Source organism: Phoxinus phoxinus (genome assembly GCF_949152265.1).
Source record: "Phoxinus phoxinus genome assembly, chromosome: 21".
NCBI classification, from domain to species: Eukaryota; Metazoa; Chordata; class Actinopteri; order Cypriniformes; family Leuciscidae; genus Phoxinus; species Phoxinus phoxinus.
This window is the reverse complement of record NC_136896.1, coordinates 11,380,111-11,518,429: the sequence shown is the minus strand read 5'-3', so window position 1 is coordinate 11,518,429 and position 138,319 is coordinate 11,380,111. Positions and strand designations below refer to the sequence as shown.

The 138,319-nt window shown below is 37.2% G+C and overlaps 17 protein-coding genes and 1 long non-coding RNA gene across 44 annotated transcripts; 10 read left to right on the top strand and 8 right to left on the bottom strand.

Moving 5' to 3' along the window:
• The first annotated feature begins 1,855 nt into the window (after positions 1-1,855).
• On the top strand, positions 1,856-16,625 carry tbx21 (T-box transcription factor 21). The gene is made up of 6 exons (XM_079594774.1): positions 1,856-2,663; positions 11,666-11,820; positions 12,798-12,919; positions 13,106-13,264; positions 13,620-13,681; positions 14,746-16,625. The coding sequence occupies exons 1-6, from the start codon at positions 2,134-2,136 to the stop codon at positions 15,539-15,541; spliced, it is 1,824 nt and encodes a 607-aa protein (XP_079450900.1). The 5' UTR covers positions 1,856-2,133; the 3' UTR covers positions 15,542-16,625.
• Positions 16,626-17,414: 789 nt separating this feature from the next.
• On the bottom strand, positions 17,415-32,415 carry osbpl7 (oxysterol binding protein-like 7). Of its 11 annotated transcripts, XM_079594762.1 has the most exons (24): positions 31,357-31,593; positions 29,007-29,235; positions 28,571-28,714; positions 28,428-28,481; positions 28,223-28,336; positions 27,570-27,725; positions 27,248-27,356; positions 27,045-27,163; positions 26,876-26,962; positions 26,751-26,792; positions 26,559-26,582; positions 25,779-25,929; positions 25,552-25,682; positions 23,686-23,778; positions 23,309-23,474; positions 22,318-22,604; positions 21,633-21,770; positions 21,484-21,547; positions 21,309-21,387; positions 21,074-21,218; positions 20,824-20,974; positions 20,371-20,497; positions 19,736-19,858; positions 17,417-19,656 (listed from the first exon to the last, which is right to left on the bottom strand). In XM_079594762.1, exons 2-24 carry the CDS (start codon positions 29,136-29,138, stop codon positions 19,548-19,550), a joined length of 2,745 nt encoding a protein of 914 aa, XP_079450888.1. In that variant the 5' UTR covers positions 29,139-29,235; positions 31,357-31,593; the 3' UTR covers positions 17,417-19,547. The 11 variants fall into 11 exon arrangements, with proteins under 11 accessions (XP_079450898.1, XP_079450888.1, XP_079450895.1 ...); XM_079594769.1 differs by lacking the exons at positions 26,559-26,582; positions 26,751-26,792 and adding an exon at positions 32,293-32,415 and having other exon boundaries at positions 31,357-31,491; XM_079594766.1 differs by lacking the exons at positions 26,751-26,792; positions 31,357-31,593 and adding an exon at positions 32,293-32,403.
• A 452-nt stretch (positions 32,416-32,867) lies between these two features.
• mrpl10 (mitochondrial ribosomal protein L10) lies at positions 32,868-36,046 on the bottom strand. Its single transcript, XM_079594438.1, has 6 exons — positions 35,921-36,046; positions 35,385-35,470; positions 34,731-34,900; positions 33,627-33,791; positions 33,400-33,544; positions 32,868-33,300 (listed from the first exon to the last, which is right to left on the bottom strand). Exons 2-6 carry the CDS (start codon positions 35,422-35,424, stop codon positions 33,044-33,046), a joined length of 777 nt encoding a protein of 258 aa, XP_079450564.1. The 5' UTR covers positions 35,425-35,470; positions 35,921-36,046; the 3' UTR covers positions 32,868-33,043.
• On the top strand, positions 35,798-39,540 carry pnpo (pyridoxamine 5'-phosphate oxidase). The gene is made up of 7 exons (XM_079594439.1): positions 35,798-36,035; positions 36,466-36,590; positions 36,701-36,800; positions 36,892-36,945; positions 37,134-37,262; positions 38,052-38,122; positions 38,235-39,540. The coding sequence occupies exons 1-7, from the start codon at positions 35,844-35,846 to the stop codon at positions 38,398-38,400; spliced, it is 837 nt and encodes a 278-aa protein (XP_079450565.1). The 5' UTR covers positions 35,798-35,843; the 3' UTR covers positions 38,401-39,540.
• A 5,537-nt stretch (positions 39,541-45,077) lies between these two features.
• cdk5rap3 (CDK5 regulatory subunit associated protein 3) lies at positions 45,078-52,479 on the top strand. 4 transcript variants are annotated; one of them, XM_079594436.1, is made up of 14 exons: positions 45,078-45,224; positions 46,925-46,973; positions 47,115-47,246; positions 47,362-47,462; positions 47,836-47,884; positions 47,984-48,162; positions 48,246-48,382; positions 48,808-48,952; positions 49,429-49,536; positions 49,623-49,704; positions 50,638-50,726; positions 50,802-51,007; positions 51,191-51,362; positions 51,687-52,095. In XM_079594436.1, exons 3-14 carry the CDS (start codon positions 47,165-47,167, stop codon positions 51,750-51,752), a joined length of 1,416 nt encoding a protein of 471 aa, XP_079450562.1. In that variant the 5' UTR covers positions 45,078-45,224; positions 46,925-46,973; positions 47,115-47,164; the 3' UTR covers positions 51,753-52,095. The 4 variants fall into 4 exon arrangements, with proteins under 4 accessions (XP_079450562.1, XP_079450563.1, XP_079450560.1 ...); XM_079594437.1 differs by having other exon boundaries at positions 45,084-45,224; positions 46,928-46,973; XM_079594434.1 differs by lacking the exon at positions 45,078-45,224 and adding an exon at positions 46,421-46,601 and having other exon boundaries at positions 51,687-52,479.
• A 768-nt stretch (positions 52,480-53,247) lies between these two features.
• Positions 53,248-60,555, bottom strand: LOC306989907 (uncharacterized protein). The gene is made up of 7 exons (XM_079595979.1): positions 59,736-60,555; positions 59,517-59,612; positions 58,247-58,312; positions 58,029-58,134; positions 57,689-57,945; positions 55,127-55,313; positions 53,248-55,035 (listed from the first exon to the last, which is right to left on the bottom strand). The coding sequence occupies exons 1-7, from the start codon at positions 59,820-59,822 to the stop codon at positions 54,854-54,856; spliced, it is 981 nt and encodes a 326-aa protein (XP_079452105.1). The 5' UTR covers positions 59,823-60,555; the 3' UTR covers positions 53,248-54,853.
• Positions 60,556-62,492: 1,937 nt separating this feature from the next.
• Positions 62,493-69,905, top strand: nfe2l1b (nfe2 like bZIP transcription factor 1b). 2 transcript variants are annotated; one of them, XM_079595973.1, is made up of 6 exons: positions 62,493-62,730; positions 63,620-64,376; positions 65,009-65,236; positions 65,404-65,493; positions 65,579-65,737; positions 66,265-69,905. In XM_079595973.1, the coding sequence occupies exons 2-6, from the start codon at positions 63,825-63,827 to the stop codon at positions 67,636-67,638; spliced, it is 2,403 nt and encodes an 800-aa protein (XP_079452099.1). In that variant the 5' UTR covers positions 62,493-62,730; positions 63,620-63,824; the 3' UTR covers positions 67,639-69,905. The 2 variants fall into 2 exon arrangements, with proteins under 2 accessions (XP_079452099.1, XP_079452100.1); XM_079595974.1 differs by lacking the exon at positions 65,009-65,236 and having other exon boundaries at positions 62,534-62,730.
• A 1,000-nt stretch (positions 69,906-70,905) lies between these two features.
• On the bottom strand, positions 70,906-78,669 carry cbx1b (chromobox homolog 1b (HP1 beta homolog Drosophila)). Of its 4 annotated transcripts, XM_079595977.1 has the most exons (7): positions 78,524-78,669; positions 77,969-78,035; positions 77,008-77,182; positions 76,700-76,850; positions 76,459-76,553; positions 74,276-74,444; positions 70,906-73,876 (listed from the first exon to the last, which is right to left on the bottom strand). In XM_079595977.1, the coding sequence occupies exons 2-6, from the start codon at positions 78,012-78,014 to the stop codon at positions 74,300-74,302; spliced, it is 612 nt and encodes a 203-aa protein (XP_079452103.1). In that variant the 5' UTR covers positions 78,015-78,035; positions 78,524-78,669; the 3' UTR covers positions 70,906-73,876; positions 74,276-74,299. The 4 variants fall into 4 exon arrangements, with proteins under 4 accessions (XP_079452103.1, XP_079452101.1, XP_079452102.1 ...); XM_079595975.1 differs by having other exon boundaries at positions 70,906-74,444; XM_079595976.1 differs by lacking the exon at positions 78,524-78,669 and adding an exon at positions 78,171-78,502 and having other exon boundaries at positions 70,906-74,444.
• Positions 78,670-79,682: 1,013 nt separating this feature from the next.
• On the top strand, positions 79,683-85,143 carry phkg2 (phosphorylase kinase, gamma 2 (testis)). Its single transcript, XM_079595864.1, has 10 exons — positions 79,683-79,879; positions 81,044-81,147; positions 81,230-81,405; positions 81,485-81,539; positions 81,611-81,676; positions 81,776-81,939; positions 82,670-82,760; positions 82,857-83,010; positions 83,459-83,584; positions 83,723-85,143. Exons 2-10 carry the CDS (start codon positions 81,053-81,055, stop codon positions 83,966-83,968), a joined length of 1,173 nt encoding a protein of 390 aa, XP_079451990.1. The 5' UTR covers positions 79,683-79,879; positions 81,044-81,052; the 3' UTR covers positions 83,969-85,143.
• On the bottom strand, positions 84,754-89,522 carry cfap119 (cilia and flagella associated protein 119; the record flags this gene model as incomplete). Of its 4 annotated transcripts, none has more annotated exons than XM_079595867.1 (9): positions 89,439-89,522; positions 87,811-87,845; positions 87,620-87,685; positions 87,180-87,346; positions 86,993-87,063; positions 86,196-86,312; positions 86,006-86,081; positions 85,766-85,882; positions 84,754-84,914 (listed from the first exon to the last, which is right to left on the bottom strand). In XM_079595867.1, the coding sequence occupies exons 3-9, from the start codon at positions 87,661-87,663 to the stop codon at positions 84,754-84,756; spliced, it is 753 nt and encodes a 250-aa protein (XP_079451993.1). In that variant the 5' UTR covers positions 87,664-87,685; positions 87,811-87,845; positions 89,439-89,522. The 4 variants fall into 4 exon arrangements, with proteins under 4 accessions (XP_079451993.1, XP_079451995.1, XP_079451992.1 ...); XM_079595869.1 differs by having other exon boundaries at positions 87,801-87,845; positions 89,439-89,509; XM_079595866.1 differs by lacking the exon at positions 89,439-89,522 and adding an exon at positions 87,946-88,059.
• rnf40 (ring finger protein 40) lies at positions 88,272-102,726 on the top strand. 4 transcript variants are annotated; one of them, XM_079595859.1, is made up of 20 exons: positions 88,272-88,385; positions 89,514-89,657; positions 89,863-90,030; positions 90,199-90,523; positions 93,541-93,732; positions 93,859-93,980; positions 94,546-94,692; positions 95,030-95,104; positions 95,519-95,638; positions 95,725-95,904; positions 95,996-96,131; positions 96,425-96,546; positions 97,322-97,584; positions 97,926-98,043; positions 98,145-98,294; positions 98,414-98,626; positions 99,596-99,721; positions 99,853-99,993; positions 100,089-100,190; positions 101,254-102,726. In XM_079595859.1, exons 1-20 carry the CDS (start codon positions 88,374-88,376, stop codon positions 101,428-101,430), a joined length of 3,033 nt encoding a protein of 1,010 aa, XP_079451985.1. In that variant the 5' UTR covers positions 88,272-88,373; the 3' UTR covers positions 101,431-102,726. The 4 variants fall into 4 exon arrangements, with proteins under 4 accessions (XP_079451985.1, XP_079451984.1, XP_079451987.1 ...); XM_079595858.1 differs by having other exon boundaries at positions 98,145-98,297; XM_079595861.1 differs by lacking the exon at positions 88,272-88,385 and adding an exon at positions 88,485-88,530.
• Positions 102,727-104,108: 1,382 nt separating this feature from the next.
• LOC306989840 lies at positions 104,109-109,275 on the top strand. The gene is made up of 5 exons (XR_013795746.1): positions 104,109-104,399; positions 106,520-106,633; positions 107,157-107,294; positions 107,390-107,442; positions 107,521-109,275. It is a non-coding gene; the product is annotated as an uncharacterized lncRNA (long non-coding RNA).
• A 4-nt stretch (positions 109,276-109,279) lies between these two features.
• On the bottom strand, positions 109,280-118,431 carry znf646 (zinc finger protein 646). Of its 2 annotated transcripts, XM_079595857.1 has the most exons (6): positions 118,230-118,431; positions 117,605-117,784; positions 116,470-116,595; positions 113,024-115,881; positions 111,839-112,921; positions 109,280-111,741 (listed from the first exon to the last, which is right to left on the bottom strand). In XM_079595857.1, the coding sequence occupies exons 4-6, from the start codon at positions 115,666-115,668 to the stop codon at positions 110,841-110,843; spliced, it is 4,629 nt and encodes a 1,542-aa protein (XP_079451983.1). In that variant the 5' UTR covers positions 115,669-115,881; positions 116,470-116,595; positions 117,605-117,784; positions 118,230-118,431; the 3' UTR covers positions 109,280-110,840. The 2 variants fall into 2 exon arrangements, with proteins under 2 accessions (XP_079451983.1, XP_079451982.1); XM_079595856.1 differs by lacking the exons at positions 116,470-116,595; positions 118,230-118,431 and having other exon boundaries at positions 117,605-117,696.
• On the top strand, positions 118,354-122,305 carry znf668 (zinc finger protein 668). The gene is made up of 2 exons (XM_079595863.1): positions 118,354-118,492; positions 119,398-122,305. The coding sequence occupies exon 2, from the start codon at positions 119,408-119,410 to the stop codon at positions 121,352-121,354; it is 1,947 nt and encodes a 648-aa protein (XP_079451989.1). The 5' UTR covers positions 118,354-118,492; positions 119,398-119,407; the 3' UTR covers positions 121,355-122,305.
• Positions 119,418-135,260, top strand: gall (galanin-like). Of its 3 annotated transcripts, none has more exons than XM_079595879.1 (6): positions 119,418-119,531; positions 134,355-134,438; positions 134,512-134,566; positions 134,665-134,754; positions 134,934-134,987; positions 135,080-135,260. In XM_079595879.1, exons 2-6 carry the CDS (start codon positions 134,355-134,357, stop codon positions 135,136-135,138), a joined length of 342 nt encoding a protein of 113 aa, XP_079452005.1. In that variant the 5' UTR covers positions 119,418-119,531; the 3' UTR covers positions 135,139-135,260. The 3 variants fall into 3 exon arrangements, with proteins under 3 accessions (XP_079452005.1, XP_079452006.1, XP_079452004.1); XM_079595880.1 differs by lacking the exon at positions 119,418-119,531 and adding an exon at positions 133,326-133,414; XM_079595878.1 differs by lacking the exon at positions 119,418-119,531 and adding an exon at positions 133,979-134,105.
• On the top strand, positions 122,534-124,674 carry gjz1 (gap junction protein zeta 1). Its single transcript, XM_079595870.1, has 2 exons — positions 122,534-122,566; positions 122,676-124,674. The coding sequence occupies exon 2, from the start codon at positions 122,720-122,722 to the stop codon at positions 123,422-123,424; it is 705 nt and encodes a 234-aa protein (XP_079451996.1). The 5' UTR covers positions 122,534-122,566; positions 122,676-122,719; the 3' UTR covers positions 123,425-124,674.
• On the bottom strand, positions 124,702-126,708 carry LOC306989837 (uncharacterized protein). Its single transcript, XM_079595871.1, has 4 exons — positions 126,475-126,708; positions 126,281-126,347; positions 125,174-125,305; positions 124,702-124,961 (listed from the first exon to the last, which is right to left on the bottom strand). Exons 1-4 carry the CDS (start codon positions 126,610-126,612, stop codon positions 124,864-124,866), a joined length of 435 nt encoding a protein of 144 aa, XP_079451997.1. The 5' UTR covers positions 126,613-126,708; the 3' UTR covers positions 124,702-124,863.
• cd37 (CD37 molecule) lies at positions 126,696-132,936 on the bottom strand. Its single transcript, XM_079595865.1, has 9 exons — positions 132,847-132,936; positions 132,098-132,163; positions 131,830-131,893; positions 131,593-131,723; positions 131,277-131,351; positions 130,954-131,061; positions 129,158-129,334; positions 128,933-129,016; positions 126,696-127,421 (listed from the first exon to the last, which is right to left on the bottom strand). Exons 1-9 carry the CDS (start codon positions 132,910-132,912, stop codon positions 127,350-127,352), a joined length of 843 nt encoding a protein of 280 aa, XP_079451991.1. The 5' UTR covers positions 132,913-132,936; the 3' UTR covers positions 126,696-127,349.
• Positions 135,261-138,319: the final 3,059 nt, after the last annotated feature.

Sequence of the window (138,319 nt, the reverse complement as noted above, 5' to 3'; positions counted from 1 at the left end):
ACACCACCACAATATTCAGCAAATAAGAAGTGAATCGTTTGATTGCCTCATACTTATACTACAATAAAAGTACAAATGTTGCATACAGACACTGCTCCAAATAAGAGTTGTGCTAATATGAAATCCCTCCTCCCACACTCTGTGAACAGAGAACTGCCATACACCTGTGACAACTGCGCCAACTAGATTTGAGAATGCTTGGCATTCAAAGCCTCTCCGTAAATGCTTAAAAGACTGCAGGGCAGTGTGTTGCGTGCGTAGTGTGATTCGTTTAATTGCTGATACAGTAAGGCTGCTTCTGCGCACCATTTGTGTTCTGTACCTTAATGGTGAATGTCGCCTGCGGGAGATCAGCTTAACTAAGGCCTAAAAGGTGGTGGTCAGGTGGAGAGTATATCAGCCCAGCCTGGTGAACACGTCACTGGGGACAATACGCTATCATCTGAGGTGTCAACACCAATGAGTTCAACTGGTGACCTTGTGAATTCACCTTGCTAGGAGAGACACGGGAGGTGGAATTAGAGAAATGACAGTGCGGAGAGGCAATTGTGTCATACCTACACTGGGGGGGACACTGTGTGTGTGTGTGTGTGTGTGTGTGTGTGTGTGTGTGTGTGTGTGTGTGTGTGTGTGTGTGTGTGTGTGTGTGTGTGTGTGTGTGTGTGTGTGTGTGTGTTCGTTCCTGGTTTGGGGTATTAATTTATCAAATATGATGTTTATACAAATAGCTTAAATGGACATTTTTCTGTAAAATATTGCCAAAAACCAGAAAGAAAATAAAATACTATGCATATTCATACCTTGAAATTATGTTGTTTTTTTAAGTAAAAAGTAGTATATATAATATAACTTAAATGCAACTGACCTATATAAAATAAAATAATAAAGAGAAGAAGACTAGACTGAATCGCTGTCAACACAATAATAGTTTTTACATTACAACAAAGTGAGGAAGCTAAAACATTTTGTACGCTGTTAAAAAGTATTATTTTATTTTATATTTTATATTTACTATAGACAATACTATCTCAGAAAGAAAATAAAATGCTATTAAGGCAATATTCATACCTTGAAATGTTTTGTTTATAAGTAAAAAAACTTCTTATTTTTACATAAGATCAAAGTAGCCTACACAGTAGCCTATACATTTTATGTTATTTGTTTATGCTTACTGCATTGTTTTTGCATCACCCATGGTGATGTTTTATGTTTCTCTTTCTAATATTACTTATTGGAAAATAACTTTAAGACATAATTTAAATTAAATTATTAATCAAATGCCGTCATAAAGCTGACTACATCATGTAACTTAATTTTGTACAGAAAATGTCTAATAAAAAATCAGAGAACTTACCTTTATGTAGCTAATTTCTGTAAATCTGTAACATTTTAATAAACGTGCTCTTGTAGTGAAGACAAAAAGTATGTGTGCTTGAGTGGGAATGGGAATGAATGTCATAAACGTAAGATTCAAAAAGTAAAAAATATCCGTTGAAAACGGATGAAAACGACTCACTCTCTGACTGTTTCTCTTAGCTAGATATTCCACAGATTATTCACAAACATATCTAATGAGATATAATTTATGATTAGACAATTTTTTTTATCAAATGTGTAGTTACAGGTTTAAAAAAATATTATTTAAAAATCATATTGAATAGGCTTATATGACTACTGTAGCCTATTTACCTAATTAAGTTCACGTATGCACTCAATTAATTAACATTGTAACGATTTTTCATTTCTATAAGTGAGTATCAAACTGAAGCCCCTGTGAAAAGGGGAAGGCCCGTCCTCGCGCATCAAGCCTATCACGCCCAGTCTGAGTGCAAAGCCCACCTCCGGACCAATTACCATTCGAGATATGGATATATCATAGAGTCTTATCATGTGTTTGAAGTCCGATTCCTATTCCAAATACTACATAGTGGCAATGTCTTCAACATATTAAGATAAATCAAAGGGAAGATTGCCCAAGTAGTTTAAAACTAGATTACACAGACAGCGCGCTTTGCAGACAAGCTCCAGAACTTGCAGTTTATATAAAGTTTGTATTAGAGTCTTGTTTTAAATGTTAAAGCATACGGACGGTAAACCTATGACACCTCTAGTGAGCTCGGACCGGTGCTGCAGATGGGCGGCATAGGCAGGAATTTGTATCTCAATATGTTGAATGGAACAGACGCGCAAAGTTTCGCCAAAGACGCAGAATTAACCAGCCACCTGCACCGAACCCGCGACTTACCGGACTTCAAAATGGGCATCCAAGACACGAGGTTTTACTACCAGGACTCGATTCCAAACGGACAGGACAGTTTGACGTTGCCGTTCCACGCTGAGCACCACCAAAGTGCGGGAGCGCAGACGGGGAGGTTTTACACACCGGGTCCGCTCGGCAGCTGTCACTTCACCAGCCGGAGCGGGACGGGACATGCTTACGTTCCAGCCGGAGCCGATGCGTATTCTTCAGCCAACGGTAAAGACGTGTACCCGAGCAGCGCAGACTACACGGCGTCTTTTCAGCACGGGTACCCGCGAGCACCGATGTACACTTTACCTGGTCTACAGGTGTCCGGGAAGACACAAGTGCTCCTCAACAACTACCCGCTGTGGGCAAAGTTCCACAAGTATCAGACTGAGATGATCATAACGAAACAGGGACGGTAAGAAGCCTTTTGATTTGCCACTCTTTACTATGTCATTACGTTTGTTTTCACGGCAGAGTTTTTGTGCGCAATTAGAGTAAGAAACTGTTCGTTCAGCATTTGAAAATACCCTCATTTAAATGTTAATTCCTCTTACTTTTGTACTTATGAATGCCAGCTGTGCCATCCAGGGCAGGTGGGCATGAAATCGAGTCCTTGGCATAGCTATGTGTCTTAAATTTAGAAGCATAATTACAGAGAGATCTTTTGATCTAATCCCTTTTTTTCTACCAGACCGCGACCTGGTTTCAGTTATTGTCAAAAGTAAACAAATACTGTTAGCAATTTTGTCAAATTCTCTCACTGTACATATGCTCTTTGACACAAATTTTTTAAACTGAAATTGCCGTATTGTTTGAAACAATTCTGACAGGAGCTTATGAGAACTGCTGATATTTTTTATTATTCAGGACGACAATGTTCTGAAAGAACGTGATGACCAAACTTAGATATCACGAGTTATTGAAAAGAAAAAAATGTATAAAAACTGGTGGTGGTCCCTAGAGAGGGAGGAAAGTGCTTGTGGGGACGGTTGACAGGTCAGCGAGCATTAATATCTAAACATGTCCCTGATGATTATAATCTACAGATGTGCAACACTTTCATTTCAGAGCTGCTTTCAAGGCATACGTTGCATACTCATTGCATAATATGGATTTAAAACATCAACTGATAAAACTGTTTAATTGTTTCTAAGTAGGCCATTATATGTCAGTTTGGTAACAATATTTATTACAGAATCTTTCTAGCATATGTAAATTATAATAATAATAATGCTGTTGCACTGACCAATAATATCTAAACTCATCTCACCTGCCACCATAACATTATTTCTGTTAAAATATATGAGAATTGACATACAGTCTAATAGGCAAAGCAGGCGGGGAAACGCTCACACTTTAAGTTCAAAGAGTTATTAAAAATATTTATTTCAGAGATAAAAAGTATAACACTTAGAGACTGTAATTTATTCAGTATTTTTCAGTATGCAGAAGATACTATACAATATGCATTTAAATATGGTTTTGAAAGCAAATCGCCTAACCTTGAAATGAAGAGTTTACTAAATGTTTTTATCTTAAAGGTTTAACATATGACAGAAATTCATATATGAACTACTTTGCCACACCAAATCATAGCATTATCACTTTAAAAACGTATCACACTGCTGCCACGGTCATCACTCACTGTCTTTATTTTATTTTGCTCTATACTTTTACGCACTATAAAAAAACAAATCTTACATAGACACAATTTTCAAAACAGAGATATGTATTTATTTTGATTTGACTTCTTTTTATACTAATATTATTATTGTTAGTTTGGTAGCTTATACACAGATATGCATGCATCTGTGTGTATACGGTATAATTGTTTGTGAGTGTGTAAGTGTGTGAGCGCATGCTTTTGCAACCTGTAACCTACAGGCAGGGTTATTGAAGCCTTTTGCAAACCGCATTCAGAATGAATACATACATACAGAAAGAAAGAAAACATAGCGCATATATCATGTAGTTTATTAATGATATAAATAACAAAGGAATGTATAATACTTCAAATCACCTTTGTATATATGTGAGTAACTAAACAGGCTATTGTGGCAATCGAGTAGCTTATAGATTATTTCAAGCGAGAAACCCTTATTTGTTTTGATTCATCCTATTTAATGCTATCATGACATTGATGGTTAATTGTTTTAGCCCCTGAATCATTACATTTCCTGTTCGTATCTGATCTAGTGAAGTTATCTTTTCACATTTTTAGAAATTGCATCAGTTTGAGTCCATTTATTTAAGTACACATTATGTGCTGGAAATGATTATCACTCTCTGTTATTTTATTGGTTTTCATTGCCAGTGAGTGTCATAGCTCAGGTAATTCTGCCCAAGACAGGAAGTGGAAAAGTAAGGAGGAGGGGGTGGTGCGTTTGGGGGTAAAGTTGGTTGAGCACCAGTGAGACTCTGATGGCCATACACATCAGTGGAGGTAGCTTTGAAGTGCAGGAAATGAAGGAAGGCACTTTCTTCCTCTCTCTCGCTCTCTTTCTCGCTTTTTTTCTTTGCTCTCTCTCCACTGGTCATACCCTGTGAGCGCAGTGATGCACGTTTCCTCAGAAGTCGAGGTGCAGTCCGAGTCAGGGCTTTGAAATGCACCGTAAGACCCACAGTCTAAGACGAGAGCAGAGGTCTTCGGCCCTTTTCAAGTCCAACTCTGAAACTGGCCCCATAACCTCAGCCCTGCCACTAGGTTTCACTAACTTAAACAGGCACGGGCCATCAGCTCTAAATATAGATTGCTGTAGGTGAGCGTTGTCTTGTTTTTATGCTAGTCTGAGAGGCAAATAAAGCAACAAGAGGGTTCCAAATTATACTAATGACGACTGAAATTCATGAATATGTTACCTCAGAACATTAGTGGGAGGGATATGAAACTACAGATGTTGTCAAAGATCCATTCCATTGCTTGTTCAGTGAAAATGTAAAAAATGTCTTATTTCAAACCCATCCAACATACTCCTTAAAAGAGGAACTACCTGCAGGGTTTTTGACTGTTGTTGAAAAACAGTCATTTTAAAAGTTGCTTGTAGGAATTGTGAATGAGTAGGTTCCTTGTAGGTTTGGTGAAAAGCAAACTCCGAGGAGTCATGGGTCTCTGCTTTACGTGTAAATAAAGCTGTCTCTCCGCTTCAGTGGATTCGCATGTCTCATATTTAACACCGCAAAATGCTTGAAATTTTCCAAGCATTTGTTTATCGGCTAAAATTGTGTATAGTGAAACTCTTTCTATACTCACACACAAGCATTATCACCTTATGGTGTGATGAAATATACTGCACAATGAGTACAAACCATGCAGCACAGCAGAAAGTTGCACATGAATAATTTATCCGGCCTTTATTTGGCCTCCCTTAAATTGCAGCATTAAGATAATAAAGATGGCAATTATAAATCAGTGGCTGCAAAAATGTATGGACACTTAGAGGGATGGTTCGCCCCAAAAATCTTCTGTGAAACATAAAAAAGATGAAACGAGAATGAAAGTCAATAGTGACCAAAGCTGTTTGATTACCAACATTCTTCAAAATATCTTATTTTCTGTGCTGCAGAAGAAATAAAGTAAACGATGACAGAATTTTCCTTTTTAGGTGAACTATCCTTTTAATAATGAACTGCATTCTTTGCATTGCACACTGTAAAGTTGTATATTTAAAGTTTAAATTTAATTTTTAATTCAATGTGCTACTTGCTATTTCTTTGAAATTATTTGTAAAACTCGCTAGCATTCTTCTGAGTGAAAATTGTTTCAAATGAAATCCTAAGAAATCCAATTATCTGCAAACAAATGTTTAAACAAAAATTTTCTAACTACTAACAGATTTCAAGGTGCTTTTAGTGGATGTAAAAGTTCACAAGCATCCGATAGCAGAGTAACCACAGTAGTTCATCACATGACCCATGCACAAGGTAAACAACCAAAAATTGTTCAAATAATTCATTATTAATATTACTTCTTTTTGTGTTTTGCTTGAAGAATTTAGCTTGAAACGTCATACTAATATAACTTTATACATAGTAAAGATTAAGAATTACAACAAAAGAAACCTTTGCAATATCAATGCATCGGTTTTATTAAAATTCATAAGGTCGTCCAGGCTCTGCGTGACATGCAATCTCTCCTCCTGCACCATCTGTAGCCTTTGAGCTTTCTTTCTTTTCTTTTTTTTCAACTAACAATCACATCCTGTTCAGCTGTATATGGTGGCATGGAGTATGCAGTCTTGCTGCAAAAAAAAAGCCAGACCTCAGACGCAGCAAACCGGTTGAATAGTCACCGCTCACTACAGAACAGATTGATGGCTGTGTACATGATTCCAGCGGAATCCCATCGAGCAGCTCTGACAGAAACAGAAGAGTTGTGACAGTAACACACCAGCAGAACCCTGTCGAGATCAAAGGGATCGTCTGTACGTGTATCTGTGGTCGCTGCCTGCTCCATTTACAGCCACTGTTTTTCAGCAGCCATGCTACAAACTCATCACTACAGCTATGACAATTCTCCAACATCAGCAAATATACCGTGGTTTCTGAATGTAACCACATTCACATAATTGCTTACAATAACCACGTAAACATGCCGTGCTTATACTGTACATGCCAATCTGCTTGTGTCATGTTTGATATTTTACCTTTACCTATGAAAAACTGGCATGTTTGCAGAAGAATCAAGACTACGAGGATGACACAAACTAGACCTGAACTCCTGTCCTGGCAAATCAATGACAGGCTCGGGGAGAAAGCCCCCTCACCAGTCTATATCCAGACAGGGTTTTTTTTTTTTTTATGGTCCCTTCCTGTCTTTTTTACTCTACAATGTTGTGTTGATCACACCAAGAACTTCTTGTGCTAAGGGGAAACACTTATATGTATGGAAAACTGTATCTTCCTAGAGTCCTAGACAGCAGAGGAGGCATTTTTGTTTGGCAACCACCTACTACCGTGTTCATGGCTCCATCACTGAGTCAAGGAGTGGCAGATAAGTTTCCAAAGGTTAACCTCTAGCTTTTTGTCGTAAACCTAAAACTCCTACTCATGCAAAACATTCCTCTCAGTGGTGAACCCACTGGTTTCCCCCTCTCCAGGTACTGATTTCTTATAAATGTCTCATTTTTAAAAAGTAAGAAAATGATTTCTGAGGCTCAGTCAGATGAGGAAAGTGACTGCCACATACGGTATAGATATAACTCAGAATGAGGAGGCAACGCATGAGCGCTGAATGATACAGAGACGATTCTGGTTTCTGTTTTCACTTATATTGACAACTGATGTGGAAGAAGAAACCCTTCACCTGTTGAGTCTCTTCACCACCACAAGGTCCGTCAATGCCACGGCTCCATCTGAGAATGATGATTGATTACAGCTGCCCGTGGGTGGGCAGTCCGTACGCTTGTGTCATGCCACCCTGTAGCAAACAAGCGTCATCGCGCTCTAATCCTCAACATCAGGCGTCCTTTACCCTTCTTGAATAGAGAAACTTATATCAGTTAGACATATCTCTTAATTCTCTCTTTCGAAAACAAACCGGTGATTCTTTATTTCTTTCCACTCACTATAACTTCTTGGAAACACAAAATGAAATATTTAGTATAATGTGCATGAGCTTTTGCATAAAAAAGTAGACAATGACTGTAAAGTGTTGAACTCCGAAAAGTACGAAAAAGTTCACACAACATTATTACGTTGTACTGTTGTATGCTTTTAGAGAAACTTTCCCTCTGCTGTAACTCAGTGAAACTTTTCACGCATTTGTACATAACACATATAGTTTTTTATTGTAGAACAAGTCAGACATTATTGGTTTTCATGTATCTTAACTGATCTGCACTGCATGAGATAAATGATAATATAATTTGCATTGCTCTATGGTGGTGGTTGAGGAGAGACCCTTGACATAATTGTAAATTGTTATTATTGTTTAATTAAATGGGAAACATCAATGCTAAACTTCACTGTTTGTTTTAATCAAAAGTAGTTGTATTAACATTGTTTTAGGGTCAGACTTACACAGACTTACAGTACAATAATGTTAAAAAATGTGGGGTCAGTAATTTTTTTAAATGTTTTTGAAAAAAGCCTCTAATGTTCACCAATGGCAGATTTATTTTATTCAATAAATAAAAATAATACAATAAAATAGTAATATTGTGGAATGCTATTACAATTAAAATACCTGTTTTCTAAGATATTTAAAAATGTAGTTCATGTGATGGCGACATATTTTCAGCAGTCATTACTCCAGTCTTCAGTGTCACATGACACTTCAGAAATCATTCTAATATGCGGATTTGGCGCTCAAGAAACATTTATTATTATTATCAATGTTGAAACCAGATGTGCTTATATTTTTGTTGAAACCATTTTTCAGCGTTATTTGACGAATGGAAAGTTCAAAATAACAGCGTTTGTTTAAAATAGATATCTTTTTGTATCAATACAAGTATTTACTGTCACTTTTAATGCATCCTTGCTGAATAAAAGTATTAATTTCTTTCAAAAAAACTTTTGAATGGTAGTGTACATGTCATGTTATTAATGTTAAAAAGTATTACAAAATGTGTCCAAAACAAACAACTCTATATCCATGCACAAAGTAAAATGTCTATATAAAGCAGAACAAATTCCAATAATGTGACCCCCTGCTCTTCCCAATGGGAAAAAAAGGTTTATAGTTTCACTCCGAAAGCTCAAAGGCACAGGAGACAGGACAGAGAGTGAGAGATTTTTATAACCTAAATCCATTCTGAGCCATATACAAATTATTTGGTCTGTATCCAGTTCATGGAATTGATATGATACAGACACAGATACGAGCAGACAACTGCACTTGAGTGTCACCTGACAGGAGCATCCGGCTAAGGGGAAGCATACAAGCATGAGCAGTAGCCTGCAACTGTTGAATCTATTGAATGAGAGACAGCCGTGTAGCACAGACGTCATCTCTGGAGTGTATTAGTGAGACCGAAAGCGTCATAGTATTGGGTGAGGTTGAATTGAAGCCAGCATGGCTGATGTCAAATGTTTGTTGTATCACAAGTGGAGCCAAGGTGAAAAGGCACAGAAACAAGGCTGTAAAACATTAAATACTGGGTCTTTTGCAGGAAGTGTGTGCCTAAGTCGCGTCTTTGGAAACTTCACCCTATGGGACACACTGACCTCCCAGTTACCTCCTCTCCATCAGTGCACTGTGATCAAAATCTGTCTAGCAAGGAAAACTACAGCAATCAAGCAGATGCATCTCCTAACATGTTTTATTAATAGTCATATTAAAGATTCACATACAGCCTGCTCCCAGTTGCCTCTCTATGGCAATGAATGTGCCCACATAACTATTGCTTACCACCAAGTATGCTCACCCTCATATATAGGGATCTCATCATATCAGATATTAATGATTTCTTCATTTATGTGTCAGTCGATTTTTGATGTTTCATTTAATTTAATTAAAACATTTCATACATTTTTTCCATCATCTAGCATAGTGGTTCTCAACGGGGGTGGTACCGCCCCCCAGGGGGCGTTCAGAGAACAACCTTGTAAGCAAGATTTCTGAAATGGGGGCGTTCAGGTGTTAATGGGGGGCTACATGAGTTTAAATATAACGCAAATTTTTGTTCATTTTTTAAAATTCATTTTAAGCATTTAGTAATTTATTTGTAATAAGCACTTTAAGTGGGCTAAAAAGTGTTAGGACTATTTATATGTTAAATTAGCCTATAGTTACAGTGCATCTGGGGTCTTAAACAGTATTGACTTATATTTTCAAATATTTTCAATAAATCATGTTCCCATTCACTCCGGCGACGAATTTTTTAATTAATTAAACTAAATTATATTTATAAGGTAAAACTTCAATTTTAACTAATGCCAATGCCTAAATGCCAAAATGTTTTCTTTGTTCACCAAGTAATTTACTGGCCAGACATTATTGTTAACAATAGCAAGACAGTAAAGAGAAAATTACAATTTGATGGTTAATTTAAATACATTCTGTAATCACATTTTGGTGTTGTATTAATTCCGCCATCACATCTGAGCGCGAAACACTGCTTGGATAGTTTCAAGATGATTAAAAATAATTAATAATAAAATAATAATTTAATTGTTCATATGTATTTATTCTTGTTAGAAGATTTTTTTTTTTTTTTTACTGATTATGAACACAAATTAATCATGACAATCCATTAATTGCAATTGTATTAATTATACCACTGATGAAAACAAGCTGATACCATGGTATTTTAGGCCTACAATTCTAACATAATTTTTCATGAAAAATCATGATTGTATTTTTCTCTTTTTTTCGAAAGTAAGGTTAATGTAAGCATCTTCTTGCAATACTCTCCTAAATGTGTAATAAAACCTAAGTGCAAACATTACCGCTTTAATGACTGTCCTTTATTTTTCAGCGCATTTGTTTTACAATATATGGGTATTACTGTCATGGGATTAATATTATAACTATTATTATGTAGTAGTGTAATGTACAACTAAAAGAGGTTTGATTTGTTTAATCTGCACACTGAATATGGGTTGGAGCTTTTAATTTTTAACCTTTAAAGTGCACCAGATTTATGAATTTAACATTAAAATGCACAAAATTTTCTTACGGGGGGCATGCCCCCGAAAACCCCTAGAAGGCCCGTGGAAACACCCACCACAGTTTTACCAAAGATCATGTGGGAAACACTGGTATTGCCATGCAAATGCAGCTTATATCTTGTTTTTTGGATGCATCACTGTGGAGTATTCAATTCATAAATGACAATTTTGTACTTATTTCATCTGTTATTACATGGCATTAGTAAGTGTGTGTGTGTGGGGGGGGGGGGGGGGGGGGGTTGGTTGGTTGGTTGGTACTACCACAGACTATGAATAACCCCCAATTATTTCCGCAAAAGGGGGGTTTAATGTGTCTGTATTATGTAACGTTGCCTTAATAAAAAAAATATCCATTAACTGGAACAAAGATTATTAGTAATAAACCTTATATGATTTGTTTCAGTTTTTGGGAGTACCTCCCATTCCTTGGAAGAAGGAATGATGATGTATTGAATCATATTTTAAATGTTGTTAGTTTTGAGCTAAAAAAAATTAAAAGGGAAAAAAAATTCCGAACATTTGACATAAATTTAATTTTGAATAAAACTATGTATTGAAGTTATTTTATATAGTCATATTTTATTTTATATTCAAATATACATATTTAGTTTAGACAAAATCTAAAAAAATATATATAGATTGAAACTTTTTTGGAAAAAAGATTTATTCGCTTATCGCTATCAACGTAATAAAAATGTTAACATCAACGCATCCCTATAACTAGTTCGTGATCTCAAATCTTTATCCATAAGAACAGCATTAATGCATTCACCTCACTGTGTTTTCTGATCTGTCTGTCAACAGGAGGATGTTCCCTTTCCTCAGCTTTAACATAAGCTCACTGGATCCCGCGGCTCATTATAACATATATGTGGACGTGGTTCTTGCTGACCAGCATCACTGGAGATACCAAGGAGGCAAATGGGTCCAGTGTGGCAAGGCAGAAGGCAACATGCCAGGTATCCGACAGTAATACACTGCCTTTTTCTGGCCACTATCTACATTTAAACCCTCCAAACAAGATAAATGTCTTTATCTGAATTGTGGTTTTCACGGTGTGAGCTTTCTGAGCAATGCAAGAAAACTTCACACACACTGAGCTCTGTCTTTTTGTGGCTAGAAATGCATGAGTGTTTCTGATACTGCCGTATGCCACAATCAGAGGCATGTGGCCCACCACAACATCTTTGCACTGCAACTGCTGTTGAAGGGAGATTGCATTGTAGTGCAGGTGTAAAACAATCACCATTGCACTCTTAATTGGCTTATTCTAATCAATTCACAAAGTACAAAAAAAAATTCTGGAAATATACTCATACTTATGTCTTTCTTTACATAAACTCCTTACCTCTTTCCTAAATATGCACGTACCCATGCAGCAAAAAAAAATATGTTCTAAGAACACTTTGCTAATGTTCCCATAAAGTTATGAAAACCTTACTTCTGAATGTTCTCTCGACATTTAAAGTGGCAATTTAAAAAAAAGAATAATAATTAAAACGTTTCAGTTAAAAATGTAAAAATAATATTTATGTATAAATAATGTTTAGCATTTTGAGAACATTGTCTATTCTGAAATAGTAAAAAAATATATATATATATTGATTACAGTTTCCACCAAAAATAGCACAACTGTTTAAAGCATTGATGATAATAATAAGAAATGTTTCTTGAACAGCAGATCAGTATTAGAATGATTTCTGAAGGATCATGTGACACTGAAGACTGGAGAAATGACTGTTTGTGAATGACATTTTAAAATATATTCGAATACAAAATAGTGATTTTAAAACGTGATGATATTTCACATAATATCTCCATTTTGATAACAAAAATCACCATGTCATTGATAGTAAAATGTGGTTTAAATACATGCATGTTTAAACTGTATTGAGTGTATACATTTTCATGAAATGTATTTTTGAATTTTTTACAGGAAACAGAATGTATATGCACCCAGACTCCCCCAACACTGGGAATCACTGGATGAGACAGGAAGTTTCCTTTGGCAAACTGAAACTTACCAATAACAAAGGCAGCTCTAACAACGTAGGACAGGTAATATAATAATAACCCCTGTTAAGCAGTCTTACTACGCCATACCCACACCTGAGTCATCTATGTCAACATTGGTTGTAGTCAAACAGAGAGTACTTATACCGTTCGCGTTGAATATATCATCCTTCTGTGACACCATATCATATCTGCACTATTTCTCTGACTATTGCATTGCTTGGCATACAGATGATAGTGCTACAGTCGCTCCATAAATACCAACCACGTCTTCACATCGTGGAGGTAAAGGAGGATGGAACAGAGGATCCCTTCCTGACCTCTAAAACTCAGACGTTTGTCTTCCCTGAGACTCAGTTCATTGCCGTCACTGCCTACCAGAATGCAGATGTAAGTCACGTCATCTGAACACATCATGCTGTGGGTTATTTTTTTAGTAATCAGATTGCAACTGCCACTTCCAGCAAACAAAAGAGACATGACATCACAGTGTGGGACGACCCAGACTAGATAGTTGTGTTATGTCTGCACATTGAGTCTGTGATGTTTGTAAAGGGTTGTGTGTGCTAGAGATGTTAACTGTGGCTGTAAGGAAAGGGGATGAGTGTAATTCATGAATTATTTCGTTACGACGGTGATCTATCAGTCTCTCTGACTGTGCTTCATGTGCCCATGTGGCTTTACTCTTACCCTCTCTCTCTCTCTCTCTGCCCTTTCTTCAACCCCTTCCCCTGCCATTTCACAGATCACTCAGCTGAAAATAGATCATAACCCGTTTGCTAAAGGTTTCCGGGACAATTATGACACGTAAGTAAGCCTGGAGTAAATTAAATACAGAAAAATTGGTCTCTGTGGAACTATCTGTCTGTCTGTCTAATTTTACAGGTACCTAAATTACAGTTAGGCATATATGAATTTGCAAATCTTTTTAATTCCTTAACTTCCTTATATTTAAATTCGAATTGCAATTCTACATCTTGTTCGCTACCTCAGTTCTGAGTTTAAAAGGCATTCCCACTTCAATTAATGGTAAAACAGTATTAAAGTCCCCCTGTAGTCAACAATTGTATCCATTATATAACTCATCTTTGATAACCAAAATTACATATTTAAACGTTTTTTTCCTGTGGAAAAAAGTATATTCATGCCTTAAAATTGATTGAATAGAAGAAGAAATAGAAGAGTGAAGTACAAGCTTGTAAACAAGTTGATGTGTCAGAATGGTAATGTGTTTTATGTATCTCTTTTTACAACGTCGGACACATAGCGGTAATTAATATGATTAGCCTTTGGCTTGCCTATCAAACAGCTAATAATGTGTTTCTAATTTTACACAAACCATGTTCCCGTTCACCATCTCAGAGTCAGACAGCTGTCTTCTAAAAAATATCTGCATCCGTAGAAAAGCTTTGAACAACTTAGAACGTCAGTGGAGAAGGGCATATAGTTAATCATAACATGTAATATACATTATAAACACAATTCACCCGCTATATTGCTAAATGTACCCGATTTATCATATTAACAGAAAAATATACCAGGATAACCTGGAATCTCTCGAGACCACAGTTAATGATATGCTAAAGCCCGCCCACACGTTGACGGGATTGGTTACAAGGTAGTTTGTGACGTCAGAAACTGGCGAGCCTTTAGATAACTGCAGTTTTAAAGAGAAAATACTCAGCAATGGTGTTGACTTATGAATTTGCACTTGGTTTGTCTTAAATCATATTAAGAACACCACATAGACACATAAACAACATTAAAAACTTGATTTTTACCAATGGGGGGTTTTAACATTAACGGATTAACATTTCAGGAGGTATTTTGTCTGTTGAAGTTGACCTTTGACCCTCTCTTTTCTCATGTAGGCTGTACGCACCTCCTGACTCGGACCGCCTCACGCCTTCCCCAACCGAAAGCCAGCAGCTCCATCCAGGCGGTTGTTACCCTCACCAGCCGTACCTGTCTGACCAGTACATGAGTCCCCTGTCTCAGAGCCGTTTCTACAGCCGCGAGGCTGTCAGCATGACCCAGCAGTGCCCCAAAGACCCCGCCGCCAGCCCTCACAGCCGCTGGTACCTGTCCAGCCAGCAGGGGGTGCCGCCGAACCGCCTCGACTTCAACGCGTACGAGAGCGAATACCCTTCCAACAACCTCTACAAACCCTTTCCGCTTCAGACGTCCCCCCACCACCCGCTGAGCTACTACCCAGAAAGCCACTTTGCCTCCGGGCCGGTGTCCGCCGCCAACCCGGGGCCGTGGAGCTCAGGACGTCCCTCAACGCAGTACCTAAATCACCCACACCACAGTAAACCCGGGTCTAGCATCGGCTGGTTCCGAACCGTCTCATCCCCAGCTGCGTCGTCATCTCCCTCAGCAGCGAACTCGCGCTTCCACCCCTCCCCGTCGCTCCTCGAGCCCCAGCGCCAGCCACTTCTCCAAGAGAAGTCCAAAGAGTCCGGGGAGGACACCTGGATGGAAGCCCCCTCGGTTAAATCGGTGGACTCTGCCGACTCAGGTCTGTTCGAGGGAGGAGAGAACAAGAAGAGGCGCGTGTCGCCGTATACGTCCAGCACGGAGAATTCCCCTCCCAACCGCAGCGCAGAGGCTTGCGAAAAGGACAATTGCAGTGATGCGGGTTACTACGGCTTCTACACCCACTGAAAAGCAGTCAGACTGCGCTCCTACTGTCTTCCACCCACCGTCTGTCTGCATGACCCGAGACACAGGGATCAAGCTCTCTGTGATAGTAGCTACAGTGCCAGGTGTTAGCTGGCCCCTCTGTGCTTTGTGTTCCCTGTGTTAGATGTTTGGGGGTCATGTGGAGGTGTTCTGAAGGTCACGGTCGCACAAAAGATGAAGACGATGTGACTGCGCTGAGACAGTGGCCCGAAGACACACAGACCTTTGTGACTTTAGCAGCTGAAGATTTCACCGCACACCTGCTGACACTCCCCCAAAGGAACTGTCTCTGTCCCCCTCATCTGCCACAGACACGAAAAACACCTCACAAAAACCCACGCGCCACAAGCACACTCGAACAAACAATCAAATCGTTCTTGTCACATTCTTTAAAGACGTGGACTTAAAGAGATGGTTCACACAAAAATGAAAAGTCTGTCATTATTTACTCGCCCTCATGTCGTTCCAAACGCGTATGCCTTTCTTATTTTCAGTGAAACCCAAAGACATTTTTAAAAAATTACAACAAAGTACTTTTAAACTTCAAAGTCGCAAAAGGCACCGTAAAAGTAGTTCATACAACTCATGTGCTACATGTCAAGATTTGAATGAGAAACAGACATGAAATTTAAATCTAGTATCTGCTGTTTGCAACTCGGACATGGCTTGTTCTTTAATAAACACAACAAAGGAGAGTCAGAGCGGATGAATAATGACTTAAATTTCGTATGGCTGTAGAAAACCTGGAATTTTGTGCACAAGCCTTTTAATTGGTCTATAAATTGACATGATTTTGACTCACTCGAGATGTGATGCTTTGGACCTGTAAGCACGTGCTGATGATCTTCAAATTGGCTTCAGCGATGGTTGCTGTAACCGCTGTTTTTCAGATTGTTAAAAAAAACTGTTACTGTACAATAATCCAATGTTGTCTCATTGTAAACAACATTAGACCTTTTCATTTTAAACAGATTTATATTTAAACAGGCTAATGTTGCATGCACTTGTGTGCTGCATAACAATTTAGCACAATACATTGCGCATTCGAATGCGACCCTTCATTACAGTACAACATTTGTGTGTCCAGTCAATCCCAAAATGCAACCCTACAGGGAGCACAATCAATAAGCACATTAAAGCCTAGTCCACTCAGACAACATATGCTGGAAATAAAAGAGCCATGTCTAACAGACCGTGGCTCTATGTGCACCAGCTGTGATTCCATCTTTTAATAGACAGACATAACTTGGTTGATAGAATGAATGAGTTTTATCAGTTTCTACTAACATATTAGGCAGCACAACTGTTTTCAACATTGATCATAATAAGAAATGTTTCTTGAGCACCAAATCAGCATAGTCAGTTGACTTAACTTAAAAAAGTGAGGCCGTTGCCTTGAAATTAAGTGTAATTGAAAAAAATTAAGTTATGTGAACTTTACAATTACACAACTTAATTTTTCCAATTATGCATGAAGTGTATTTACTTAGTTCTAATGCAACGGGTTTCCTCAGTTTTTTTAAGTCAAGTCAACTGGTCACTTTTTACAATTTATATAGTGTTAGGAGAGTAAATCTTCTAAAATCTCTCTAAAGTGTGCTGAAAAACAATTTCACTTCTACCACGTACTGTAGAAGTAAAACTGGCAACTTGTGTGAAGGCGATTGTTTTAGACAGGGCCTTGTAATCCTCAGGTTTCATTTAGTTAAAGTCAACGAGTTAGGATAAACGGACTAGTGTCAATCTGATGACCTGTAACAGGACATACTTAAACCAACAGCATCATGTCTCGAGGCGTCGCACATGACTGTATGCAGATAGACAGGGTGGAAAAATGGACACCTGGCAGGGCCTTCAGACGGACTATACATCATCTTTATTCAAACAACATACTAACATGTAGACAGCCCACACACAGACGTCAGTGACACAGAGGAGGAAAGAGCCTTCAGTCGAAGCCTATCAGGCACCGCTGGCATTCAAAGGTGAGAATGTCCTCAGACAGATAAGTGGGTGACAAGATGCCACTGCAGAAGACAGTGCAGGGACTTCTGGGACACAACGGAAGCCTGTGAGCTCCAGGAAACATCACAACTGTCAATTTATAGAAGCCGTCTGCGTCTTTCAGACCACACATGCAAATATGAACACTGACATATACGTATGGTCTGTGTCCTAATATGAAACCACCTGTATTTACATAACTTGTAAAAATAGAACAATTCAAAATTATGATTCTTCGTTAAAAATCATTTTCTTCGAGGTGTTCAAGTTTCCGAGAAATTGTAACATGCTGCAAAAACCAACATAGTATCAATATTCGTTTTTTTTTTTTTTTTTTTTTTTTTAAAGTCAGCAATCTGACTCTAACTGCCTCTGTATATTTTTCATATATGTATTTTGATGCAAAACCAGTTGAAATAAGAGTAATATGGTTTAGACTGCATTATTTTAGAATGCAATTACTGAATTAAAAAGCCATTGCCAGATATGATTCTTGGTTGGTAAACGTATACCTTGCAATTTAGGTGCTGGGAAATTTGTATTCAACAAATGTAATAATTTGAAGGAATTGATTTGCTTATAGGTTTATTAAGGTTAGTTAAGAAATGTGAAAATGATAAACAAAATGGCTACAAGAGATGACAATATTATTTAACTGACAATAACTGTTACAGAACAAATTTGTACTTTAAAGTGCAATTAAAGTGTTTCTATGTTAATTTAAAAGATGTGTAATTAATGCTCATGTTTGATTTCTTTTTATACTCTGAAATGCACTGAAACGTTTGTTACTGTTGATGTGATATGAAAATACTGAACAAATTTGCCTGTTGCTGTCATATTAGCAATCACTCCATGTTTTTGGCTGACCCCTGGTGGACATTATGCTCCACATATCTTTGAGAGCGTCAATGGCGGGTCTTTCAAGGAACCTTTTTAGGTTACGTTCCCTCTGGCACCATCCTTGTCTGTTGAGTTAAAAGCAACAATTTATAATAATATTACTAATAATAAAAGTGGTGCTTTGTAGTAAGTTTCCTCAGCCAAGCACACTGAGCCTCCGACACAGCTGTTAAAATACTGTATAATAAATGATGTTTTTGATTCATTCTAAATGTAATAAAAGACAACTATACTAAATTCATTTTCTTCTATTCTTTAATATTGTACAGTTTATTGTGCTTTTAAATAGCTATGAAAGTCATTACTTGAAAGTGTATTAATTGCATATTTGTACACTGATTTTCTTCATCCAGGCCTACACAAGATGGTTGTTTCTGATGTCACATTTCAAACTGTGAGTTTAATTCATACTTAAATGCCAATAAATATAATATTATTGACTAAAATTAGAATCTTACATTTGGTTACAAAAAAAGGAGAGAAAAAAAAAAGAAAAAGATGTGCAATCTAAGAGTGCCGAGGACAGATTTCAGGAATCGCCTTCAGTACAAGTCAAGGGCCTAAATTAGAGATAATCCATTTACTGCCAAATCCTGCTCAGGTTGAGCCATGGCTTTGCAAGAGAAATAGATCCGCCATATTATAATATTCTGTGAATATTACATATGATCAAATAATCCATTTTCTTTATCCAGACTCTTGCTGTATCCACTGGCACATAAGTACTTGAACTGAAAGGTAATTTAACATTGTCCGTAGAAATGTGCGTGTGCAATTGTTAAAACTAAACGTAACTCCAGAACTAGCGTACATTCTCAATTACTTTTTGGCTTATATTTTATCCAAATTGTCCACCAAGTTTCAGTGTCATCAACCATCAAATAAATAGAAGTGTTCAAAATGAATCCCTCCTGTTGCGGTTTGCTAAAAGCATCATCCTTGCTCAATGGATTCGGTTTAGTACGAAAACCCTCAGCAATTCATCTTTGCTCCAAAAATGTTCTATAGTCTCTTAAAAACTGTGCAAACTGGATTTATCACAGGGATTTATTGTCCACGGTGTTGCTGCACTCTGCGTTCTTCACCATAAATCCAGGTTTTTAACATTGGGAAATCCAGGATTCTCCCTGATCTTCCAATATGTTCCATTGTACAGCCAAACTTCCCTTCCCGCAGCATCCAAAGATTTCCTGTAAAATGGGGGGACATTGAAACATTCCAGCTCTAATTCTTATGAATAAATCAGTTTGGGAGTCGATGCCAACTAACCTGAAGAAGCGAGGGATGTGCTCCTCTCCTCTCTTGGCCAGAATTTTCCTCCTTTCTCTTTGCTTTTCCTCCACCTCATCCTTCTTTTTATCGGTCTCCTGTATTTTCCCCTCCTCAAGAAGCCTAACAACACAGAGCACACTTAAAACAGATGACCTTATCTAGTGACTTACTATATTTTGTATATCGCAACAGAGGATCCAATTATTTGTGATTCGTAAATCATTTATTATCATCAGGCACCAAAGACTATGGCTTCATCCAAAATCGCATACTCTCTTGCAGAGGTACTTATTTTGAATAAGAAATTACTTCACAACAGCTAAAAGAAAAACGATGTTCTATATAGTATGAATGTGAGTCATATGAATGTGATCTGGATGTACTACATTCGTCAGGTTGTTATTATCATGTGACCTACAACAAATCCTGTCCCGTGGCCTCATGGGATAGTAAAGTGTCCATCATATGCACACTTCAGAATCTCGCCGAAAGTAGTAGGTCATCCAGGTACTTTTTGCCTACTCTTTTAGGAGTACTGTGAATTCAGACATACTTCTGTCACATGCTGTTTTTCACCTACTATATAGTAGGGAAGTATGTCTATTCATCACTGTCTATTATATGGGTCTCACCTTTGGTCAGGGCGCAAGCGTGTATCTGTAGGGGGCAGCAGGGACTTAAGGTCAGTGGTCAGCTCATTCATCTCCATTGCAAAGCTGGAGAAGCCATAGTAAACCAGGTAGTTCTTGGGCTGTGGATCTGTAAGGAAGCAGAGACATCACTGACAACATCTACCAACACAAAGCGCATCTATGAACTCTGATTTAATTGTTCTGTCAGACAGAACAGCCAAGAAATCAGAAGTGACCCCTTTTACGTTCCTAGTGAACAATGTCAACTTGAGCTAATTTTGACCAATATCCAAATATTGCATTTCTTATAGCTAAAGCATTCGTCTGGATGATTTCCATTGGATAAAATAAAATTTGTTTAATTTAGAAATGCATCATTACAAAAGCAAATTGGTTTGCAAGCAGCAACTCCTTTATTTAAAAAAAAAATGGAGGAAATATAGTAATACTCACTTGGCTTCCAGATGCACTGTGGATTGGGCAAGGTGTCACAGAAAATCCCCTCATGCCAAAATCCACCAAACCGATGGACGACATTACCAGCCTCGTCAAGAACTTGACCCTGCACTTCGTTTTTGGAACCATCTGAACCCCAGTAACGTGACTGGGAGGAAAAAAAAATAAAATAATCTGCATTTGTACAAAGACTTCACCTATATGTACTCAAAATGAATCAAATTTAAACAATCACAACTGAACACACCTTGACAAATGTGATCTTACAGGTGCAGACCGAACTGTTCAGGTTGCGAATGACGACTTCACCATAGTGCTCAAGGTATCGCTGCTGACTGAGGACATTGTGGATGCACGTAACCACTTTGTTCCATTCATAGTGGTCCCCATATCTAAAGTACAGTATATCAAAGACCAATCAGAATTCCTCTAAAACATTATAATTAAAAAGCCATCGACACCTAAGTCAAGTAGATACTTGCTTTTTTAGAGTCACATTCACTATCCCTGTTGGCATGATCTCCAAAGATTTGCCCCAAAACTTGTTCTTCCATCTCTGGTCTGCTCTCAGCATGCAAGATTTAAAAAAAGAAGAAGAATGAGATTAAAATTTAAACATACAGAACGTCATGACGTCACACAGGCCATAAAACATACCCTGCCAGAAGTTGAAATTTTCTGATTCTGCATGGCATGCCGATATGGGTGGATGATGGGAAACCTAAATGCAAACACAAAACCACAGAGTAAACAACTGCTTGATAGCAAACTTATCTGAAGTATGATCAGTAGTGACAATCACTCACCTGCTCACTAATGTAGCGGAAGCCTCTGTCCTCTCTGATACACTCAAATGTCTCTCCCAGGACTGGATTAAATGGTTTGTAACGGTTGCGAAACTGAGCCGTGGCATAACCAGATATGGCAAAAGCAGCAACATAAACCTTTACAGAGACGAAACAGAAATTTCAACTATTTATAAAGAAATGCACCACGTTTGGGGTTGGTACAACCTTTTTTGTAAGACATTAATACTTTTATTATTGGCCAAAAGTGACAATAAAACATTTACAAAAGATTTTTATTTTAAATAAATGCTTTTCATTTGAATCCTGAAAAAAATAACATCACAAAAATATATTTTTCCACAAAAAATATTAAGTGGCAGTTTTCAACCGTGATAATCATAAACAAATTTTTCTTGAGCACCAAATCAGCATATTATAATGATTTATGAAGGATCGTGTGACACTGAAGACTGGAGTAATGATGCTGAAAGTTATTTGAAATTGCAATAATATTTCACAATATGCCTGTTTTTACAGTATATATTTTTTTAATGCAGCCTTGGTGAATATAAAAGACTTCTCAAAAACACAAAAAGTAATAAGTAAAAGTAATTGGTCATTATTATATAATTTAGTAAATCATTCCCTTTGTGATTGTTTGAATTACAGTATGTAGTTTTGCTAAAGCTTGTGTAATTAGTACCATCCTCTGGTAGGGGTCATCTGTATGATTGGCAAAGTCCAGTAGGTCAGAGTATTCCAGCTCCTCACAGAGTCTCTGCAGCAGGCACACAGGTTCATTCAGAGCTGCTGGCATGGAGACACGGGACAGATCCTTCCCTATGTTGTTGTAGAGGATGGCCATCAAACCGACTTGGCTGTTGTCAGGGCAGACCGCAGGCAGACTAGTACGGCGTCCGGTGTTCTCGATGATGTTCGATTTTGGTGGCGCCTTTGAAAGGCTGGCGCGGTACTTGCGAGTAGCCATTGCTGTTGAGATAAGGAAAAAAAGTAGTACAAACTATGTGAAAGATTATACCAAATGTACACAGTACCATTTAAAATGTTTGGGGTTGGTACTATTTTTTTTCTTCTTTCTACAACTTAAGTCTATTATGCTCACCTAGGCTGCATTTTTTTTATTTATATATATATATATATATATATATATATATATATATATATATATATATATATATATATATATATATATATATAAATTATTAAATAAAAATTATTATTACAGTTTATAACAGTATTTAACAGTTTTCTATTTTTAATAGTTTTTAAAATATAATTTATTCCTGTGATGGCAAAGCTGAATTCTCAGAAGTCATTATTACTATTTTAATATGCTGACTTATGCTAAAGAAACATTTCTTATTATCAACGTCGAAAACAGTTGTGCTGCATAATGTTTTTGTGGAAACTGTAATACTTTTTTCAGGATTCTTTGATTAATGAAAAATGCTAAATATCAGCCTTTACTTGAAAGAGAAAATCTTTAGTAACATTATAAATGTCTTTACTGTCACTTTTGATTTCGATTTAATGCATTTTTGCTAAATAAAAGTATTAATTTCTTTAATAAAAATGATCTTACCAAACCCAAACTTTTGAAAGGTAGTGTATACGGACACCTAAACACCACACTCTTACGTGCATACTGAACATTTAAATTTGTTTTCACTAACCATGAGCCTCATCAGGCTCTGAATTTATGGATCCGTCACTCAGGCCAGACTCATCTGATATCTCAGAAGAGCTCGCACACATAAGCTCATCACATGCGTCAAAATACTCCGCCACTGAGTCAGTCACCGAGGGCGCACGATTAGACGAACTACGGCCTGAGCCAGACTGAGTGAGTGAAAGAGACAGACATGTAGGTAGTTAGAAACTGAGCTGGTTGCGTAATACTGCCAATAAAAATATGAGAGGACAAAAGAGTCTTTGACATGAAGTAGGTGAAACCCATCAACCTGTAAACAGAAGAAAGAAGCAGAAGGGGGAGAGAAAGAGACAAAAATAGGGAACAGGACGAGTAGGTTCTGGGTAGAATGTGACACACCTTTCTTTGTAGCACAGTACGGAAGGACTCATCTGAGGAGTTGGAGGACACTGAGAGTTTGTGGATTTTGGTATGACGGGAGTTAACGTCTAACTAAAGATACACACACACACACATCTATGCAGTAAAACATAGCATATAATGCACTGAAAAAATAAAATAAAATAAACCAGTGGTTCTCAACCTTTTTGACTCATAATCCCACCATTGTACAATACATTGATTACCACAATGGTGGTACATTGAAATATCTTGATTTTTAGTAATTTTAAAGCTTGTTTTGTCTTATTTTCATTGTCATTGTCTTATTATTGAGGTCATCTTGAGGTCCCACTTAGAAGTTTTCTGAGGCCACCAGTTGAGAATCACTGCATTAAAGCATTTACTAGCATTAAAAAGGGTGTTAGCAGGGGGTGCCCAAACCTGCTCCTGGAGGGCCACTCTCCTGCAGAGTTTAGCTCCAACTTGACAACTGCCTGCAAGTTTCTAGTATGCCTAGTAAGTCCTTGATTAGCAGGTTCTTGTGTGTTTAATTGGGTTGGAGCTGAACTCTTTAAAGGGTCATGAAACCCTGAACCAAATTTTCTGAGATTTTAACAGAGGTATGTGTGTTGAACACCATTGAAGACAATGTTAGCATCTGTTAGATTTAATAGTAGGGGAAAAATGGTTAAATCTTCCTCGTGTCCTGAGGACTCATCGGTGTCTCATAATTATTAATGAGACTGAATTTTCATATCCTATGAGAAGACACTGTCTCTTAATTATTCATGACACCACGTGGATCTTTCCAATGACAGACATGTCAAACTGTGATACCGCGTAATAGACGAGAGAGGCAATCACGGGACGCAAGTGTTTGTTTTCGTGGTGCAAAAGTTCCAGTGCGTTGCATACGTTTCCCAGCGATGCTGCCAGGGCTCGACTCTGGCTCCGGGCGGTTGGTTGGCCATCAACCACGGACACATCTAAACTATCAACTATGTGTGTGTAGCAAGCATTTTTATCGAGAGAGCTTCGAGAACTGGAGAATGGTGGACTTCGGCCTTGTTCACCAATGCAGGTTGCGTCTTGCGAGTGATGCGGTAGGCTACCAAGTCCCGATGACTTTTCTATCCCTCAGAGCAGAGGTGTGTGTGTGTGTGTGTGTGTGTGTGTGTGTTTAATATAACCCTGGCCGTTTTATTTGCCAAAATTCTATGTCACTGTCCATCTTTATTATGGGGTTCAGGGGGCATGTAGGCTATGTACGGAATGTTTTTTTTTTTTTGGCTTTTAGGCTTATGCATTTATAGTGTGTATATATACAAATATATTTTATAATGACATTATAATTATACATTAATATGTTTTGAATAGAATTACGAATACTGTAGGCTAATATATGTAGCAGGACATTTAGTTAGCCTACTTTTGAAAGGACAAAAACAAGGTGTCAGTGTATTTCATTAGACTAAATTTGCCCGCTATAAAAAAATCTAGCATTTCCTCACGTTTTACCACTGATTTGTAGTGACAGTCGATATGCACGGGCCACTGGCCGATGACAGTTATCCCCCCCCCCCCCCCCCCTCTCTCCTCTGCCATGCCACACCACACCCACTCCCCTCCCTTATTCTCACTGCCATCCCCGCCCATTTAGGTTGCATTTTTCAAAAATATTGTGAGCTAGACTTGAGCAGAAAGAGGGAGGTTTCATGACCCTTTAAGACTGTGGCCTTCCAGGAGCAGCATTAGACACTCCTTGTATATAGCGTATAGCACATTTAATAACAAGATGAAAGCTGATGTAAATCTATCTTTGCATGCTTTCAAGAGAAAGCGCAGCACCATGGGCCTTTCACGAAGTAACATAAGTCCTTGTACCTCAGCCAGGCTGCAGAGGTTGTTGATCTGAGCAGAGGTAGTCTGGTGAAGCTCCCTGCTAGACCAGGCGTCTTGCAGGCGTTGGCGCTCCTGAGAGAGAGCATCATGGGCAGTACGCAGAGAGGCATGGACTGAGAGGAAAAAGACATTTAGAAATTCAGCAAATCGGCATAAACTAGGTTTAAATGCAAACATAATAAATGTATTAATGTGTTACTCTCTCATACCTTTCTGGGACATGGAGCAGATGTCTTGGTGGAGTTTCTTGCCTTCTGATGAGTTGGCGGCTGGTGGGGTCGCCTGAGTGCTGACATAATCGGGGATGGAGGGGACGGAGGTTCCCAGATGGGAAGAACTGGTCAGGTGGCTTGATGATAACTGCATTTAAAATGTGGATAGGAGGCAAGTTGGCATTTAAGGTTATACATCTAAGGCTGTAATCCACCAAATATGTTCAGCATGAAACATCTAGAAGCTGTAGGACATTTGCAAACACTAAACCACAATATACATTCAAAAGTGTCGGGTCAGTTTTCATAAAGTAATACTTTTATGCAGCAAGAATCCATTCAATTGATCAAAAGTGATATTTAAAGTATAATGTTACGAAAGATTTCCACTTCAAATAAATGCTGTTCTATTCATTAAAGAATCCTGAAAAATATGTAATATTATATTCCAAAATATAAGCAGCAAAACTGTTTTCAACATTGATAATATTAAGAAATGTTTCTTGAGCAGCAAATCAGCATATTAGAATGATTTCTGAAGGATCACGTGACACTGAAGACTGGAATAATGATGCTGAAATTGTTTTAATATTTTTAAATATAAAACTGTTATTTAAAAATTGTAATACTATTTCAAAATGACTTGATCAAATAAATGCAGCCTTGGTGAGAATTAGAGATTTACCAACCCCAAATATTTTGACCGGTAGTGTACAATATGCAAAATGCAATAGGACCACATGGTGTAATGTTTTTCAATGTCTTTTGCGGACTTACCGATTTAGTAATCCCACGAAATGGCTTCATGTAAAAAAGGAGTTCACTAAATTACTGGGGGTTTTAAAGCTCTAATGCTTACTACACATCACAACACAAATGCCTGGCTATTGTATTCAAAAATAAAATACACAGATCTCTGGGATCACACTGCACATGAATATGGAATAAATTCCATAATAGTTTCCAAACCTTTGTGGAAAACATGGAATAATCCCAACGGCAGGGCAATCCCTGCAGGCAAAGATTATAATTGCTCCCAAGACTTAATCGGAAATATCCTAATATAAAAGAAAATGTAAACTGAGCAGCCTCACCATTCCAAGCGCCTCGACTCGAGACAGTGTGCGAGAATGACCCCAAATCTTGCCCGACTTCTTTTTAGGCTTGTCAAGAAGATGATTCTGTGTGTCAAACACATGTGGGAAGGTTTACTCACAAGTCATTCCGGTAAAGGCCTGTCTTCAGCCGGTTCATTTTACTAACCTGCATGCTGATAATCTTCTGGAGGTCTCCGTTATTGACCACTTGGCCCGACTCTAGAGATTGCAACTTTTGGACCAGCCGTTGCAGCTCATTCAGCTCAATTTGACAACGTGTAAACTCTGGAAAACAGCACAAATGCTACTCGTCTGTGCTCATGAATTCCTTTATTACCATTTCAGTAGTATTTAAAAACACAGCAGTACCTTGTGCACAGAGGTCAGGTTCTTGGGACTGTAGCCAGGCTGACACTTTCCCATTAATGGCAGGATTGACATATGGCAGATTTTCACCCACATTAGACACAGACGTGCCCTGGCATTGTGAGATTAATTTGTTACTTTCATCAGACATATAATCAATTAACTCACCGAAGCATCTATTAGTGTGCATTTACAGGTAAAACCACCATCTGGGACATGATGTCTAATCGCTAATTCTACTTGTTCTTAAATTGTGAGGACACATTCTCCTAATCCCCGGTGATTTAGAGGGCAACGTGGTCATTGTAGGAAACATTTTACTCACCATGTCCTGCATGGGACTGTTTTTGTGAGATAAATGACTGCCATGGGACAGGGCCTGGAGGAAGCCATTGTGAATGTGCGCAGCTTCGTTCTTCTTATACATCCTGTGGGCACTCAGCTTGGTGACCCATAAGTGATATGAATCTTGAGTCTTGGCCTAGTTAGAAAAGTAAATTGCCTTCAGTTGACATTTTTGGCAGTGAATTTATTTGGTTTATTTATTTGATGAAATACTTGGCATAATCTGTGTGTTGAAGAATGTTCCTATAACTAATTATGGAATTCCAGCTCAGAGATGTCCATAATTTATTGTCAGCTGAACCTGAAAATTGTAATTTTTTTGTGGATATTTCAATAATTTAACACATTTGCATGTTCATGGTTCTATGATGTCAGTTAATGGTCGTCACATGACATGCAAAAAACAAACACAAGTATATAGTACATTTTTAATAAGCGTTTTATTTGTATTGTTTTTTTAGTTTTTAATTGTATATTTTTATTGTTTAATTTATTTATTAGCTTTTTATCAACTCATGAACCCCTGCAGTTCCCTCCCAAACCCCAAGGTGTTCATGAACCCCAATTTGGGAACAACGGAAAAACTATTTGACAGTTAATTAATTAATAGACTAATTAATGCCAGTGACTGACCTTCATGTGATACAGATTGTCTCCAGCATCCAGATCTATGCGTCTTGCTTTTTTGTTTACTGACATAACTGCGAGACTGACATCCAGTGAACCGTGCATTTTCCCTTTGGAGAACTGTTGAGAAAAGTAAATCCCTGAATGTTTAAAGAGTCTGGATCCAAGATCTGTGGCTGTTGGAAAGGGAAAAAATTATTAGCATACTTACATCATGTGGGGTTTTTGTATATCGCAGGATCCCTTTATCCAAGACAAAGTATCTCTGTAAGAAAGTAGAATTTTAAAGTCATTCAAACATTCTTACCAACAACTACCTAAGGCAAAAAAATACATGTGACATTTTTCTCATACCTTATGCCAGCCTTTAAGAGGCCACTTTCTTCTCTTCATCAAGTAGTCTTCACAGATTCCTGGAGTGTTTGCATCCTGCATGTTTTCTCCAGTGAAGTTTACATCTACTGGAAAGTCATCCATTACTTCCCAATCTTTAATGTTCTATTAGAAACAGAGTGGAAAAGGCAATCACATTTACGTACAACAGGGCGTTTACCCATTTAAAACGTGCTCAATTTAATCCCTATGAAAAAAATGTAACTATTGAGCTTGTTAAAACAAACTTGTCGGTTTGGTTTTCACACCATCTAATTGGACACCTGTAAAGGTGTTGAGCAACTGGTTTCAGAAACCCAATGCTCACCAATGTACTTGTAAGGAAAACATTAGGGTGTGTTCAAAAATAAGTTGAAGCAACCTGAGTTTGAGTGTATGTCAAGCAGATGGTACAAACCAGCCGTGAGTGCCGTGAGGATGCTGTGCTGCTGCTCCTGGAATGAGTGGGCTTATGCCGGACACTAGACAACTTCTCCACACCACTCGCCTGTGAATGGCCGTGGTCCACTAAAGACACGTGGGAGTCCATTTTAAAAATGTCTTCTTGTGCACTTATTAGTCGAGCTTGGTGTGAATATACACTCCGCTAGAGGCTCCTTCTCATTGTACACTAGAGCACAATATGTCTGCAAAGCAAAGATTTTTCATTATTAGCATGTCTTTTTCATTTATTGCTTAGACAGACAAGCATGTGATAAGACTTAAGGGAAAGTTAATTGTATACTGTATTTTGCAAAAGAGTTGGGTATTAATTTTATTAAATTGTATACTATTCAAGTTATTTTTAGATTATTTTGATTTTACCACAGTGAAAATATAAAAGCCAATTATTTAATTTGGCAAATAACATGTTGTCTTTGTGATATTGTGCTTAACATTTTTTCCACACTGTATGAAAATACATAATTGCCGTTATATTTTAGGTCTGGTTTTGTGAAGTGAATGCCGATAAATTGCCAGGGTAGAAACACAATCATGGCAAAGGTTACCAGCACTGTGACAGTAAATAAAAACAGAAGCAATATAGTGTCCAGAGAAAACTCATCTAATTCTGTTATCTAACAGTATGAGATCTGCCTTAGCCAACACTTCCTGGGAATTTAACTTCTGCCCTTTACTAGATCACACTAGTTCATTTTACTTATAAATACTTTTTAAATGGCTTAACGCACGAAACACAAGAGAGTGTACAGTAATGCAAAGCAAGGAAACAAAAACAATACACATTATTAGTATGGTGTAAGGAAACATCATTGCGGTGTATGCTTAATTACATATTGATATATTATATGTAGAAAATAATGTTCTGGATATAAGCTGACTGGAATGTCATCAGAGGGGTGTAACAGAAACTAAACCTGTTTACTAGAATCTTATATTGTCTTGACAACTCTGACAAGCTCATACCTGCCCATTAAACTAGAATGAGTGTAAATGAGGTGTTTTTTGTAAACAACTAAATTAGCAGTTGGCTAAAACTATTTGATTACATAATTGGCAATATTCATACATAAAGGTAAACGTAATTTTAACTACATATTCAATAATGAACTAACAATATCGTTGTTGAAAAGTCTAAAAAATTGTTTTAGATTCCCCCTTTTATGGAAGGTGCAGTAGCCTAACACATGCTCATGGATAGTAACCTCACACATGTAACAGTCCCTACGGGACAGGCTTAGCGTCATTACGATAATTGGCTTTGAATATCCCTTTTTAGCAGCCTTTAGCTTGAATAGCTTTTCACCGTGAGCACGATGACAGGTCACAGTTTGAATAATCGTAATAAGAACATCGAGATTTTATTGTAATTTATAAGAACTGAGCATGCTTTTAAAAACAAATATCTGTTAAACAGATAAGCCGATTTAGTCAAAGAAGCCATTCCAAGTTGTCTATGCCAGGATATGTAAAGCACCATCAAGTGTGTTCCAAAACCAAATAGTGACCAATACAGTGTAAACATTTTAGTGTAAATATGAACTCCACAAAACTTAACTAAGATTTCTGGGCTGAGAAGAAAACTGTATTGTATAGTCTTACAATGTTTACCAATCAACACATAAAATACATAAAATCCTTCTGATTTATACAGAATTTTTTTTAAAAACACTCCTACGGCCAAAATAGCCTACAATTTACAATTTAGGTTGTAAATGTCAATCTAAGCAAAATAAGTTCTAGGATGTGATATAAAACTTATGTTTGAACAACAGAAAGACCATTCACAGATAGACAATTTAGGGTTGTGTTTAAGAGTTAAAGGGATAGTTCCCCCAAAAATTAGAAGTCTGTCATCATTTACTAACCCTCAGGTTGTTCCAAACCTATATTAATTGATTTGTTTTGCTGAACACAAAGTAAAATGTTTTGAAGAACGCTGGTATGCAAACAGTTGATGGGCCCCATTGACTTCCATAGTATTTGTTGTCCCTACTATGGAAGTCAATGTGGCCTATCAACTGTTTGGTTTCCCATATTCTTCAGAATATCTTATTTTGTGTTCAGCAGAAATGTACACAGGTTTGGAAAACCTGAAGGTAAATTATGACATAATTTAAATATTTGGTGAACTCTCTCTTTAACGCTCAAGTTAAGTTTACCATTGCACTGATAAAGGCTGTGATTTTCCTTACTTTCCACACAATGAATACAAAACTATATACGACATACTTTTCTACTGTGCTACCAATCACCAGCATTTAAATCCACAAAGTGTCTTTATGTACTGTAACTCATGCTCTTACCTGAGGTTCCTGCTCTTGGCCAGCGTGTGGTATATTTCTGAGTAATTCTCTCTAAGCGTCTGAGTTTCATGCTTCCCCATTTGCTCAAACGTGCGTTACACTATCTGGCAGGACAACCGGTTCAACCACTTTCTACTAAAACACAAGAATTCAGATATTCCGTGTGCATACCAGAACGATATATCATGGTCAGCTCCCAAACTATCCTCCACTGGTGACTGAACATCCAGCAAATCCAGCCAAGGCTCCAGGCCAAATCATTATCCGCATTAGTCTTAAAAGCTGTCGGCATTACAGGCATGTCGGAGGAACTTTCCTGACAGCCAGCCATTCAGATGCATTTAAAGCTGAAACTCTGCCATTACCTCTTTACTGCGATGGAATAATCAACAATTTACTACATTTCAAGTGCGTATTTAACCCCTTGTTGGTTCATGTATATCAGCATTTACATTTTATTTATAGAGCGGTTTTATAAATTCACATGATTTTTACTGAAAGAGGATCAATTGTAAACCTGATCTAAAAACACACACAGCGGTATCAAAATCTAAAGAACTGAGACAACCGTAGCGAACCCGGAGTTGTATCAATAAAGGAATAAATTACCTACATTAACATGAAGTAATCCAGAGATTAGCACTAATCAGGATCCATGACCATAAGCTAGTGTTTATTTTGGCACTGGCAGTACAAATGCATGTTTTTCCTGGCTTTTTAACTTCAAGAAATCAGTTCAATGCAGTTTAATGCGTTTAAATTTACAAAGGCACTTAAATACTTGCGCTGCTATTGAAATGAATTAAATAATTAATTCATTTAAATAACATAACGTTAATTGGGGAGACCGGGGCTTGTTGTCACACTTTTTTGTTCCACTCCAGTGAAAATTTCTCGGGTTTCTTTTTAAAAGTCAATTTCAGTACAGTTACATACCTTAAAGACTTGACAACAAAAATACGTTGCATTTCCACCGTTGATGCTGAAGATGCAGCTCATTGATTAATTAATGTCGGCACAAACCGGAAGTTGAGATTGTCTTTTCTTACCTGTTGTGACGTATTTCCGAGTGAAACGGCTTCTCGGACAAGAAATTAATTTGGGTGGGACTTGACTTCATAGACATGCTTGACTTGTCCACTGGGAATTTATTGGATCGTTGTCGTTTGAATGACAGGTTAGCCCGTTTTGATGGGCACGTGGATAAAAAAAACCCCAAAAAAACAAATTATGTGCACAGATAAATCATCTAGAATACCGTACATACTGAAATATTCCATTAAAAAAATAATTGTCAATTTTGATTTCATGGTGACATATCACACTTTTTTGTGGACATTTTGTGACATAATAATGCCAAGCTATGGGGTAAAATGGAACAACCTGCCATTAAAAAGCCTGGCTTTTAAGCAACATCTTCTCAGTAAAACAATTATTGAATATTGATATTTATAAATGCTATAAAATTACAAAATATGAGGTAATATTTTAAGTTTTAAGTTTTTTTGTTTGTGTAAAAGTTTGAAACCAGCATACCAAAAAAAAAAAAACTGCTAGAGAAAACCAACATTTGTTTACCTACAACTATGGCATACAAATGACCAAAATGCAACTTTAAACAATATCATTTTATTATATGCACTTTGTCAATCATACACAGCTGTTCATCCATGTCTATTTGTACAATTCAAGCAGCTGCTTCCTGGATTGTAGAAGCATCTTTATTTGTAACAGCATTTGTGGCGTCCCCAGAGCCCTGCTGTTTGACATACTGCTGAAGGAGGGCAGAAAGATGAGCTGGATGGTGGCGTAGCATCGAGACCGTCTGTGAGGTCATCATGGTTAGTCCACCAACTAGCTCACCCTGGACAATGGTCATAGACGGGAGTTTGGAGTATTTGACAATACCTTGATACGAGAGCAATGTGTTCTCTATACAAGCACCTGGAAGATAATGTTTCAGAAAGCATTAGTTTGTGACAATATCAAATTTTTTGAAGGTTTTTATGAATGCAAGTTCATGTATATGGCACACTGACTCACCTAACAGGACCATCTGAGGACTGTGCCTCAACGCTTGCAGCATCTCCTTAACTTTTGGCTCTTTACTAACAAATATGACAGTCTGGCCAACAAATAGAGGCAACATGTTACTGTAAATGCTGTTGTTGAGAAAAGACCTCGTCACCTGTAATGAAACACAGATAAAATATCACACACCAGTAGCTCACATCTCAACAGTGGTAACCATCACTAAAGCTTGGCATTACCTGGTTTGGAAAGAACTTGATACTTATATTGTGTCTTTTCAGTTTGTGTTTCAGCTGCAATAGGTCCTCTGCACTGATTGCATTGTTTTGGACCACAGCAATCATCTTACTCTCCTTAAACAAGGTTTCTATGTCTTTCCGCAACAGAACTGCCATAGTACTTTCCTAAAAGAGAAGTGAGTTGATATATACATTAATGGAACATTTACACATTTTATAAAATATTGCATAATACATATTATTATAGTACTTTCCTAAAAACAAAGCCAGCTGATAAATACTGTAGTTTAATGGCAATATGGAAGCTTGTTTCCGCCACAGAATACTCCTTTTCTCTCTCGCTCTCTCGTAACTGCACGTTTATATTTCACAATTGCTTGTTTACATATTACTCTTCTCTTGAAATTCCAAATATATATCTCACAATTTTGAGAAAATGAATAAATAAATATATAAACGTACAATTGTGAGATAAAAAGTCACAATTACCCTTTATTATTATTCTGAGCCGAAAACAATCTTCCAGAATGGGACACTTAAAATGACACTCTTAAAATAAATATATTTATAATATAATGATAATGTAATATAAAGCGTTAGTTCACTGCTTTTATTCATCTTCGAAACAAATGAAGATTTTTTTTAATGAAATCTGAGAAATTTCTGTCCCTCCATTGACAGCATAAATTCAATCCGTTCATCATATGAAGGGATCGAGTCTCTTCAGAAATTTTGGACTAAAATGCTCAATTAACATGGATTAGTTTTGCAATCTCTTTATGAACTTTCTGAAGCGTCAAAGTGGTAGTTGCCTGGACTGTCAAAGGAGGGACAGAAATCATTCAGATTTTAATTTTAAAAAATGTGTTTCGAAAATGAACAGAAGTCTTACAGGTTTGGAATGACATTAGGCTGAGTAAATGATTACATCATTTTTGGGTGAACTAGGCCTAATCCTTTAAGTATATAATTATTATACATTATTTAAGTAAAAGTGATTAATACAAGTATTCATCTAATTTTAAACAAATGCTTTTTCCCTTGTAATCCTTAACTAAATTATTCCAAGATAGATAGTGTTCAGTAACTACTGCAATGATCAACCTCTTCAATCTTTCTGAATCGTGGAGCAAGAGCAGCAGGAGGAGCTGCAGGTGTGGGGGGGATGTACTCTGTGACAGCCAACAGCTTCTGCTTGAGAAAGTGTACTGGCCTTCTGTGACGGGTGACAGCTTTGGAGCCGTGACGAACACTTTGGGTTAATGGCACCCATCCTGTAGGTTGACATAATATGGATATTGGTAAGAATAATATTTAGGCTACTATATAAACATTCATATTCATAATGCGATATGAATGTAAAGGATGCCACAAATCATTAATTAGTGTCATGATTAAAATATCACGTGATGTTCTCATGAAAACAAATACAGGGGTTTTGACGAAAATCCAAAGTGTCAGTATGCATTCATATCATTATGCTAAATGTGGAGTGACATACCAAATAACATTATGTAAACAGGACAGAGTTGAACACACTAAAGCACCTCAAAAAAGAATAGCATAGTCCCTGATAGATGATGATGCTGCTGCTGCTGTACAGCAACACAATAATAGCTTCATGGTGTCTTTCAGCTGTAACTTTACAATTGAGTTCATAGTTTAAATGTAAATGGCCGATAACTGCTTGTTACCGTATGTAGGGTATTTATTTTTTTAGGTCAAACTCAACACTGCAATATCAAAACAGAATCTTACCCGCTTTCGGGAGAAGCCTGCCACACAAGGTCGCTGCCATCTTTCTTGATCCGGATTTGACGTAGGACAGTTTTGTTGTATCGTGCCTACAAAATAAAAGTTGTTGGCTGTTTTATTTTATTTGTATATGATTGTTCTGGTCATGTTTGAAAAAACTTAAACGTAATAATACCCCAAAATCTATTTTATATGTTTGCTAGTTGTTGTTTTTTTACACAGTTTAACTTACACAAGTTTACACAAATATTCAAAGTAAAAGTTACTTTTTTAAATCGTGCCGTTCGTATTAAGGGTATTTTAAAAATGTCAAATAATTATCGAATATATAATTAAAGATTAAATATCAAGTATCTATATATTTATTTTATTCTTTTAATTTTTATTTATTTTTACAAAACTGATTGAGTGAGTTTTCATAACGTTTACGTAAGAGCATGACGCAGGTTTAGAGCTGCAGGCATGAGACGTCTTTTGAGCTTTTGCTCGTCTAGGAACAACATCAGCAACATTTTGAAGCTTATTGAACCCAGTGTTACCTTGGCAGTCCGCAATCCTCCGTTATTTACCTCGTTTTTCTGCAGGGATTTTACGGACAGCGGTACCAACATGGATCTGAGTAACATGAGAAAGAGCTATAAGAGCGATCAGGAGGTGGGAGGCATATTTTGGGCTTTGTCGGGTTGTTATGTCGTGTAGGCTATGTCCATGACCTCAGACCCTGTTCAAAAGAACTATTGCACAAAGAAACAGTGATTTTTTTTACACCAAAAGGCTTGACAAGAAGAACAGTAATTTTCTGTATTATTTGTATAAACCCTTATTAATGTGATTCTAAAATATTGAGCATTTTATTCATGATCTGCAACTGACTTAGATGCTTTGCAAACGTCTTTGAACAATAATTGATTAATGCATTGACCTTGTGTGTTATCAGTTGACATTGAAAGGTGGACTTCCATTAATCTTTTACTAATTATGATCATATGGAGAGAATTATGAGAGAGTAATCAAGTAAATAATGAATTAAAAGAATATTTAAGATAATTATGTACACATCCTATTGATTAATGTCATCCGACAGTGTTTTGAGGAGGATCAGCTTGCTTCTTTAGATCCAATTAAGCAATTCGGCAGCTGGTTTGATCAAGCCACTAAATGTCCTGAGGTGGGGGAAGCCAATGCAATGTGTCTTGCAACAGCCACCAAGTAAGAATGTCATTGCAGTTCATCAGTATATGCAAATGCAGTGTAGCTTGTATTTACTAATGCAATAATTCACTAATTCAGTTTCGCCCAAATGCATGTCTCTTCTAAAGGGACGGTTGGCCCTCTGCACGCATGGTCCTTCTGAAAGGCTACAGCGAGGAGGGATTTCGCTTCTTTACCAACTATGAGAGCCGGAAAGGTTCAGAGCTGGTGAGTCTTTAAAACAATATTTTATTTAGTAAATGTCCATATGGATTTACCTTTGTGTCTTTAAAATTACCTCTTTATTTCAATCATATAGGACAGCAATCCCCATGCCTGTCTTGTCTTTTACTGGGAACCATTAAACAGGCAGGTGAGTGTTTTTTTCTTTGAACTCAGAATCTCCTACAGCAAATTCTTCAGACATCAGATCATTAGAATATTATCTTTTGTTTTAGCATTTGTCAACAACAAACACAAAAAACACTCATTGTAAATGTAGTCTTGGATTTTAGGACCCCATTGTATTTTTTTGTAACGGGAAGTTTTGTGCACAAACAGATCCGCATTGAAGGCGCTGTAGAGAGAATCCCGTACGAGAGTTCACATGAATACTTCCACTCAAGGCCCAAGAGCAGTCAGATCGGTGCTGTTGTTAGCAGGCAGAGCACCGTAATACCAAGCCGACAAGTGAGTATCATTTCCTACTATCCTATATTATAGACTTATGTAGCCCTGCCCCTTTTCAGTGATGCGCCCATTGTGTTCTGTCTTCCGATTTGTATTTCCACAGTATGAAGTAGGTAATATCTTACAGATTTATGAATGAGCCACTCATTTGAAAAATGTCCTGATCTACTGACATTTGTCATTCAGTTTAAAAATTACTATGCTCATAATGATGACTTTTTCATTAACTCTACAATAAATAAACTGGCTAATTACTTTTAGACAGCGATGCCATAGAAATATACAGAGCTACTGCAAAAACAGAAATTATAATATTCTAAAGAGAACTGTTTCTCTGGTGCATACGGTATCAATATGATTGTTGTTAACTACAACTATTAAACACATTAATATTAATTGAAACACAGCTGAAATAAAATGAAACATAAATATTAGATGAAAAACGCACTAAATTAAAATGAGAAATATTCTATTGGCAACTAACATAAAAAAGTTGAAGCAATAAAATTACTTGGAAATAAATAAAAACTAAAACCATAACCCAACTTAAATTAAACCCAGATAGTAATATTTATCATAAATTAAAAAATTGCTATAATTAAAATTAATTCTTAAAATATAAAAAATAAAAGCTAATTCAACATATTTATACAAACAATAATTATCTAAACTAAAGAATACAAAAAGAACACGGACACAATCTATTTCAGCATTCAGCTAAACGTTCAAACACCTGTTTTATTGTTTTTATGTTTTATTGACCTTTTTTTGTGTGTGTGCCCCTTAAAGTACCTGAGAGAAAAGAATGCCGAGCTTGAAGAAAAGTATAAGGACACTGATGTACCGATGCCAGATTACTGGTGTGTAATCTTTGTTTATTAATTTCAAAATTCAAATTCCTGTTTTTATTTAAACCATTTTTTTGTTTCTTTTATGATTATCATCATCGTGGATATATATTTTTTTCTGCAGGGGTGGATACATTGTGAAACCCTCCCTAATTGAGTTCTGGCAGGGTCAGACCAATAGATTACATGACCGAATAGTATTTGTGCGGCCAAAAGAGGGAGAGACTGAGCTGGGGGATATGCAGCATCAAGCAGAGGGGGGCTGGAAATACCAACGCTTGTCCCCTTGATACTGCACATGCTGTGAAATTAACATCACCGTCTGTGACATCAATACATCATCATTACTTGAAAGCAACTGTCATTTAAAACACCACCAGGGCATTAACTGACTTGTGAAGACTTACTACTCCATATTTGCCTACGTTCATTTTGTCTTAACCAAAACCGGAAACGAGATTTTAACTGTATACATGATTTTGTGAATATAAATCATGTGTTGCATTAGAAATGGTGCTTTGTTGTCATTAAGCCTTCAAAACTGATGGTCCCACTTAATAATAAGTGTCTTTACTATGTACTAACATTTAAATTGAATTGCACATACTTGTTTTTACATTGTACTTGTATTTAAAAATACCTACATGTAACTTAGCTGTAGTTAATTTCTGCGATTACATAGTTGACCTTCCCTTAACCCTTTTAAATCTAGCCATACCATGAAACCTGTCCCTAACCTTACCCATATCCTACCTTCTATAGCAGCAAAAAAAAGCGCAATACATGCAATAAACACACATTGTACCTAACAAATTTGTATGTAAGCACATTGTTTAAAGACACCTAATGTAAAGTGTGACCAAACTGACCTCAACATATTCTTAATATATTACTTGCAAGTGCAAAGTCTAATCTACTGTTTATTAATAATTGAAAAGCACAGCTGTACTTGCAGCCTTAACTGTAGTTTTAGAGAACATAAACTTTGGACTTCTGTCACAACAACAAAAACATGCCAACATGTTCCTCTGTGCATCATTCATGATATACAACAAATACTCTGCCAGACAAATGTGTCAAATAAATGTCAAACTTAATGTTGCCCTAAAATAATTGTCCATTTGGATGTAATTCTGTAATGACTGTTGACCTTTTCTGTAAATGTAAAAAAAATGATAGTAAACCTGTTTAATTTTTGCAGCAATGTTCATTGAGTTTTTTGCCAGAAGATGGCAGTGGAATCAAAACAACTTGTGCTTCTTTTTTTTTATTTCTACACTTTTTAACACATCTCAGGAATGTCAATAAAAATCTTTATTTAGCATATTTCACCAAGAACCTTTCAAAGATCGCAGTAAACAATAGACAAGTACAGATTAAACAAGGTAAATTAAAGCTGTAGTGGTAGTTGGATAACTTATCTCTCATGTGCTGTGACTTAGGCTGTCCATGCACCAATTGAAACCCTTTTTTATGGTAAACTGATAAAATCAGAGATAAAGTCCTATGCACAACTGATGTTCAACCACAAAAAAGAACATAAAAACACGTCATCAAGTGCTAATCAAAGGGCACAGCAGTCCATTAAAATGCAAGCTAAACAACAGTCTGTTTCCCACGTTTGTTGCTAATTTTACACAATGATGTACATTTTTATGACCAATTTATAAATGAAAGGATTGTATTAATTATAAACAAAAGTTTATAATTAAAAAGTTGTGATTTCTGTGCTATGTCAGGTATTTCTGCGGAAATTGCAATATATTGTTTATGATTTAGGCCTATGGAATATAAACTATTTCATATTGATCTCGAGGGCTGCTTTAAATTAAAGCACGGGCTGTAAAAATAATAATTTTCTGTTCCAGTATCTTCACTGCGTCCGTAACTCCGGGAATTTACTAATAAAAATGAGTAAAAATTAATGTATTTATGCAGGTATAAACAGTCACCAAATGGCAGGCTTTGTCTTGGTGTTATTTTTCCACATGGCTCTTGTCTGTCCTAGCAGTTTCAGGGAAAAGGCTTGGGTTTTCCGTCAGACTTGAGCGAATCTTCTTCTTCTCCTTGAACCGCCCAGAATGGGAGACTTTGACGTGACGGCCCTTGGTCCCAGATTTATCCACTATTTTTTCCAGTCTGGCATCCAAATTGTTGTCTGCGGCCTCATTGCCCAGGTCTTTATTTGCATTGTTGGTGCTGAAGTCGGGCGGTATTTCATATAGGACCTTCGCCTCTGACTTCTTTTTTCTTAGGAAGGTGAGTTTCCACCATGCAGGGTCGGCCATGACAGGTGCGAAAGGGAGATGGTAAAAGTGGTAGACCTATAACATGAATGCAGATTTGTTAGGTAGCAAGGGGTAAATTATGATGCTATATATATATATATAGATAGATATAGTAATGTTTCTAAATATTGTTTGAAACTCTTAATTTAACAGTTTTTATTGGCCACTGTCACCTTTATATTTCTCACTGTGGGTTCTAAGGAAATATTCTCTGCTAGTTTCTTTGGAACTATGTCCTGTCCATACATTCTATACATCTGACATTAACAGTGAAAACATTTAAAATGTGTATTTTTGTTTTTACAAAGTAAGCATTTTTGCTCTCTTTTTTTCACTCACACATTATAAATTAAGTCTTTTGTAGTAGAAATATTGCTACATTTTAGAAAGAGGGTTCCTTGGGAAGGAATGAGCATATAAGGTATATGTTGAGTAATGTGATGGAATATGAACTCATAATTTAACACTGAGTCTGCAAGCGGTTTAATTCTCCAGTGCATAGCACAACACTCTCATTTATCACCCAAGCTCACACAGTTTTTGCGCTAGGATGTGTTTTTATGGATCAGGACATTAGCATAAAGGCTAATTTGCATACTTAAGCACATTGCAACATTTTCTTTGTGAGGTCAGATGTGTGTCTTCTCATCCAGTGATTAGATTAGAATAACACGAGGACACCTGACTCCGCTGCTCAGCTGTTTAATTAATGAAGAGCACCACTGGATCCCCTGTCACTCCCATGAGATCTGAGATGCACCAAAATAACATTGCGAGAACCAAGACACATGAACATCAACTTGATGGACAACTTTGTGTTTCGTCCCACTCCGATAGAGTAACATTTGTTATGTAATATTGGACAGTGCATAGCTATTGTACACATCACACAAAGTATGTACAATGATTTACCCATGTAATGGCAACCAGTGTAAATACAAGAGACTCGCACACCTGCGTACTGGTAACAATAATGTGAATGGCTGGTATCACACTAGGGTGTGACATCTGGTCCCTTAGCAACATTGTCATAATCATCATTAAATACAATGTATTAAAGAACGTGTCATGTTTTGTCCAGCGAATGCAGCTGATTTTATAGCATTGGTGTGAGATAAGATTTCAAGTATCAGTTCTTCTGAAGGCTCTAGTAAACACACCCTTCACTTGGCAGTTACCACCTCATATACTTCAAAGTATCTTATTGCTCATTGAGGGTTCATGCAAGAAAACAAGACAGCGTCTCCATGTGAATACTTTTTGAATTTCATTAAAACGTGACAAAGCTCCTTTCTCACATCAGGGTGGAGTAAAAATAAGGCTTTATACAGTAAAAAAAAAAAAATTGCTGCATTTTTAGAAAAGGGGGGATCTAAAATCCCTTCTTGTGAGGGGATCATCATATTTGGGGGTTACCGCCATGAAAAAGAATGAAACCCCCTGCCATAAAGGAGTTGAATAATGTTGAATTGTCTACCAATGACAAAATAAGGGAGGCATTTGAGGGAATAGGAACATTTTATGAAGTAACAGAGTCTCTCCACTTTTCACTGATCTTCTACAATTACATAATGACTGGATTCAGTCACTTTTCGAAGTTGCTTCTATACTCTTTCACCTTAATTGCACTTAGTTTATTGTGGCCAAGTAGATTGTAGATGTATAGAGGATAACTTGTTGCACTCTGAAACTGACTGTAAGGTTTAATCCTGGGAGAGTCAGGTGCTTTCCTCGGCTGGTGTGAAGGTTCATTTAATGGTTTTATTGTTCATGCTTTATTGATCATGTCGAATTATGATCACATCCTGCATACTCAAAATCTCCCATGGATGTGCATTTCAAAATTTGACAGAAAAATAGTACAAACATTTAAAATAATAACAAGTTGCATGTAATAGTTTTCAGCTAATTCTTAAAAGTCACCTGACCATCAGCTACTCAGGAGGTATATCCTTAGAGCTAGATAATAAGTTACTTTGTTTTTTTTCATTGTGTGACTAAGCAGCACTAAAGAACTTCAGAGATCACAGAGAGGCCACAATGTGCCTTTCTAAACCAAGGAAATCACTAACCAAGTTCAAAGCCTTCCCGGTGATACAAATGTGTGAGGAGAGGAGAGGTTAACCCAAGGACAGCCAGGCCCTGCCGTATTCAGAGCAGTCATGGAGGGTGTCAAGTTTGCCTGCAAGTAGGCCTGGACATCAAATCGCTGCTGTTTGTATCCCAAATGTTACATCTTTCTCATCTGGGCCCTACAACATGCCTTTCCATACAGCCTCTCAAGGGAGGCCTTCACTGAACCGTTTGTTCTTTTAGAAGAATCCATGATCAAAACACATGTTCAAATGATACTAATCTCTGTTTAAAACTACTTATCTGTTTGAAAATTCGTTTTATGCATGTTATTCTAAATGTCACTGTTTAACCACACTGAAAAAAAATATAAAAAATATATTTTATGTAAATTGTATTTCATTTAAGATGAAAAAATCCTCCGTGTTTTTACAAAATCTGACAAACTACGAATGCCAACTCTAATAATCTTGTCTGCAAAAAGAATGAAGAACAAATGCAGTTCACCAACAATCTCAAAACTCAAAAAGAGCTTATGATTAGTCCTCACCTGAAAAGTTGTGTTCACTTCTTTCAAAAGTGCTCCTGGTTTAGATGAACATGCGTCCAGAAGAAGTTAAACCATTGTGGCTTTGACAAGCTGCCCTCGGTGTTCACTCGCTAACTTCACTTTGCTGCTCAGGTTCAGTGTGCTGAGAGTAATACCTTCTCACCTTTTTACTTCCTCTTCTCTTAATTAATCTCCCTCCTTCTAAATGCCTGCTTTGAATGGAACATCTCATGCTACAGGTGTTCTCTTTCGCCTTCCTCTCTCTCTTGGTCCCTCCCTTCCTCCCTCTCTCTTTATCAGTCTTGTTTTATCTCCCTCTCCTGCTAAGACAGCAGCGTATACGGCCTCACACAAACGCACTGTTTCAGTCCAAGTTGAGCATTAGGTCCAACCCAATGCAACATGAGTAAATGTTACAGCCATGTGACCGAAAGAGGGAGGGCAATCTGAGTGAACGACCTCATGGGAGCGTGAAGTTGGTTTAACATTTGCATGGTCAACCAAAAAGGTAGTCACCTTCCCAAATCAAGACCGACTGAAACCATTTCAATACAGTAAATAGATGCAGGCTATAATTCAGGCCAGTTTTATTCTACATTAAAATAAACAATAATATCTTACTATAACTGTTACAGAGGCCATTAGTCTACTCTCATGTTATATCATGATAGATAGATAGATAGATAGATAGATAGATAGATAGATAGATAGATAGATAGATAGATAGATAGATAGATAGATAGATAGATAGATAGATAGATAGATAGATAGATAGATAGATGGATGGATTTTTAGTCACACATATTTTTGCATTCTTGAATGTGGTTTTTACATTAAAAAGTTTTTTTTTTGTATGTGGTTTTTATAACAACAGAAGGATGCTTGCCACCTGAGCTTATTCACAATTTCACCTCTGATGTCTAATTTCTCAACGCCACAAGACAGCTGATGCTTGCATTTACATAATGTGGGGAAATCACAGACGGATACTGGATCCCCAGCTGAGATATGAGCAGGTTTGAATGTCATTCAAACAATATGAAAATAAAGCATTGCCTATGGTTCCCCTTAACTGTTACAGCCATTGTGCTTCAAAAGACCATTAAAGAGGTTAAGGTTTAGGATTAAAATTCTGTTTCTTTTCTTCTCTGTTCTTGGCAAGGTGCAGAAATAGTCTTTGGAGTGATTAAAACAGCTCTGCTTGGAGTACAATGTAAGTCTCTTTTGAAAGGCCTCTTCAGGGAAAGTTGGTTAAGTAGCCTATAGGCTAGTGTTGTAGAAGTCTGTTGGCACTCTCAGAAAAAAAAGTTACAAAAGCTGTCACTGGGGCGGTACCTTTTCAAAAGGTTTTGTACCTAAAGGGTGCATAGTGGTACCTAAAGTGTACATATTAGTAGCCTACCTAAAAGAAACAAAAGTGTATACCTTTGTCACACCCCAGAGACATCTTTTGTACCTTTTTTTTACTGAGAGTAGGTACAAACCTTTAAAAGCAACAGTAAAACAATCCTATCTTTGATTTTAACATTGCATAATAGTGTCAATTGCCTTTATTTCAAGCTTTAAACTATTACAGCTTTTCTTTCTTTGCTGATTTTAATCTGCTCTGTCAGAAAACAGACGGGGGAGCCTCTTGTTGAAAACACCAGTCACAGCCAAAGTCCCTTTGCCGAACACATTAGATAAGGTGAGCTGTGAACCGGCAAACAGAAAAATCTATATAACCATCTTGTTCAAATAAAACTGAGGAAAGAGCAGGATATTTACCATACATTTTGCTCAATAAAGTGTATGTTGAAATAGCCTTCATTATGAATTCTGCAAGCAGCACGTGCTGTAGGCTACAATAGAAAATCAGCACATGGCATGTCTAATGTATGCTTCAAGAAAAGCTGAAATTACTATTCCATGCTGTAATTATCCATCGCCAAGTCTGTTTATGAGTAGGCCTATAAAAATAATGTGTTATGGGTTTTTTTCTCAGTTAGGCTAACTGCCTATCGAAACCATAGATCGAAACACGGGTGTCAATATAAAGGAATTCGCGCCATCTAGTGGTCTTGTTTTTACAGAACAAATACAGGCTTGAACAGGTAAAACTTATTCGAATGATCGTATATTCTTATTCCTTAGGACAATGTAGAATAAACGCATGGATTTACGAAAATACATAGTCTAGAAGAAGAAAAGCACAGTATTTAAGGTAAACGCTTCTTTAAAGTTCGTGCAATGTGTTCTGAGTTTGTCACACCACAGAAAAATGTGTTAGCTACCTGCAGTCATACAATTTTATGGAGGAATGGTGTTCATCTCATCAATGGAGTTCTACATACTTGGCAAGTAGTAGGCCTACTGAAGCTGTTCTGAGGCTGTTTGTTTTTCCTTTCATTTGAAACCCATCTTTAACTTCACTGAACGGTCTTCTGGTCTTCTGACTGCTTTAGTGTGGATTGCTGAAAATCATCATTGCAACACGCAAGCTGAGAAACAGAATATGCTCTAAATTGTTCACATAACTTTCCTGATTGTTAATAAGCCGATGTACATCAAACTTTCCAGTTGTACGCAGTATTCTGAAGATATGTTCAGAGGGATTTGTTAATAAATCATCCCTGGCTGATTTATGTGACATTTTAAACAAAAAATATGGCGAATTTTTTTTTTTTTTAAGGCTATGGACAGTATATTTTGATGTCCTAGGTAATGAAAGCATATATCCTGAAATCCCTCTGAACATATTTTTTCATCTTGTGTGTAATAAAAAAATAATAATAATTTTGCACCTGGCTTTATCATATGTTCAGATCTATCTACCGAATAGGCCTATATTGCCTGCAAAATTGCGCATATTTAATGATATAATGCCTAATTTGCATAATTAAACATACAAATTTCAAAAACTTGTAATACATTTTTTTAATGAACTTGTGTAAGTAATCAACTGAGGAAATTTCATGGTGATATCTATTTTAAAAGTTGACCCTATATTCACCTGTAGTGTCTCCCCTTAACACCACTTTTGCTAAACGCATATGGTGTAAAAGATCCACAAGTAAAATACTGTAATATATATTCTGTCTTACAAAAACACATACAATAGCCTGTGAACACAGACCAATAACTGAGACATTTTTGAGACCAATAACTGAGACATCATAAAAAAAGTTTATCCCATACATTTTTTATTTTTAAGGAAATTTTCTGAAATGGGAAATTATTTTACAAACATTTTAGGAGATCGGATTTGAAGCCTTGTGAATGTGATATATAATAACATTTAAATTATTAACCATTTAAAAATTATGGCAACTTTGCTAAGAGCTACATTGACTATTATTTTGGCGTTACAAGGAAGTTATTAACGGCTGCTTTATGAGTGTAGTTCATTGGTCTGTCAGCAGACGATGCTTTTGACATAGTAGTGTCACGTGCGCTGATTGGTCAGAGCTGTATGTACGTGTCAGAGGAAATGTAAACTTGAGCTGCGTCTCATCCATGGTCTCATCGGTTTGATGTACAAGCATGGAGTCGGTTTAGTTATTCTTTTAGCATAATAACGACAATAACGGTTGCAATGGAGGTAAAAAAAAACAGAACATTCTCTGGTTAAAATTGATTCTCACTGTTTTTTCTTGGTCCTTGTGTAAAGAAAAGTCAACATGCTTGTAGACACTGACTGGCAAGCTGTCAAAATCATTTTAAAGAATATTATTGTGCATCATTATTGCATACCGGTAGTTCTGTTCCTTTGTTAATATAAAGACTGCATTATTTACATGCTTTACACCTGTATTTTTCATAGTTTTCCCAGTAAGATTAAAACACCATAATAATGTGCAAAAAGTTGATGTGATTGTTATTACAATGTGTATAATTTACCTTTGTTATTAAAATTCATTTTAGCAGAACATCCAGAATCTCCCTATTGACATCCAAACCACTAAACTCTTGGGTAAGGAATACTTGCATTTATGCATATTTACACATTCTTATGCATATGGTTTATAGTGATATTGCTTGTATAAATGCACAGTATAGTTTAGATCTTGCACAAAGATGTATTTCATATTTTGCCTTTGTCTCCATCATTCAGACTGGTTGGTGGATCGGAGGCACTGCACGCTGAAATGGCAAAGTGCAGTTATGACCATTAGAGAGAAAATAAATGCATCCATTCAGGATATGCCAGAAAACGAGGAGATCAAACAACTGCTCTCCGGCTCATGTAAAACTTAATAATAATAATAATACAATCATATTTCATGTTGTTTGTATGACTGTTATCTGTATTTTATTTATTTTTTAGGTATGTCCATACTAATTTATTGTTGCTTTTGCAGATATTCACTATTTCCATTGCTTACAAATAATTGAAAAATTGAAAGGAACAGAAGCATCCACCAAAAATATTTTTGGAAGATATTCATCACAAAGGATGAAGGTGATGATGCTTCTCTCTTCTGTTTAGTTTTCTTTTAATATGTAGTTTATCACTCTTTATATTGTATATAATAATAATAATAAATATATGCTAAATATTATTCATTATTTTAGTTTTATAATAGTTTTATTAATATTTCAAATGAGCTTTTAGTTTTTAGCTTTAGAATTTAAAAAGCTTTTTAGTTTTCATGCTACTTTAAGTTTGAATTGGTTTTGTGCTTTTGTCATTTTATTCTTTTTTTTTATTCTTTTTAAATATTGCTATTTGTTTTCAGTTTATTTTGATTTCAGTTTTAGTTTTTGTTCATTTTAGTTTTCATTTATTTCCAGTTAATAATTGTGAATGTATTTATTTATTTAAACATAAACAGGACTGGCAAGAGATCGTGTCCATGTATGAAACAGACAATGTCTATTTAGGTAAGAAATCATCACAATTATTTGAGACAAAATTGACCTTTTTTTATTTTTAAGTTACACAAACATTGACATTATTGTGTGTGTTTTTTTTAACCCCAGCTGAAGTGGCCAGTATATTGATTCGTAGTGTAAGCTATGAAGGTCCTGCTCTAAGGAAGCAAGTGTCTAAAGCTCAGCAGCTGCAGCAGGAACTGAGCCGGCGAGAACTGGAGTGTCAGAGTGGTGCCGCCGACATGAGGGAACGATTTTACGCTGCCTGTAAACAGTATGGGATAAGGGTGAGTCAACAATTCATTTTATTTTCAGTTATTCTAACAGTTCAAAAGTATTTACACTTAGTATCATATGACATATTTCACAGGGGGAAAATGTGGCAAGGGAGATACAAGCACTGGTTAAAGATCTGCCTGTAGTTTTAGAAGAAACTGGCAAAAAAGCAGCCTGTCTGAAGGAAGCTATAGAGTTTTACTCAGTCTTCACAAACTTTGCCAGTGACTGGTGAGTGTAACTTCCTGTCATTTCTAATATTGCATAGGTAAAGGCCTGTTCACACCAAGGACAATAACTATAACAATAACGATATAGTTCTAAAAATCTTTCTAAATACTGTATAAAAGAATAGCAGAGTCCACACCACAACTATAACAATAAGTGCACAGAAAAGGATATCGTTGGAATCACTTTCGGAATGATTTTTTTTCAGCTGATGAACGATAATAACATTGACAGCCTATCAGAATCCATCCTGCTTTAAAGAGCTCTAGCATCTAATATACTTATCTTTATAGGTATTGTTCTTAAAGCTGGTGAACTTTATATACCTGCCTGCATTCATGCTTTGATTGATCTCCAACATAAACCTTATAATGTAGTAATAATAGGGATGTAAGTGTGAGCTTGTAATATTTGACTTTCTTTTTCAGGTCTGAGGTTGTATTGCCCATGCTGAGGTTTGTCCAGAACAAGGGGAACACAACTTTATATGAGTGGAAGACTGGAAATGTGCCCACGGTTGTAGAGAGACCTGTAATGGAGGAAGCCCCACCTGATGTTGTCACAGAGGAGACGGTAAGAGGAGACTAACATGACTCCAGGTTTGGGTTTTAAAGTCAGCATGAAACAAAAGTCGCAATAGTATTTTCTTTCCTGTTGTGATGTACTATCCACTTCTCAAACTGGAGAAAATGTAGGGCAGGACTTGATTTTGTCCACTGTGGGAAATGGTTGGATCATTGTATGGTTGTGGTTTGCTTTTGCTGTGATCTCATTTGTGTGAAAGATTGTTTTGCCCTCAGAGAATAGAAGAGATGTTGTTGCAAGAGGGAGGGGAAGTTCTTTTTACGAAATATTACGAGGGCACATGAATTTTTCAAAAAATTATATGCACGGCTAAATCATAAATACGGCAATATTCCATAAAAAAATTTAATTGCCCATTTAGATTTCATGGTGACTTTAAGTGTTTGTAGGACATCTGTAAATTAAAGCAAACAAGGGATCAATGTTTTAACCTAGTATTTATCTGTAATTCTTGCTTTGTGCAGATTGACTGGGGGGACATAGGCGGCGGTGCTGGTACTGAAGAGGTTAATTTTGGGATATCTGTTGAGGATGGTGTGGATTGGGGTATTAGTCTCGAGTCTGGCACCGAAGTAAGTACTTAGTACAAATATTAGGATTATAACATTTTCAAACCCCTCATGATATGGAATTAACACATTCTACCAATCAACTTTAGGAAACAGTTGCGGGTGGTATCGACTGGGGAGAAGCTGAATCTGCTCCTGTGGAAATCGAAGTTGTGGATGTGGGAACAGACTGTAAGTGTGTTGGGATTGACTGAAATTAACTATTGATGTGTGTGCATGAACATTGAGAATTTATGTTATAAATGGGTCAGTAGGTTTTCTAAAAAAAAGATTTTAATACTTTTATTTAGCAAAGATGTGGCTGTAAAGACATTTATAATATTACTATTTTTATTTAAAATAAATGTTGTTCCTTTGAACTTTCTATTAATCTAAGAATTGTAAAAAATCTAATAAAATAAGAATTCAACAAAAAATATTTAGCTGTACAACTGTTTTCAACATTGATAATAATAATGTTTCTTGAGAACCAAATCAGCATATATGTTAGAATGATTTCTGAAGGATCATGTGACACTGAAGATAAATTGAGATTTGCCATCTCAGGAATGAATGACATTTTAAAATATGTTGAAATAGAAAAGTTGTTTTAAATTGCAATAATATTTCACATTTTTACTGTATTTTTTAACAAATAATTGCTTCCTTGGCAAACATGAGACTTTTTTTCAAAAACATTTTCATTTATTTAACTTATTTTTCATCCCAAAATGTTTGAATGGTGGTGTATGTTTAAATTATAATAAATTAGTTTCAATGCTTTATAAAAATAAAAAAAATCACAAAGAGCGAATTATTTTAATGTGAGATCTGCAATTGGGTAAAATGAGAGAATTGGTTATAAGCAGGTATATTAAATCATATTCATCCATTCTGTAAAAATCAGAATATAACACTCCATGGTCTGCAGATTTGATCTGGGCCTAGTAGTAGGTCTCAGTACTTTTACTTTTGCAGGTCACTCATTTTTAATTGTTTTTGTCTACGTTTTTTTTTATTATGTTGTACTTATGATATTAAGTTTAAATTAAATATGTATCTGCCATGTAATAGCCGGTAATGCTGAAATGGCAATAAACTCAAATACTACTACTACTTTTGCAGGTCCTGACGGTGTTGCCAGAGGGGAAGATGCTCTTTCTCTTCTGGAAAACTCACAGACACGTGGCCAGTTCATAAATGAGCTGATGGAGGTACAGCTGCTCATTCTTACAAGTATTAGACAGAATGTTTCATTTTTACCAAACTTTTTTTCTTCTATGGGTTAGTTGGAAATGTTCCTGTGTCAGCGGCTCAGTGAGATGCACGAAGGAGGTGACTTAGTGGCCATGAGTCAGTTCCAGCTCGCTCCCTCAGTAATCCAGGTCCAGACTCCCGAGCGTGTGCAGGCCATGCTGGCCGAGGTGCGTGACCTGCAGAGTGGGCTCACCTCAGTACGAATGCAGCATCTCTTCATGATCCAAGCGTCACCACGGTAATTACACACTTTCAAACCTTTTCTCGTGCGGAAATGCACTTCATATCTTTCATCTCTCAGCCAATATTACCAGTCACCTTTTAAAAAATACTAACTGTTGTTCAAGAACATGATGAAGCTGAAATCTTGCGGTCAGATAATGATAAATCTGGTGTTGTCTGTTGTGTGTGTTCGTGTCAGCTACGTGGAGCGTGTTTCTGAGTTACTGCGGGAGAAACTCAAGCAGGCTGATATCTTGGTGTTGAAGCGTGGCACGCTGGCTGAAAAGCGACAGGAGGCTTTGGAAGAACAGGCCAAGCTGGAGCCGCGCATTGATCTGCTGTCTGCGCGCACCAAGGAGCTCCAGAAACTGGTACAGTAACTTGTTATAATGATGTGTTTGCGGATTTGTTTGTTAAGGTTTTTATTCATAATACATTTGTTGTATTACACAATGATCCTGCTACTTCCTCTTTTACTATCTCTGGGAAAATGAAAATAGCACCTCACATGTTCACACTCCTCCCTACTATGTAAAAATGAGCCGATGCTTGACAAGTGTGTTGAATGTAAAGAGAAATTAGGTTAATAGAGCACAACAGCTTCATGGTGGACATAACATTTACTGAAGATGAATTCCTGGACTGTCTGACAATACATAGAAAACTTCCTCTTTGTCTGTCTCTCTCACACACAGATTGAAGCTGACATCTCAAAAATATACAACAACCGGCCTGTCAACCTCATGGGAGTTCATGTGTGACCAAGAAAGTATTTACATGCTGCACAGATGTATCATTTCATAAATAAAATGTCCCACATTTAAATAATGTGGGTAATTGTTTTGTGGCGATTCCTTTTTATGGTGGAATAAAATTGTTGCAATCACAGCACCTTGAATATTCAAAGGCGGCTGTAAATAACTTGCGCTTGGACAGCTGGCCTCATTTGTTTGAAGTGCTGATTTCAGTAAATGAACTGTCTTAAGCAGCCAACATTGAAATGTACAGAACAAGCACACAGCGCCTTCCGTGAATAGGGTACAGAAGGGCATCAAATCTCTCAAATGTTTGCGAATGTACAACACAGTAATAAACGTGATTTACAAAAATAACTAATAATAAATTGCTGAATTATTTGTTTTAAAACAGATCAGGAGTGCAAATTTACCTTTCACTTAAGCAGTGGTGACTTGTTAAGAGTTTGGAAAAAAAATGCTGGTTTGTAGATGTTGATGTATATATTTCCCGTAAAGAATTTTTTATTTATTTTTTCATACAGTAAATTGGGCTACAAGGTTGAGCTTGATAAAAGCAGTTGACACTACTTGTAATATTTGTAAAACCTGTAGAAAACATTTAAACTATTTTGTAATGTGGTGGAATTCATACAATTGCAGGGGTGTATACAAAATAATGGACACACCTAAATCCAATTTTTTATAAATTAAAGTAAAAAATCTTTTATTATAATAAACTGAATGTCATGTCAAGAGATTGTCAAAATTATGATGATTTTAGTCAAGATAGTCTATACGGTCAAACCTCTGAGATGGAATAGGCCAAAATCACTATTTTAAGGTCGAGATAGAGGCAGCTGATGCATTTTACCCTTATGTGCAGACTCGTGTTTTTTTAAACATTCGTACCGTTTAAAAGTTTGGGATCAGTAAGATTAATTTTAAATAAATGATTATTGTTCATATTAAATGTATAAAAAGTGTTATTTTGAATGTTCTATTCATTCAATAAATTCTGGGGGATTTTCACTTAGTTCACTTTTAATTTGCTTTTAATCCGGTCAAATTAGTTCACTTTCAAAAAAAAATGTTGTTGATAATTTACACACCCCAATGTCATCCAAGATATCCACGTCTTTCTTTCTTCAGTCGAAAAGAAATTAAGGTTTTTGAGGAAAACATTCCAGGATTTTTCTACACAGAATGGACTTCAATGGCAACCATCTCAAAATGCACAATGCTCAAAAAACTAAATTTCTTTTCGACTGAAGAAAGAAAGACATGGACATCTTGGATGACATCGGGGTGAGTAAATTATCAGCAAAACTTTTTTTGAAAGTGAACTAATCCTTTAACATTTTCCACAAAAATATTAAGCAGCACAACGGTTTTTAGCACAACTGTTTTCAGCATGATAAGAAGTCTGAAGCACCAAATCAGCATATTAGAATGATTTCTGAAGGATCATGTGACAATGAAGTTCTGAGTAATGGATGCTGGAATAAATCACATCAGCTTTGGTAAGCATAATAGACTTCTTTCAAAAACATTTTTTTTTTTTTTTGTAGTGTACATAACCAAGAATGTGTTGAAAGAATTCCATTTGCAAGTATTATAACAGAGATACAGTGAAATATTACAGCATATAGATTTGCACCTCAACTAAGTGAGTCTCCCTTGATGCTATTACCATGTTGTCTCTGTTTTACCCTGGGGCAGCTGGTTAAATCACATGGCAAAAACACATTATGCTCACAAGATTGAGGATCTAATGGACATAATCTTTGCACACCCCCTACATCTAATGCAAGGAACAGTGAAGCATTACAGCTCAATTTCAGACACAAGTTTTAAAACACATTGGTATTGTAGACTTAGCGTCATTTTTAACCAAGATAATATCTGTGGCACATTCTCCCTTCAATGATTTGTAAAATGCACATGCAATCCATTCCTTTGTCTGTCTCCGCCTATCTCCTCCACTGTCTCTTATGAAGCTATGATAAGTAGAGGGTGGCGCTCGGCCCGATCATTGCATGTGCCATCAATCAGGCCATTCAGACTGCTGTTTACTGACACACAAGCTTCAAAGAGCAGCCATTACAAAACACTTTGTTTTCCGCCCAGTCGACACGAGCGGAATAACAAGACAAAGGTCTGTGCATTTATCAAATATTCCACTGAAACATCATACTGATGATGAAATTAAGACTAAAATTGTCACTGGGTGACAGACCTAATCTCTTTTTTTGGGGGCCCTAAAAGCTTTTTGCCTTTCATTTGTTTGTCAAAAAGCCCCCTCATCCCTGCAGTGGGCAGATGCTCTGAAGCGATGGCCAGGGTGAGACCCAGACTGCTGTGGCCCAGAAGACTGAGGTTGCCAAGACAACTGGCCCAGCACCCCTGCTGTTGTCACTCTGCCTGTGTCGCTCAGTCATTGATTCTCTCCATCTCACCAGCTCTCCACATGCAGCTTGTATTGTTCTCAATGGCCCTCATTGAGAAAGCATTGTACACGATAATACACCTACCAACTCTCCCACGTCCATTTCATAGTGTCACACATTATTAGGCAAACACCATTTTGAGCAAAACATCTTTAAATAAATAAAAGCTTATACAAATAAGCATACCTCACCCATTTGTGTTTTTGCAATTTAATAACAAAAAGCTACATACATAAAGCGGTTGTCGTATAGACAAAAGAACATCATCAAATAAAAAATTACAATGTAAATAATGGTCACACCCTATGACCCTGGAACATCCTGAAATCCTACATCTGTTAAATACAAAGTATTAAAAAAAACAGACGGTTCACAGAGACACATCATTAATATCTAAACATCTCGATATCTAAGCGTCGACTGTGCTCGTAGCAGCCAGAGGCCTTTGTGAATGCAACATTTGGATTTATCTGGAATCGCTGATTTGCATTTTCACATCAGTAACGACACAACCTTCAGCAGCCGAACGACTGCCACAAAAGATCATTGTGACTTTATTTGAAGACTATTGTCAATGCACATAAATTTCACTAGAGTCCAGGACTTTTAATCGTAAGTAACACAGAATAAGGCTAATTTAATGGAGAACACACAACTGATATCCACTAATCGTATGTTTTAATTCTGGTCGATCATATCTAAGTGGGACATGGGGCTCAGTAAATTGAGACCTCTAGACTCATATTGGCCTGAGAGCGAAGGTTTCTTCCTCAAACTCTTGGCTTCGTTTTGCAGTTTCTGTCGGATGTAGCCCTTGATCTCTGCGTCGGTCTTAATAGGAAAGAAATACTGAACTGTTCCTGTATGGGAAATGTTTCAGGAAATTAGGTATAATAGATTTGTGTGAGTGTAAATTTGAACAACGATCAAAATGACTGAAAAGCATCTTACTCAGGACTGCCTGGACCTCTTCGGTGGGGAGAGCAGGCTTGGGTTTGCCCTTTTTGTTGAACACGACTCCAGATATGGAGTGAGAAGCCAGGCATTCTCTCTCATAGAGTCCACGGAGCAGGTCGTTGGTCAGTTTTTGGGCAGTGGTGCCTGTGTTACACCTCTCCAAAAGGTCAGGAGTGATAAACTGAGAGGAAAAAACAACAACTATATTTTCTGTTTAAAAACTGCTGCTGTGCATGCCAATGCCAACAATAAAATATATATATATACACTGGTATATATACATAGTGTCACACGACTGGCGCGGAGACCTGGAGGGTATCCATATGCACTGAACTTCAGCACAAGACTAACATTTGTTGAAAATCTTTCTCAAGCCACGAATATTTTGAAGAAAAACTAAAATGTGTGAATAAAATACACATTTTGGGCACTTTTGATCCATATACAGCACCTGCTGCAGTAAAACAGCACGGACATTCTAAAACGCTAAATGGGAAAAACACTTAAAGCAGCACTAGGTTACTTTTCTTTTTTTTGCTCTCGGGGTCCCCCTACAGTTGGGAAACAGTATTGTCCTCTACTACTGTCGTAAACCCTGTCATGCACGTGCATTTGTTGACAACCATGATAGCCCTGAACACTGTAGGAGGAGTTCACATGCAGGTGTTCTGCTTGCGTCGCGTGTGAAATGTCTTCATCTCAGGTACAGTGGCATATATTTCAGCATGTCATGATATGAATATAATTTCATGGTTTTTTTTTTTTTTTCAAACGACAAATGATCGCGATGCTCACGTTTACAAGCCACGTCATTATAGTAGCCTAGTCTATTGGTTACCGTTTTACTGAATCTATATGATACTTCAATGCAATGTTTGAGTGGTAGATAATAACCATATATCGTCAATATTATAATATCAAGCTACCATAGATGAATCTGCAAATTTTACAAATCGATTTGCATTATAGCTTGAGGCAAGACAAATAAACAAATATCACAGACATGTTAGGTATCCTAAAATATTATTTTGTACATCTTATATATTTACTTGCAAGAATGTAGCCCCTACCAAACTTGTACACGCCATTTAGACATAGGCTTTCATTTGATATTTGAAAGTCCGCGTCGGTCGAGCATAGGGTTGCCACCTTTGATTTGTGGAAAACCGGGACACTCAGATTATTATTATTTTTGGGGGTCTGAGTTGTAGGTTGTAAATAGTATTTTCTTTGACACTGGTGGCTCATCCGATTTTGTTGTGTTATCCTCCTCGTCCGTCTCTCCCCCCATTTCACACAATAGATGTAAATAGACAGTTTTTAAAAAGCTAGCTAGCAACTAAACTCACACTGTATCATCTTGGATGTGTGTTGATGCGCGCGCGCGCGACCGACCGACCGACAGCACAGGCAGTTGCTAGGCGATAAGTTGAGCTTCCAATCAAATAAAAGTAAACGCCTGGCATTGGCCAATCCACTGTTTTACCCGTTTTTACCCGTTTACGGACACAGGATTGGATGTACTGTACACAACTATGAAGAAAACACAGTAACAGTAGACGGAAACGGTTTAATTTGAAACCAGGAAATTCTACTTTAGAAGTACATTTTCACAAAAAAACGTGTCCTGGGAAAAAATATGAATTTTCTGGGACTGTCGCTCAAAAAAGAGAATAATCCCTGGAGAACCGGGACGGGTGGCATCGGGCACCCCTCCTCCTCCTCCAGCTCACGCCAGCGAGGAAACGCTGGCCCAATGTTGATCCTCGTTCTGCCTTTAATACGATCACTTTCTCGTTTCCTCTTGTTGCTTTCCTCCGACAAAACCTTTGCTTTCTTGCTTTTCTGTCTGCTTCGGCCATGACTATAACATTTGGCAAACAAACGCTAGTTTGGCTCGCACGTCCGATTTTAAGGAAGTGGGGGTGGTGGTGGAAGTGACGTATATGCCGTAAAGCAGTCGAAATTTGTAGTTCTCTTTGTTCGCCGGTTACTACCCGAAACCCGCAGTTTAAAAGTACGATTAAAAACGCTACAGACCCCGTCAGGCTATGGCAGACGTGTCATTCAACCTATTGTAAGTCGATGTACCATCACAAGAGACTTGGAAATATATTATTAAGGTTGAAAAGTAACCTAGTGCTGCTTTAAAGTGGCTTGATGTACTAAAACAGTGATATTAAAAGAAAAATCGAATCAAATTCAGTATGTACCTTATTGATGATGCATGATACCATATACAGGCAAGCAGATGAGGCCAGAATTTTAACGCAAGCGTGCAAAATTGTTAAGCGTTTTCTATGAAAAAAAGCTTAACAAGAAACTGTGTTGCATTTATATTCTGGGTTTAATATCACTGTCTTCCTACATTAGTACTTAACACAAACCTGGTAAAAATAACTGGCAGTCAATGGAGGAAAGCCTTGTTTTGCCCTCCAGGTAGGCATTCCTATAAAGGCGTGCGTCATCTCATTTACACATACATAACTCCATTGGTTGTTTAGGGATAATGTTTATTTGTTCCACAACACAATCTGACTAACTCATATAGCCTACCTCTGTGAAGAGTCCATCCTTCAGAGCATTCTGAGTAGTCTCATGAGGTTTCTGTGGTCCTTGGCCCTGATTCAGCCATTGTCCATTCACAACAGCTGGAGGAGACCGCACATCTGGTATCACAGCATCCGCCTCGGCAGGTGATTGTGCCATGCCTTGAGAAACTGGGGTCCCGAGAGAGGTCCCGTTGTTCCCGTTTGACCACACTTGGGTCTTCTCGATTAGCGTTTCCAGGTTTCTTGCTAGTTTTCCACATGCTGTAGTGAGTAAATTCAATGTTAAGATTGGATTCATTCAATTCAATACATCAAAATACCTAGCAGAAACAAACAATATTGACCTGTAAGGCACCTAAGTTGTTCCTTCATGTCCTCCATTTCCCTCTGCATGCACAAGACCATGGCAATGAGCTCCTTTTTCGAATAGGACTGTAAATAATGCGCCTCCTGCCATCATAAAAGTACACAAGCTCAGGTCTAGAAGTAAATGTCTTGCAAGCAAACAGCAAGTCAACAAGCAAATGTCTTGAATACTGAACACAAGTGACTCTCATCCTACCTCAGACTCAGAAGCAGGAGGACTGTCAGTGTAGAGGTCTGCGGAAGAACAATCCAGCTCATTAACCTGTCATGACAAGAAAGAGTCCTAATATTTTCTATTTACCCAGTCAGTTGTCATTGATAATTATACAACAGTTCATTTCGGTCCTCAAAACTGATTGCATTTGACAACAAGGAACAGGTTTTAAAAGTCAAAGCGTGGATGTTCCCTCTCATTTCAAGACCATTAGACTGAAGTTACACTTCCACTCCACACGATTCCAGTCAAGCTTTAACACAGTGTTGCATCTTTGAAATATCAAGTATTATTTAGAACCATTTACGTTGGCGATTGGCAAAGCAGAAATATGCAAACTAGCTGGCTAATTTTTCAAAATGTAATTTACTGAGGTTACTACATTACAAAAATGTACCGTGGTAAGTAGTTTCCATTTTAATGTCAGTCTATGTTAAACATAAAACTGTGGTGACCTACCTGTTGAAAAAACAACAACAAAAAAACATCCTTAACTGTTTCAGCTGACCTCCAAGCCTGACTAGCTGTAAAGCACCCAAAACCCCACTGAAACCAACAAGCAGTCCAGCATGGGAGACTAAAAGACCAGCAAAAACAACTTGGGCCGATTTACTGTAAGACTTTGTCAGCAAAGTTAGCCACTATTCTATAATAAATAAAACGTAAAAATGTAAAGCTTCTGAATGTCCTTAAACCATTTTAATGAGAACCCATATTGTGGCTTCCCAACAGTCACAATGCTGGTATTTTCCATGGTATTTCCACTTTTTCCAAGTACCATGGACATTTTTTTATAAGGGTACCAACAAAACATTTGAAAAGAAGATGGTTTCAAACTTTGTAAAGTTTCACATGTCAAAACTTTTAACTAGCTGGCGAGTTTTTACTAGGAAAATGAAAAAGAGTAGTGGGCTTTAGTTGTGCATATAGCGCCTGATGAGCTTTCGATCAAATGGTGTATTGTACCATGCTTTACCCCATTGTTCTTCATTAGCGGACAGGCATGGCCGCCTGCCCTGCCTCACACCACTGCTGCAGGATAGAGAAGCGTTCAATCTATCGCTTTACTGTGCGAAAAGTGCAGCAGTAAACCAACAACCGTCAATTATGGGTTAGATTGCGTAAAATGCTTATAACAGCCGACGTGGAACAACTGAGAGAATCATACGCGAAATGTTTCGCTGTCCGCCTCCTCCGTCGAAATGCATAAAAAACAACGATTAAACACTAATAATGACGAAAAAGCCCAAACCTTAATGTCTAACTTCTGAAGACCGGCGTCGGATGAGCTATTTTCTTCTGCTTTTTCTTTGGAGGGATACATTTTTCTTCGTTTCTGTGAACCGTTCTGTTGAGAGTCGGGTTGACATAATACTAATTATTATTTTGGGATGAAACATATGCCATTAACAGTTACAAACAAACAATGACACATTAAACACTTAAAACACGTTTCAGTCGATCATCTTACACTGAAGCAGTCCGGTTTTTGTTCCTCTTCCTCATCCTCTTCATTTTCGTAATCAAGAATTCGCTGCGCTTTTGTTTTCCTTCTCATTTCTCTCCCATTATTTTATTTGCGAGCGAGAAAAAGAGGCTCCACTCTGCCTAATGCAGTTACGCTGTATCAGACTAAAACAACACTATCGCTCTTCCTGAGATCCAGACGCTGCAGATCTACTACAGATGCCGACAACTATGTTCCTAGCGATTATTCTACTTCAGCTCAAATACTTGAGTCAATCCATGGAAGGACAGCACTTTCCCGAGAAATGACAGGGAACACATTTGAGGCTAACGCACCGTAGCGTAACGTGGCACGAGCTCGAGTCCCGTCTAGATTCAATCTAAAGGCAGATCCTCACAACAACAGGAAATCCCTTGCATTTTTTTAACCATGGTAACCTTAGTTTCCGCCAAAATACCATAGTGACCGCGGTAAAATTGTAATAAATCAAAATAGATTCTCTTTCAAACAGTTCAAGAAGCTTGTAACTTAGAATCTTTTTTTATGTTATTGATGACACTGGTGCCAAATACTAAGTTACCACAGTATTATTGTAGTAGTAACAGTAAATGCAGTAATTATGGTATGTCTGCTGCGGAAACTATGGTAACCATAAGTAAACATTTATAAGGGGTGCTCTAATACGCATGTTTCCCCTCGATACGTAAAATATTGTATACGCGCTTATAAACAAAAGGAAAGGGGGTATTTCCACCGACGGTCTTTTACCATAGACAGTATAGTCTTTTACACGTTTACAGAGTTAATTAGCCTGACAATTGAGAAAGTTAGATTCGTCATGCAGTTTTAAGAGGGGTTTCCCGAGGCGTCAACAAAATAATTATTATTACTTTGTTGTCTTAACACGTCTTTGATTTGAGGAAGATCAGTTGACTGTTTGTGAAAAGGATAAATTGTAGCTTTAAATAAAAAAAATCTATCAAATATAGTTTCCCTCCAAATACAAAAAAGAACTTAACCACCTCTTTCATCTTAAATAAAATCACATCATAAATAAAATACATTAAAATGATTAAGTTTCTTACTCTGTTTATAGGATAGTGTAATTTTATCTCTTTATTTCTCAGTGCTATCAGATACTCTGTCGTTTCAGTCGGCTGTGAGAAAGGATGAACATAGACAATTAGTTCAAGTTTCAACAATAGAAGTTTAAACTTATTCAAAGTTTATGCCCAGCACGAAAATAGCATGCATTGTAATAATCTTCCAATGAGAATAAACGTTGCCTCATAAAGATAAAATACATGAGCATGAGCAACTTGAAAATGTTTTCAAAAGTTGCTCACTGTACAGGATAGCCTATATTTACTACTAACAAAGGGACGGGGGTCCCAGCTCATCCTGTAACATTGAAATTCCTTCACAAAAGCCTTTATGCTGTATTCATTTCAGGAACAAACTTGTTTCTGAACATGGTTTTAGATTATTAGTGCTTTAGTTTAGAGTATCCCATGTTCAACAATTAGGCTAGAGCTTTTTGTATTTTGTAATTATCAGTAACCTGCATTCACATGTCTTAAAATTAGTTTTCAAAGTCTCAGAGAGTCTCAAGCCTGAAATAAATGTGCATAGATTTATTAATAAGGTGATGGAAGAAACAGTAACACTTTTTAGATCAATGCAGTCTCACAGACTAATTTCCAAGTAATAGTGTTCAGAACAAAGACATTCTTTGAAATATTGTCTGTCTGATCCAGTGGTAACCAAATGAAATGAGAGCTTGACGTCTTACAGTCTCCAGATGACATTTCCATTTCCAAGATTTTTTTCTTTAGTAATCAATTGTCATGCTTTCTTCTGCAACTCCTGACTAGTTCTGTTTTTTTGTTATAAAGCAATCAACTATGGTTAAACTTCAAAATTGAAGCATTCAGTGTGCCCTTTCAAGAAAACCACTGTGTAAAATGAAAACTAATGTGCCCAAAAAGCTAATGAGCTTTTAAGAAAACCTTTTATTTTTTGCATAAATATATACTCTTTTATCTCAGAGAGAGAGAGAGAGAGAGAGAGAGAGACTATAGAGGCCATTCAATTATCTTTCCCACTGCCTCTCAAGGCTGACTGACGCATGCATTTGACACATTGAAGCATGTTTTATCAAAAAAGAGAATGTTACGATATGGAGGAAGTTATTCGGTCTGACCTATGGCCTGTCAATTGTCAAACAAGTTCAGGTCCGCCTAACACGTTCAATGAGCGCCATCCAGTGGCTAAAAGTAAATAAAAAAATTTTATAGTCAATAATTTTATTGAGTCGAGTTGTGTTTAAAGTGTTTTCATTAAATACAGTTTATTGATTACAATGTTTATTACAAAGTCGTTTTTTGTATAAGTTACTATTTATCTGGTTGCTGATTTGTGTGCTTTATAATAGTTTTAATGTTGATGAAAAGCATACAATAGGATATTTATATAATGGCAGTATAATAATAAGTATTGTGACATTCACATTTGCAGTGTTTTAGTGATTGTGAATCATTTTGTGGTTTTGGGTAGGGTACCACTTTAGAATATGGCAAATATTATTAAATTTGTATTCCAACGGTTCTGAGCTCATCAAAAAAAAGGAAGATTTCAAAAGCAGGGTAAATAATATAAGTTAAATTACCAGCTTCACATTTTAGATTATGTTACACAATAAAAAAAAAATATATATATATATACAAGGGGGGATTTTGATAAATGATCTCATCCGTATGTGCACTAGAATATTCTACGCGTGCGCAGTGGCAGCATGTTTCAGCGCCTCAGTTTCAGCCAAGTTGTCGGCAAGAGGAAATTCTGCAAGTCATGGTGGGCCATTCAAAGCGAGAGGGGAGTGACAACCAGAGAGATATCTGAGGGAATAAGTTCGTAGTTAGTAAGAAGTGTTTAATGACAGTGGGCTGTGTATGCACGTGGAGACATTTTGAGTCATTTGTCAGTAAACTCTTCTTGAGTAAGTATGAAAAAGGACTATTTTGATGCTATGCTAGCGGGCTAAGTTAGCTATAGCTTTCGAAATTGCGAATGTGCGAGTGTGTGTCAGTGTGGCTGCTGCAAATGCACAAGACAGCTTTGCTTGAACTGAAGGAACTATTTTTAGCGCTTAAGTTTAACCATTAGACAGAACTGGGTATTTAATAAAAGTTGTTATTAGTAATTCTATGTCCCTGGTAGAACCCCGCCAGGGCCCGCCTCCTTATTGGCTGTTCCTTGGAGAGAAAATAAGTGACAGGCATCTAAGCCAATCAGAGGCTGTTGCGCCACTTGTTGCTAACGGGCTGCTGGGCTCTGATAGCGGAAGTGTAAGAGGTCAATACTTCACAGTGCTTGGACTACTACAGTATTTTTAGATGAGGATTTAGAATGGTTAGATGCAAGTAGGCAGTGAATAACATTTGGCCGAAGCTCAGATTGGTGACGATCATGCGCGATCTCTTTACGTAGTTGTTATTTGAGGGTTACAGGGATGGATGGATGGATTGCTGTAAATGTGGGTGTGATTTTGAGGTGGGTGTATTTGGTGGGAGGTCATTAATGCATTTTTGTTTTATAGTAAGTTTTATTGTAAGGCAGTTAACTGTCACTGTCAAAATTGTATTTAGTTTGTGTTTCATTGTAATATTTGATGAGCTTTTTTCAATCCTGATGTGTGTTAACATTAGAGGAAAAGTTGATTTGTATATCATTCTATGCAAGCATTTCATTGTGATCTTAGATGTTCTTTTAACTTTGATTAAGCTGTAAATGCAATATTGAAAAGCATAATTTGCAAAAATAAATAAATAATAATAATTGTAAAGTAAAATTAATGATTTTGGTTTGTTCCTTCTCTTTCTATGCAGGCTGGTCACACTTTCGGAAGTGTATGCTTATAGATATATAAGCTGGATATCATTTGGGCAAAAAAACGTACACCAAGGACCAAAAAAAAGAGGATTTTCTGTCATATACAAGGCTGACCATAACCTAATTTGTTTGTGTGCAATTTTTTGTTTTTGCTTTTTAGTTTCTTTTTGAGTTTTTTCTTTTTTGTTCCTTTGCAAAGAAATGCTTTACTTGAAAAAGTACTTCACAGAGGGTCTTATTCAGTTCACTATCCTCCTGAGTCTAATTGGGGTACGGGTGGACTTGGACTCTTATTTTAACAATCAGCTCCCCCCACTCCGTGAGATCATCCTGGGCCCCAGCTCGGCCTACACCCAGACGCAGTTCCACAATCTCCGTAACACCCTGGACGGCTATGGCATCCATCCTAAAAGTGTGGACCTGGACCATTTTTTTGCTACTCGTCGGTTGCTGAACCAGGTGCGCTCCCTGGATCATCTGCGTGTGCCCAGCACCGAGCTGAGTGCCTGGCTGGTGCATCGTGATCCTGAGACTGTGGTTTCGGCAACCAGTCAGTCAGGCCCCAGCATTGCCCTGGACAATGGGGGCAGCCTGGAGGACGTGAACAACTCCGAAGCCTCGGCCATGAGAGGGGCTGGCAGTGCTTCTGAGACCACTTACAGCCTCAGCGGAGAGGACAGCCAGGGAGCCGTGGCCCCTGAGGACAGTCAGGAGCAAGGGGAGAGAGAGAGCAGTGACGACCTCTCTAAAGAGGTACAGTAGCTCTAGCTGTGTTTTTAGCTTAGCATACTGTAATTAGATTGACGTCGGTTTGTATTTGATTTCTTCAAAAAGAGAATAGTGTTATGCTTTTGTCTCTAGCTATTAGATTAAGTGTATTTTACAGGGGGTGGTATTAAGAGTGTTATATGTGAGCTAGTAGTATTCTTACTCTACATTATGAGCCTTACAATAGTGGCTGGACAGGGTGTGGTCTCATCGATAGGGCTTTCTATCTCTTAAAACTGTTTGTGTATGTATCTAAGCTATTAGTAATGGTAACACTACGTTTTCTAGAGATGTCACTGCTTTGACATGTTGAACAAACTGTGCACTGAATTAAAAATAGAAATTAGTAGTAGTGATTTCAGTAGACTCACCCTTTAAATAGAGGTCATCTACTCTTGTGGTTGTCAGGATCTTACAGGATATGTAGCATTTCATTTTTTGAGAGAGAAGTGGTCCCTTTTGTTATATTTTTATGAATATATGCTTGGAACAGTTAGACAAAATTAGAGCTCAGCTGATGTAATCTGCATCATGTCCCTCATTAAATGTAATTATCTGATGATGTTCTGTAATCTTAGCCCTTTAATGACCCTCCCCTTTAATAAATATATTTCTAGGACATTGACCTCATAGACATCCTTTGGAGGCAGGATATTGACCTTGGTGCTGGCCGAGAAGTATTTAACTATAGCAATCGGCAGAAGGAGAGTGAGGCTGATAAACCTAATGAAGAGAACGAGGAGGCAGGTGGAAGAGAGGAAAGCTGGAGAAATGGACTTAATCTCCAAGCAGTGCAGAGCCAAGCTCAAGTTGATGGAGAGACAGGAGAGAGCATACCTGAAGAGGTATGTGCTGTAATATGCTAGGATTACAGGAAGGTGTGAGGACCACAGCAAGGTTTTGGTTATTAATGCTTGTAGATTATTCAAAAAGGCTGGTAGCTCAGTTGTAGATGCAAGTGAATTCTTGTCAACCTTGTAATTACATGGATTTTTCTTGTCGTATTTTCTAGCTTACCAGTCTCGGTGCGCAGACTTCATTATCCCTGCAGGAATGTCTGAGGCTTCTGGAGGCCACCTTTCCATTTGGAGAAGAGTCAGAGGTAGTGGAAATTCATATTAATGTGCATATTAAAACATTACTTTTTGTTGATTGTCATTTTACGTTGTCTTCTACTATTTTTTTAGTTCCAGGCCACAGGATCCACCTCCCAGCTTAGACCTTCAACTGAGGAAGCTCCTTCAACGTCACAAGGGATCACCCTACAAAGCCCTCTGCCGCAGTCTGATACACCACTAGACCTGGAGCAGCAGTGGCAAGACATAATGTCCATTATGGAACTGCAGGTTTGTACATTTATTACATTCAAGTTGATAGAGGAAATATGAAGTCTTAATTTATGTGTCAGGGACGATGATTATAATGAGTTTCTATGGTAAAGTAAAAAAAAAAAAATCAATATAATGACTTGTGTGGTGTATCCATTGAGTAAAAAGTAATAATGTTTTCTTTGTCTCAAATATGTGAATGCATCTTAATCATCTTTTTAAAAATGTCATGAGGATCTGTAGGGTGCTATATGATATGATTTCCTAATTTATGTTGTTTTTACACATGTTGGTCTTACTGCATGACTGATTTGGCAGACAAATGAGGTTTTTAAATATTAATAAGCAGTAAAAGTGTTAATATTTTTTTCCCCTAAGAATTAATAATAAAATATGATGCCAAACCACTTAATAAAGTTGTCTTTTCAGGTATTAAATTTTTTTTTATCAGGAATTTTAGTGTACTCTTTAGTACATTAACAGATAGTACAACAACAATAATAAGAGAACCCTATCTAGCCTAACATTTATTACCTCTTTTTTAGGACATGGAGGTAAACAATACTGCAGTAAACGTCAGCATGAATAATGACCCCAATAACAACAATGCCAGCACCCCAGAATCAGTCCCAATAGGAAGTTTTGGACTCCCAAGGTCCACTCTCATTAACCAGGATGTTAGTCTCCACCAGGCTTCGCTGCCCAGCTGCAGCCAGGACTTTCCCACACTCTTCAACCCTGAGTTGGATTCCACTGGTGGACAGCAGCCTACCTTAGTCAGGGTCTCTTCCAGCAACTCCTCCAACATCAATTCAACATTTGGAGCTACTAACTTGACCGGACTCTTTCTTCCACCACCTCTAAATAGTACAACCAACCTAACCACCACTCCGGTACTGCCAGATCCGTTTTCCAGCCTACTGGAGGAGTCTATGCTGGATGAAATTAGCCTGCTAGACCTTGCTATGGAAGAGGGCTTCAGCCAAGCCCAGGCTTCTCAGCTCGAAGATGAGCTTGATTCAGACTCGGGTCTTTCACTGGACTCCAGCCATAGCCCGGCCTCTCCTAGCAACTCGGAGACATCCTGCTCGTCAGCCGCGTCATCTTCATCCACCTCTGCTACATTCTCAGAGGAAGGAGCTGTGGGCTACAGCACCGATTCGGAGGCAGCTGCAGCAGAAACGGAGGAAGGAGCCGTCGGAGGCTACCAACCGGAGTATAGCAAGCTTTGCCGCATGAGCTACCAAGATCCATCTAAGTTTCATGGCATACCGCAGTTGGAAAGTGTCAATCACAACCACACCTACAATCTACCACTGGCATCATCCTACTCTGAGCGCTCTCAGCTGTCGGCATCCTGCAGCAAGAAAGGCAGAGACAAGCAAATGCAGCAGACAAAGCTCCAGCCACCACAAGACTATGCTGACAGGCAGTCGAGCCGTGATGAACGTAGGGCAAGGGCCATGGACATCCCATTCTCCAATGAAAAGATCATCAACCTCCCCGTTGAGGAGTTCAACGAGCTTCTGGCCAAGCACCATCTCAATGAGGACCAGCTCGCTCTCATTCGCGACATCCGCCGTCGCGGAAAGAACAAAATGGCAGCGCAGAACTGCCGCAAACGCAAGCTAGACACCATCCTTAACCTTGAGCAGGGTGTGCAAGACCTGCAACGCGAAAAGGCTCAGCTGCTGAAGGAGAAGATGGAGTACGATAAGTGCATCAGACAGACGAAGCAGAAGGTTCAGAGCCTATCTCGGGAACTGTTTGCACAGCTGCGGAACGAGGAAGGCAGGCCCTACTCAGCCAGCGAGTACTGTCTACAGTACGGCCCAGACGGCGTTCTCCTTATGCCTCGTAACATGACCACAGAACAAAGCAACAAGCCTGATAAGAAGCAGAAGGACAAAAAGAAGTGAGGAGCTCGAACTGCTGCCCTTTTATTTTTCGCAAAGGCACTACCATACAAAGTATTTCGGAAGGCAAAGGAAGCCTTTTTCTTTGAAACGATTGTAGGGAGGTGAAGAAAATTGCATCATTGATTACTCTTCCTGCATTGGGTTTTCTTTGTTCCTTTTCGGTTCAGAAGTTTTCTCTTGAAAGCGGCATTGAAGCAGACATGCTTTTTGTGGTACTGATTTCTCATTGATTTACTGAAAGATATGAGTGAAGGGATACTTTCAGATGCCAACTGAAGGAACTGTCAAGGAACGTGAGGTCATGGAGGACACCGACAAGATGTTCTTAATTGAAAGAACTATTCGGTAATGCTCCCAAATGTAGTCGATTACAAAATACACCATATTAAGATGATGTTGACTGTAAGGATGCAAAAATTGTTACATTTTCAGCGTTAGCCCATGCTGTATTTGTGCGTACCCTGGGATTTCATTGGTCATGGTGGGTGAGGAAGAACCCCTTGATGCTGCGAGATGGTTGAAAAAGAGTCTACTGAATGCTAGAAGTGAAGCCAAAAGAAACTCCAGGCATGCCAATACTAACCAAAGGTTGTGTTGCGCAGTTCTCTTGTTCTCATAATGAATCACACAGGTCACTCCGAGGATCTAAATTCCCGTTTTCACTTGGAAAAAGAACTAAATAAGTCTGTTTGTCTTAATGGACAACAAAGTCACCTGAAATTTATCTGGAGGGTGAATGCCATTTGCCAAGGAACTTGGACAGCGAAACAAATAGTGCTAAAGAGTGAGTATGAATTTAGCTTTGGCTTTAGGAAAAGCATTGGAGGTACAGATAGAGGATGGATACACACTGCATTACTAATAAATCCGCTTCTGTACCCTTTTCAGCACTGTAAATCAACACTGTAGTTTGCCTATAAGCTTTTCCTCTTCTGCTGGGGAAAGGGTCTCTCAGGCCCTCCTATCAGCTTTTAATGTTACTCTCTCCCATGTGCATAAACTTTTTAATAAGCCATCAGACATGGACATCAGTTCAGTTTGAATCATGTGATTAGGTCTGGTGTGTCTTGGTATACAGGATTAATTGAAGCGAACTGATTCATTTGCTTTTAAAGGTCATGTTTAGCCTTTGTTGCAGGTCAAAATGCTCTGTTGCTATTGCAACTTATGCCTGTGACTTTTTTTCTGTTGTAGTGGAGGAACGTAACAAGGTGCTTTTGTTTCAGTTGTACTGTCACCTAAAAAAGGAACAGAATGCACACCAAAATACACAAACAGTAGCAGGCACAGCACACGTCATTCTTACGTTTAAACTACAAATTCGAATTAGCTGGGTCAGCGTCTTAGCTTTGATGTGATGTGAACCTGATTGTTTTCTTTCTTTTACCAAATACACTACTTTTAGTAAAAGTAATTGAGTGAAGCCATGAATGATCTCCTGGCAAAAAAAAGAGGTTAAGCTTGTGCCAATAACCAACTGGATCGTGCTTTACTTCAGCCTGAGGACACATCTGACCTTATACACTGACATATCAATGAATGGGTAGGAAAAAAAAAACAGCAATGCTGATGTGAATGTCTAATTTACATAATGTTCAACTTCATCCTATTCTGTCAGTCTGTCGTTTCCATCTACACTGTTCATTAAGCACCATGAGACACGGTCAGTGTCCGTTTTGGTGCGACATGAATAAATATGCAAGAAAAAGTCATTTTTTTTGTCTCAGAAATGGAAAAGAGACAATCTTTATGTTACCGGTTACAAATACTTAGCATAGTTCGGGTAGAGATAATGAAAAAAGATGAGCGATTCGTTCAATTAGATCAGTGTGTTCTCAAACCTACCCTCGTGGACCCCAAACACCGCACATGTGATGTCTCTCTCTTCGGACATACCCAATTCAAGTCTGGCAGTTTCTAATGAGCTGGTGAGTTGAATCCTGTGTGTTAGATGAGAGAGACATCCAAAATGTGCAGTGCTGGGGGTCCCGAGGACAGGTTTGAGAAGCACTGACTTGAGAATCCCTGTTACAATGTCATAACTACTTGCCATTAAGCACTGTTGTTTTTTTGTTCGTCTTGTTCGTTTTGTAAATATTTTTGTGTTCTGTATGTCTCTCGTCCTAATTGCTTGGTTCAGCCAGGCCTTTTTGCACCTTCTTTGAATTTGCCTGTTGAGTATTCCCTATATGATTTATGTTGAGATGAGATTTGCTGGCAATCTGGAATTGTTATTTTATTAATTATAATAAACCTTTGTTTCATTTCCTTGGTTTCCCTATTTGAAAAAGGCAGAGGATTTGTGATTCTAAATGAATGTCAAAAAATAAAATGGTTAGATTTGGCAGTACTGCAAACACTCATGATAGCTATATAAATATGAGTCGTTTTGTCTGTTGGTGAAGCTCAATTTTTCCTTATATCACTTCTAAGGTTAATTTAAATGGTTTAATTACAATATTTACAGCATTAAATATTGTGGTTCATAATTAAAAATAAGTATACCATGGTCTGTCTGAATACTCAATTCTGATAGGCACGGGTAGTTCCCAGAGCCGTTGAAAAACAGTAGTTCCAAGTCAATTTAATCACTGTTCTATATTAATGTGCTGCTTTCATTGAAGCACACACACACACACACACACCAGAGATTGGAGATGGCGCTGCGCACACAGAAACAAGAGCACAGAAGCTTCTTGTCAATGCTGCCCCGTCACTTTTATTAATAAATCAACTTTGCTACTTAATCTTTACATCATATTATTCAGCAAGGAGGTTGTAACATTGCTGTTTTTAAAGTAATAAAACTGGCAGCTTCATTGCTAGTAGAGAAATCTCTCTCTCGCGCGCTCTCTTTCTTTCACGCTCTCTCACCCTTTTCACAGACTAATGAGGCGTTTTAACGTTCATCAGCATCGTAAATCCTGCAATGTTTTTATATTTTCATTTTCTTTAAATGCATGTACACTTATAACAGTTTACTTTGTATTATATTATCTTTATATCAAATTACAAAAAAACAACAACTAGTTAACGCTGCTGTGTGAGGGTGTTTCTAATACAGTTGCTGTGGGAGTGATGCTAAAATTGACATCTTTCTCTTTCTGACTGCCGTTATCAATCTCTATTTTTTCCCTTTTTGAAAGTTGTGAAAACACTATTGTGGAGTTTTTCTTTTGCTATTTGAGCAAATGGAAACACAAAGCATTGGCCATTACATGAGCAATGAAGACAATTATGATTTCTTTATAAACAAGAAAATTATTGACAATGTAAAAAAACAAACAAAACAAAAAACCTGCACATACATTCAGACGTCAAGATGTAAGACTATTTCTGACTTTAGTTTTATCCGCTGCATGACTTATTTTGTGGCAGGCTGCTACATATTTTGCTGCTGTTGTGATCAAATTAGGTCTGAATTTTTCTGGATTTGGTAGTGCCATAAAATTTGGTGCTATGTGTTGAAATTTTGTGAAGTAGCAGATTGAATGTTGTGATAGTGATGCCAGTGCAGCAGGAAGTGTTCTTCTTAACAGTCTTTCTTTCCCTCTCTCTCGAAAGGGTAATTCGTTCAAATAAATGTTATAATTCAATCAAATACATTTAACGCACTACTTTATCTCTGTGTCTGATTATAATGCTAGATCTAATGAGTGATAGCTGACGAAAATAACCGTCTTTTTAACACTTCCAGATAAAATATAGCGCTGCAAACGTCAATGACAGCTTTAAATTGTCAATGCTGGCAAATGGTATAAACGTGATAATACATGGCTAGCTGTGTATTCAATTATTTTAATAGAAGACGTGGAGGCAAAGAACCACTGACGCAAATGCCTCCGTCCGTGGATAACCGTGGATTATCACTTACTATTTACTCAGGTTTAATGCTAATTTGAAATATTATACACTAGCCTATACCTTTAAAAAATTTGGGGTCTGTAAGAATTTGTTTTTGAAAGAAGTCACTCGACGTAATTTATTTAATAAAAATATACAAAATTAAAATACAGCAAAATAGTAATATTATGAAATATAAATTAAAATTATAAAATGTAATGGCAAAGCTGAATTTTCAGTAGCCATTACTTCAGTCTTCAGTGTCACATGACATGATCCTTCACAAATCATTCTAATGTGCTGATTTGGTGCTCAAGAAATATCAATGTTGAAATCTGTTGTGCTGCTTAATGTTTTTTGGAATAGAAAAGAATGAATCGAACATTAACATTACAATCGAAAAATCAAGAAAATTCTTTACTGTCACTTTTTACCGATGCAATGTATCCTTGCTGAATGAAAGTATTCAGTTCTATTGAAAGAAATATTACTTGACTACAAACTTTTAAATGCTAGTGTAAATAAGGTTCACGAGTTTATGAAATTCTAATAATTAAAGAATAAAATGCACAATTAAAAAAATAAAACCCTAACAAATGTTAAATATTTTAATTATTTACCTGCACATCATGTGACCATTAACAGGCATTAGAGGGCCATGAACATGCAAATGTTTTGGTAAATTATTAAAATATTACTGGGGTTTGGGTGACAAAAAAGGGAATCCCTGTATATGTAGAAAATATTATATACAATAAACTAATAAATTGACCTTATTGATAATATAAGCATAAATAAGTGTAAGTATGACCAGTTTTGACAGAATTACAACAAAGATTTTTATTTTTGAAAATGGCAATTCAATGGCAAATGCTCTGATAATATGCAATAATAACATGGATAAACAAAACTAGCATACAATCGTTAAAGCTCAAAACATAAAAACATACTTTAAATGTCTTCAGGAGAACAGGAGGTTGCCGTTCTTCTACTTTGCTGTGTAACAGTAATAAGACAAAAGAGCACCAAAGTAAAAACCAAACTTCAGCTGACTGTACAGTGATACTGATGTGCAAGGAAATGGTATATTTACAAACACAACTGTCAAGAAAGACTGTTAATATCCAATGGGGCTGACTCACAAATAGCACCTATGGTAAGACCAGACACGTAATAGTTCATGGGCAAATAAACACTGAAGAGTAACAGCTGCTGGCATGACTTTATAAAACCAATCATATCAAAGCCAGTTCCGAATGTTTAATAAGGCTTATATCCTAAACCTTTTTCCATGGGCCCAGATACAGTCATGCATTCAATGACCACCTGCATTGACATGTATAAAATCGACATTTTCGTAATAATCTGTTAAGGCAGTAATATTTTAACATTAGTTATATAAACATAAAATTAAGGATCATGGAATACATCAGGACGTTTTAGAGACAGCTACACACCATCAAATGAAACCGACCCAGTATGACAAACTAAACATTGTAATCTACACAGGGTAGGGGGCATTTTTCTAACATAAATACTTTTTTTTTTTTTTATCACATGTATGAATATCAGACTGTGATGCTTTTCGATATGTTGTATGAATTTAAATCTGAACATGATTTGAATGTTTTTGTCAAAAGAAAGCATAAAGAGTACATTAAAGGTGCAAAGTCACCTTTCTAGTGTTCTATTCGCTTCATCTACGGCAATGGTGCCAAAACTAAAATACGCTGAAACCTACAGTGGGGAGAACAAGCATTTGATACACTGCCGATTTTGCAGGTTTTCCGACTTAAAAAGCATGTAGAGGTCTGTAATTTTTTATCATAGGTACACTTCAACTGTGAGAGGCGGAATCTAAAAAAAAATCCAGAAAATCACGTTGTATGATTTTTAAATAATTAATTTGTATTTTATTGCATGACATAGGTATTTGATCACCTACCAACCAGTAAGAATTCCGGCTCTCACAGAACTGTTAGTTTTTCTTTAAGAAGCCCTCCTGTTCTCCACTCATTACCTGAGCTGTGTAAGGACATCAGGGATAAAATTGTAGACCTGCACAAGGCTGGGATGGACTACATGCAGGACAATACCTGACCAAGATCTCCTTCCCTCAGTAAGAGCATTGAAGATGGATCGTGGCTGGGTCTTCCAGCAGGACATGACCCGAAACACACAGCCAGGGCAACTAAGGAGTGGCTCCGTAAGAAGCATCTCAAGGTCCTGGAGGGGCCTAGCCATTCTCCAGACCTGAACCCAATAGAAAATCTTTGGAGGGAGCTGAAAGTCCGTATTGCCCAGCGACAGCCTGAAACCTGAAGGATCTGGAGAAGGTCTGTATGAAGGAGTGGACCAAAATCCCTTCTGCAGTGTGTGCAAACCTGGTCAAGAACTACAGGAAACATGATCATTGCTCTGTAATTGCAAACAAAGGTTTCTGTACCAAATATTAAGTTCTGCTTTTCTGATGTATCAAATACTTATGTCATGCAATAAAATGCAAATTAATTACTTAAAAATCATACAATGTGATTTTCTGGATTTTTGTTTTAGATTCCATCACTCACAGTTGAAGAGTACCTATGATAAAAATAACAGACTTCTACATGCTTTGTAAGAGGGAAAATCGTCAGTGTATCAAATACTTGTTCTCCCCACTGTATGTAGATTACAGTTTATACTGTTGCTTTTTACAAGTTTGTTTCTGACAATTTTCCTTTGCCATCTTTTTAAAAAAAAACAACAACAAAAAAGCATATCAATGGCCACGACTGATATCGACTGTCCTTACATAAATTTTTTTCGTTGTTGTCGTCTAATTTTTGTCATCCTTCTTCTCTTCCTCTTCAGTGGGGTATGAATGCCAGGTGAGGCGTTCCTCGTAAAAGGAGATGACCACTTGTGGACACTTTACATTCGCCTCCTTGGCTGGTACTAGATCAGCTTCATCAGAGCTTTTCCTGTAGTATAAAAAAATACAGAAAACATTAACAACCAACAGCTCAGCTGTTTTTCATCCGAGATGGATTTAGTTGAGGAAACCGAGGGCAATTGTAATAATGACATTTTCCTTCAACTCACAGGCACCTCAAAATATACCAGCTATCTTTTGGCATATGAAGTGCATTTGTGTCTAAATATATTGTAAAAGACTACATCATATCAAATTTCATACCAGAAGTCAATAACATTACAATTGTCCCCGTTATGGAGGTGACTGCAAAGGTATGAATGCTTTTAGAGCATGCAAAATTTATTTGCAATGAAGTTTGGCAACAAGATAGTATGCCATCTGTTTTTAATAAAAAACATTTTTTTAATATCCCATCTACTTCACTTTCCGCAAAACTCTGCTCTTAGTATTTGAGCCAAGAGGTCAATTTTGTGACTAACATATTTAAAAACGTTGTTTTTTCTGTATGAATGTGTAGATCACAGTTCGCCAAACTTGAACTTTAGTATGGAGAGGAAGATGAAGCTTGCATTTCGCATTCACATGCATATGAATATGAATGAAAGTGAATGGAGTGGATAGTTCACTCAAAAGTATCATTTACACATTCTCATGTCATACCTGTATGACTTTCTTTTTTTGGCAGAACACATTAAATATTTTTTTTATTTTTTCCCCCCCATACAATCAATGGAAAATCAATGTTATTTTGGACCACAATGTTCTGCTTTTGTGTTTCACAGAAGAAAAAAAGTCACAGGTTTGGAATGACATGATGGTGAGTATGTGATGAGATTATGTTAATATTTGGGTGAACTACCCCCTTTAACAGTGGTTGGGGGAAACTGTAACACAAATAAACCATATTACAGTAATCCTGAAGCTTAGAGCACATCCCTAGTAAAGCTCGGTAAATTCATGGCTTTGAATCCCAAGGAATGCATAAACTTCTAAAACGTCTAACCTCAAATATGCTGTATTTACTTTTTTCAGATAAGTGTCCAGAAAAGGTATTTGCCCCTTTATGATTTCCTTGATATTGCATATTTGTCAAAGTGAATGGTTCCAGATATTCATACAAAATGTAACATAAGACATAGAGAACCAGAGTAAACACAAAATGCACTTTTTTAAATGATGAATACATTTAAATACATTTGTATTGAATTAATTTTTTTTTAAATTAAAAACACTATGGCGCCAATGGTTTAATTCTAAAGGAATAATATGCGTTTAAAGCAAGTCTAAATGGTACCTACACAACATACTTATAAACTAAATAATTATATATTTATTTTTTACTAAAATATATACTGAGCATAATAAGCTGATCTTCAATTGATGCAACACTACCGTCCAAAAGTCTGGGGTTGGCAAGTTTTTTTTAATGTTTTTGAAAGAAGTTTTTTTTATACACACCAAGGCTGCATTTACTTGATCAAATATAATTGTATATTTATAATTAAATTAAAATATTGTGAAATATTACTCATTTAAATATAAAATATTAATATTATCTCTCTCTCTCTCTCCCTCTAGTGTCACATGATCCTTCAGAAATCATTCTAATATGCTGATTTGGTGATCAAGAAACATTTATTATAATAATCAATGTTGGAATAAAAGTATTATAGCCGATCTTTTTAAAATCGTACTGAGTGACCCAAACGTTTGTATTCTTAAAATAAAGTCTATTACACATTTTAAAGATTCAATTTTGCAGTCTAATGTTACAATTACGCCAACCTCACAGCTATGATAAAATCTTGCCTGGCATCAGTCATTCCGGTTAACTTTTAACCAACAACCTCAAGATAAAATAGATATAAGTTACAATATGAAGGCATCAAAAATTAAAAATAAATCGAACAAAGGGATACAATCCCCCAAATGCTAAATAGGTGTGATTGAAGAAATTTAGTGTGTTACAATTGCCCCCGATCTCTCCTAATGCTGCTCAGGAACTGTCCCTCTAATCCAATACTTGTTTGTACCTTACGGGTAACAATTTCCATACAAACCATTTCATGAGGAACATGAGTTCTCCACTTGAGTCTGTAGCACCAATAATCCTCTCAGGATCCAAACCACGTGCAAAACCTCTGAGTTTCTCAGGCTAAATTAAGAGAGATGGCATGTAAGACACTGTTTAGCCCATTCAATCTCTTTTGGTTTTCTAATGTTTTAAAGACACTTCCTGACCAGCTTATAGACATGGAATGATGTAGACATCTCAGATGCTCAGATCTTCATGGCTCTTACCTCATCCTTGCGCTTTTTGGTCTCCTTTCCATCGCCGTCAGACTCGGCCCGCCTCTTGCCTCCAGATTCAGCCGATTTCTGCGACTGAAGGAACTCTGCTATGAGGTCAGGACAGTCCAGGTTGTCCTCAGGTTCCCAGGTGTTGTCCTCACTGAGTAAAAAAATAAATACACCCAAAATCAAGCTGAAATCTATGGAAGCTTGTTTTCACCACAAAATGTAAAAAAAAAATGGTCAGAATTACCTAATTTATTTTTTATTCTGTGGCAGAAACAAGTTTCCATAAAAATCGAACTGCAGCTACTTACTCAGAAAAGCCTTTCCACTTGAGGAGATACTCCACTCTTCCCTTCACCACGCGCCGATCCAAGACCTTCTCTACAACATACTCCTCTTCTTCTTCTTCCACCACTTCTTCTACTTTCTTTTTGTTCTGTTTCTTCCCTGCTGTTGATTGCTTGGTTTCAGATTGAGAAACTGGAGCTGGATACAAGAATGGCGGGTAAATAAATAAGCGTTCAAGTTAACCTAAATCATTTACCACAGTTTATGCCAAAATACCAAAGTTACTACAATTGTTGTTTTGGCAACAAAATATTGGAAATGTGATACTTGCAACTGCTGCCTTAAAAAAACATTAAAGGGACAGTTCACTCAAAAATAAAGATTCAGCCATTTTATGCTAAATTAAATGTTAGGTAGAATGTTAAAGGCGGACAGCCTTTACATATTTTTCACTTTCATTTTATATTTTTCCATACAATGAAAGAGATTGTCATTCTCCAGAGAAGAAGGTAAGCCTACGGGTTTGAAGATAACACTTTACAATAAGGTCCCATTAGTTAACATTAGTTAATGCATTAACTAACAATCAGTAATACATTTGTTACAATATTTATTCATCTTTGTCGACGTTAGATAATAAAATACAACTGCTTATTGTTATTTCATGTAAGCTCAAGTCCATTAAATAATATTACCAGATACAACTTTTGATTTTAATAATTGTATTGGTAAATGTAAAAATCAACAAACCAAGATTTAGAAGCATTTTTCACTGTTAGTTCATGTAAAATAATGTTAACGAATGGAACCTTATTGAAGATGTGCTACCGTACTGAAACATGGCGGTGGATAAATAATGGGTGTACTATCCCTTTAAACGCTTCTTATATGAGATGTATTATTATTTTATAATGGTTTTATAGCAATAATAAAAACTATGGTATTTTGGTTTCCATTGCAAACTAATAAAAAAAAATCCCAAACCTTCAGTCACAGCAGCATCGGCTGAAGGCTCTGACGTTTGGCTCATATTCCCAAGGGCTCTTAACAGCTGGAAATATATAAAGATCCTTATTACGTTAAATATGAATAAAACAAATAAAAAAATAGTAATTAGATATATAGATCAGAAATATTTCGTAAACACACTACACTCAGCATTTAATTTGAACGTGTGTTGGTTTACCTAAGGGATGCAGCTGTACGACACATCTGCATGCATAATATGGCAAACACTAGGACTGTTAACGTTATGCATTAGCGACTGGAGGCCAGCGCGCGCGACAAAACCCATTCCGAATAAATGCATTGCATGCTTCACGCGCTGTGCTCGATGGGATGGATAGGGCAGGACGCCACTCTTTTAATGAATTTTGTTCCTCCATGTTGTTTTGGAGGTACAATCACGCTATTCAAATGTCTGCTGTGGTCAAAACATCTTGCATCCTTGCCGGAGCACATTTGATCGCTGCGATTCTACCACAACAAACATGTGCACGAGCCCGCATATCGGCGGAACCCAGAAACAAACGCACTTACTTGTATCTCGCGGAGATAAAGATGAAATAAAGCTGATCTGCATATATTTAAGTCCGAAATGAATAGGTTGCAGTGATTAATTATGGGACGTCTAGTGATGTGATGCTGCTGAATGTGGTGCTGTTATTCACGCCCACTTCCGTATTAGAAATGAGACAAAACGGTGACTTCCGGTAATCATCTCTATGGTTACTTTCATCATAAAAGTAGATGTTTTAGAGGATTAAAGTATGACCAGTGTTGATCAATACTTGTCTTACAGCCTAATACCTACCCGTTATTCCATTGAAATCATTTCTCCCATGTTGCTTTAACAAAGCAGCTGTAGAGGCATCTTTACACCGCCGTGATGCAGCATCGGTGCCGCCTTTGTAGTGCAAATTGTATAATGTAAATGCATCGGATCTGTGCAACATCTGTGAAGCATTGAACTTGCGTGTAAATGCACATTTTTGTGGTAGCCTAAATATAGCTACAGCTTCACATGCAGCTTCGTTTCTGTTGGAAAACTCTTTAAATATTCAATAGTATGTAGGCTGTTTTCATGTCCATAGGAGTGAGTGTTTTGTCCATGGAAATGATGATAGATCAACCAATGAGAGAAGGAAAAGCACACCCAGAAACAAGGACCCAATCAGTCAAACCCATGCGCTTGCCTTGCTGCTGTTTATATCACTTATTATCATTATTTCTATTCAATTCATATTCAGTCAATTCTTTAGCAATAGAGCTGTTCAATTTAAAGCCCAAATTATCATTTTAAATCTGTGAGTTCCCATGGAAATGGTCTTGCTTTACCATTGAAAGTGTTTTATAGCCTAATGGTGGTTACCAAGAAAAAGTAGTATTTAGCTAGTCATGTGATCTCAACATGTCTGCCCTCATAAGGTGACACTCAATGTAACATAAAACAGTCTTTATTAAGCCCCTGCTTTGACTGGAGTGTGATTTTCTACACATATTTTTCAAAATTACCATTCATTTTCGTATGTAAAACATTATTATTATTATTTTAACAGTTTTAATTATTTTTATGTTGCCATATCATAAAAAAAACATAGACAGTATGAAAAAAACGGTAAAAAAAAAAAAAAAAAGGAAATAGTGTGCCGTTACCCGCTCCATCCTGTAGGTGGCAGTGATAAAAACCGAGTGTACTGCTGCTGTCATTTACAAGGCAGAGAAGTGGGTGTCGACGGTGTTGTTGACATTGCCCAGGACAGGAGCACTATAAAAGTTCTCTACAGTGATATGGCAGTATTGTCAACCGCTTCAAATACATGTCTTCAGCCGGATAGTTGAAAACACAGAACCGTCAGATGACTGTGCACTTCGGATGATTTTGTGGAAGTGGTTGTGAGTACATTCTGTTTTTCAGGGTTGGGACAAGACCGCATACGAGGTCAATGATCGCAACGGCTCGTTTCTCAGAACAGTTAGACTGTTTGTTTTGCTCAATTATTGCTGAAGTTAGCTGTTATTTCAAATGTATGTGGGTATTAAGCTGATTTATTATTTGCATTTTGATGCATTTATTAAAAAACTAGGGAAGTGATTTTTATAATTTACTTTTTGATGCATGAATTACTAAATCACTAAGGAAGGGATTGTATTTTGATTCAAAACAAGAATATAATTATTCAGAATATATTTTTAAACGATGTATTTTGATAGGGGTACTCTCATTTGTCCGCTGTAGTCGACACCATTCATTTAGGGTTGAAATGTAAACATCAACCAGTGGCAACTAATAATAAAGCATGTCCGTTATAATAATTAACTTGCAACATTTATTATGAACTTGTAAAATAGCATGCAATAATTAATTATGATCGATCCTGAATAGAAAAGATTGCAGATCGTATCCGTATGAATTTCACACATATACACAACCCCCCACCACACATGCACGTGCACACGTCATTATTGTGTACGTGCTGTTTCCTGCATGTCCATATATCTTTATTTCCACAAAACTTTATTCTATAAAGTAGCTTCTCAATGCACTGGATAGTAAGTCTTAGATTTACACGCAAAAAAACATTGTTATTTTTAAAAGATATTTATACATTCTACTTATAAATACTGGTAAACACATTTTAAATACCAATACTTCTACTACTAATACTACTTTATTAATATTATTTTTTTAAAATAATAATTTTAATAGCCACACCACAGTAGAGCTTAATGTTAACTCCCATAGAAATGTCCAAAGATCACATAAAGCCTTTAATTGTGAGAAAATCAACAAATGAAAAATGTGCTTCACCACTTTTGTTGACATTTAAAATTGGACACTGATGTAGAATGATGGGAAAGGCTTCAGGTAAACAATTGTGGTGGTTTGGATGTAATATAACGCCCCGAATTGTCAAAAATGACTTATAAATAAATGTGCACTGCAGTGGACGTCGTGCATCATAGGGTTTAATGTGATGGCCCATGCATTTCTTGTACACAAAAAGCAAACATGCATATCTTCTCTTCACTCAAGGTAAATAAACATGTCTGTTCTAGGTTATCAGTATGACTCGTGATATCATTCTTGGAGATGAGCTGCCTGACTGGGTTGGGGCAAAAGAGTTTTATCAGAAGTATGATCCCAAAGAGGTGATCGGCAGGTGAGTATTTGTACTATTCAGCAAGTGTTTTAATTTAATTTATTGAGATGTCTTGTGCATAACTAAACTGTCCCGTGTGCAGAGGTGTGAGCAGTGTGGTGCGCAGATGTGTCCACAAACACACGGGGCAGGAGTTCGCAGTGAAGATCATTGAGATCACTGCAGAGAAAATGACAGAACAGCAGTTAGAGGAGGTGAAGAGCTCCACGCTGAAGGAGATCCATGTGCTTACTGTGGTGAAGGGCCACCCGTCCATCAGTGAGTCTGAATGCTACTGCTTGAAATGATGTGTTCAGCCCTTTCTGAGTAGTAACTTACCTTATTTGTGCTTTTTCAGTCACACTTATTGATTCTTATGAGTCAACAACCTTCATATTTTTGGTATTCGACCTGTAAGTATAAATGATATATTATATTCACACTAAAAAATCCAAACCAAATTCACACCCAACTTTTCATACAGCATGAGGAGAGGAGAACTATTTGATTACTTGACTGAAAAAGTCACTCTCAGTGAAAAGGAAACCAGGTGAGTTTTTTTCTTCTTCTTCTCAAATCTTGTTTCAAAGTTTGGTTGCAAATTATTCTTCTCATACCATAATTTGGTTGCAAATGTTCTTGCTTTTAGGAGTATGATGCGTGCTCTTCTGGAGGCTGTCCAGTATCTACATTCTCTAAATATTGTACATCGTGACCTCAAACCTGAAAATGTGCTGCTAGACAACCAGGGACACATCAAGCTTTCGGACTTTGGCTTTTCAGTCCAGCTGGGACCTAATGAGAGACTAAGAGGTGAGAAAATCAACACTGTCCTTTTCACAGCGACAAATCGAATCAAACCCCATTTAAAGGGATGGTGCGGAGTAAAATCAACCTAGGGTCCTTTGCACCATGACCTCGAGCCAACCCCCCCAGAAGCCTTTTTTCCTTGGTCGAACAATATTAAAGTTAGAGCTTATTTAGAGAAATCAGCCGAATGGCTTAGTGCAGGCGCTAACGGCTCCAAATATCTATCTCATAAATTACCCCACTAATAATGTCCATAATGGTACCAAACTCCTATATTAGTGCAAATATGTTCTGTACTCATAAAACGAGGCATTGGAAAGTTTGTAAGTACATCATAAGTTTATTAAAATAACACTTGTCTGATGGGTTATGCTACTGCTAAACCGGACGTTGAAATGATAAACTTATGATGTACTTACAAACTTTCCAATGACTCGTTTTATGAGCACAGAACATATTTGGACTACTATAGAATTTTGGTACCATTCTGGACATTATTAGGGGGGTAATTTACGAGATACATATTTGGAGCCGTTAGCTAATCCATTCGGCTGATTTCTCTAAATAAGCTATAACTTTAATATTGTTCGACCAAGGAAAAAAGGCTTCTGGTGGGGTGTTTGGCTCGAGGTCATGGTGCAAAGGACCCTAGGTTGATTTTACTCCGGACCATCCCTTTAAATGAACAACATACATTGTTTGAACACTGGTCTTTGTCAATTTCCCTTGTTAGAGTTGTGTGGAACACCAGGATATCTGGCACCAGAGATTCTGAAGTGCTCCATGGATGAGACACATGAGGGATATGGGAAAGAGGTTGACCTGTGAGTAAATAATACTCGCATTCTGCTATTAAACCTTTCTTTTGGGTCACAAAAGCATTGTGGATGGTTCATCGTCTGTCCCATGTTTTCCCACAGGTGGGCTTGTGGTGTGATCCTGTTCACCCTTCTTGCTGGGTCTCCACCGTTCTGGCATCGCAAACAGCTGCTGATGCTGAGAATGATCATGGAAGGCCGGTACCAGTTTAGTTCTCCAGAGTGGGATGACCGGTCTGACACCGTCAAAGACTTGGTGAGATCGATGCTTAGCATTGTCTTAAGGCCCGTTCACACCAAGGACAATGACTATAAATATATAGTCCAAAAATTCATTCTAAATATAAAAGAATAGTCCAGACCACAACTATAACGATAATAACACTGTGAAACAATATCGTTGGAATCATTTTCAAAGTGCTATTTTTTCCAGCTGATGAATGATAAAAAAATATTGACAGTCAAATCAGAATCCATCTTGCTTTAAAGAGCTCAATATATAGATAGATAAATTATAAATGCATAAATAAATACATTAGAATAAACTGAATATTGACTGCTGGTGTGGACGCTAATATAGTTATCTTTATTGTTAACGTTCTTGATGTGAACAGGCCTTTAGCCTGGAGCATACAGGCTTACTGTCAATATTGAGAAATGTACCCATGTTACACTCTTTGCTTAAAAAGTTGAAATGCCCTTAGATCGCAAGGCTTTTAGTGCTGGAGCCCACACTTCGCCTCACGGCCGAGCAAGCTTTAGCTCATCCTTTTTTCCGTCAGTACCAAAAGGAGGACGTGCGGATCTTTAGCCCCAGGAAGACATTTAAGGTGCGTTCTTTAGAAATTATTCTAACATGTTGGTTTGCTGCTCAAGAAATGTTTCTTATTATTATCAATGTTGAAAACAGTTGTGCTGGTTGAAGTATAATTCCAATTGTAATTCAAAACTGTTCTTTGCATTTTCAGGCCCTGATCTTGACAGTGTTAGCTTGTATACGAATGCAGTGCCGCTACTACCGAGCCAGACCATTAACAAAGGAGCACCTAGCAAGAGACCCTTATTCCATCCGCGGTGTGCGCAAGCTGATTGACGGCTGTGCTTTCCGCATATATGGACACTGGGTCAAGAAAGGGGAGCAACAGAATCGAGCTGCTCTGTTCCAGAACACTGCTAAAATCATTCTACTGGGCCTTGAAGACTTTGAAAACTAAAGGTCATGTTTTTGTTTCTAAAGATGTCCCTCATCTGTCCATTTACAGTTTTATTGTTTGTTTGTTTGTTTGTTTTTGTTTTTGTGGTTATAGCCTGCCTGTCAACAAGGCACACAAAACACAGCTGTTGGATTTTTATAGATTTTTTTTTTTGTCTTCAAAGAGGGATGGTGCTTTTTGATTTTAACAGCATTTTAACCTCATTTTAACCACTCACTGTGGATTTTATTTTTTAAATGTATGGCCGGTGGTATCTTCTAATATTCCTCATTATATGGACCAGCTTGATATGAAGAGATAAAGTTTTTTTTGTATTTACAATTAACTATCAGATTGGAAGGAGCTTGTTTCCTTGTCAACCTCTTTAGCCTTTGTCTGTTATTGACACACAGCAGATTGTATTTGAATTTATTATTACTGTTATGCTTCGAAAACAATTCCAGGTTGTTGAAGCCTAAACCATAGTCGGACAGGGAACATTTAACAGGATTTTAAGACTTTCAATACAAAGGATAACATACTTGATACATCGCATTACTACTGAGAGTTGTTTTAAAATCCTTACAAAATTGTGTGTACAGGTTTTATTCCTTTTTAACCTCTACATATGTTTTACCACTTATTTCATTTGATCACAGTTGACTAGACATTATCCCGTCATCATCAAGGGTACTGTAGTAATTCTAAACAGGTATACATATATAAATAATATAATTACTGTATTTTGTGTGTTTCTACTTTTTGAAAGGAGTGGTTTCAAAACTAAATATGTGGAACATATTTTCTTATTTCTTAACTTGAATCTTGGCCTCCAGTTTACTAATGGTATCATTGAGTTGATCAGCACTGTCCTGCAGACGCTGTTGTAGCTGATCAGTCAAGCGCATCACTTCATCCCTCACTTCTTTTTGAACTATGGACCTGAGCTCAGACTTTGAAGAAGACCCTTGTGGGAAGAAAAAAAACATACATAAACACATACTTTTATTTTATTTGTGATATGCAGTGAGTATTACATATTAGAGCATGCAGTCTGGCATAAATATGTAATTTCTATTTTAAAACAAAAAATGTAGTGTACAATGGGCACAATTCAAATGTATAATTCCACTCAAACATTTAAATGTTTCTATTTTTTATTTACCTATTTTATATATACTGTATATATATATATATATATATATATATATGTATGTATTTATATATATATATATAAAAACAAAGAAAAGAACTAAAATATTACATTATGCATTAATAATAATTGGTAACACTATACATTAAGGTCTTGTCAGTTAATATTAGTTCATGCATTTAGCTATCTTTAACTAACAATGAGCAATACATTTGTTAGAGTATTGATCTTTATTAACGTTATTTAATAAAAATTAAAAAAAACGTTCAGCTGTTCAATGTTGGTTCATGTAAGCTCAGATCCATTAAATAATATTAACAGATAGGCCTACAACTTTTGTTTTTAATAATTTATTAGTAAATTATGAAATTAACATTAATTGAGATTTATAAATGCTTTAGACGGGGTTTTCGTTGTTAGTTCACGTTAATTAATATAGTTAACTAATGTTAACAAATTTAACATTATTCTAAAGTGTTGCCTAATCATTAGTCAAGTGGGAGGAGAAATGGATGGACTTATACACTGATTTGTACATATACAACAGAAATACATATTTAGAGCCTATACCTTGTTTATGCGTGCTGGTTTTTTTATTTATTTGCCTTATTTGCTTAAGGAATTAAACCAGTTGAATTAAAACGTATAATGGAATATATAACTACCTTGGTTGGGACTGTCTGTCTCTGTGGTCTTCATTTCTGGTAGTGCAGCACTTTGTTGAACTTCTCCATCCATTTCTGTCTTCCTCTCAGTTTCTTTTTCTCCATCTGCAGTACTTTCTTTAAACAACAAATTACAGTATATGCTTTTAAATATCAGTTGTCTGTATGTATGCATGCATATATATGTATGTATGTATCAGAGAGAGAGAGAAAGAGATTTTATCAGGTGTGCATTGGTACCAGATTGGGCAGTTTCCTCTATATTGGTGTCCCCCTCAGGTATTCCAATATATGACAAGGATATATCCAACTGCACCTTACCATGCAAGAGGAAGAGGTAATAAAGTTAATTGTTTTGTCAACATAAATTAGAATTTAGTACTAATACACTAATACTACAGTATCTGGCCTGACAAATCCATAAACTCACCTCTGGAGTAAAAATGTATTTGTATAAAAAATAATGTCTCATATATGTGTTGATGAAATGGTATAAAATTTGTGTCATTTGCTCCGAGCTGAAAAGGTCGACACTGAAAGGAGGCCTCTGTGTTCAATAGGGGAAAGAACAAAAGAGGTTTGAGCACAAAAACGTCTGTTAGCTTTCCAACAGTTATTATTTCAAATCAGATATATGATCTGTTCAAAATTTGGGTTTGTAAGATTTTTGGAAGAAGTCTCTAATGCTCACCAAAGATGCATTTATTTGATTAAAATACATTACAAATTTAAATAACTGTTTTCTCTCTTTATACATTTTAAAATGTTTCTTTTTTTCCTTTGATGGCAAAGCTGAATTGTCAGCAGTCATTTCTCCTGTCTTCAAAGTCACATGATCCTTCAGAAATCATTCTAATATGCTGATTTGCAGCAAACATTTATTTTTGTTATTATCAATGATGAAAATCAACGTGCTTCTTAATAGTTTTGTGGAAATACATTGATACATTTTTTTTCAAGATTCTTTGATTAATAGAAAGTTCAAAGGAACAGCATTTATTTGAAACCTTTTTTGTAACAAATGTTTTTACTGTCACTTTTGATCGATTTGATGACTGAATTAAATTCTTAAATTGATTTCTTCCAAAAAATAAAATCTTACTGACCCCAACACTTTTGAATGGTATATTGTATACATACCTAGCCTGGAAAAACCCAGACCACTCTCAGTTGTAACAAATCTAAATTTGCCGGAAGTGGTTTGGGTTTTCCCAGGCTAATACATACCCTGACTGAATGGCAAAGCAGAAGTTCACTGCAGTAGGTCAAACAGTGATCTGTGTTATTGAGGGGTGTTTCTGAAAATGTTTTACAAGAATGTTCTAATATTATACAAGTATGAGAATATTATCTTGTACAAAATTATAAATATATTGTTAATTCTACAATAACATGATTACTATGGATGCATCACCTGTGTTGAACTGATGCACGTTTTTTATAATGGAGATGAGAACAGAAGTTTGTTCCCTGTTGAAATGTCTCTCTCTGCAGAACAGCACTAGATTTGTATACAACTCAAGAAGTACTCCCTGTTTTGGCTGAGGCACATCAGAGACCAATAATGCTCGGCACAAAATCCTAGAGGGGAAGCAAAGAATGTGCATTCACGTAAGACCAAGCAATGTCTTAAATTATGATAAGCATAATTCCTGTTATGCAGCACCTTCTGTAATTCAGTTTTTTTTATATAAGTGATCTAAGAGCTTTATTCAGCGGATGCCATTGAAAACACAGTAAGTTTATCTCTCACAGCCTCGCTTTCATACTTGGCATGGTGCTGCTCTGAATAAGGTCTATACAAATTAGCATAATATACCTATGTTAAACAATCTTTGTAATATAAATGTAAACCTTTGAATCTCATGTATGGAATTGGTCTTCTCAATCTCTTCCATATCACTGTGTTTCAGATCTGCCCTAGAAATGCAGTCAACAACAAGAATTATTGAGGAGGAATTGTGTCTAAAGATGCTGAAAATGCAAACTGCATTGGATTTTTTATTTATTTAAAAAAAAAAATGTGGACCCTAACTTTACGTTACCATAACAACACCCGTGCTCTTGGAGGCTGGGGCTCCTAGAAAAGATTACAATTAATGTACAAAAATGTATGATATTTTGGGGAAATCACAAGTTATTTCTGATCTCTAGATTCCATGAAAAAGTATAGCTTTTACCTTAAAGTTTTCAAAAGGCTTCATTTATTCCCTCTGACAGCCTCTGAAAACGGCTCTATAAAAACATTAATCTAAACCACCTGTGTGTGTGTTACATCGTATCCTAGCAACTACATTTCTTCTTCTTTAAAAAACCCACTAACCACCAGAACCGCCAATTTAAAAGACACGAAAACTTCACATGAGGACGCACGTTATTATTTTTAATATGACATTGAAACGATCAAAAATAGCAAACGTCTTTTAATGGCACGTGTTTTAAACAAATCAATGAATAAACTGATATTAAGAACAACATTTAAGAACTTTTATTTTCACCCTGCGATGTAAGGGAAGTGACGTAAAGTATCAGACTAGCAAGAAAGAGTCCACAACCATACGTGTTTCAAATAGCTCACTTCGAGCAAATACGTCTGTGATCACAACAAATGTCCAAAAAGGTATGAGTGCTACAAACAAAGTGTTTTAAACATATATTAAGGCCTTTCTATACCCGCTAACTTTTATTTTGATAGACAAAATGTTGTCCTGTAGTGTCAGTGTTCACATATCTACTGTTCTTCCTGTTTTCCGGTCGGAGCGGAGGTTTGTTTCTGGTTGCCAAAAAGTCACTAACACAAATCTATTTTAATACACATTTTTAAACGCGGAGTACCTAAAACGTTGTAGTGTGACGTGCGACATATAGTTCTAACATAATGCAATATATAATGTAAAAGAGACTCATGTTTTTGACCGTTGTATCTCGCTTGCTAGGCTTTAGCTAGCATCGAAGCTAAACTCACTCAAAGCGCCACTGTTGCCTTAAATTAATTTGAAAAAAAGTTTTACCGCATAAATATGTACCCTGTGTAATATGACTATAATATCTTCTTTATAGTTTGTTTCATTATGAAATAATCCAATAAATATGAATTAGATCAAAGACTTCCGTCGTGTTAACCAGCATATGACAGAAAATCTCAAAACAGTGAAATACATCACAAGGGTTTTTCAGCTTAAATCTTCTTATTGTTATCGTTAAATAATATTTTTAATTTCAGGCCAGATATAAATTATCTAAGCAAAATCTCGTTATCAGTGGTCTTTGTTTGATATTGTCAGTACTAATAGCTGTATTGGAACTATACAATGTAAAATTATTTATTTAAAGTGATAGTTCACCCAAAACTTAAAAAATATCAATCACTTCCTCACCATTATGTTCAAATACGTATGACTTTGTTTTTCTTTAGAACATAAAATTAGATGTTGTTCAGAATTTTTTAGGAGTGACAGCAATCATTCACTTGTAATCACATCTTTGTTTTTCCCCCTACAATGAAACTGAATGATAACTGAAGCTGTCATTCTGCCTAACACCTCTTTTTTTTTTTTGTCCCACAAATGAAAAAAGTAATTCAGCTTTGGAACAACATGAGTAAATTATGACAGTTTGGTTGAACTTTTAATTTAACAAAACTGCCTGTGTATTTGAATAAATTGATGCTTACCCTTAAAATTGCATCTGTTGTAGTTCTGAATAATATAATAATAGTCTATCTAATCTAACACTGTGAATTTTGTAGGGAAGCATGTCTGGCACTGGGGGTGGGAAGCGCCCCTCAGGAGGGGATAGTCCTCCTGGCGCACCTGAAAAAAAGATGAAGAAAGAGGAGAAGACTACCACCACTCTCATTGAGCCCATACGCATTGGAGGAGTTTCGTCTACGGTATGTTTCATGTACCAAAACAAAATGCGTTGTAGCTGTTGGGTGCAGTCTTGCAATATGCAATATACGCACTTTACTACTGCATGTGTGTTGATCACCGTTTTATTATCAGTGTTGAGAACAGTTGTGCTGCATAATATTTTTATGTGATACATTTTCGATACAGATTGACTTGTGTAATTTTACCCCAAATATTTTTGTGCAGGAGGAGATGGACATGAAGGTCATTCAGTTCAAGAACAAGAAGCTCTCCGAGCGCCTTGAACAGAGGCAGGCTTTGGAGGATGAGTTGAGGGAGAAGATTGAGAAACTGGAAAAGAGGCAGGCCACTGATGACACCACCCTGCTTATCGTCAACCGCTGTTGGACTCAGGTTCACCACTCTTCTTTTCTTCCAATGCTATACAATGCCAATAATAACAATACTGCTTTAGCACATAAAAATAAGTAGCAAAATATGAAATATCCTTATATGACATCTATTATAACAGATAATAGTCTGATAATATTGTAAGGACTTATTTGAACTCTGTTTTCACAGCTTGAGGATAATATCCATGAATTGCTGCAACATGTTGAGCCCAAGGATACCCCAGCTCCTGTCCAGACTCCTGCCACCCCTCCTGTTCCAGCAGATGTCCCAGTTCCTGTTGTAGCTTCATCACCTGCTCCTGAACCTCCTGCTCCTTTGCCAGCTCCAATAGAAGGGGATGATGGCCTACCCCGGCCGTCACCTGAGGGGGTGGAAGAACCACCACAACAACCAGTGCAAGAAAAGGAACAGACACAGGAGCAAGAGAAGCAACAGCATCCGCCTGACTCTGAGGAGAAGCTGACTGATGTACCAATGAAGGATGGAATTCCCGGTAAATATACTGAGTTAGATACCGATGCCATTTGGACAATATTTAAAACAAAGTGTTTATTCATAGTTTATACTAGTGTTGTAGTACTCGAGTAGACTGATCTTGGTCTCAAGACAATTTTTTTGAAGGTCTCTGTCTTGACCACATTTGTATTTGGTCCTGTCTCGGTCTCAGACTAAGAGGACTTAATGATTTTATCTTAAGACTGATCAGGGCCACAACTATGGGGATATCACTAAATTGCCGGTGTATTGTATGATTTATTTGTTAACATCATTAATGTGATTGGATGTAAAACTTCCTGCTTCAAATGCAGCCAGTAACTTTATATTTCTTAAAGTTTTCTATTTTGATTTATTTTGTTACTGTTGTGTCTAGTCAGAAATCAATGATGTAAACAATGTCACCAAAATTGATACAAATTATGGATGTGAATTTCTACCGCAAAAGTCGAATATCGTTCAAAAATCTAAAATAAACCTGCATATTCTCACAATGACAGAAAGGGAGGCCAATTTCATCTTTAGCGATTTGTCATCAAACAAACTGTTTATTAATTGAACAAGTAACATGTTCTCGTCGTTTTTTTTTTTACATAGTAGACCTATGGTAGGCTAATTGGAAGAAGAAAAAACAATAAGCACTTCAGTCCGTTTGTGCATCGCCAAACCAGATGCTGAAACCAAACCAGATGCTCGTTAGATCAAAAAATTTATCATTGTCATAATGATTTTATGCGAACCTACCTTGTTACCGGCAATAGCCTACTTTTTAAGCAAATTAGTTTCAATCAAACTATTCACAGCCTAACGCTTAATAAGCATATGTCATATTCCTGTCATATTAAACAAAAAATAGTGTTCCCTCTCTGGGAGGAGCGTAACGCCCAGCCGCGGAGAACACCCGCTCGGATGGCACAGAAGGCGCAGGCACACTCAAGTAGGAGATTGCTAACTTTACCAGGCACGGCATAATTTACACTCAACTTTATCATTGTTAATTTTCTTAAACGAGTCCCACACGGAGCTTTTTGGTTGTTGCATGGTTGGTAGCAGAGTTAACTGTCACGACAATGCTCTTCTGTTGCTTGTTTACACTATGTACACAACGCAGGTAGCCTAGATCGCGCAGTAGGGGGTTTCATTCATTCACACATTGTGTCCCCGACAGGAAAATACCCTGCTGCAGGACAGTAGTCAATTATATAGAACACATTGGAATTGTGCAAAAATATAACAATATTTGAAAAAGCTATTTGATGATCGAATTTCGCACACAATTCGACTATTCAAAGATAGCGACTCATCCCTAATACAAATGCCCACAAAATTCAAGATACGATTGCAAAAAAGTACTTATATGAGATCTTGTATTTTATATTATAAAAAAATATATATAATTAAGCAATATCACAAGAGCAAGTGATCTATTTTCACAAATATGAGCATGATTGCTAACAAATCCATAGAACTGTTGTGGATTTTCAAGCAACACACATCTGTGTTTCCTTACTGAATTAATCAGCTGCTTCGAACAAATCATTTGAATACCGGTATATGATTTTGTGACTCATTAAGTGATTTGCCACTAGTGATTCAGTTTCATATTTAAAAGTATCATTTTATTTTTCCATCATATTTCTTTATTCAAAATGTTATTTTTAAAATATTAATCTCAGCATTATTTATACAGTTGTAAACTTCTGTTTATTCTTACTGTATGTATTGAATAACTATACATTTGTCAAGCAGTAAATGTGGACCTTTTAAGATCAAATTTAGTAGGTCTGGTCTTGGTGTCGACTCGGTCTCACCCTGTCTTGGTTTGGTCTCGACACACGCTGGTCTTGATTTGGTTTATGTGCTCTTGACTACAACACTATATACGTTTATACATTCATCCTATTAACCCTGTAAAACTTACTGTCCAGTAAAAGTTTAGGCTGAAAGGAAGTAAAAACGGCACGATTTGCAATGGATGCAGATGAAATGATAATACAAGCTTTTGCTTTCTGCACCATCTTAAAAGGTCAGCAAAACATTGGTCTCTTATGGTGGAGAAAAAAAGAGGAGAGCCCCTGTTGCAGCCTGGGCATTGCAATTTTTTTTTTTTTATGTAATTGCAGTTGGTGTCATTTGCCAAATTGCCACTGGCGCTTTTTCAATGATGTACGACTCGCATTGATCGTAATATCTGATCTGTCAGCTTATATGGCAGACGCAAATGCTTGTATCCAATAGTATTTATTCCAGATTTATTTCCACTTATTTCCAATCTGAGAATATCAGAATCCATGTGCTTTTTTCCTGCTTAAGGCCTGTTCACACCAAGAACGATAACTATAAAATAACTATATTAGCATCCACACCAGCAGACGATGTCGTTCTGTTTAAGCACGTGCTCGTCTGCCACTTTAAAAGCTTGAGCTCGTTACAGCAGGATGGATTCTGATTGGCTATCAATGTTTTTATCGTTCATCATTAGCTGGATAAAATCGTCCTGAAAGTGATTCCAATGATATAGTTTCTCTGTGCCGTTATTGTTATAGCTGTGGTGTGAACTCTCCTATTCTTTATATCTTTATTGTTATATTCATAGTTATCTTCCTTGGTGTACACGGGCCTTTACACGTTCGTGGGTCATATCCGATCTGTGCCACATGGGAGGAAAAAAGCGGAATTGGGTCACTTGAACCATGTAATGTTAATGCGGCTATTGATTTACATAACAATCGCCCAGAATTTCATCTTATTTTTTGGGCCATATAAATAACAGCAAATGCACCAAATTGCATATTTTTACTCAGTTTCGGCCTCTGGGAAAATTTAGATGTTGTTTTTTTCTCTTCGAGTGTGAGCTCCATATTCTCATTAATACTTTACAAGCCATAAACGCCTGATGTATCAAAATACATACTCAAGATACTCAGACCATAAACGAAACATAAAACAATAATGCATCCTGCCTATAGCAGCTTTTACCATTTACATTCATATTGTATTTGCTCTGTTTTGTAGCCCCTCCACCACCTCTCAGCGTGAGCGCAAAGGCTTTCCTGGCAACTCTGGATAACAGCAGTGAGGAGGAGCTGACACTGCAGCTACAGGACAGGATGCAGTTCAGCAAGGGTGCTGTGGCCTGCATGGTCTGCATCTTTGACCGCCTGCATAGCAGCATTGACGAGCTGTGTACTAGAGTGGAGTCAGCTGGTAAAATAAGAGTTAATTTGCTGTGATTTTCAAAGCACAGAATGTTTATTCCAGAAAAAAGTTTGAGTTTGATCACTGTTTGAACAAACACTAAACTATCGCTCTTGCACTTTACATTCTAATCAGTTTGTGAAGATGACAGTCAGCGAGAGATAATTGCCACAAACCGCACACTTCTAGAGGAAAATATTCGACTGCAAGACCTTGCTTCCTCCCTTCAAGGGAAACACCACAAAATGTCATTAGAGGTATCTGATAGCCTAGTTTTGTTTGACCAAATCTTATTTACAGTATATCTACGTACTAAGTTATACACTACCATTGAAAGGTTTGGGGTTCGTATGATTAAAAAAAAAACGAATTAAAACTATTATTCAGCAAAGAAACGTTAAATTGATCATACTATTACAATACAATTGTTTCAAATAAATGCTATTTTTTAAAACTTTCTATTCATCAAAGAATCATGAAATAAATTTAATATTTTTCTATAAAATATTACGCAATACAACATTGACAATAATAAGAAATGTTTCTTGAGCACCAAATCATAATAGTAGAATGATTTCTGAAAGATCATTATACTAAAAATGGTTGCTGAAAATACAGTAATGTCTGCTGAAAAATGAAAGTAATAATATTACTGTTCTTACTGTACTGTTCAAATAAATGCAGCCTTAGTGAACACAAGTGACTTCTTTCAAAAACATGCATAAAATCTTACCAACCCAAAACTTTTGAGCAGTAGTGTAATATATGTGATATGTGTCTTGCACCCTTAGCTGTTCTTAAGACCAGTCTTTGCTTCCACAGTATAATGAACTGGTTGACAAAGTCACGAGTTCTGAGACTAAAGTGTCTGAAATGGAAACGGCTGTGGAGGACCTGCAGTGGGACATCGAAAAACTCCGTAAGAGAGAGCAGAAGCTGAATAAACACCTAGCAGAAGCTCTGGAGCAGGTCAGCTTTCTCTTTATCTCAGAAAATTACTGTTTCATGCTATTTAATGCTGAGCAATTTATTTTATTTCGCTTCCCTGAATTTGAAATAGAACATACATTTTCAGTTTTCATGCAATATATTTCTTTGCCATTCTTGATTTCGTAGTAATCAATGTATTTTGAGCTGTTTGCTCCTCTAGCAGTACTTCCTGTGTGTAAGGAAATTGTACTGCAGGAAATTATACTAATCTTGTTGCATCATTTACTGTAGACACATTTTAGTATTACTAGCAATATGATTGTTATTTATGAATTTCTTGAATATGTGTGTTTTGTCCCCCCCCCCCCCAAATTAGCTTAATTCCGGTTACCATGCCACTGGCAGTTCTGGTGGATTACCAGGTGGTCAAATCACACTCAGTATACAGAAGGTAACAGTTTTTATTTATTTATAAATGATATAATGTATATACATTTAGAATTTTAGCTTTGATCTTTTTATATATAGTTATAGTTTTCCTTATTTTAAAGTTTTATTAACTGTGTGGTTGTCATTTTTGTTTTATATTTCTATTTAACTTTTATTTTTATTTCAGTTTCAGAAATTTTAGTACTTCAACTTATTTATTTCAGTTAGTTGGCAATGCAACATTTCTATTTTTTTATGTAATATATATTTTCCCACTTTATTTCAGTTTTCTAAATGGATTTATGTTAGTTTTAGTTAACAATAACAAACAATTGTGTGAATATATCAAAAGAATTTGTATTAATTAGAATGTAGACCTGATGCCAATCTGTGATTTGTACGTCAGTTTGTCTAATGAGTATTTCTCTACTATCAGTTTGAATCTCTGAATGCCGAGTTAGAGCAAAACCAGGAACTTGCTAACAGCCGCATGGCAGAGCTTGAGAAACTTCAGCAAGAATTACAGGAAGCTGTTCGGGAGAGCGAGAAACTAAAGGTGGCAGAGTTCAATGAGAGTTCAATGAGTTCAATAAGAGTACAAAAAGGATTACATTTTTTACTGACCTCTACATCTCTTTGTAGATGGATCTAAGGAATATACCAGAGGAAGTGTTGAAGGAGACGCCAGAATACAAGTGCCTCCAATCACAGTTCTCTCTGCTTTACAATGAGTCTCTGAGTGTGAAGACCCAGCTGGATGAAGCCAGAGCTCTGCTGCTCACAGCCAAAAACGCTCACCTGCGGCAGATAGAGCACATGGAGGTGAGAGGGATGATTGGACACAAATGATTGCTGGTAGTCATATCTGAGCATGTTTTTTGTGATTTTTGAATGTCATCCTCTCTGTTTGTAGAGTGACGAGTTGTCTCTCCAGAAGAAGTTACGCACTGAGGTCATCCAGCTTGAGGACACGCTGGCCCAGGTGCGCAAGGAGTATGAAATGCTACGGATAGAGTTTGAACAGAATCTTGCTGCCAATGAGCAAGCAGGTAACGTCACTGATACAAGTAATTTGATTTTATTCTTTTCGGTTACCATGCCCTGCAGGTGAGGTGGGATTCCTCACTGGTGAATTTCTCAAGGCCAATCTGTTTTACAGTAACCATGACTGCAACAAGGAAGTCTGTGGGGGTGGTGTATCCTGTCATCACTTCTCTGATTGTTCAGTTTTGGCTGGTGTTCACTTTTTATCTAAGCATCATGAACCCAGACGTCTGTAATTGTTATTTGAATGACTATCAGCATTACCATCTCTCTCTCTCTCTCTTTCTTGTTCTTTCAGGGCCAATAAACAGAGAAATGAGACACTTAATCAGCAGTCTGCAGAACCATAATCATCAACTGAAAGGGGATGTGCAGAGATATAAGAGGAAACTACGTGAGACACAGATGGAAATAAACAAGGTATTTCTCATGCTGGTCTTCGTTGACAGGTTTCCCACCATCACAGAATTTTCAGTCGGAAACATTCAATTACAAATATTATTGTACAACACTAAATTACACAGACACATACATATCTCTCTCTCTCTCTCTCTCTCTCTCTCTCTCTTTATATATACATATACACACAGTAGAACAATAGACAAAGAGCAAGTCACTCTTTGCAACTTTTTTTGTAACTAATTGTAAGCAAAACTCAGTATTTATTTTTACAATGAAGACTATTCAGTGTTATTTATACATTTGATTGCTTTAATTTTCTGATGTATTTCTTACCCAAATACTATCGTTAGACTCGCATAAAAAACTTTAAGCAGTTTATAAAAATGTTTCTCTTTTTTTCTCTTTTACTTATTTGTGCTATCGTTTGTAATTTGTTTATTTGTTCTTATTTTATTACTGGCTGTTTACTTTACTGTCTTTTTTTGTAAATTTAGTGCATAGTTTCAAATAAAGCCACCTTGTGCTTTGTGTAAGCTCCTGCAACAAAATTACCCAAATTAGCATATTTATTAAAGTTTATTTTGTATAATTCATTTCCTTTCTTCATTTGTAATTCACTTTAAAAAGTGTTTTCTAAATGTAAAAGAAAAAAGCATACATGTAAAATATTTTACTAGCTAATATACCATTCAGTGCACTTGTGTTATTGTATGTGAGCTGTTACTTTGCTCAATGTAATTGACTTTTCACTAAATATTGTTCTTTGTGAAATGTCACTCCTGTTGTTTTTCAGTTGAAGTGCCAGAGTGGAGATACAGGTGCGCTGATGTTGGAAGAAAGTGTGGGTGATGGAGGACTGGAGGTAAAGAAAGAGGAAGATGAGGACCAGGAGGAGGAGGAAGAGAGGAGGAGAGAGCTGGAAAGACAACGGGCGCGGGAGAGAGAGAGGGAGGCGGAGAGAGAGAGGGAGCGAGAAAGAGAACGGGAGAGACAGCGCAGTGACGAGCTGAAGAGGAAGGACTCTGATGCCCTGAAGTTGCTGAGAGGAGAGCTCAAGTACATCTTTCCGCCTTAATTATGATTCTCAATACTGCTTGATTTAATATTATCTGCTATTTTCTCAATCATGCTGGATATAAATGGACAATCATAATTAATATACAGTGGCCCCAATAAGTATTTGGTCTTACCTAAAAATTAATTGCATTACATAACAAAATATCAATGCAAGACACACACACATACACACACACACACACACCTTTGTGTTCTTTTTTATAAATAATTAATAATAAAACATACTATTAAAAAAGACAAAAAGCATTTGGACTATTATAGCATTTAATGAACTTCAGATCTGTCACCTTACCGCCATATTATTTCCGTCAAACCAACAGAAAAGCTCAGGAGTCTCAGAAGGAAATGAAACTACTGCTAGACATGTACAAATCAGCCCCAAAGGAGCAGCGAGATAAAGTCCAACTCATGGCTGCAGAAAAGAAGTCCAAAGCAGAGGTACGTGAAGCCTTGCCGTCTTTCTGTGAGGCAAAACCATTAGCATGCCATTCACTTGGGGTGGTCCTTCTCTTAATGCTATTATCAACATTGTCTGGCAGGTGGAAGAGTTGAGGCAGCGAGTGCGGGAACTCGAGGAGAGGGAAAGGAAAGAAAGCAAGAAACTGGCAGATGAAGATGCCCTCCGCAAGATCCGTGTGGCCGAGGAGACCATCGAACACTTGCAGAAAAAACTGGCTGCTACTAAACAGGTGGTGTGTCTAGTTGGTAAACCTAGTTATTGTAAACAATTGTGTTAGAATCTTTCTAGTTCAACAACCTCTGTAGCTTTGGAGCTAGTGGTCTGACAGTGCCCGTGTGGACCTTTCAGGAGGAAGAGGCTCTGCTGAGCGAGATGGATGTGACGGGTCAGGCGTTTGAAGACATGCAGGAGCAGAACAGCAGGCTCATGCAGCAGCTCCGAGAGAAAGATGATGCCAACTTTAAACTAATGAGTGAGAGAATAAAATCCAACCAGATTTACAAGCTTCTGCGGGAGGAAAAAGAGGAGCTGGCGGACCAAGTGCTCACTTTCAAAACCCAGGTGTGCAAGAAAAAAAGCATTTCCTCATACAATCATCATGTGTCCAGGCAAGAATTTACAGATGAACAAAAACAAACATGTTCTCATAATCTACTAGTTGGTGGGTTTTATGAAAAACTAGTCTACTATGGCTGCGTCCAAAAGCTTATAAAGCTAAATGTTTTTGGACAGGCCTCTGAAGCAGTCTAATGATTTATAAAAAAAAATAGAGAGAAATAGCTTTGGTCATAACTAAGCGAATATTTAATTACTACAATATTGATTTCACGCTAGAAGTAACACCAAAAGTGGAAAAGGTAGTTTAAAAACATATATTTACACAAACTGACCACCAACTGCAACTTTCAGATGCTTTTTTATTTTGTAGTTCAACTGTCACGAAATCGAACGCACAGGATAGTGGGATATCATAGGTTGCAACGGTATCTGAAGGTATCTTAGAAAACAGGATGTGACACGATTATAGTATTCACATGCATTTTTCAGCTTTCAGATGCTGTCAATGTAGAAATTTAAGATTCAGGGTTATGTTTCTCAGCGTTTATATTTATAAGGGGGAGGGCTGTTTGGGGTTCTCATGAATAGCTGTAGGGAGCACAACAGATGTCTCAACTTTTTTTTTTTTTGCCATAATTTTTAGCTTAATGTTCCTCTGTACTCAAAAATACACAAATTTGTCCTTTAAAGTTAAATTTAAGTTTTTAAAATGGAGACCAACGGAAATCAGCTAAAAGTATCTTATCTCGTTTGAAGTACTGCAATTAAAAAATTAAGCAAAAATCTAGATAAATTAATTGACTAGTTGGTTTATAAACAACTAGTCGGCCCATCCCTGCTAGAATGAAAGCAAAAATGTATGGGCCTTTCTAATTTTGAGGCAGTAAATCTGCATGTAACAATGTTTAATAACTTCTGTTTTTGCAATAATGATGTTGTTGTATCATCTGCTCTTTTTACTGCCCTTCCCAGGTGGACGCTCAGCTGTTGGTAGTGCAGAAACTGGAAGAGAAGGAGGGTGTCCTGCAGAGCACACTGGCCGCTCTGGAGAAAGAGCTGGCGCTGCGCACTCAAGCACTGGAGCTCAACAAGCGCAAGGTAAAACCAGAAAGATCACAGACGCCCACCTCTGTTCTGATGTCTATGACAACCATGACTCAGCTTAGCCATGTATTAGCATGTATTTCCAGATGTGTGTTTAATGCTGCTTTTTCTGCACAATGGCTCAGGCGGTGGAGGCGGCCCAGTTGGCCGAGGACCTTAAAGTGCAGCTGGAACACACTCAGACCAAGTTGAGGGAAATCCAAGCCTCGGTACTAGACAACCGCACTGCCCGTGAAAGGGAGAGTGCCAACCTCAAGAGAGCACAGGTACATGGGCACGTGTGTTGTAAATATGTTTGGGATACAAATGAGTGGGAACAGTGTGTGAAACTCTTCTACTATGCTGGGGGGGGGGTTTTCAGGAGGACTTGTCCAGGCTGCGGCGTAAGCTGGAGAAACAGAAGAAAGTTGAGGTGTACACAGATGCTGATGAGATTCTGCAAGAAGAAATTAATCAGTATAAGGTGAGGATTGGCTTTGTTTATGCAGACAATCAGTCAAAATTGTATACACACTACCGGCTAGTTTTTTTTTTACTGGGGTCAGTAGGATTCACTTTAATTCAGCAAGGATGCATAAAATCGATCAAAAGTGACAGTAAAGAGATTTATAATATTGCAGAAGATGATTTTTAGTTCAAATAAATGCTGTTTGAACTTTGTTCCGCCATATTCAGCAACACAACTATTTTCAACTTTGATAAAAATGTTTCTTGAGTGCCACATTAGAGCATATTAGAATGATTTCTGACGGATCATGTGACACTAAAATTATGTAATGGCTGCTGTAAATTCACAGGAATAAATTACTTTTTTTCTCCTTTTTTTTATGAATTAAAATGGAAAACAGTTATTCAAAATTGTGATATTTCACAATATTACTGTTTTTGCTATTATTTTGAGCAAATAAATGCATCTTTGGGAGCATGAGACTTTCCAAAACAAAAAAAATCTTACCAATTCCAAACTTTGAACAGTAATGTATATAATATGTATTAATTTAAATGTATAATTTAAGATGAAATGTATACATGTATTATATATATATATTATATATATATTATTATTATTTTATTTATTTTAATTGTGTTGTCAAATTTTTTACAAGAATAAGAATTTTATTTTTAAGAATATGAGTGAAGTCATCAAAATACTGAAAATAGAAATGGAAGTATGAGAAATTAGTTGTTACCAAAAAACTATCATATAATTTGAGCTTCTTCAAAGTAGGCCTGCGTTGCGTAATTACACACTGTGGCCATTCTTTCAACCATTCTTTCATCTTGAGGAATCCAACTGGGATGGTGTTTTTTTTAAAGGAGTTCCCATGTATTCTGGACACTTGTTTTCCTGTACTATTTAGTCCAACTCATACTTTAAAATACAAAAAATAAAACACATTTTTAGTTTTATGGAGAATTTACATAAGTAGAATTTGTATCATTTTCAAACATTTGAAATTTTGACTGGTAGAGTAGCTTTATAAGTGTATTATTTGTGTCTGACCTGACTGTTGTCTCCATTCTAGGCTAAATTACGTTGTCCCTGTTGTAATACACGAGATAAGGAGACTGTCCTCACCAAGTGTTTCCACGTCTTCTGCTACGAATGCTTGAAGACTCGCTATGACACTCGCCAGAGAAAGTGCCCCAAATGCAATGCTGCATTCGGAGCAAATGACTTCCACCGCATCTACATCACCTAATTTAGAGTGGACTTCTTGATGGACTGAAAACAATAGACGAGAAAAGAAGGGATGAAAGTGGTCTTGAAGCACAGGATTACCCTGCTGTGGTATTTTAAAATGCTCTAAAGGGCCACTTTTGCTCATCTGTGATAGGTGGTGCTAGTGACCCAACAGACAATGACAGAATGGAAACAGTTGTGAAGCAGTCATGGTCTATAGCACACACGCAGTGCTCCTTCATTGCAGAGGAATTCATTGAGTTTTTTTTTTCTCTTACTTTTTCTGTTTTATACGTGCATTTTTGAATCACCATGAAAAAAAAGACTGTGTCTGCTCAAATTTCTAAATATCATAAATGTCATAATCCCACAGAATATGACAGACTTTTAAAGTGCACAGAAACTGTTTTGTTTTGACAATTATGGCCTTATCCGTCTGAGTCATACAGTAACTCTATCCAGTTATGTAGTTAGTCAGTCAGTCAGTCAGTTTCTATGGTGACACTCAATGTTATTGAACCCCTTAAAGTTAGTAATGAACAGATGTGATGGGTACTGGGTGGACAGGGAGAGCTGCAGAATTAGAAACATAAGATTGTGGTGCAGTGACTTTAAGAAGACAAAACAGAGAGACCAAGAAATATTCATGCAAAAGAGAATTTTTCTCAACTGGTTGAGCTTTAGACAGATACCATTAAAACCCAAACACTCAGCAGATAATATATCACCAACATGTCAATAACTATTGCACAATTTCCTTTAAAAATAAAAACTGGATACAAGTATTTGTGAACTCAGCTCTTTGCTTTGATGTCAGCCTATCTCACCTAACACATCTTATAGAGTCATTACGCAATGTGTTTAAGCATTGTTTTTCCTAGGTAGTTAAAGCTACGTTTTTGTTTTGATTTTGCAATGAAGATTGATTTGGTAGATGAATCTGAGTTTTCATTTTAACAGTGATGTGAAAAAGATGAAACTGGACTTTCCATGGACATACCCTGAAATATTACAGTCCATATGCTTTCTGCCAATACAATCCTATTTCCATAATGCATGTTGATTTAGAAACTTCAGATGGTTTAGATATGCATAGTTGCATATGATTAGGCATCAGAAGAGGATCACAGGAGAGAGAAAAACCTACCCTGTGTGTGTTTCTTTTTTCTTTTTTTTCTTACTGCAAATTCTTGCCCGGAATATGTATGTAAATATTTTCCATTATATTGCGCAATTGCCCTTATGTTATTCCCCACACCCATGGTCTTACTGTTCTGATCGTATTAATAATAACTGTCTTGCTGCTTTCCTCTCAGTCTGCGTTGTGTGAGTCTGCCTGCCAAACACCGAACTGTTGTTTGCTCCCTTGGACCAGAGACAGGGAATTACGTAGTTGGGTGGGGTGACTTTAATGTGCTTATTTTGCCCAAACATACTTTGCACGGGGAGACTGGGGTCTCTCGTTTGTGCGTTTACAGAAAGTACTTATTTTTCACATAATTGTCTTCGTTTTAAACTATATTCTTTGAAGTTGTTTTTCCTGGTAGGTCTGACATCAAATATTCACGTCAGTAAGATCACCAATATTATAATGGCGGATATTTCCAAGTAACAGAGAATGGTTACTCTTCACGTAAATGTAGCCATTCTTGAAAGTAAAAACGAAACTGTTCGCAGAGAACACGCTGTTGTTGTGCGTCTCTTTCATACTCGTCGTGCTGTGAATACAGAGATTCAGAGGCCGTGTTTCAAAACCTAGCAACTGCCTACCCAGCACAAAACAAAACATGTTTTAAGAACGTTTTGCGGATCTTAAGTCATGAAAACGTTATGAATGTTCTCTGAAGATCATGAAAAATAATATGATGATAAAATAATTAAAATAAAAAAATATTGGTTGTGCTAAGGTTAAACCAACGTTCGATTGAATCATTTTGCAAACATTGTGAGAATGTTACTTTTGAATTTTCTCTGAACATTCCGAAACAATTAAGTGACATTTAGAACGTCCAACTAAAATGTTTCAGGGGGGAAAAACGTTCCATGTTAACTACATGAACAATGTAATTTATGTGATAACTCTTTGAGAACGGTCTAATCTATCTAACGTTATTTTAATAATGTTTGTTCATAATTTAAAAATGAACCGTTAGGCTACATTAAACTCACTAACAATTTATTTTTCAGGAAGAAATATTTTGGGATTCTTATCCGATGCCATCAGCAGTGTGTTACAAAAGTTAACATTCATTCTGATTAATTCAGTAACAACTGCGAATTTTGAGAACCGATTCATTTGCCAGGATATAATATCTATGGAAAGGACTGTTGCGCTAAATGTTTTCGATTCATTAAAAAGAATCGACTCTGTGTCATTCGATCGTTTTGGGATTCTGATGCACTGTATGACTGGTGGTAAAGCATGCGTTTGATTCATTAAAATAACAGGCTTAATTGTTGTCTTTCCATGCTCAAAAATGCCAGGAACTAGCTCTAGGTCGCAACTCGTTCTGAATATTTCGCGTGCTCTGTTAACGGTAGGCTATGAATTAACAACAAACCGAAAGTCATGAACAAATCAAATATTTTCTCAATAATTGTCCTCTAATAAATTCTTAGTAAAAGTTATCGGCTCTCATCCCTGATTTTAATTCACACGTACGCCCTAAAAGCGGTCTATGCAGCCCACGGACTTCTGGAGACACAGCCACGAATCTCAGTAGACTACTACACTACATAGGAAATGACTCATAGAGGAGTTGAACCCAACGCGTGGGTGTGGGCGCTATTAAAACAAGACTGAAAGTTTGGGGTGGTTCATTCACACGCGCTGCTCTTGCTATGCTAGAAACCCATTTGTGGCTTTTAATCTTTTGAAATCGCTGTGGGATTTCATATAAAGCTCAATGGATTCCGGTGCGCTGCGTTGCATCTATTGGATTACTCTATTGGTCGCCACGCTTATTAATGGAATAAACGCGGATAACAGTAAGAATATTCACATTTACTTGCTTAATATCTTCATGTTATAACATATAACCTAGCATATGTATGGCGTAGCCTATCTTATGGATTTTCTGTGGCCGAAAAAAGTTCCAAACTTTTGTCTCATTTGTCCTCTTGCTCTGAACATGGGAAGACGTGGAGTCAGTGGAGTTAATGACGATGAACTGCCTCATTCGTAATAGCTTCCTTTACCAGTTGCAGTTCCCACCGGTTCCGCATTCCAATGCTCTTATTTCACTCCCACCCACTCCATGGGTTGTATTGTGCCCAGCTGAGAACAGTGCAACACAAGAGGCTTCAGCTTTCCATGAGGAACATGAGGCGTGTAGTGTCTTTGTTACTTTGGCATGCATGTGTATGTTACTGCTGGAATAGTTTTAATTGTAAAAACACTTGCAGGAAAGAAAAAAAAGTGCATTTTCTGCTATGGGAAAGTATTAGGCAATGCATTGGAAAGTGCTCACATATGCCCTTGTTATATTCAGTGGCTTTAGTTAAGCGGTAATTGAATGCAGTCAGTAAACGGTTTCATGTCATGCCATAGTTACATTATAACAAGAAAATTAAATGGAAAGTCTTATGGATTTAATCTTGCACATCAAAACATGCATAGATCATCAATATACTGTAGTAGTTCTCTACAGGGGGCCTCAGTAAACTTTTATGGTGCCCTCAAGATATCATAATTATTTAACAAATAAAATATGAATTATAGGAATACATTCAGGAATTTACACATTGCTCAGCTTAACACCAGTATACAAACTTAAACATGAATCAGTGTTGTTTTCTATTTCATCCCCCCACAAATAATTGTTTTATTTAAAATGGGATTGGCTGGAGCAGTGTGTAGTGAGTATAGTTTATAGCCTAATTTATACAGATATGTTATCTTCAAGAAGTGAGGAAAAAAACAAGCACCTCTCATTTCAGCAGAAGAACAAGAGGAAGAAGCCTAGCCTGGGGGCCTTCAAATATTAACTTTGACAATGGGGGTCCTTGGATTACAAAGGCTAAGAGCTAAAGACATTCCGATCTGAAATTCAAGTTTATTTTTACTGATCATTAAGCTTGCTATGATAAAACATGCAAGGCTTTGAACATATTATTCTATTTCTCAAGTGTGCAGTTGTGATAGCAGGACCATGATTTCAGTATGCCTCTATATCTCCACAGTCTTTATATGAGCAGCACACATTCTCAACCTCAACAATCAGATAAGAATGTACTGGTGTTATTCATTATAGCATGAATAGTTACGCTGTAAAAAAAAAAAAAAAAAAAACTATATGCAAATGTATGTATGACATATGCATACAGTGTACTTGAAAACACTTGATGAGTCATGCATCTTTAAAAGCCTCCAGTCAATGTCAGATTATAAATCAATGTGAGCAGTGCACAGTTATATGTCCCACGACACCTCAAGAAAAGATTTGACACAGGCTCATTTTAATTTGGTTGCTCATGCATGCCAATCATTTACATTTGATGGCATGTTATCAATGGCTTACACTTCACACGGATTAGACATCACAACGTCCTCTAAGAAAGGTCTTCATTAGAATCTTCAATCACGTCACACAGTACTGAAGCAGGTGATATTAGCTTGCAGATGTTTATCATCTAGACCGCAGCTGTGAGTTTTTCGTGAAAGGCTTTCTGTGGTACCTGCCTTACCGCATTTTCCCTTATGTACCTCCCCTGATTACAAGCATGTGCGCAAGACAAACTTCAACTCTCACTGACGACACACCAACCCATTAATTCTCTTAAAGTCACTTTTCCATGTCCTCAGTTCTCGCAGTGGGACACTTTGCATGCACTCAGGGGCCACATCATTGTCAGGCCGCCAGCTTAGACTTGCTTACGCACACAGAGCATGAGTAATATCGTTTCCCCGCGAGTGCACCACCACATCACTTCAACGGAATTTCCCATCTCATTTCATATGAAAAAGAGGCAGAGCGAAGAAAGCTCTTGGATCTTATTCAGTCGTAAAACATCATGTTTTAACCATGTGCAAAACCCCGAACACACCCCAAGTTATCAGGAAACCTTTGCAGAGAAGTTGTTTTTCACTGTAACGCTTCTTTGTTCAGTTTTGTCAGGTTCATCCCACTGTGAGAAATATGAATTCTGGAATACAGATGTCGGAGTGTGTGTACCTTGTTCTGAATGCAAACAGTACCCGAAAACTCCATCATGTGACACATGTGAGTATCAAATTTACAATTGTTCTGAGAGTAGTAGCGATATTTATCGCGGTATATCACGTGCCAAATGAACGAACAACTCATCATTTATTATCATTTATATTTGGTTGCATTATGATTTCCCTAATTCCTAAGATGATCAAAGATTGCATATGAAACGGTATTTGGCTATTTAAAATAGGCTAACATTTTAATTTAAATCTGCAGTGATTCAAAGTTGGTAAGCTGGTTCAAGTAATATGGTCTGATCTCCCTGTTAATTTGGCTACTTAAAATAACTCCACTCAAATAAATGAGATAACTTGAATAAAGAGGAATTAATTTTGCTGAACAAGACTCAAAGATCCAAATCAGTAAAATGGTCCATCCTTCCCATCACAAATTTGTTTGAATTGCATTGTAAGTAGGTCTACATGGTTTTGCAATAGGTCAGAGCTAACATACAAATAAGGAGTGGCCAGATTCTTTCTGTATGATCTGAAGAGCTGGAGGACTTCCAGTAACATTGTTCTGTGTTTTTAAGGCCCACCCATAGAGCCTTTAGATTCCTGGAGGGTGGCAGCAATTACCAGTTTGTCTGTCCTGTCAGCCGTAATCGTTTTCGGAGCCTTGGTCATAGGAGTCCTAGTACATCAATGCAGGTTAAAGAGGACCTTACGTGGTGAGATGTTAGCATTATATCCTCTTTTTAACAACAAAAACACTCTTTCAGAACAGGACTCAGAACTTACCTAACTTTTTCTGTCCACAATTCAGAGCCTATTGAAGAGACAACAGGACCCCTCTATCCAGTATAGGTTCTTCAAGAGGTAAGAGTGGAAAAAATGAAACGCATTTTAGTATGTTTTGAAATGCATTAAGGAAATTAATTTTCTAAATGCTTGCAGCTCAAGGAACTCAAGCTGACAGGATATGAACATGGACTGTTACTCCAGTGAATTAATGCTCCAGTTGGTGGAACACTGGCTGGTACCTCAACCACAGAGTGTTCTGAGTAGCATCTGATTTGTCTAATTTATTTCATTAGTAGGCTATGTCATGCATAGCGAATGGTTATGCACAAAAGCTGCACTGAGACATTGTCGTTCACTGTGCAGAATGGGTTTGCAAACCTTAGGTGCTAAGTGACATCCTATGGACAGCATGATAGCATATTTTATATTCCATTGTTGGAACCCTTAAAATGCTACACTGTTTTTGTAGAATTTTGTTTGCATTGTAGATGCATTTCCACTTGAATATCCATTGTTAGTTAGATTTGTGAACATGATAAACACAAATAACCTTAACCTGTTTAATAGAATTAGTCAAAGGTGATCCTTTGTACACAATTATGCCTCCTAAACAGATTTAGTATGGCACATAGCCATTTGAATGTATTTGTAATATTATTGTACAGTTTATCTATTTTTATAGTGTTGGAATACTACGCACTGTATAGATGTAGCCCTTATAACAATGTTGACACCGACTGGCTCAGCACAGCAGCCTGTCAATGGCATTCATGAACTTTCTGGAGATGTGGGGACACTGAAGACCAGCAAAGACACAGCAGCCGATTACCTGAAAGAGAAGAGTCGCCGGCTGACATTTAACAGATTTTCTAAGAGCCGCAGGTGTCAGATAAAATTTTCCTGCCTTTATGCGCATAAGAGATTAGATCGCTTAGAGCGATATTTACATACTTGTATTTCAATACATTTAATCTCTAGTGTCTAATTAATTAATCTTAGTAAAACATTACTAAAGGATAAAATCACGAATTTTAGATGAATAGCTAGCAATGGGCATTAAGAAATGTGTATATTTGCAGCGGATGCTAAGGAGAAAGTTACTTGTTTGAAAGCACATTTAGCAAGAGTAAAGGGGTGAATCTCACCAAACCCGATAAGAACATGAATATTTTGCTTAAAGAAATGATCTGTTTTCTTTGCATTGCTACATTGTTTTCAGGAAAGCTAAGCACATTTTACACCCCAATTCCCAAGAAGACTCCGTACCTCATTGCGAATCACTGCCATGTTTTTAAGAAATCTAGAACACAAAGGCCTGGTTTCACAGACAGGGTTTAGATTAAACTAGGATTAGGCCTAAGTTTAATTAGGACATGAGTAGATTTTATAAACATGCCTTGGAAGAAAAAAAGATGTGCATCTTGAGACGAAACAATAGCACTGACAAACGTTAAGATATGTCCGTGCAAGTTGCTTTCAGTTAAAACAGCACAAACTTGCATTTTTTAGTCTGGGACTAATCTTAAGTCTTGTCTGTGAAACCAGGGGCAAGAAACTAGTCCAGAATCTTGCTAAACCTAAACCTGTGAAGCATGCACAGCGCTGACACAGTCTTGGGTAAAGTTGGTTGTGTATACGTCTTTACTCATTCACGATTACTCCAACAGACTGCAGAGGAAACTGCATTTTAATGCAATAAAGATAACTAATGTATTTTATTAATGTGTTGACAATTTATTTTTCCTAAATGTGTTCTTGAAAGCATTGAATTTCAGTATTCACACTTTGAGAGAAAATACAAAAGCAAAGCGAACTCATTTGCATATTCTAAAATAATCATGTCATGCTCTGCAACTGCAAGGGATTCAAGTGTTAAAATAAAGATAAGGGAAGGCAGAAAAAGAAGCCAAAACACACTGTTATATTGTTTTTATTCAGTTCAAGAAAGTGAGGGTATCAACACCTACAAATAAACATCATCTGCTTATTAAGGTCCCTACTTGAGAAAGAAACATTGATCATGTGAACAAAAATAAATAATTTATATTTAAGATATATGCATCTGATTACAAGGAGTCTCAATTGTCAGTTTTAGTTCTAATGAAGCCATTAATACATAAAGGTTTGCAACTCCTACTCTTAAATAATCAGTAAGCACTGATCTATAGGCTTAAAAGGAAACCATCTAACAAATAATTCTAATCCAAGTAGGGTGGTGATATGAAATGGCACATTGAAATTCAATCTGGCATTAAAGACAGACATAGAAGCCTTGATGCCAGAAGCATCAAGCTAAATGTATTTTCTTACATTGCGTCTAGTAAAGTTGCAAGACCTGAGCATTTAAAACAAAAAAACTGTCGCAAAACCTTTAGTCTGAATACCTGCCCTAATTGAGCCCGACCGATCATGGATTTTGGGGTTTATTAATTTTTTTGTGCTCCGATATCTTGGGAAGAATATACTTCGACTTCATAAAACATTTAGTATAAAAGTATGCGTTAAGAAAACTGAAATATTTCTGTTGTTCTTTCAAATACACTGCTGTGAATGCTTTTAAAGAGGTATTTCTTAAGTGTTTACAACCATTGTCTAAAATACCTACGTACTCAACCAATCTAGCATTTATCACACATTTAATATCATGCATAATGTGTAACACATTTAACAGTAATAAAGACAAGAAATATGCTTAAGGTATAAATGGTTATTTTTAAATAAATAAATATCTTTAAGATTTTCTACAGGACAGGCCTTAGGGTAGGTTACTGTTTAACAGCTTTACCAGGGTCATCCATTGTGAAACTGCAGGAACATCATGTGTACAATGGTCTTAATGAGAAGATGAAGTTATAACAGCAAATTTACCATGAGCAGTACAATAACCTGAAAGAACGGAAGCACTTAATACAAACATAATGAGAAGGATAGCATGTATCCTTTTACCCCCATAATACCCATTTTTAAAACAAAAAAAACAAAAGCATAACACCATACTCTGTTCCCCCTCCAATTAAGCCAACTAATCGGTCGGACTCTTGAAGGCAGCACTGGGTAAGAGTTTGGACAGATATACTCATCCAAGCTCTCAGTCTGAGATCTATCATAGTACCATACAATTTGTGCACTGTGTGGGAACACAAAACAAATGAAATAAAAGAAAAAATCTAAAATGGTCTCTGACAGGCACTGTCACTTATTCTAAAATGTCTACAGTATTACTGTCCCTACCAGAGGTAGTATCTTATCAATGCCAGCTTTAAGTGTCCTTTGAAGAACTATATTTAAAAACACAACAGTAAAGGAGGCAAGCCTTGCCGAGATTAGCATCTGTGTGCGACACCATCTGGACAAGCACAGCAAAAAACCTGATGTTGTACGATTATTGGCATTAGGCCTTGGGTGGAGAGTCTTCTTGTAATAGAATATTGTTTTAAAATCTTCCCTTGGGGTGACAAGACTGAAGTGAGGCCTCAGAGGAAAGGGTCCACACCCAGTCCTATTAATGCATTATCATCCATATTGAAGGAGGACTCGTAGGTCTGTTGGGTATTCTGATGCATCTTCTGATGGTGCCGGAGGTTAGACTTGCTAGAGAAACGTTTGTCGCATAGGAGGCAAGAGAAGGGCTTCTCTTTGGTGTGGATGCGCCTGTGGCAGATAAGCTGGGTGGAGACCCGGAAGGCTTTGCCACACTCCAGGCACTGATAGCGTTTGGGTTCTGTGTGAATGCGCCGGTGATTTTTCAGTGCCATGAGATTGGTAAACTCCTTCTGACAGACCGAGCAGAAGAAGGAGCCGGTCTTGTGGCTGTTCTTGTGGTTGAGCAGTGAACCAGCGTGGCGATAAGTGCGCCCACAGTGCTCACACACATGACTCTTCTCCTCCTTACCGTATTCCTCACTACTTTCCTGCTGGTCTTGCGGCTCAGGGAATCCATGCACTCGGCTGAAAGCTGAATCAATCTTAGGAAGGCTCTGAATTCCTATCTGCTGGTCCAGTGTAGAGTCCCAGTCTAAATCCTGCTGCATCTGCATACCTTGCTCATGGTGCGACTGGCCTTGTATGCTGCCATGGAGCTCCTGGTGCTGCTGAAAACTAGCCAGGTTTGGGAAGTTCTGTTGACATATGTTGCAGTAATAGGGGAGTCCCTTACTATGCACCTCCATGTGGCTCTGCATGTGTGAAAACTCACAGAAGGTTTTTCCGCAATCTGGGCAGCAGTGGCGAGCCATTTGAGAGTGGCTCTTTAAATCCAGAGGATCTGTGAATGTTTTGAGGCAGAGAGTGCAGTGCAGGAGGTCAGCAGAATGAGTCTTCTTGTGGTTGAGAAGGGATCCGGCATGTCTATAAGAGCGTCCGCATTGATCACATCTGTAACAAAGGACAATACTGGCATAAGATGCAATGAAATTATGAAGGATTGAAAAGGATAGGTTAGATAACATTTAAGAAAAAAAATCTGACTCACGAATAGCATTTGTCCACGCCATCTTGATTTACAGTAGAGTTCGGATTTCCGTTTCGGTAACAGCGATGTCTCTTTAGACCAGACTTTCCCTGGAACCTTTTACCACACGTTTGGCAGCTGTAATGAGTTGCTCCCCGTGCATGGATTTTTTGATGGTTGTAGAGGATACTGGAGAGACGAAAAGCTTTACCACAAGTAGGACAGACATACTTTTTCTTCTGCGTGTGAATGCGTGTGTGGTTTCGTAAAGCCATGGGATTGGAAAAGGGCTTGGCACAGAAGGAGCAGGTAAAATGGCCTGTTTTGTGAGTGTTCTTATGGTTCAACAAGCTACCGGCGTGACGGTAACTTCGACTGCAAATGTTACACTTGAATGGTCGTTCTTCTTTTCCTAGGGCCGTACGGTTTACATTTCCTGGGGGGACAGAATCAGAGAGCGTCTCTTTGCAACAGGTGTGTCCTTCAAGTAGTTCATTATCTGGAAATACAAGACGGCAATTCTTGCATTTTAAATCTTTTTCTTTTTTGTGGCCCTTGACCTTTTTTCTTGCTGCTGCCTTCTTTTTAGTGGTCGAACAAGTGTGGTTGAGTAACTGTTTGTTTCCTCTGAAGGCCTTTCCACATTCTTGGCAGCAGTATCTTTTGACAGCAAAGTGTATTCGTAAATGGTTCTTCATTGCTAGCTGGTTGGAGTAAGTGTTGTTGCACAAAGCACAGTAATATTCACCTGTCTTGTGTGAGTTTTTGTGGTTGACCAAGCTTCCTGCATGCCGATAGCTTCGCCCACATTGATCACAGACAAAAGGCCGAGGGTCCTTGGGATCTCCTATCTGGCCCTTCTTTTCTTGGCTAGACTTATCACTGTTAGAGGTCTGCCGTTGCTTATGACGTCTACTCATTCTCTTTCTGCCGAAAGTAAGTGCCTGCATTCCACTCCCTGAGGCATTTCCACTCATCTGCATGAGTGTCTGAATTTGTTTGTTGAGCTCTTCAATCTTAGCCTTGTTTTCTTGATGTACCCTCTGGTGGTTCAATAGTTGTTTATAGATTTTGAATGCTTTCCCACATTCTGTGCAACTATGCCTGGTAGAAAAAGGGAACAAAAAATCAGATAAACAAGAAGTATGATATATAATACAATAACTTTTTGCAAAGCAATCAAATTCTGAAATTTTAAATGCTTACTTTTTAACATCGAAGTGTGTCCTCTGGTGATTCTTGAGGGCCAACAAATTATAAAAACGCTTTTGGCAAACAAAGCAGCGAAACACTCCAGTTTTGTGAGACTTCTTATGATTGAGCAAAGATCCAGCGTGTCTGTATGAACGACCACATTGGTCACACTTGTACTGTCGTTCTCCATCATGTGGAATCTCCTGCAAAAGCTCTTGTTGAAATGTATTTCTAAGAAGCGGTTTCTCCTCACATTTCTCCACCACTTGTCCATCTCGTTGTCCCGTGCACTTGTGGTTATTGAGGTGATAAAGATCGCTGCAGATTATGCCACATTTCCCACAAATAATACCTTCCATTTCCACTTTTGGTTTTAGCTCATTCTGGTGGTCTGTTACAAATTGATCTGGCGTATTGCCTTCTATATTGCTATGCAAGAGCTGGTGGGCTTGTAGGTCCTGTTTCTTTGTAAAGCTCTCTCCACAAGTGCTGCAGATAATCAGACTGCATTCACTCTGCTGATTTTCACTCTGTTCATCTCTCTTGACCTCTAGAGAAGACACAGATGACAGGCCAGATGCTGAAGGTGCAGCATGGGCTTGAGTGTGACCTCGGAGATGGCTTCGCAGTGCACGCATGCTACTATAGGGATTCCCACAAACTGAGCACTGATACATCTCTTCATCATCCTCTTCTTCATCCTCTTCACACTCAGCTTGATCTTCACTGTCACTCATTTGTCCATGAATGTTGTCATGAAAGGTCTGCTGTCTGAAATAGGCCTCAGCTGCACTGCCATTGTGTTCCTCAAAACCAATATCCTCACCCGACTCTCCTAAGAAATGTTGATGCTTTGTGTTTTCAAAGTCCATGTGACCGGATGAGTCGTTCGTCATGGTCTGATACTGCTGAATCAGGAGGGGACACGTGTGTGACTTGATTCCTGCAATATCAGTAAATGTTTTACCACAGTCTGCACACATGTGCCTCTCCATGAGGTGTTCGTCCTGAGGTAGGTGCTCATCTGGGAAGGAATTGTCAAACTGCTCATGAAATTCAGTAGCATTTGTCCCGTCCACATACTCCTCATCCACATACTCCTCGTCTGATTTAGGCTGCACAGAGTCTACCAGGTCATGAGGAAGGCCTAATATTCCACTTACATCTTCCTCATGTGATGAAAAGCAGCCATGTTGGTTCTCATGTGTTAAGGGTTCTGAGGAAAGCCAGTCGCCCTCAGAACTAGCAGGCAAAGATGTGGGCCTTCCCTTATGAATCCGAAGGTGGCTTCGCAGAGCCGCCAAATGTGGGTAGCTCTTGCGGCAGATGGAACACTGAAAGATCCCGGTTTGATGGGATCGTTTGTGATTTATAAGACTGCCTGCATGCCTGTAACTTTTGCCACAAATGTGGCACCTGAAGCGGCGACCAGAACCGTCATCATCTTCTACTTTGATGTTATCAGGACATTGTTTTGAATGATCAGGGCTGAGGTCCTCGGTTGGTAGGGCCATAGGCTGTCCCTGAGCATGTACGGTCAATAAATTGTCATCCAAAGAGTTAGGTAGATACATATCACCATTATCCATTGGCCCATCTGATTGGTCATAATCAACAACTTTATTGAGTAACTGAGGCAATGGTGGAGTGTCACTAGTGGGGGGATAAGGATTAGACTCTGGGGAATGAGTAGCACTATCATTGTACGAGAAATTGTTCTCCTCTGACAAATTGGTAGGGAGCTCAAATGACACAGAAGAGGAATTGTGCAACAGAATATGATTTTGAAACTCATCATCATTAGCAAAAGTAACCTGACAAAGGTGACAAAAATGTATATTAGCATCACCATCACCATTCTGTGGCATAACTTGCGGGGCAAGTTCTTGCTTGCTGTTTGTGAGGGCAGCTTTAGAGTTCTGTGCACTGAGACGACCTCGGGTTTTACTATGGGTTCGCTGGTGACTACTAAGGGCAGCAAGATTGTTTAACTGTTTAAAACAGATTGGACACTCAAATATTCCCATTAGGTGAGTTTTCTTATGATTTCTGAGGCTGCCATGATGTCTGTATGTCTTATCACATGAGTCACATTTAAACGGCCTGTCTCTACTATCATCTTCAGCTGCTGTGTCACTTTCTGGGTTTGAGTTTGAAATGTGTTCGGACTCTGCATCATTACAAAGGCTGCTCATTGGAGCAATATTCAACTTCATGTCTGGCTGCAAATCTGGCATAATGTCAAAATCCACATCATCTAGATGCAGCAACTCATCATCTTTATAACCACTTTCGATATGACCTTTTGCAACATTGTTCGTCATGACATGAGACTCTTTATTGCGATGGACCTTTTGATGGGTGACCAGCTGAGTTGCCAGACGAAAAGCCTTTCCGCATTCTGTGCAAGAATGTTTCTTTCTAGATGTGTGGTTGCGCAGGTGGCTTTTGAGAGACAATGCATTGGAGAGCTTCCTGGAGCATATATGACACTGAAAAGAGCCAACCTTGTGTGTTTTTCTGTGGTTAGCCAAGCTGCCACCATGCCTGTAGCCTCGTCCACATTCCTCACATTTGAACTTGCGTTCCTCTTCTGACTGATGAAAAGTGTCTATATGCTCCAAACGACTGGGCATGCCTGGCTCTTGCATAGCCATAATGTTATAGTATACTGATAAGAAATGTCAATAAGAGCCAGCTTGAATGAGTGTGAGGGACACACCTGTCCTAACTATTATCAAAATGGCTTGTTCGGTGAGGCCTGAACGTGAAGGCAAGATTCAAAAAGTTAGCTGCGAATACATTCTGTTCCATTCCATTGAAAAAAATGTCATTGGGAGGTTGGAGCAAGTGCAGGCAGTGGATGAAATCTGTAACAGGAAAACCCATACATTATTTAGGCTACTATTAAGTTCATACAAGGCAGTAGTGCAACAACAAAAAAATCAATAATGATAAACAGCAAACATTAGCATTGCTTTCTCTGTGACAAAAGTTCTGAGTTGACAACCAATGAGTCATTATATAAAAAAAGTAGGCTAATTAAACAAAATGAAGTATTTTAACATTACTGTACAATAAAACACTGCACTGATTTATAGGGGAATGCATTTCATGCATTGCAAACATAAAAAAATATATAATTATTTACACTCATGTTGTTTCAAAAACAGTCTAAATTCATGTATAACTTTGATGAAAGGTTTTGATCCACTTCAAATGTTGACTACTGTATTTTACTGTGTAATGTCAACCACATTGGCAAATTGAAATAATTATTAACTGAATTAATAAAACAAAAGTAGGCCAGTAGAATTAAAGTAATGACTTAGATTAATATGTAGTGTAAAGTATGACTAGTGTCTACTCTATGACTAGTGCAGGGCTCATAAACTTCGGTTCTAGAGGGCCACAGCCATACAGAGTTGAGGTCCAACTCCAACCCCTAACAAACTCACCTTCCTGTAACTTTCTAGTAATCCCGAAGGCCTTGATTAGCGTGATGTGCTTAATTAGGGTTAGAGCTAAACTCTGCAGGACAATGACCCTCCAGGACAAGAGTAGAAGAGTCCTTGGCTTGAGTCCTAGTGTTCGTGATTAAACCACAAAGAGACAGCTGTTTAAATATAAAGTGTGAATGATATGTGCAACTTCCATCTACACATACTCAAAATAAATTAGGACAGATTTTGTTTTCCACAGTTGTTGATAATACATTTGTATTACATAATGAAAACACAGAATCCAGAAAAAATAACTTAAAAATGGAATTTAAAATAAATAAATTCATAGGCCTGTTAAAACTTTTAATGAATTATTAATTTGTTAAAGTTTTAATTGGAAATCAATTAAACCACAGAATTTGGGACAAAATAAAATTTATATTTAAAGGGCTCTTTGTAAATAATGACTTCTCATCTCAGGGTGAATTGCTCCTTTAGGCTATTAAACAAATATGGTTTAATTTATAAGTAGTGTCCATTAAGCATAAAACACCAGCAATTTTTTTTTATATATATAGGCTACAAGTGACAAATAAACCAGCTTGAGGTGTTATATAAAATCAAAGTACATGGAGGGGTTTCTATACCCATAAAGCCCATTTACCAGCCATCATGAACGTTAGTGGTCGGAGTTCTAGTTTTTAATCTAATATTAGGTCTAATTTTAAATTATAACATCATTCCACAAAAATAACGCGGTATTTCTCTCGGGATCCAACTGACTGAAATAACGCGGTATTTCTTTCAGGATCAACTGACTGACGGGCTCCAGCAGTTAGTTAGATGACAGGCTGCCTCACACAATGGAGCTCTATTGACACACTAAACACTTCTCCAGTACATTAGCTTAACAGCTAGCTACGCAAGCACAATCTCGACAGTGTATTAATCGATCGTTGTAATAGTCCTCTAGTAGTCGTCTAATTTAATATAGGAGACAAAACGCTGAGATATGCGGAATAAAATATATATTTTTTGGGAGAGGCAGTAGCATCCCACACCACTGCGAGCTTGTTAGCAATTGGCGGCTAGAAACTGCGGCTAAATCTAGCCAACTGATACAGCAAAAAATAACGTTACGTATACATACTGAATGTTGAGGTCTCCCTATGTGGTGTTGGTGCATGTAATGTTGGCACTCCGTCCACTTTATTTTAGTTCCAGGACGGGCGTGTTCGTCCCATAGACAGTATATAAACGGTTCGTCCCCCCTTTTTCTAACAATTGTCTTTTCCCCATCCCACTCTCGACTCACTTCCTGCTTTTGTTGCTAGGGAACAGGAAATGTGCATCAGTGAAAAAAGTCCGTACCTTTTCCTCTCAAGAGCTGTTTTCTTTTAACATACGTTTTTAAATAGCAAAACGTTGCTTATTATATTATTTCTACCCCCTCCACCAGTTCTAAATTTTGTTCAACCATTAACATGAACCTTGTTTGTTCATTATTTAATGCTGCCATTAATGTTAATGACAGCTTGCATTATTAAAAATGTTCATTTCGACTGTATTTGGCAACTCTTACAATAAAGTTATTGCATTTTTTTAACAAGCATACCCAGTTACACGTTATTATAACCACACCATTTTTTAAATCCCATTAACATTTTTGTTATGTAACTTTATGCACTAAACAAATGAACATCCACATTGAAGTGAGCATGCATAATTTCCCCTCCCACAGGTTTTTTCTCTCCACCCCATTCTATCCCACTTACCATGCACTGTAGTCAGCAGAAACTCTTCAGCAAGAATACTAAAAGAGCAGAGTGATGAAGGCGTTTTAATTTAAAAAAAGAAATCAGTTACGTTAATGTTGGAGACATTCCCCAGGTGGAGAGTGAGGAAGTCATGAATGCTAACATCTCCGCGTTCGCAGGATAATTTCGTCGTGGTCCTAAAGCCGCCGACCTTCTCCTGAGATTGAACGATTTGCAATTCATTGTCAAAAACACAACCGTCTCTCCTGGTAGCACAAAAGGTAAGTTACGTAACGTAAGCCATATATTTTTTAGAAATACTGACGAGATATAAACGGACACGTATTGTTAAAAATGCAGCGATTATGATGAAGTGACAGAAGCATCCGACTGCGAATTACTTCGCATCTTCAGCGGTCCTAAAGCCAGCCATTTTGTGTTTTAGTGCATGCTGAAATAGTAGTTGTATGCATTAAAGGAATGGTTATTATGAGCTATTTGAATTACCGCTGAATTACATTTGCATTGCTTCAATTTGGTCATGGTTGTTATGTTTAATTTTGGTTAATATCGAAATGTAATTCAGTTTTGTACATTAGCAGCCCAGGTGGCAACTTCCTTTGAGAACGAGCGTCTTTCCTATTTGTCCCTGAGGTCCTAATGCCGGCCATTTTGTGCTACCTTCCCCATCCTTTATCTACCGTGGTAGTTTCTGCCAAAATGCTACTAGTTCTACAATAAATATGCTAACTTGTCATTCGCCGCATTGTCATAAAACATTAAAGAAAAATCACAGGGTATAATGTTTTTAAAATAAAATTAGCAGTATGTGTGTATAGCAGTTGCAACCATATTTGGGAAGAACTGTTACCGTGGTAAAATTATGTAATAGATTACTTACCTACAAATCACTTTTTTTCTGTCAATTGTCAAGTGCAATGGTCAAGTTTAAGAGTAAAAAGAGTAGCATATTATTGTTAATCTTATTTCTTTTTGCATATTGTTTGTTATTGTTTAAAGTATTGTTCATTAAAAGAAAATAATAAAAAAGATGGGAAAAATGTAACGACAAAGAATATAAGTTACAATAAATAAAATCATCTGTCAAATGCACATTTTAACTCTAATGTCTTAATTAAAATATAAATTCAAGGCACTAATTTGTGTATTTTGTTGTTCTCCCCAGCATTGTCAGGATGGCTTCACCCCCACCAGGTAGCCCACCAACTGCAGAGCAGTATACACCACCTCCTTCTGAGACCGAGCCCAACAAAGAACAAGACAACATATCAGAACAGCCTACAAGAAGAAGAGGCAAAGGTAGACTGCCAAAAACTCTGCACACTTTTAAATGCTCAACCTGTCAGGAGGTCTTTACCAGCCATTCAGCTCTACAGAGCCACAAGCTGTCAGTACATGGTAAAGACAAACAGCAGCAGTACACCTGTGGTAAGTGCACTAAGACGTTCTCCAGCCGAGCACAACTTTCCAAGCATCAGCGCTCCCACTCTGTTCAGCGTCCGTTCCAGTGCCCTCAGTGCCATAAGGCTTATAAGACTCAATCAGAGTTGCGCAACCACAGCCGTTCACACACAGGGGAGAAACCATTTGTTTGTTTTGACTGTGGCAAGGCATTTATGCAGGCCATTTGCCTGCGTATCCACATGACGCAACACAGCGGCGAGAGGCCCCACTCCTGCCCTCATTGCTCTAAGAGTTATCCCACATTATCGAAACTCAAAGTGCATCAACGATCACACACTGGAGAGAAGCCTTACTTTTGTTCCGAGTGTGGGAAGAGTTTTGCCGACCCTTCAGTGTACCGCAAGCATCGGCGTAATCACCAAGGCCACCGGCCGTATATTTGCGGCGAGTGTGGTAAATCGTACACCGAGCTGAAGGACTTGAAGAACCATCAGCGCTCACACACGGGCGAGAAGCCTTACCTGTGCTCTGACTGCGGCAAAGCCTTCTCCCGGTCGTCCTCTTTGGCGTGCCACTTGCGAATTCACTCCAAGAGCAAGCCGTACCAGTGTGAGCAGTGCGGCAAAGGTTTTACTCAGCTGTCTTCGTACCAGTCCCACCTTCGTACCCACTCTGGCGAAAAACCCTTCTTGTGTCCACAGTGTGGCAAGATGTTCTCAGATCCCTCTAGTTTCCGCCGACACCAACGGGCGCATCAAGGATTCAAGCCGTACCCTTGTGATAAGTGCACTAAGAAGTTTCGTCAGCCAGCGGACCTTGCTGTGCATCAGCGTGTGCACTCCGGTCAGCGGCCCTACAAATGCCAACGTTGTGATAAAGCTTTCGTCGCTTCTTGGGACCTACGGCGTCACATGCTAGTGCACTCCGGGCTGCGGCCTTTCTCCTGCACTGAGTGTGGCAAGTCGTTTACGGAGCGCTCCAGTCTGAACAAACACAGAAGGGTGCATTCAGGGGAGCGTCCTTACAAATGCCAGCAGTGCTTCAAGTCATTTGTTGTGTCATCAAGTTTGCGCAAGCATGAGAGGACACACTTATCCGAGAGGCCGTTACAGGTCCAGGCCACTCCTGAATCGGCTCAAATGTTTCCCACCACCCTTCCTCAGTTCTCCTGCTCTCACTGCGACATGATCTTCGGGACTTGGGAGGAAGTGCAGGCCCATACCAGCCTTCACACTATCTCTCCACCGTCTGATTCTACAGTTTCGGCTTTACCTAACGGCCCTTATGTTTGTGTGACCTGCCAGGCAGAGTTTGCTCAGCTGGCTGATATGCAGGCACACGAGAAACTGCACCCCAAGCCACGACCCCACGTTTGTGACCAGTGCGGTAAGGGTTTTCTGAACAAAGCTGGGCTTCGCAAACACCAGCGCATCCACTCAACCAGTCGGCCACATTGTTGCGCTGTTTGCGGAAAGGCTTTTCTTTTTGCTGCCTACCTACGCAAACACTTACGTACCCACCGTGACACAGACTCGTCATCTTCCCTGCCTCAGACAGACATAGTGCACAGCCAACCCCTGCCATCCCCGCCAAGTGCTGCGTCACCGTCGGAATCCGAGCCCACCGCTATTTCCCTGACTGTTCCAGTGACTGTGCCGGTGTCTGCATTTCAGACAATGCCAGACAATGTATATATAGACAAGGAAGAGGGGCTCTGAACCTATTGCTGACTGTGTCGGCTGCATTGAACACCTAAACAGTGTGTTGGTACTACTGTTCTATAATAACACAACAAAGAGAATCTTGCAAAAAGCCTAAACACCAATAAAATGTCATTTTTAAATGGGATTAAATGCATCAGTGCATTAATAGTAAAAAAATAATGCCTTTAATTTGCCTTGATATTGTAGGAAAATGTATTAATCTTTAGATTTGTGCCAAGATTGCTGAAAGGATTTATTTTTATTTTTAAGGTATCAAAATGTCAGTTCATGTTGCTCTTCAGTATCATAATCACAGATTTAATCTGATGTCATGTTTATATACTTGAAATCAGTGTAATATTTGAATGCTGATTTTAATCACAAGACCAATGACTTTAAATCAATAAATTTGTCTCCATAAACTGACCATTAAAGTGTATATATTATTTAATTTTTCTTAAGTTTGAACAGCTTGTATTGTTTGAATTGTTGTTGTTTTTAAGCAACAAGCCAGTGTATGCGGTGGTAAATATGACAGTGATTCTTCTTGGACATGCTATAATGCTCTTATGGTATACAGTAAAACAACAATATTCTTCTTTATCTGTACCCCCAATGTCCTATAAGCTAAATTATACTTCATGGATTTTTGGCAGTTTGGTGTACCACAAAAAGTTTGGACACACTTGACTAAAGTTTTGATTCCTATTATTTAAAAAAGTTTAATCTAGTTTAGTTGACAAATTTAAGTAGTACCTAGATATGCTCTGTTCTACATAAAATTTTAATTTTCTAATTTATTTATTGTAATTACTTTTTATGATTATTTAAATGGATGAGGCATGGACAATGAAAGAAAGCAGCCAACAAGTTCCATAGTTTAGATGACTTTGATTGTACTGTTTATTTTAATTGTGGGGAAAAAAGTAATTAAATTAGTATTATATACAAAATAGTATGCGTGTCAAAAAAAAATAACCAGTGGTGAATGCCCTTGAATTCAAAACTTAACATTTTAAAGTGTGTTAAAATTATAGTTCTAGAAAAAAAATTGCATTTCAGATCTTAGGCCCTAACCCTAAGTGAAGAAACAAGTTAACTGTGGATAAATGTGTGAGAAACAGTTTTTGATGACACATACAGTTTAGAAGGCTATATATTCAGCGAAGCTCAAAATGACAACAACTTCAGCATTGGACAAACTCTACTTTCCCTCTAAAAAAAAAGGTATTTGGTTTATGTTCTTTAAAGAAATTCCACACTGCTTTTTTGAAATCATATTAATGTTATATCACACAATGTACTGTAATTGAAAGTTTTCCTATTTTGTGTGCAGATATTCTTATTTGCATTAAGAAGAATCATCCACCCTAGAGAGCAATGGCAGCGATAGTAACCGGGCTCATCCCAATCCTCCGCACCGCAGTGGAGTCCACGACCTCCTATAAAGGTCGCACCATGTGGTTCGGCTTGCTCTGCATCCGCCTGGTGACCGTCTTTCTGGCTCAGTTACCATGGAGAAACCTAAATAATGATTTCGACTGTAACGGCTCCTTACCATTCTGCAATAAAGCTTGCTTTAATGTACATTTTGACAGTTCTATAGTGATGGCATGGCATTTCCTCTTCATCCTTCTTGTGCTCTCGGTTCTTCTCATGGAGCTTTTTTCTTCCCATCTTCGATATTCATTCCAGAAGAAGAAAGAGAGAGAAACGGCATCTCAAAGCGAGCAGGGAAGTGTCGGAGGTGATCCCACCATGACTGTTGGTGGTAGGATGGTGATAGACCTCCACAAGAGCAAAAGCAGTGTGGTGGTGTACCTGTTGACCGTGATGGTGCGGATTGCAGTGGAGGTTTTCTTCGTATATGTCTTACTCGTCTGGGTTCTGCCTAAATTGGATAAGCCGTCATATGTTTGTGATGCACAAACGTTTCAGGGATGTTCAGTACAGCAGTGTGTGGTCCGAGGAGCAGCAGAAAAGAAAATGTCTGTCCATGGACTGCTGTTTATATCTGTCCTGGTTATTATTACAAGCTGTCTGTTTTGTCTCTACTCAATAGGCCACTATCTCTGTAATGGTTAAAAAAAAGGTTCTTGGTGAACACAAGCATATTTAGTAGCATTAATGCAACTGTTTATAAATTATGCCCTTCTATTTTTTTTTATGCTTCATTATGGCTTAATGTGCCCGATACTGTAATAATTCATATGATTGTATTTTTAGTCCCACTTAGGTGTCTTTAACTACTATGTACTAACGTTTAAATTAATAATTTGATACAATGCACTTATTGTGAACATACATGATTTTACATTGTACATATTTTTAAAATGCCTGCATGTAATTACAGCTGTAATTCATTTCTGAAACCAACCTGAACCACCTAACCATGCCTGTATCCCACCTCAGCAGCGTAATACAATGTGAACAGAGTAATAAGTACATTACTTATTTTTTGATGTAAGTAAATACACTGTAAAGTGATCAGTTGATTTAACTAAAAAAAAAAGTGGAGAAAAAAAGTTAGCTTAAAATTATTACGTAATAAACTTAATGCGTAATTGAAAAAAATAAGTTATGTGAACAACAATTCCATATAACTTAATTTTTTCAAATTTGACTTAATATTTACTTCATTTTAATGCAACGGGTTTCCTCACCTTTTTTTTTTTTTGTTAAGGCAACTGATCACTTTTTACAGCGTAGTTAGACACCTAATATACGTGTGACCGTGTTTTTATTTAATGTGATTGAATTTGTAATTTTGCAATAACTTTGGAATAAACCACACAAAAAAAGATTTTTTTCTTGTACAGGTAACATTCTTAAATCAAGATACATTTGGAGAAGCAAAATGACTTGATAAGAAGTATTGTTTTCTGAAAATACTATCAATAATAATGAGTTTTTACTTTAAAAAAAATATATTTCCCAGTGGGGTCAGAAAATAATCTTATTTTTCTGGACCCATTGACTGATAATTGTTCTTGTTTTAAGCATAAAGTAAGTAGACTTTATAGGGGGAGACTTTATAGCCATTTTGCTTAAGTAAAGGCATCTTGATTTAAGAATGTTTAGATATTTTAATGAAAAACAGTAAGAAAAAAAACTGAGTAAGACAAATATTTTTTTGCAGTGCTAGGACAAAAAATGTGTTAAGAAATTGCTTTTCGGCTTTGCATGGTGTTTCTGTGTCTGCAGTTTTGTGCCGTTTGGGCTGGGTGAGAAGTAATTTTTTTGTGTGTCCATATCATTTTGTGTGAATGCTGAATGAGCGGTTCTGTTCAACTTGTTCTTTTCAAATCTCTGACAATACACAACAAGATTAAATGTTTCATAAAACACAAAGAGCCATTCTTCGCTGGTCAGAATTTATTTCTTTATAACATGTCTAATATATATATATATATATACTATATATTATATTAAAGACCATTAATAATGCTGTATGTTTTGAGCATTTTAGGTAGCATAAGATAATCACAGACCAAATTGTAAAATATATATGCTGATAGAGCAGATCAGTTGCAGAGGTCTGTTGTGCAGCAGCTTCTCTCCACCTGGGGAGGCACTGGTTCAACACACTCCTTAGCTTTGGCACATCTGCGCACCTCGCCGTCTACAAAAAGAAATACACAATAGCTTTCACAAAAATCTTGAGTTGAAAAGTAATACTCAGGTTGAAAATAATACTGTCATAGACTTTCATCCGTTTATCATTAAGAGCCCCCTGTATCTCAGGTTTACACATGAACTGTAATCTGCAGTACCGTACTTAAGTATGGCACTATCCTGTTTTAGCAGCTGAGGAAATGAATACGGTCAACTCACAGGCTGGAGCGTGCATTTTGATCTTAATGCAGGAATCGAGACCACTGCTGCATTCTCTCCCCTCTATCTCATCACAGTCAGGATTTAATCTGTCGATCTTGTTGCAGTAGTTGCACTTCAGTGCCTGTGCAACTAATAGGAATACAATTTTGAAATGTATCTATGTTATCATTGTGATGGGAACATTTTTAAGAAAAGCTTCTGTTGTGCTGAATTCATTATAGCAATCTTCTGGCAAAAACATAGTCTTTTACATAGTCTTAACCATTTTAATGGCAAATCACTGGTCAGGAAATGAGCAAGAATTTTACAAATACTGTAGATATAACTTAGAATAGCCTTCCCTAACTTGCAGACAGCTTTTTACTGTAAGACGAGTCAGTGTTGTTCCTCTCACTGTTAATGGCTTCAAACAGTTCAGTTGTTGAAAAATGCCTCCCAGTTCCAAATCTGGACTCTGAACAGGACAAAAAATGAGTTTGATGGACTTGTTCAAAAGCTCCCGGTTGTCTTTGCAGTGTGGGCAGGAGCATTGTCTTAAAATAACATCTGATCCTCATTCCTCCTTATAAAACAACTTTTAATTTATGGGAAGCAAGCCATCATATTCTCCTAAACTCCAAAGCATTAAATGAATTTTCACAGTTAAGTAGCTCACCTATAACCGTAGCTAAAAATGCCCCCCAATAACACCTCTCCCTCCATACTTCACTTGGGTAGAGATGCATTTATTATTATATTTCTCACCAGATTTTTGAAGACACCGTTCTGGAGCATCACCATGCAACTCGTGTTTCATTGTGATTCATCACTCCACACTAAATTCCCATATTCTGCTAAAAACTGTCTTTGATATTTCGAGACTGCATTTGCTTATATTTTGCTAATTTCCTGACCAATAATTTATGATTAAGAGCTTAGTGTCTAGCCACTTTATGGAAATCATATATACGTGTGTGTGTGTGTGTTACATACATTTATAATAGAATATGTACATGTATATTAACATATATGACCTATTACCTAATATTATAAAAAGCGCAGCCAGTTTACTGTTATTGAGAAATCCGGAGAACAATGATCTGAAAACAGTCAAAATTCACTCACCACAGAGGGCACCTAAAATCATGATCAGAACCAATGTGTGGGATCCCATCTTTCTTTCTTTATTAAACTGACATAAATGAATGATAATGAGTTATTAAATACGAAAACATAAATAAATAAATATAAAATCAATATATTTATTTATGCATTAAGACTAAAATTACTGTAATATCTGATCAAAATATATTTCTTACCTTCTTAGTCTGTATAGTGTTGCCCAAGAATGAATAAAGGAGATGAAGAATGCAGCATGTATATATATATATGTGACACCTGATAACAAGTGTCCTCCTCCCTCCCCTGTAGCAATAACTTGCTATGGGGTATAACATGTCCTATGTACCATTCAGATCCTCAGTTTAAATAAACACATAAATGCAGTCGTTATGACAATAAATGAAAATCAACATTAGAATATAATTGAATGTTTATTTATTTTAGCAACAGAAGCTTTATTACAATTACCCTGTGTATTTGGATACTTATTTACTTAAATTGAAATATAGGCCATTGTAAAGATTTTTAAAAAATTGCTTATATGTAATACTGGTTGTCTTCTTACATAAAAAAAACAGCATATAATTAAGGACGATTTGAGTTTTAATATTTAAGATATGAAAGACATGATTATGAGAACAGTATCTCACACATTGCCACAGTATTGAGGTCATTTGCTTTGTGTGCACAACAATAGTGAAATATAACACTGTCACACCCTAATGTTCCCAGTCCTTTCTTACCCAATGGCTAAACTGAACAAATGAGAAAATTCATAGTCACATGCACAAATTCTAAGAATGAAAGTTTATATCATTTAAAAATTATAATAACAGGTTCAAATTAATTTGACTTTTCATAAACAATTACTAAAAACATCTGAACAAATATCTGAATAAAAAGGAAAATCAACAATTGACTGTCTTACAGGATAAAAAAATATCTGTATAAAACAATCAAATACCGTACAGAAAAATAATAATCTCGATTAAAAAGACATCAACAAAACATCAATTTATGAACGAGAGAAAATGAATACTTGATGTTTTCCCCCTCACTGATCCTGGTCATTTTAGTTGAAAACTATGTTGTAATCCACAGAACCCTGTTTATACAGACACATCGAAAGGGTCATACCACATATCTGCAAAAAAGAAAGAAAGATATTTTTCATAAATGAACCATCCATGATTCAACCATTAATCATTTAGGCCTAATATCTAACTGTGGCAATGCCCTCAATTAACGATTTCGGTTCAACATTGCAGATTCAAATGCTGGGAGTCTGGGATCAAGGATGAATGAATCTTCAAACCACACACTAGGCTACTATTATAACAACACAAACAACATATACCTTGCCAGTATTCCACAGTGAAATCTCTGTGAGGGAAGATATTAAAAGTAACCACTGAGACCTCATATTCGCTCACAAAACAAAGTCACACAGTAAGAAAAACGTACGGTAATTTAATACGGCTAAAAGTAAAACCACTGTGTATCTAATCTGAGAGACAATCATGTTAATTAGTTGCTATGTCATTTCCACACCAAGTAGTATCATGCATTAATATAACAAAACGTATTACACAGCACTCTAGAATGTTCGATTCTGATCAATCGCAGAATTCAGTGGCAAGAAATTTCTTAATATACACCATCGTCCATAGCTAATCAGTCCGCTCATCCGGGTAACTCGTATGCGATCACAGTCATGTCAACAGGAATCCATTTTCATGCAGGGAAAAAGTTTTCCTGAGAAGTTCTTTTGTTCATATGAATGCGCCGCATTGAATGCAATTCGGTGTGAGCTGTGCTTCATACATTGAGAATACACAATGGGTCTTTTTTACCCATGAAATTTCCCTAATTTGACCGCTCTCTGTTTATTTCAAACAAAAGCAACTAACGCAATCTTAACAGTAAGGGACTTAATTTTAAAATAACTCTATTCATTGCAGTGTTGGTCTTACTGCTAGGCCAACGGAGTTCCACATTGTAGTGTACTTTTTTTACCTTAATGAAAGATTTAAGATGATATACAGGTATAAAATTATTTCTAATCAATATTTCATGTCCATGCATTTTATATTTGCGAGGAGCTGTGTAATAAGTGTTATAATGTTTACTCAGTATTTTGCTATTGCAAAAAAAACCCATTAAGGCTGGAATATTCAAACGAAAGTTTGGTAAAGTCTGGCTTTGACGTTTAGTGTATGAAGTTCAGTTTTTCTCTGTAACCATTTACAAAGTTGGCACGTGTTGCCTAGCGTTTTAAAATTGGTGTAGTGTATTCCAGCCTTTATGGGTGATACAAGAGCCGACTGTACATTATTCCACCATGCAAAAATGAAGCACTCAACCACACAACACTAGTCACAAACAGAGACCTGGACAGCTGAACATGGCTGCCATGTGACTTTCTAGGGCAGCAACGGTGTGTGCGATCAAGACAACAGTAAGATACGAGGCAAATCCACTGTAGACACTATGAGACAAATGGCCAGAGGTGGTAATTAAAACATTCAGCAACACCACCAATTCCTCCCATTACACTTAATTTATTCTCATTAACACTAAGTTTGGACAGTGAAAGCTTGTACTTCTTTGTATTATCGGAATTGGGTTTAATGTGTTTGGTGACAGCTTGCTTACCTCCATCAGAGAAATGGCCAAAATAACCACCAAAATTAAGAGGAGATTTTCTTGCAGCCATTTTGTAATATAGCCAATGCAACCCTTTGAGAGAGAGAGAGAGAGAGAGAGAGAGAGAGAGAGAGAGAGAGAGAGAGAGAGAGAGAGAGAGAGAGAGAGAAAATAGGTACAACTCAATTCATTTTTGGAACACAATTTATAAAATGTTTACAGCTGAAACCGTACCTGCTCATAAATCCCGCATGATGTGTGATTTGAAATGGAAACATCTGAGAAACATGTGTGACATAACTTTTGAGCTTGGGTCACCGTCGCATTGACAGTGGCATTGCCTGTGTAGAAGCAGGAACAATGTATAGAATCCCCCCAGTCTTTTTTCCCATCCCAACCACAGCATTTGTTCTGCAAAGATAATAATGGAGGTGATATTTTGTTTCAAACATCCCAATGCATCCCAATGTTTCTTTCAAGTTCTACTGATATCATGTACCAGGCATGTAGCATGCATTGTGCAGTGCATTATGTACACGTGGCATGTACTATGCTGATAATTTTATCTAGAGCTTTACTTTAGAAGTATTGCATCTTCATGAAAGCTACTTTTGTAATCAAACACCTTCTCTTAAAATGTTTTAAGCTGAATGGAATGTCCTATTATCCAAAACTGGTCCGAAACTGTCCGGATCCCTGCATAGTTATAGTAGGCCTACACTGGGAAACATATTTTTGCTGCTTGTTCAATTAATTAAAATGAGCTAAAGCAAGACAATTGCTTGATTTCATTCTGTTTAGCCCACTTACTTATGTAAAATCAATTTGTGTTGGGAATACATGAATATTCTTTGTGGCAGGGTTATTAACCCAACATTCGTTCATCTTCGGAACACAAATGAAGATGAAATCTGAAAGCTTTCTGTCCCTCCATTCACAGCCTACAGCATAGCCACTTTAAGCCCCAGAAATGTAAAGCAATTTTTAATTCCAGTCGTTTAACCTCAGTTTTGAAGCTACGTGAGTGCTTTATTTGCCCCCCCCAAAAAACATAATTTAACACTTTATTTACTAAAATATTCATCTCAAACGCGCGATCACGCAACGCCTGCTCTCGCGTCAGACTCACGCGTCAACACAACACGCATGTGCGCGTTCACGAAAGCACCACGACGCATGACTATCGTGCTGACGCGTTATGTTTTTTGCGCAAACAAAGCACTGACATGGCTTCATAAAATTGAAGTTAAACCATAGACTGTAAAAAAAAAGAATAGGGTTAAACCACTGGAGTCACATGGATTACGTGAATGATGTCTTTACTACCTTTGTGAGGCTTAAAAGTGGTAGTTTATTTTAATATTTTATTACATTTCTGGCCATTGAAAGAGGTAGTTGCGTAGGCTGTCAATGGAGGGACAGAAATATTTTACATTTCATAAAAAATATCTTTATTTGTGTTCCGAAGTTGAACGAAAGTCTTACGGGTTTGGAACAGCACGAGGGTGAGTAGCTAATTAATGATAGAATATATATTTTTGGGTGAACTAACCCTTTAACTGAAACTGCATGGGTGGATCTTTAGTTCCCATCTTTGAATAGGACTGGATTGGGAGAGTGTTGAAATTAAGTGTTATTTTATGCAGTTTTGAGACTTGTTCGTGTTTAATGTTCCTGTTATGTTGGACATTTAAAAGTTCTGAAGTTAAAGAGTTTCTGAAGTTAAGGTTTTGGTTACCATTGTGCTGAAGAGTGATGTCTGGTGTTTGTTGCTACATATAGTGCATAGCTGTGATAATGTGAGTTCAGTGACAAACTATAAATGCCTAAAATTAAGATAAAATTAGAAAATAAGTACTTATTCAGTTTGTTACTTTTACTTATGTGTATTTTTAATTACATGTGTGAAATGTAGGCTACTTGAAAAATATGATTGCAAAAAAAAAAAAAAAAAAAAATCTGGGTCAATTTTTACATATTGTTTTCTCATATAGTTTTCTTTTTGTTGTGTACTGTACTGTTTCTCTCACCTCCTTCTGAATGTAATGTAGAGTCTCATTAAAACCCTGGAGACTGGTGTCATTCTTTCCAAATGACTTCATTAGTTTAAGAGTATGCTCCTTTAGTGAACCGACCAACTGATTAAGAATGAGGGGGGAGAAGCAAGTTAAAGATGTTTTGGTCATGATTTTATCTTAAGTATTAGCTTCAGACATATAACATTTCAAAAATAGAAATCAGTCAAACTGATTAAAAACTTGACACCAAAGAGGATTAACTATAAGTAATGTGCTCTGTATAAAAAGGCCAATGCCAAACTGGGTGGGACTGCAAATCTGCATGCTTGAGTTACCTCAGTCTTCTGGGTGTAGAAAAGAACCCCACCCACTATCTGAGCCGCGAGAAGAACTGTGAGCAGGATGAAATACTGTAGATAAATGAAGGTTATTTTAATACGGTTACAGCTCAGTGGAGCAGGTCAACTTACTGCTGCATTACAAACACCAGTACCAGGAACATGCACAATTCTCAAGAGGTTGGTGACTATCACTAGACTCTTAACATTTTAGGAGTTGTCCTATTAAGCGTATGTTAAATTGTGCAAATCTCAAATCAGTCACATCAATGGCATTTGAATCCCATCAAGTTTTGTTTTTCTGAAAACTCACAATTGCCAGCAGGCATTTGACAGTCTTCAGAGAACCTAGGCATCCCATGAAGCCTAATCCCATGGTCACAGAGCCACTGATGATCAGCAAGTAGGAGAAGAGAGAGATGGAAATGTAGGGAAGAGGGGGCACTGTAGAAAAACATGGAACAAATACTTTAATATTTCGCAGAATGCAGATGAAGAATCCAAATAGCACTGTCTGTGATTTCCACACACAAATAAATATAAAACTTACTGAAAGTGCCGGTGTCTGAAAATTTAATCCATAGTCCCAAAGATAAGAGGAGGGATCCTAAGAGCTAAATGAGAAAACCACAGTCCAACAGCAATCTGACATGTACATTGTATGTAGCATAATGTAAAAGTTTTGCCTTGTTAAGTCAAAAAAGGTAACATATTATAGGCTATATGACTGCAAGGAAAGTGCTGTTATATTTTTATATTCTTGGTATGTATATTATATACTTTATTTCATGTTGGGTCTTATAGGACTTGCAACTTACAAAGAATATCAAGTTGAAGAGAAAGAGGAAGTATTTGGTGAGACTGAGACAGCACTCAGATGCCATCTGTAAGCACAAAATAAAACAATAAATTAATTTTAAAATCATCTACTGAGAACCATTGAAAACAATAGAGGCAGGATGAGACGCAGAACATATGCACTATGTTCCACTTTTATTGTTCACGGAACTAATAAAGTTGATTTCACACAGTTCAGTACTTTTTTCTTTAAGAACATGTGTGTTACATTTGTTTTCGTATTTGTTTAAATGGATTTGCTGCTGCTAAAAAAAAAAGCACAAAAACAGAACAGGGTACAGGAAGTGTCTTGTACTCTCGTATTTCCTTGCCTTTGGTAACGAAACCAAAGATATCGTTTTACACAGGCATGCATTAACTATTCAAGCAGCTAGCACATGGGACAAAAGTGCTTTGTTTGCTGTTGTGAACATTTGAGAATATATCCTTCGGGGGTTAAATACAGGTTTTTTAGGACTACATCATGTTAGACGGTTCAAACAGCCAGTGATATATTTGTGTTTATAATGTTTAAACAACAGAAAATTTTTTTGTTAACATTTATGCAATAAAATCTTGCTTTTTTAGAAAATAGTACCTCAGATAAACAACGTTTACATAATCACCATCTAATTGTAATTTATCAAAACATTTTAATGATTTGACTGATGTCTTATAACGCTTTCTAGAATACATGTTTTCACCAAAGAAATAAAGATGTAAAACTTACCTTAAACAAACTGGTCAAAGTCAGTAAGATTACACGGTGGGTAAATAAAATGTGGCAGCCTCGCATGAGATCATGTGAAAAAATAATTTTGCATAAGTAAAAGGTTTAATTCTGATTCGCTGTATTGCTTGAGAGTTCATGCCTGTAAGCAAAGCATGACTGACTAGTAGAAAGCAGGTGTATACAGAACACCCACCATAAATAAAATATCAGCCCTAGTCACAGACTCTTTTACATCCACATATCCCCACTTACTTCTCGGAATTAGCGGCATTTCATTTAAAATATGTCAATTATTTGTCATGCTATGACATTTTGTGATGTTTTCATGTTTTACACAGTGCAATATTTAGATAATATAATGGAGTTGACATTTAGAAAAAAAGCAACACTAAAAAAAAGTTTCATTTGTTTTCATCTAACTATTCCCATATGCACTGTGATTTCAGTTGCTGCCCAAGATTTCCAGATGAAATGGCCTCGGATATAAGAGCATACCTGCTCCTAACAGCAGATGAGTGCATGAAACTAAAACACGGGGGCAGAGATCGAGATTAATTCATCTGAGGTCAATAATGCCTCCCACAGGAGACTGAAATTTCAGCTCTCATTCCCTGTTACAACAAGCTTCCTCATCGGCCTGTTCCCCCCTCCCAAATACAGCTTTAGCACAATTAGTGGTAGATAATTAGCTGGAATGTTTTTGGGCTTCCCTGTTAATGGATAGAACGGGGCAGAAGGTGCTGTAATTATAGGGCAAAGTGCTGTTATTAAATGGAGGAAAGCATCATGGATTGAAATGGATTTCAATATTACCTCATGTGATCAGATACACTAGATAGATAGATAGATAGATAGATAGATAGATAGATAGATAGATAGATAGATAGATAGATAGATAGATAGATAGATAGATAGATAGATAGATAGATAGATTGCACCATTCATTCTCTCTCCCTTCTGTAATGTATAACCTTGCTAACAGTCTGATTAATTCTGTCTCATCATTCTCTGTCCTTCCTCCCTCTCCCGACTCTGTAAACAGCACCAGTAATTATGAGAAATGAACAAATGACCATCGTACTAATAGAGTTTTATTATGTTAATATGCTGTATGCTGCTGGGTGTATAAAAGACAGACTCATTCAGACACACACCTGCAGCAACCCTGTTATTTGAAGGTTACAGGCGGTCTCATTTCCCACCCCCCTGGAATTCAGTTTTTTATTATTATTATTAATATTAAACAGCAACTGAAGGTAAGGATTATTTGTGTTGTGTGCGTTTGTGCTTTAACCACTGTATTTTACTGTATCACTCTATTTTTAAACATTTATAAAACATCACCTGGGTAAAAAGTAACTTCAGTCAGTCTTGCTATTACACATTGGTAAACTCTACCTATGCATACAACAGCAATAATTGAAAGTTTTTTCCCTTTATTTTTTCCAAATAACATGTTTTTGTTTTACAATGCTTGGATGTACATGTTACACTTTTTTATACAGATGCAGGCGAATTGTGCTCTACTCTGCATCTCACTCTGTGTATTTACTGCACACCTCTCAAGGATCCATGGCATGACGCTCACGGTACATCTTCTATTACCTCTTCTTCAGATCAACTAGATTATTGTTTTTTTCATCGTCTCCTTTAATCCCACAGAATCCGGAGAAAAAAGGCTGGACTCTACACAGTGCTGGGTACCTACTAGGACCATGTAAGTGCATTGCATTTAAACAATTTGACAGAATTTGGTTCAAATGTGTATTTTAACTAATATTGGTTTTATTGCTATTATTTTGTTTCCTCTTGCAGATGCTCACAGAAGTCTTAATGTAAGACACAGAGCTACGGGCAAAAGAGACATGTGGAACGAGAGTTCAAGCGTGCCAACATCTTCATACAGTCAGTCCTTAAAGCATTTATTGCTATTTTTTATTCAATTATGTTATTGTGACTTTAATGATATTAAGGAATAATCTGAAATATTAGTATATTCTTATTTATTTTCCATCCTGTCCCATTCTTAAATGTTATTCTTACTTGTAAAAATAAGTATTCCAATTTGTTTTCCTATTCCATAGATGATTCCTATCTTCTCTCACTGCTGGGTCAGCTTGCATATCTGCGATTAAAAGGTGAATTACATAATAGTTTGATTGATTTGTTTCCTTTTTGTAGTAACTGAAAAAAATCTGATTCTAGTAAAAGTACTATTTTTCTCTTTCAGAAATGGGAATGGCGGAAGATTTTAGTGGCTCTTTAATTAATGGCCATATGAACCAATAACAGAAACATCCCTGTTTAACTGTTTTTCAACAGTTAATAATGTATTGCGTTTCATTCTTTTTATTATTATTGATTATGTTTTAACAACTAGTTAAAATTGGTCAAATGCATAGGATTAATAGGCCATCCCATGAATCTGATTTGGCTCATCTCACCACTTTAAACAGAACCATTGTTGGTGCATACTTTCCTGCTTCAGAGTTCAAATAAAGCAATTCATGACAAATGTTTTTTTAAAGCCCTTCATGTTTATGTCATAAAAAAGTAGGCCTAAATTGCTAATCTGGGAGCAGCAATTCACTATAAAAAAAAGAAAAGAAAGAAAAAAAGCTGCTGCCTTACATTTTTAAGTAATCATCTTGGATGTTAAAGTCCTTTCAACTTAAGTGACATTAAACTGACTTAAAAATGAGTTGGATATTGAATAACTTGCTTAACCTATTTTGATGAGTAGGCAAGGAGCAATGTAGGCTAATAACATATGAGGTCATCACTTATTGATCATGCAATTTTTACAGTGTTGTGTTGGCGAATACGAGGTGAACACTAATTAAACCTGTTCTGTTGATTTCACCATTTCCATTTAAACAAATAGCAAACTAGCTCGCTGATTCCAATAAGCATAGCACAGAGAACGAATAATTAAAACAAAAAAAATCAAAGGCTAGTGGGAGTGTATATTTTTCTATGAAGTGTAATAAAGTGACATTGGGTCAAGATTAATTTAACACAAGATTTCTTGAATACTAATGCGTCCAATGTGTTTTGGATGGAAGGATGTCGTTCTCTTCAGTCGAAATGTAGCATACCGGTATGTAAGAATCAAAGATTTAACACTTGGCGCCATCTTGTGGCAGAAAAAGGAAGTTACATGGTGTTAGAAACGATTTTCACTCAGTAATTGCTGGTAAATTTCACTGCGTGAAATTTTGAAGTGCATTTTGAAAATTACATTTGATTTTTTTTTTTTTATCAAGATACATTTTTGGTTAAAATCTATATGGATTTAACTCTTACACATTTGTGGTGTACATGACTTTTTCCAAATGTAAACTTTCAAATAAAATGAGGTAATAAACATGCTTAATACTAAATAATAATAAATGCTAAAAATAGTTGTAGATGGAGTATAGCATGTCACACTGCGTGTATTTATATGCTACTAAAGTGAAAAACAACACCTAAAATGTTTTACAGTTTGCAATTATTAAGATTAAATAAAGCCATCTCTGAAGTTGTTGTAACAGAGAGACATCAGAAGAAAGCTGGAGGCTGAATGAGGCAGATGGGAAGGGGCAATTTAGGGCTTGGGGGGCAGATGGGGTCCTTGCAAAGATAGCTGCCTACTTCCACATGGTGATTATAACAACATCTGAGCTTTTCCAGGAACTATTTTAAACATTATGCCTCTGCTAAATATGCTCTATCCCATCAATCCAATGCTAAGGCTTTTACCACTCATCAGTCATCATAAATGTTTTCTAAAATTTTACTCCATATTTTTGTGGTCAAAGAAATAATTGATTTGATGATTGGTGATTGAGACAACAGTAATTCACAAGATAATGAGATTTCAATCAGTTGTCTTCCTAGAAGATGAGCTGACATTTTTCATCTTTATGGTAGAAAGGCCAACCAACTGTGGATTGTACGTGTAATGGTTCTGTAGTGGAAAAGGTTGACTGACAATCACTGTGTTTACAGAAATTCTTGCACTCAGCTCACTCATAGCTCCAAAATGAACTCAATAAAGCTCAATAAATGTCGCTTGGATTTGTAAAGGTTATATTAGACTTATGCAATGCAGATGTTTGCATTAAGCAATTGTTTTGTTTATTTTTTGACAACTGCAAAGTTATACAATTAGCAGATTATGACACTTGTCATAAATGCCACAAATGGCAAAAAATCCCCCCCAATAAACAAGAAAAAGGTATGAACATGAAAGAAAATAAGTGAGTAGTAAATAACTCGGGTCAATTCCAGACATCACAATAATCCATTAACCAAAGGGTCATGGTAATGCCATGATTTAAAAGCGCATGGTAATAATTAGGCCGTGCTTATATGACGGACAGCCTGTCATCTGCAGCGCTGAGCCAGAATACTGATAAGAAGGTCCCGGGTAAATGAAAATGTTTAACTGCTCAGCAGGACTAGGGTCATTTTAATGCCACTGCTACCAAGCATATGAAAGAGTCTGCAGCTGTGAAAAAAAAAAATTAGACAGCTTTTCTTTGAAGTGTCCCATTATGCTGTGAAAGGTCCAGAGAGCCGTATGACTCAAATAGGAACGTCACTAAACAGCCAGGTACGAACTGAAATTAGTACCACTAGCTGGAAATCAAAAAAGTTGACACACACACACACACACACACACACACACACACACACACACACACACACACACACACACACACACAAACACACACACACACACACACACACACACACACACACACACACACACACACACACACACACACACACACACACACACACACACACACATCCTCAAAGCTACCTTGCACTGGAACCTATTCAAGTTAATTAAATTTGCTCAAGATCAATTGACCCTTCATTACAGTAGAATAGCAATTAGGATAACACCTTTATTTCCCATCATGCCTGTGGTTCTGTGAAATGTAAATCAAATTTTACATGCTATAGTGTTGAGACGCTTGCTCATAAGATGCATAAATTGATAAATTTATGCATAAGATGCATATATTGCGTACATGTGCAAGGGCAGTGCATAGTGTGTTGTTTCTAAATGTCTGTGCAAATGTCTCAGTTTCTTTGCATTTCCTATTTGCTTAATTATTTCTCCCTTGGAAAGCTGCACATAGGCTATGCCGTTTTATCTTGCAGCGGATGAATCACTCCTGGTATTTTTTCCTCGTGTCAGTTTGAGGCAGGAGACATTTCAGACATTATCTTTGGAAGAAGATCATGAAATAATCTCGTATGTCAAAATATTTTTCTGATCAAAATTATACTGTGAATTTTTAAAATTTCTCTTTTTTTAAGGAAAACCTTGCAATAAGAATAATAATCAGTGCTGAATTTTGATGAAATAGCCTCACTGACAGTAATCTGTTTAGTTTAATTGTGCACTTTTTCCATTTATTATAGGCCATATTTATCTGGGGGTTTTTTTAGTTCCCAATGTTTATTTTTT

What these genes read in the sequence shown, in the direction of transcription:
- tbx21 (XM_079594774.1), top strand. Translation starts at nt 2,134, where the DNA reads ATGGGCGGCATAGGCAGGAATTTGTATCTCAATATGTTGAATGGAACA. An exon ending in ATCATAACGAAACAGGGACG is followed by an intron (nt 2,664 to 11,665) that starts GTAAGAAGCCTT and finishes GTCTGTCAACAG; the next exon opens with GAGGATGTTCCCTTTCCTCA. An exon ending in GCTCTAACAACGTAGGACAG is followed by an intron (nt 12,920 to 13,105) that starts GTAATATAATAA and finishes CTTGGCATACAG; the next exon opens with ATGATAGTGCTACAGTCGCT.
- osbpl7 (XM_079594762.1), bottom strand. Translation starts at nt 29,138, where the DNA reads ATGGACTCCCACGTGTCTTTAGTGGACCACGGCCATTCACAGGCGAGT. An exon ending in CCTCACGGCACTCACGGCTG is followed by an intron (nt 28,715 to 29,006) that starts GTTTGTACCATC and finishes TGTTTCTAATAG; the next exon opens with AACATTAAAGATTGGGAAGT. An exon ending in ACCTCTGCAGCCTGGCTGAG is followed by an intron (nt 23,779 to 25,551) that starts GTACAAGGACTT and finishes GTGTATCTTTAG; the next exon opens with TTAGACGTTAACTCCCGTCA.
- mrpl10 (XM_079594438.1), bottom strand. Translation starts at nt 35,424, where the DNA reads ATGGCAGCGACCTTGTGTGGCAGGCTTCTCCCGAAAGCGG. An exon ending in GATTCAGAAAGATTGAAGAG is followed by an intron (nt 33,792 to 34,730) that starts GTTGATCATTGC and finishes CTTCTCTTTTAG; the next exon opens with GAAAGTACTATGGCAGTTCT. An exon ending in TCAAGTTCTTTCCAAACCAG is followed by an intron (nt 33,545 to 33,626) that starts GTAATGCCAAGC and finishes GTTTCATTACAG; the next exon opens with GTGACGAGGTCTTTTCTCAA.
- pnpo (XM_079594439.1), top strand. Translation starts at nt 35,844, where the DNA reads ATGAGACGTCTTTTGAGCTTTTGCTCGTCTAGGAACAACATCAGCAAC. An exon ending in GCTATAAGAGCGATCAGGAG is followed by an intron (nt 36,036 to 36,465) that starts GTGGGAGGCATA and finishes GTCATCCGACAG; the next exon opens with TGTTTTGAGGAGGATCAGCT. An exon ending in CCGTAATACCAAGCCGACAA is followed by an intron (nt 37,263 to 38,051) that starts GTGAGTATCATT and finishes TGCCCCTTAAAG; the next exon opens with TACCTGAGAGAAAAGAATGC.
- cdk5rap3 (XM_079594434.1), top strand. An exon ending in ACAAACTTTGCCAGTGACTG is followed by an intron (nt 48,383 to 48,807) that starts GTGAGTGTAACT and finishes TTTCTTTTTCAG; the next exon opens with GTCTGAGGTTGTATTGCCCA. An exon ending in CCAAGGAGCTCCAGAAACTG is followed by an intron (nt 51,363 to 51,686) that starts GTACAGTAACTT and finishes TCTCACACACAG; the next exon opens with ATTGAAGCTGACATCTCAAA.
- LOC306989907 (XM_079595979.1), bottom strand. Translation starts at nt 59,822, where the DNA reads ATGAGAAGGAAAACAAAAGCGCAGCGAATTCTTGATTACGAAAATGAA. An exon ending in TTCAGAAGTTAGACATTAAG is followed by an intron (nt 58,313 to 59,516) that starts GTTTGGGCTTTT and finishes TTGTCATGACAG; the next exon opens with GTTAATGAGCTGGATTGTTC. An exon ending in AGAGGTCCAGGCAGTCCTGA is followed by an intron (nt 55,036 to 55,126) that starts GTAAGATGCTTT and finishes TTTCCCATACAG; the next exon opens with GAACAGTTCAGTATTTCTTT.
- nfe2l1b (XM_079595973.1), top strand. Translation starts at nt 63,825, where the DNA reads ATGCTTTACTTGAAAAAGTACTTCACAGAGGGTCTTATTCAGTTCACT. An exon ending in GAGAGAGCATACCTGAAGAG is followed by an intron (nt 65,237 to 65,403) that starts GTATGTGCTGTA and finishes CGTATTTTCTAG; the next exon opens with CTTACCAGTCTCGGTGCGCA. An exon ending in CATTTGGAGAAGAGTCAGAG is followed by an intron (nt 65,494 to 65,578) that starts GTAGTGGAAATT and finishes CTATTTTTTTAG; the next exon opens with TTCCAGGCCACAGGATCCAC.
- cbx1b (XM_079595975.1), bottom strand. Translation starts at nt 78,014, where the DNA reads ATGAGCCAAACGTCAGAGCCTTCAGCCGATGCTGCTGTGACTGAAG. An exon ending in AAGTGGAAAGGCTTTTCTGA is followed by an intron (nt 76,851 to 77,007) that starts GTAAGTAGCTGC and finishes TTTTTTACTCAG; the next exon opens with TGAGGACAACACCTGGGAAC. An exon ending in CCAAAAAGCGCAAGGATGAG is followed by an intron (nt 76,554 to 76,699) that starts GTAAGAGCCATG and finishes CTCTTAATTTAG; the next exon opens with CCTGAGAAACTCAGAGGTTT.
- phkg2 (XM_079595864.1), top strand. Translation starts at nt 81,053, where the DNA reads ATGACTCGTGATATCATTCTTGGAGATGAGCTGCCTGACTGGGTTGGG. An exon ending in CTCAGTGAAAAGGAAACCAG is followed by an intron (nt 81,677 to 81,775) that starts GTGAGTTTTTTT and finishes TCTTGCTTTTAG; the next exon opens with GAGTATGATGCGTGCTCTTC. An exon ending in TATGGGAAAGAGGTTGACCT is followed by an intron (nt 82,761 to 82,856) that starts GTGAGTAAATAA and finishes GTTTTCCCACAG; the next exon opens with GTGGGCTTGTGGTGTGATCC.
- rnf40 (XM_079595858.1), top strand. An exon ending in TCAACCGCTGTTGGACTCAG is followed by an intron (nt 90,031 to 90,198) that starts GTTCACCACTCT and finishes CTGTTTTCACAG; the next exon opens with CTTGAGGATAATATCCATGA. An exon ending in CACAGATGGAAATAAACAAG is followed by an intron (nt 96,547 to 97,321) that starts GTATTTCTCATG and finishes GTTGTTTTTCAG; the next exon opens with TTGAAGTGCCAGAGTGGAGA.
- znf646 (XM_079595857.1), bottom strand. Translation starts at nt 115,668, where the DNA reads ATGGCTATGCAAGAGCCAGGCATGCCCAGTCGTTTGGAGCATATAGAC. An exon ending in ACACACTTCGATGTTAAAAA is followed by an intron (nt 112,922 to 113,023) that starts GTAAGCATTTAA and finishes TTTTTCTACCAG; the next exon opens with GCATAGTTGCACAGAATGTG. An exon ending in GGCGTGGACAAATGCTATTC is followed by an intron (nt 111,742 to 111,838) that starts GTGAGTCAGATT and finishes CCTTTGTTACAG; the next exon opens with ATGTGATCAATGCGGACGCT.
- znf668 (XM_079595863.1), top strand. Translation starts at nt 119,408, where the DNA reads ATGGCTTCACCCCCACCAGGTAGCCCACCAACTGCAGAGCAGTATACA.
- gjz1 (XM_079595870.1), top strand. Translation starts at nt 122,720, where the DNA reads ATGGCAGCGATAGTAACCGGGCTCATCCCAATCCTCCGCACCGCAGTG.
- LOC306989837 (XM_079595871.1), bottom strand. Translation starts at nt 126,612, where the DNA reads ATGTTATACCCCATAGCAAGTTATTGCTACAGGGGAGGGAGGAGGACA. An exon ending in ACACTATACAGACTAAGAAG is followed by an intron (nt 126,348 to 126,474) that starts GTAAGAAATATA and finishes CATTTATGTCAG; the next exon opens with TTTAATAAAGAAAGAAAGAT. An exon ending in CAAAATGCACGCTCCAGCCT is followed by an intron (nt 124,962 to 125,173) that starts GTGAGTTGACCG and finishes TTCTTTTTGTAG; the next exon opens with ACGGCGAGGTGCGCAGATGT.
- cd37 (XM_079595865.1), bottom strand. Translation starts at nt 132,912, where the DNA reads ATGCGAGGCTGCCACATTTTATTTACCCACCGTGTAATCTTACTGACT. An exon ending in CTTTGACCAGTTTGTTTAAG is followed by an intron (nt 132,164 to 132,846) that starts GTAAGTTTTACA and finishes TTGTGCTTACAG; the next exon opens with ATGGCATCTGAGTGCTGTCT. An exon ending in TCTACACCCAGAAGACTGAG is followed by an intron (nt 131,062 to 131,276) that starts GTAACTCAAGCA and finishes ATTCTTAATCAG; the next exon opens with TTGGTCGGTTCACTAAAGGA.
- gall (XM_079595879.1), top strand. Translation starts at nt 134,355, where the DNA reads ATGCAGGCGAATTGTGCTCTACTCTGCATCTCACTCTGTGTATTTACT. An exon ending in TGGGTACCTACTAGGACCAT is followed by an intron (nt 134,567 to 134,664) that starts GTAAGTGCATTG and finishes TTCCTCTTGCAG; the next exon opens with ATGCTCACAGAAGTCTTAAT. An exon ending in TGCATATCTGCGATTAAAAG is followed by an intron (nt 134,988 to 135,079) that starts GTGAATTACATA and finishes TTTCTCTTTCAG; the next exon opens with AAATGGGAATGGCGGAAGAT.